This window comes from Peromyscus californicus, unplaced genomic scaffold (assembly GCF_007827085.1).
Source record: "Peromyscus californicus insignis strain IS unplaced genomic scaffold, ASM782708v3 Scaffold_4__1_contigs__length_199733344, whole genome shotgun sequence".
NCBI classification, from domain to species: Eukaryota; Metazoa; Chordata; class Mammalia; order Rodentia; family Cricetidae; genus Peromyscus; species Peromyscus californicus.
The window spans coordinates 24,875,707-25,001,907 of record NW_026294562.1 but is presented as its reverse complement, the minus strand read 5'-3'; the positions used below and the strand labels follow the sequence as shown (position 1 = coordinate 25,001,907).

Sequence of the window (126,201 nt, the reverse complement as noted above, 5' to 3'; positions counted from 1 at the left end):
AAAAAAGAAGGAAGAACAATACTTCATCAATTATCAGAAATGGATCCAGCTGAGATTGCAGTACCTTATAATAATGTTAAAATTATGCAATTATGGGTAATTAATGATGGATGGCAAAGAGACTATAGTAATTATTTAGGCAAAATCAATAATAAATACCCCAAAAGTAAAAGACCAGTTCATAAAAAAGAACTGAATGGATACTTCCCACCAGAGTGAAAAGAACACCTATTTCTTTTTTTTTTTTTTTTAAGATTTATTTATTTATTATGTATACAGTGTTCTGTTTGCATGTATCCCTGCAGGCCAGAAGAGGGAGCCAGATCTCATTACAGATGGTTGTGAGCCACCATGTGGTTGCTGGGAATTGAACTCAGGACCTCTGGAAGAACAGCCAGTGCTCCTAACCGCTGAGCCATCTCTCCAGCCCCCCAAGAACACCTATTTCTGGGGCTCCTACATTCTATACTGATGCAAATAAATTAGGAATGGCTGGTTGTAAAGCAGGAAACATAAGTAAAGTAATTTAAAGTCCATATGCTTCAGTTAAAAAAATCAGAGTTGTATGTCATTCTAATGGTTTTATTAGACTTTAATGAATTTCTTAATACAATTATTGATTCTCAATATGCAGAAGGGGTTGTATTACATATTAAAACTGCTGAACTTATTCCTGATAATTCAGATTAACTTTATTATTTATACAACTACAACAGGCAATACAAGATAGGAACTGCCTGGTTTATATTACCCATATTCAGTCTCATATTGGATTGCCTGAGCCATTAGCAAAAGGAAATGAAAAAATTGATCAACTATTATAGGAAACGTACTAGAAGCTTCAGAATTTCATAAAAATATGTTAATAGTAAAGGCTTGAAAAATATATTTTCCATAACCTGGCTACAAGCTGAAGGGATTATAAGAATTGTCTTAATTGTTCTTTGTATAATCAAATTCCTTTACCCGCAGGAAGTAATCCTAAGGGCACTCAAAGAAATGAAATTTAGCAAATGGATGTATCTCACTTAGCAGAATTTGGAAAATTAAAATATGTTCATCATACTATTGATTCATACTCTGGATTTCGATGGGCATCTGCCTTAAGTTTTGAAAAGGTTGATTCTGTAATTAAACATTTATTAGAGCCAATGGCTGTATTAGACATACTGATACAAATTAAAACTGATAATGCTCCTGCTTATGTTTCCAATAAAATAAAAGAATTTTTTAGATGTTGTAACATAAAACATATTACAGAAATACCATAGAATCCTACAGGACAAACAGTTGTTAAAAGATCTAATCACACTCTAAAAGAGATGCTTATAAAACAAAAGGGGGATATGAGGACTCCCAGAGATAGATTAGATAATGCTTTACTAATTTTAAATTTTTTAAATGCCAATGAAACAAGGACAACAGCTGTTGGAAGGCATTGGATCATAAGAAAATGCTAAATTGAGTCAGCCTGTGTACTAAAAGGATGCATTGACATCAATATGAAATATGGGGAAGGTGTTATGATGGTGCTGAGGTTATGCTTATGTTTCTACAGGAGATGGTAGTGTGAATTACTTCTTGGGACTCACTGTGTTCAATGACATAGCTCACTGGGGGTCAGACTCCAGATTGTCTGGGCCTACTTATTAACTTGTGGGATTTTCTACACTAGAATGAGGACACCCTAAGACTGCTGCTGGGGCTTGTGTGCTCAACTCTTTCCAACAAGATCAGTGCACTTTCTCATGACTGAAGGTTAACTTTGGCTGCTAACAGATAAAAATATCTGCTAACTTCTTGGTAGTAACTAAAAGGCATGGTTTTAAAAACCTTTAAAATTGGTGATTATTTTTGTATGTGTATGATATGTGCATGCCATGGTGCATGTGTGGACACATGGTGGAGTCAGTTCTCTTGTCTTCCACCTTTATGTGATTTCTGGTTACTTCACTCAGGTTGTCAAGTGCTTTTACCCATCTCACTGGCCCCAAGGACCTGCAAGTCACTAGTTCTAATGCAGATAGGTCATCTTAGAGTGTCTCTGTTGAGAGCATCAGTTGAAAGGGTTGGATGCAGTTCACCAGGAGAGTTCTGCCTTCTCAGGGGGACCTGGGTTTGATTCCCTGCAGAGTTTCTGGCTATTACTTTCTTATCACTTCCAGCCTGGGGGCCTGTGCAAACGAGGGGTCCTGAAGTCTAAACTTCATTAACATAGTGATAAACTCTACATCTGGTGGAAATAGATGCACTGTATAAGAAAGCACAATATTAATAGGTTCAATAAAAGTTGTGGATAGAAAGAAACAAACACATTTTGAAGCTGTGCTGTAGATCTGGCATTATACATACATACATCTTTCACCAAACTTTGCTGTCTCCCCCTCCAAAAGGGTACTCCTCACTGAGATGGGGACCTGTGTCAAGGGAGATTCAATAACTTGCCAACACTTGGTCAAAGGAGTTGTAATTTTAGCCAGGGGTGGGGCTGGTACACACTTGTAATTCTAATTCTTGGGAGGTTGAGGGAGTAGAATGAGGTGTTCAAAGTTACCCTCAGCTACATAGTGAGTTTGAGGCCAGCCTGAGCTACACGAGACCCTGTTATTTCAGGGTTTCTGAGTATGATGGGACCTTTTGTGTCTCAGCTGTAAATTTGACACAGGGTCCTAAGGTGCCATACACCCAACAGTCACTATACATAAGTTTTTCAAAGGCATGGAAGTAGGCTCACAGCCAGCCTGCTATCACTGGCCCAGAGCCCTGTCCCACCAGTTATCTATTTAGCTTGGTTATCTTATATTCACTAGTAGCCCTCTTTGTGGAGGCCCAAATTACTCAAGGTCAGAGAATCTGAGCTTGCTTTACCCAGCAGGGCTACATAATGGGATGATTTGGTCACAGGCGTGCTTGCCAGGTGTTTTGAAGGGTCTACACTTGGCTGTACCTTGTGCTTTGATCTTGATATGGGGAGGTCTTTTGCCTCACCCCTTGGCATTGTACAAAAAGCCCTTTGTAATAAACCTTGAGGTGACAGGGTATTGACCCAAGCCCTCCTGAAGCTATCTTGTGTCTCTGTTTTTTTTCTTTCTTTTTTATTTATTTGTTTGTTTATATTTTATGTGTACTGGTGTTTTGCCCACATGAAAGTTTGTGTGAGGATGCCAGCTCTTCTGGAACTGGAATTACAGACAGTTGTAAGATGCCATGTGGGTGCTGGGAATTGAACCCAGGTCCTCTGGAAGAGCAGTCAGTGTCTTAAACGGTGAGCCATCTCTCCAGCCGGTCTCTGTTTTTCTTATCGTCTCTTTCTATCTTTCTATCATTTCCTCATTCCTCTCTCCTCACCCCAAGAATCCTTTGACAGGTCGGAACTGGACTCTGACAGACTCGTACATATGGTGTCCAGATGAGGGACTTGGGTATGGAGGATAAAAGGGAAGGAACACCACAGTTTAAGTGGGCATGCTTGGAATTAATTAAGTGAGGTGGTGAAATTCTTTTCTTTGGGAGTAAAATTGTAAATATAGAACAGGGTAACAGTAGACTGCAGCAAGTATCTCTATCTATCTATGTATCTATTTATCTATGTATGTATGTGTGTGTGTATGTATGTATCTGTCTATCTGTCTTTCTGTCTATCTATCTATTTATCTATCTATCTATCTAAAGTTGTATATGAGTAAGTCATCAAAGTTTTGGTGAGGTCTGAGAAATATAGGCTTTAGGTATAGGGATATGGTGAAGACTTAGGCTTAGCAGAAAGTAATTTAGGATAGAATAGATTTTCCCGAGTGCCGGACCTGGGACACAGAACACAGCATCTGGCGACCAAGCAGCTACTGTAGACTTGGCAGTCTGACAGAAGCCCCCACCGCAAGAGGCTAACCTAGCATCTGCATCGCCGAGACCCACGGGGCATCATTGAGTGGCAGGCAGCAGATGCCTAGAAAGCCAGCACAAGTACCAGGCAGGGGTCTGCCAAGAAGAAGCCACCACGGTGAGGAGAGAGCCAGACTGACATGGCTTAGGCTACGTTCTGCAACCTTCACAAGCAGAGCGGAGAATAAAACAAAAAAAAAGAAAAGTTTCTCTTTTTCTTTTGTTTACCTTCTAGCTATGTGGGAGAGAGACAATAACCAAATAAATGAATACATTATCAAAAGAATAAAGCATGTGACAATGCCAGGCAGTGATGGCACACGCCTTTAATCCCAGCACTTCAGTAGGCAGAGGCAGATGGATCTCTGAGTTCGAGGCCAGCCTGGTATACCGAATGAGTTTCAGGATAAGCCAAAGTTACACAGAAAACCAAACAGGTGACAAGGGGAAACAGTAGGAGGCTAATTTAAAATGGAATGATTAGGAAAGACCTTTCTGAAAAGGAAAAATATGAGCAGAGCTCTGAATAGGGATATTTTAAAAAGTGAGTATCAGGCCCGGCAGTGGTGGTGCACGCCTTTAATCCCAGCACTCTGGAGGCAGAGGCAGGTGGATCTCTGTGAGTTCAAGGCCAGCCTGGTCTCCAGAGCAAGATTCAGGACAGGCACCAAAACTACGCAGAGAAACCCTGGGGATAGATGTAGCACAGTTGGCCAGTCCTAGTCTAACATGCCCTGGGTTTGACCCCTAGCACTGAATAATACTGAGTGTGGTGACACATGTCCTCAATCCTAGCACACGGCAGTAGAAGTCAGAGAATCCAGAAATTGAAGTCATCTTCAGCTAACTAGTTAGAGGCCATCCTGTGCAACATGAGACCTTGCCTAAGGACAAATAAACCAAACCAAAACCAGAACAGCCAATGATAACATCAATAATAACAAAACGGACAAAGAGATCTGTGGCAGACTGTTTCCTACGTTTCCCACAAACACCTACACACATGGCTCAGAAACAAAAGACAGTAATGCCCTGAAAGCGTTCTTTGCCCCAAATGGAAACAGTACATGTTCATTCTAAGTATCCTTTTGTATTTATGTAAATTGTCTACCATCTCAATTATTCTCAATTTTTTTTTTCAGTTTGTGCCAAAAGTCCTGACCATTAGTCCATTCAGAATAGAGTTCACCATGGACCTGAGCCATGAGTTCATGAATTGGTTAGACCAAAGAGGAAGGCAGGCAGGCTAGTAAACAAAGCAGACTAGCAGTAGGGATTGTATAGCATTTATCCCCTAGTTGGTAACCTTCAGAAGAAGAATGTCTTTAGAGTCTGGGAGATGTAGCTCAGGTGTAGCATACCCATGCAGTATGCTCAAGACCCTGGGTGTAATCTAGACCACTACCACCTAAAAAAGTTTTAATTAATCTAGTGTATATGTCGAGAGACAATATATTCACACCCACCCACACACACACACAAACACACAGGGCGGTGGGGAGGGGGAACTGGAGTTACAGTGGCACAGTGTTTCACGAGCATGTGAAAGACCTTGGCTCCAATCCCTATAAAAAAAACAAAACAAAACAAAGCAAAATCTCCCTAATTTTAAATATACTGATGTTCTGCTGATTAACTAAAGACAATGAACTGACTCCCACTCCCTTTTTAAGATAAGATCTTGCTAAGTAACCCAGACTTACCTAGGACTCACCATTGTGTGTTTCAAACTCATAATTCTCCTTTGGCTTCTGAGTGCTGAATTACAGGTCCTAGAACACCCAGTCAGAGTTAGTTTTAATGATTCAACCAATTTTTACTGACCAGAAGTGACTAGCACTGTAAAGTCACAAAGACCAGAGTGAAAGGGCTCTCTGCCTTCTAGGTTTTGCTGGAATGGAAAGGCATAATTCCCAAGAGAAAGAACACCCAGTGTCCTAGTATTTTTTGAGACAAGAGCTCATGAAGGCCAGACTGGCCTCAAACTCACTTCATAGCTGAGGATGAGCTTGAACTTCTGGCCCTCCTGCCTCCACCTCTGAGTGCTGGAATTCCATGTATATGTTGCCATACCTGGTTTATACAGTGCTGGAGATAGAACCCAGGGCTTCGTGCATGCAGGCAAGCACTCTACCAACTGAATTACATCCCCAGCCTGTACAGTCTTTTATATATACCATATGTATGCATATGTTTATATGCTATATATATATACACCTGTATGTGTGTGTACATATATATATATATATATATATATATATATATATATGCAGTAAAAGAGACAATTTCATCATAAAGCATTCTAGCCCTAACTTGCTAAGGTAGTTCCCTATGGCTATTAGAATAAATAACCATAAAATTGGTGGCTTAAAACAGCATAAATTTAGCCGGGCGGTGGTGGTTCATGCCTTTAATCCCAGCACTCGGGAGGCAGAGGCAGGCAGATCTCTGTGAGTTCAAGGCCAGCCCAGTCTACAAAGAGAGTTCCAGGAAAGGTGCAAAGCTACAGAGAAACCCTGTCTCGAAAAACCAAAACAAAAACAACAACAAAAAAAACCACAAAAAAACAACAAAAAAAGAGCATAAATTTATCCTTTCCTAGTCAGAAGTTCAAAATCAAGGTTTGGCAGTTGGGAAGAATCCATTCCTTGGTTCTGCCAGTCCCTGCTGGCCTATATGCTCGGCTCAAGCTGTTATCACTCCGGTACACACCTGTCTTCACATTGCCATCTCCTCTGTGTGTCTTTTCCTCTTCTGTCTCTTATAAGAACATTTGCCATTGGACTTAGAGTCTCCCTATTATTCCCAAAATCATGTTATCTCCTCTCCTTGCAAGCTAAGCATACCTACTAAGACATATTTTCAAATAATTTAACATTCATAGGCTTCTAGAATTTGAAATGTGACTACTATTTGTGTGTGTGGTATGCATGTTCACATATGTGACACGTATGTGCAGATGTACATGTGGAGGCCAGAAGTTAACCTTGGGTATCTTTGGTATAGGTACTCAGGATCCCACCCTCATCTTGCAGGGCAGAGGTTTTACCCAGAGCCATCTTCCCAACCTCTAGAATGTAATGTGTTTGTAGGCACCAACACCCAGTCTACTACAGCACATGACCAGTCTCTACTCGCACTGGGGCTAACTCCAGGTCTCATGGCCAGCTGATTAAAATTCTGTCAGTGCTCTTACAACATCCAAGTCCAGTTAGATGCCATTGTCTTCAGACTCTCCCTCGTTCTCATTCCTGGCTTAGCGCACTAGAGATAGTCTCTCTCTGATCTGAGCTGCTGGCGTCGTTAGCCACTCACTGAAGGTTCTTGTTTGAATCTTAACTTCCTTTGCTTGGAACAAGTATTGTGACTGATACCTGAAGTCACTATTGTATCACACCTGGCAATAAGCACAGTGCTTAGTAAAGACACAGCTGCTGGATGGGATCAAGCCTATTGATCCAATTCTATTTACAGGAAATCAAAGGGCAGTGGCAGGGGAGGGAGAGCACCATGTTAAATCACCATCTTTTTTTTTTTTTTTTTTTTTTTTTTTTTTTTGGTTTTTCGAGACAGGGTTTCTCTGTGTAGCTTTGCGCCTTTCCTGGTACTCGCTTTGGAGACCAGGCTGGCCTCGAACTCACAGAGATCCACCTGGCTCTGCCTCCCGAGTGCTGGGATTAAAGGCATGCGCCACCACCGCCCGGCTAAATCACCATCTTAATAATACAATTAGCAAATTTAGAATGTTTGATACACTCTGGGAAAAATTACCTAATCTTTAAATAATTAACTAATTTGTAGCACGAATCTTAAAAGGTCTTAATATAAACAAACCCAGAGCCAGATATTGGGGTGAATGCTGGAAGATCAGAGAAACAGAACAAGCCACAGCCACCTCACCTTGCCAGTTCCTCAGCTGATCCTGTTTCCTCAAACTGGAAGCCTCTGTGTTCTCATCCAAATGGATCTCAGCTGAACTGCTGATCAAAAGCCTAAAAGCTTAACCAGGCTCTAGTTCCTCGTTCTCATGCCTTATATACCTTTCTGTTTTCTGCCATCACTTCCTGGGATTAAAGGTGTGAGTCACCATGCCTGACTGTTTCCAGTGTGGCCTTGAACTCACAGAGATCCAGACGGATCTCTGCCTCTGGAATGCTAGGATTAAAGGCATGTGTGCCATCATTTTCTGGCCTCTATATCTAGTGGCTGTTCTGTTCTCTGACCCCAGATAAGTTTATTAGGGTGCACAATATTTTGGGGAACACAATATCACCACACTAATTAATCAATTTTTTGTCGAGACGGGGTCTAGGTAATCCTAGGCTGGCCTCAAAACAGTGATCTTAAGTGCTAAAATTACAGACATATGCTACCACGCTTGGCTGAGACCTGATTTCTTTGACAAATTACAATATGAAGAAGAGAGGAAGGAGGAGCCTGTGGGTTAACAAAGTCATGACCAATATTTTATAAACAATTATATGAAAATGTAGAAGACAAAAAGATCCATGCCAACATTTTTCGTTTTATTTTGTTTCTTTGGAGACAGGGTCTCCATGTGTAGCCCTGGCTGACCTAGAGCTTGCTACGTAGACCAGGCTGTCCTGGAATTCACAGAAATATGCTTGCCTTTGCCTCCCCCTTTTGGTGGGGGGGGAGAGGGGGGTTTCGAGACAGGGATTCTGTCTATAACTGCTCTGGCAGTCCTGGAACTCGCTCTGCAGACCAGGCTGGCCTCAAATTCACAGAGATCTGTCTGCCTCTGCCTTCTGAGTGCTGAGATTAAAGGTGTGCGCTACCACCATCTGGCTGCCTCGTTTTTTTAAGAAATGGGATTGCACTATGTTGTCTTCAATTTGTGATCCTTTTGCCTTAGCCTCTTGAGTGCTAGGATTATATCATGCATCCTCACCCCAAATATTTCTTTTTCCTATTTTGCTTTCTTGAGCTAGGGCCTCCTGTAGCCTAGGCTGGTTTTGAGTACACTGTGTAGATGAGAATGATGTGTCTAGCTTTCTAAGCCACTCTTCGTTTTATTTTTTGAGATGGGGTTTCTCTGTGTAACAGTTCTTAGCTGTCCTAGAACTCACTCTGTAGGCAAGACTGGCCTCGAACTCACTCACAGATATTGGTGAAATTATCAAGGCCACTCCACATAGTTAAAAGGGAGATTTATTTTGTGGGGTAACTTACAAGTGAAGGGATAGGTAACAGGGTCTGGGCAAGGTGTAGCACAGTCCGGCGGTGTTCGCTGGAGAACTCTACTCAGTCTACCTCCAGCATCCAGGGTCCAGGAACCAAGAGAGATGGCACATCTGGATCTCAGGTCTTCAGGGTCCTCTCTCTGCCCTGCCTTGTAGGCGTGACAGTTACCAAAGACTCAATGTGGATTGGAACTTCCAGATCAAAGCTGGAATGGCTACCCACTACACACAGAGATCTACCTGCTTCTGCCTCACGAATGCTGGGACTAAAGGTGTGCACCACCACCACCTGTCTCTAAACTACTCTTGAAGAAGAATCTGGGTTTTTCTTACATTTGATTTTGAGATTGCATTTTAATTAAATCTCCCCCTTTCCCTTCTTCCTTCAAAACCTTCCCATATTTCCCTCCCAACTCTCCTTCAAAACATGGCCTCCTTCTTCATCTATTGTTATTGCATACATATATGTATTTGAATATATATATTCCTAAATATAACCTATTGAGTCCATACAATGTTACTTGTGTACGTTTTCAGGGCTGACCATTTGGCATTGAACACTTAATTGGTATGCTCTTCCCTGGGGAGGACCACCTCTCCTGCTCCCAGCTTTATTCAGTGGTCTGTAGTTGTTTGAGTAGGGTTGAGACTTTGTGGGCTTTTCCCCATGCAGTTTTGGGCCGTCCTGTTGGTGAGACTTTACAAGTATAGCTTCTGATGTCACCAGCAGGTACAATCTCTCAGCAAAGTCCACGACCCTCTGGCTCTTACAATCTTTCCACCCCCTCTTCCACAGTGTTACCTGAGCCTTTGGTGCGGGAGTTGTATTGCAGATGTAGCCACTGGGACTGGGCTCTACAGCTCTGCATTTTGATTGGTTGTGTTTTTCTGTAATGATCTCTATCTGTTGCAAAAAGAAGTTTCCTTGATGAGGAGTGAGGACTATACTTATCAGGCTAGACACTGGAGGAGGACATGTAGAGTCTAGGTATAGAACTGGGTGGTGGAGGCTGCAGCTTCTAGGGTCTTGTTTGTGTGTTATTCTGGGTGGCCAGAAGATACTAAGAAGCCCAGGTTGACCTTGAACTCAAGGATTCTCCTGCCTCAGCTGTGGAAAATTCTTTTGTACACTGTGAAGATTTGTCGCTGTGATTGGTTTAATAAACAAGCTGACTGGCCAATAGCTGAACAGAATAAGCTTAGGTGGGAAAACCAAATTGAGAATGCTGGAAAAGAGAAGGGCAGAATCAGGAGTCACCAGCCAGATGCAGAGGGAGCAGGGGACAAACGCGCCATTCTAATAAACGTACTGCCACATGGCAGAGCATAAATAAGGAATATGGGTTAACTTAAAATGTAAGAGCTAGCTTGTAATAAGCCTGAGCTATTAGCTGATCATTTATAATTCATATAAGCCTCTGTGTGTTTATTTGGGAATAGGTGGTCCAGAGAAGAAACATCTATTTACACGCTTCAGCTTCCCAAGTGCTAGGATTACAGGTATGAGCCATTATAATGGCAAGATGTTTTGAAAAAGAAAATGAAGCATGTATACCAAGCATTACTAATGGCATTATTAAGTTATAGTGGTTAAGACAATATGATATGAGCTGTAGAGATGACTCAGCAGTTGAGAGCACTGGCTGCTCTTCCAGAGGTCCTGGGTTTGGTTCCCAGGAACCATATGGTGGCTCACAACCATCTGTGATGGGATCTGGTGTCCTCTTCTGGCCTGTGGGCAGGCATGTAGGCAGAACACTATATACATAATAAATGAATAGATCTTTAAAGGAAAAAAAAAGACAATATGATATTAGCATGAAAACAGACAAAAGGCCATGGAAAACTGTTGAGTAGACCCACTAAAACTGTGTTTTAATATAGCTATCCATATGCTAGTCCATAATTTCAATTTTTGCTATAAATAAGCCCCCAAAAAAATGAACAAATGTGCATGAAAATACATGTACTATAATGTTCATAACAGTAAAATTAGCTATAATCCCAAACTGGAAAGTTAAAATGCCCACTAGCAGTAAAATACACAAAAAGTAAACTCTATAATATGCATCGAATATTGCACAGTAACAAAATGAACAAACATGAATGGAAGAGGCATGAGGCTTGGCAGTTCAAGGCCATCCTTGGCTACATAGCAAGTTCTAGGCCAGCCTGAGCTACATGAGACCCTGTCTAAAAACAAACAGAAAGAATGGAGAGTAAAAATTAAACATATTCTTTTGCTGTGTAGGAAAGGAATAAATGGGGTCCTGGAGAGTTTGGGGGAGCTATTTTAGAAAAAGTGGTTGGGAGGGTCCCTATGAGGAAATGACATTAACATTGTCATGCCAATTTAAACACAGTTTGAGATCTGTTGAGGGAAAACACATGTGGGAAACACTGATAGAAAGTGTTTTGGTCAGGAGGAAGTCTGGTATGTTCTGGGCCTGACAGGAAGCCAGGAAACTGAACAGGCAACCTCTTCTTTCCTTTTCCCCATTAACTTTTGCTACTGAGACTGTGCTATTTGAAAATACAGAACAGTAATCAAAATCTGGATTTGGGAAACTAGATACTCTTATTTTTTTTTAAAGATTGATTTATTATGTATACAGTGTTCTGTCTGCATGTATGCCTGCAGGATAGAAGAGGGCAGCAGATCTCATTACAGATGGTTGTGAGCCACCATGCGGTTGCTGGGAATTGAACTCAGGACCTCTGGAAGAGCAGCCAGTGCTCTTAACCTCTGAGCCATCTCTCCAGCCTGATACTCTTATTTTTTTTAAGACAGGGCCTCATGTAGCTTTGAACTTTGAACTTACTATGTAGTCAAGGATAACTTGAACTTCTAATCATCCTGCTTCTACCTCCCCAGTGGGATTATGGTATATGCAATGAGAGCCTCAATGGTCTCTCTCTCTCTCTCTCTCTCTCTCTCTCTCTCTCTATATATATATATATATATATATATATATATATATATATATATATATATATATGTGTGTGTGTGTGTGTGTGTGTGTGTGTGTGTGTGTGTGTGTGTATACACACATATATATGTATATATGTATGTATGTATATATATACATATAAATTTATTAAGGAGTTCTTTGGGGAAAACAGACTCACTGATACAGGATAAGGTAAATCTAGTTGCAGAGTCCTTGGAAAGCTGGGGACCAGTCACATCTGCTTCATGCCACCAGATCTGGTCTTCACCACCCAAAAGATCATGAACCCCCTTTCTCCTCCCTTTCAAGCTGTCACACAGGCAGATAAGAAGCACCGCCTGTGGTATTGTATTCCCCCAAATATTGTGCATGCTTCTGCAACCGTCTCTATCAGGCCAGATAGCCCAAGGTCACGGGCAGAGCGAATTCCCACTACACTTCCTTTTTGTCTAAATAAGAAGGTTCTAAACCTAATACAAAACTATGTACAATAAGAATGATTATCAAGTATTGTCCAGGAGATAAAAAGGGTAATAACATAAACAAAAATGGAACTACAACCAACAAGAACAATATCAAGCAAGAAACACATACTAGATGTCCAGACCATGGGTAAATGGCAAAATACAGAGATTACTCCAATAGCTGTCCTATCCTGAAGAATCTAAATCTAGTACCTGATATGCTCTTAACTAAGATACCAGAGGATTGTAACTGTAACTATCTAGTCTTCAACCCCATCAAAGACCTGAAAAGGAAAATAATATTACCAAGGTCATAGGCAGAGTAAATTCTGACTACAGGTATACACCACCATGCCTGGTTTTGTGTGGTGCTGGGGTTTAAACCCAGGACTTTGCGTAAACTCGACCAACTGAGCTACATTCCTACCCTATATAAGCATTTTAAACTGTTATTTACAAGGTTATAAGCAGTTCATGAACTGTGCTTTACAAGTTTATGCATACTTGTATAAACTTTATACAATATACTACATCCATAGTTTACAGATTCATGCAGACATACTTACTGATGTTCTCTTCAGTATTCATACCCACAGACATAACAGAACCTAACATGATTCCATCAGTTAAAAATACATGCTTATATTCAAAAATGGCACCTCCAGTTGTTCACTGAAGAGTAGGATAGACTTTACTCAAAAGCCTTGAAAGATCATACAAATAGGGATGAGGCTTGGAGCAATTTTTAAGGTCTTAGAAGAATGCTTAAGTTATGTTAATCCAGGATGCAAAACTACTCAATTGTGAGCATACTGATTTTAAATATACATACAGACAACTTGAAAAAAAAAATAGATCAAGATATAATAGTGGTGCATGCTGGAAGTGGAAATCTAATACATAAGAGTTCCAGAAGCAAGAACAAAGCAAATGAGTAGAGTGTTTGATGAATTATTCAAACACATTTCTGAGAACTGAAGGAAATGAGTTGCCAGGCTGAAAGGATTCTCTGAATGCTTGGTCCAATGGATGAAAGTAGATTTGCATGTAAACCCAGTTGTAAAATCACTAAGCCACCAGAATGAAATGCTCAGCCCTGAATAGGCAAAATAACCCCAACATTGAATACCGATTTAAGGAAAATAGTAGCCATGAGCTGGTGGTACAAACCTTTAATCCCAGTACTCGGGAGGCAGAGGCAGGTGGATCTCTGAGTTCAAGGCCAGCCTGGTCTACAGAGTGAGTTCCAGGATAGCTAGTGCTACACAGAGAAATCTATGTCTCAAAAAAGAAAAAAACAAAACAATAACATAGTAATATTGAAAATGCTGGGCAGAGAGAGTAAAGGATGGTAAACTCAGGAACCAAATCCTCATATCTATAAGTCAACAAATAACATTTAAAACTGATGAAAGAAAATGTAACAGTGTGCATAAATTTCTTACAAAGCTGGGAATACATCAATATTAAATTTTCCCCCCAAAATAGATAACAATTGCTTCTGGGTGTTTGGAGACATTGAGGCAGGAAAAGCTGTTGTTATAAGCTTTTTAGACTATACAAGTTGTTCTTGACTTGTCCACATTTTACTCTAAAAAAAAACCCAAAAATCTTGGGCTTGGGAAATGGCTTACTGGGTAAAGTAATTTGTTGCTTTAGCATGAAGACCTGAGTTCAGAACACCAGCACCTACCACAAAGTGTGGTGTGGCACCCCTGGAACCTTAGCCCTGGGGGTACAGAAACTAGATACTGCCTTTAGTGCAGTGGCTAGTCAGTCTAGCTGAAATGGCATGTCAACGTTGAATAAGGAAGACTGCTGGGACAGGAGAGATGGCGCTTCCAGAGAGTCCGAGTCAACCTTCTGTAATGAGATCTGCCGCCCTCTTCTGGCACGCAGGCATATATGCAGGCAGAACACTATCAAATAAATAAATCTTTAAAAAAAACAAAGACGGCTGATAAGATAGACAAAATTTTATTCAACTGTAAAGAAAAATGAGATTATGAAACTGCAGAAAAATGGATGGATCTGGAAAGTATAACATTGGATGAAGTGACCCAAACTCAGAAACATAAAAATTGCATGTATGTCTCTCTCATATGTGAAATCGTAGCCTGTAGTATGTGTATGTATGTATGTATGTATGCATGCATGCATGCATGTATGTAAAACCTAAAAACACTAGAAAGGACACCATGAGAGGGTAAAAAGGCAATGAGGAAGAGGGGGAGGTGTTGTGGGATTTTGTTTGTTCGTTTGTTTCTCGAGACAGGGTTTCTCTGTGTAGCTTTGCGCCTTTCCTGGAACCCACTTTGTAGCCCAGGCTGGCCTCGAACTCACAGAGATCCTCCTGCCTCTGCCTCCCGAGTGCTGGGATTAAAGGCGTGTGCCACCACCGTCCGGCAGTTGTGGGATATTTTGATCGCACTCTGACACTCCAAGACTGTCAATAAAGTTTACAATGAATCAGAGGGCAGAGCTATCTACTAGCTGACCCAAATTAGCTATAGAGGTTTTGGAGGACCAAGGACATATAGAGAGACACAGGAATTAGTAGGGTGGGCCTTAGAAAGATTATTGGCCCTTTTGGATCAAGGAAGGAGAGAGATTGAGAGAAGAGGTCACTGGCTGCTTCTCTGCTGCTTCTCTGATCAATCGGGTTCTTGCCCCGATATCTGACTCCCGAATTTTATATTGATAAAGAATAGTTAGATAAACACTACATCTGGCATCCAACCTGTGGCATGAGATCACAAGGCGGCCACTCTCCACGGCTTTGTAGCCACCGGAGTTACCCCCACAGCTGGCTTTCCCTCCCTCAGTCCAGGCCCTCCGCTTGTATGAATCTAGGGTTTTCCTGTTGCAGTCTCTCTACAGCAGCCTCTGGTTGCTGCACTGGCACAGGCCCCAAATGCCACAGGCAGGGGCACCAAATGCCCCAAAGTTAGCCACCCACCACCGGCCAGCTCTGTCATTCAGGTGGCCCCATACCCTAACTTCCCACCATGCGGCTTCTTCTGCACATCCCGGTGTCTGCCTTTCAGGCAGCTTGCTCTCTGTCCTCTTAGGTTGTGGGCTTCCCCTGGACCCCCTCCTCCAGCCGCTGCCATGCCAGCCTGGCCACCTTGACATCCACTTGCACCTGCTCAGTCTGCTACTGCTACTGCTACTGCTACTGCCACTACCACATACCGTCATCCCCTGGTTACACGCTAGCAGCTGCAGGTGTCCTCATGGCAGCCTGCAGCAATCCCAGCACCCACCGTGCTAGCCTAGCTGCCTGGGCACCCCACCACCCCGACGCACAGCCAAGCACTGACGCTGTAGCTGGCTACCCCCTCACAGCTCCATCACTGCTGCTGTAGAAAAACTGAAAAGTCAGCCGGGCGGTGGTGGTGCAGGCCTGTAATCCCAGCACTCGGGAGGCAGAGGCAGGCGGATCTCTGTGAGTTCGAGGCCAGCCTGGGCTACAGAGTGAGTTCCAGGACAGGCTCCAAAGCTACACAGAGAAACCCTGTCTCGAAAAACCAGAAAACACACACACACAACAAAACTTTTGAAAAGTCAGCAGATTTGGTGAGACCCCTGGGGATTCTTAGTGGGGAAATTAGGTTTTACTTAAAAAAAAATAGTCTTTTCCACATTAAGAATGAGAAATAGTATTAAGATGCAGGGAGTTAGCACTTTGTATGTTTCCACAATGGATGGTTTGAAAATGGAAAAAAATAAATGAAGGGATAATAAACTTAGCTGGGATTACATAAGGTCGATTATAATCATTATCAGTTTGCTATTTTATGTTTTATCCTCAAAAAAGTGGTTTGAGATCAGTGGCAAATATGAAGAATTGATTGGTAAGATACAATCTTTAGAAAGACCTGCTGATGAAATTAGGAAAAATATTCAGACACAGACAGAAGAGTTTAGAGCAGAACCTACCTTACCATTGCATTACGAAACTGAAGAGGAGCAGCCCAAGGTTATTAGAAAAACAATCTTAGTTTATCCAGTTACCATTCAAGAACAACCACCAGATGATAGGTACCCCAAGCCTATGCAGAGGTTAACTGGGATCCTGTAGAAATGTTAGATTTGAAAAGATTTAAGGAAGCAGTCATTTCATATGGTATACATTCACCAAACCACAGGCTGTGATGTTACACTGGTAGTATGAATGTTCACTAGCTTTAAAATACTAAAAGTAATTTGAAATAGTGGGCAGACTTCTTTTTTAATTGAACCCAGGGCCTCATGCCCAGCAGGAAGCCATTGGTCAACCGAGCCATATCCACAGCCTTGTGCAGACTTTCAAGAGAGAAATGTTGATTAGTGTGAGAGCCAAAGTTACATTTTAAGTTTTAATTACTATGCCTAAGGGATCCATGAAACAAAAATGCCTCTGATCTGCAAGCCCCTTGCCCAAGGACAGATAGTTCCTGAAGTGGTGGAGGCTATTTTTTAAAATAATTTAGCTTTATTTTATGTGCATTGGTATGAATGTAACAGGTCCCCTGGACCTGGAGTTACAGTTGGGAACTGCCACGTGGGTGCTAGGAATTGAACCTGGGTCCTCTGGGAAGAACAACAATCAGTGCTCTTACCCACTGAGCCATCTCTCCAGCCCCAGAGGCTATTGTTTATGGGAGATAACAAGCCACATGTTTTCCTTTCCCCTAAACAAGCTTGTTCTACCCATATGCACCAGATGCACTTGATTACATGTGAGCAGGAGGTTCACAGGCTAGAGGTACTTCAGGATGTATTGCTTGCCCCTGATTGGACCTGATGGGAAATGCAATGAATTTTGGGTTTCTTTTCTTTCTTTCTCTTTTCTTTCGTTCTTTCTCTTTCTTTTTGTTGTTTTGTTTTGTTTTTTGTTTTTTGTAGACAGGGTTTCTCTGTGTAGTTTTGGTACTTGTCCTGGAACTCGGTCTGTAGACCAGGCTGGCCTTGAACTCACAGAGATCTTCCTGGCTCTGCCTCCCGAGTGCTGGGATTAAAGGTGTGCGCCACCACCTCCCAGCTTGGGTTTTCTTTCTTAAGCCCTTGCTATACTTGATTCTGGGCCATTTCCCAGGAACCTGGGTACAAATCTGGCCAGTATTTAATTAAAGCTTGCTTCAAATTTAGCTTTAAACTGTGGTAGTGATCTTACTCTCGATCGGTGGCATTAACAATTAGTAGCTTCCTTTGTTTGAGGTCTACAAGGGCAGTGTAAAATAGCATTCCAGAGACAGCCAACTGCTTAATACAGAAAATTCTTAAAATTATTCACAGGAGTCTGGCCATCTCCATTAGCGTTTATGTTGAGGTCCAGCCAATAATCCAACCTGTTTGCATTGTCTGGTCCACACTAAGCAGCAAATAAAGAGACTGTGAAAGTCAATACATATTCACTAAGGAAACAAAAAATTAGGTGGGGCAAACAGTAGTTAACAGTCTGGAATTTGAGGTCATAAATAACTCTCAACTGTCTCCTTGATGGCTAATAGCTGAATGGTCACAGATACTATACTCACTTGACCCATTGGTTAATTACATGAAACAATAGCTCCATTTCAGAGAGTTGTTCTGAATATTGATATGATACGCGCAAAGATAACTGGTAGCTATATTCATCGTTGGAGGCTCTTGGCGGGCATGGTGGTGCACACTTGGAGTCTCAGCCGAGTCGGGTGGGGTGAGGAACGGACATTGCTAGGGGTTTGAGGCTGGTTTGTCTCCATAGCAAGACCTGGTCTCAGAAAACACAGTAATTGAGACATTTGAATTTTTTGTACTTTTACTGACTTTCTGCTTGTTTTATAACAGGTTTCAAACTAGCAATTCTACTGCCTCCACCTCTAAGTGCTGGGATTATAGCTATGTGCCAATACACCCAGCCTTGAAAAATTCTTTGCCGTGCTGGGGATCAAAAGCAGGGTCTCATGCATACTAACCAAATGCTGTACTACTGAGTCCCCAGCCTGGATTTTAAACATTTTATTTTCTAGAACTCCTTGTAACAATCTAAAAGATTTCATGTAGATACTGTTTTGATATTTACAAAGAATAAATTTTTCTTTTCTTTTTCAAAAATTATTACTTTACACGTTATCTTAATCCTATAATTGTAACAGTGGAACAGAAGCCCTGAAAAAGTGAAAATTTCACACACATAAACACACACACACACAAAATCATGTTTAAGAGCTGGGAATGTTGCTTAGTGGTAGAGTACTTGCCTAGCATATACAAAGCCTTAGGTTCAATCCTCAGTGTCTCTTAAATGCTTTCCCAGGAGACGATGGTACAGGAACAGGCTGAAGTCCTGCTGTTCAGAGCTGTCTCCCCAGAAAAGGCATCATTTTACAGTTGTGACAACGTATGGTATGGCTCTACCTACAGAATCTGTTTCCTGGCTTTGCTTTCAAGGCAGAGAGGTGAGAACTTGTACTCTTCGAAGTTCTGGCTCAAACTGTAATAAACTCATTTCTTTGCACCAACTCGTTTTTCGAGTGTGTGTGTTTGTGTAAAACATCTAGCAAGAAACAGACCCGAGACTCAGTAACAATAATTTTTATTATCTCCATTTAACAAGGAAACCCAAATGGAGAGATGTTAAATATTTTCCTTAAGGCACCAAGGATATATTTACTTTGTGTAAATGTCTGTTCAAGATACTACAAAACTAGCTGGGGTACAGCTGGTAGAGTGTTGGTCTAGCTCAAGGAAGCCTGTTGTGGAACATTAATTTAAGATTGTTACATTCACTTATGGCTTATGCTCTGGAGTATTTGTTTAATGATGCAAAGACGTGTTACATTTGTTTGATTAAATAAAATTAACCTGGGGTCAGGAGGCTGAGTCAGCAACTAGCTGACAGGAAGTGGTAGAGAGGAACAATGTGTAGCTAGGGTTCTTAAGTAGGGGCTGAGCAGAAGGACGCCCTATTTTTTGGGAGACACGAGCTAGCAAAGGTTAGCTACTTGCTTTTCAGCCTCTCTGAGCAAGCAGAATTCCATCTCAACCTTTGAATCCTGAGTTCCATAGAGGGATAGAGATCGAGAAAAGTTCTCTTTATCGGCTGTGATAGAGTCAGTGCCTGAGGGAACAGAATTCCCGCCTGGCTAAGGCCAGTGTGGCCAAATCGCTACTGGTAGCTGCGGAGTTGTAACTGCCAATTAGGACAGCAGTTGCTTAAGGGGTAGCTACTGAAGCTCTTGGTTTGATCCCCAGTCCAGTAGAAATGGGCATGGTGGTAAATGCCTGTAATCCCAGCACTGGGGAGGTGGAGGCAGGATGATCAAAGTCATCCCTAGCTATACAGTGAGTTCGAGGCTATCTTGAGCTACATGAAACCCGGTCTCAAAAAATCCAAAACAGCTGGGTGGTGGTGGAACAGCACTCAGGAGGCAAGCAAATCACTGTGAGTGTGAGGCCAGCCTGGTCTACAAAGCGCGTTCTAGGACAGCCAAATATACACAGAGAGATCTTGTCTGGAAAGACCAAAACCAAAATGATGTGAAGAAGGTCCCAGATGAAATTTACATTCTATCCAGGTAGACAGAAAACATGACAACTTAATTATAAACTGTAGTGTTAAGAAGAAAATAGGAGGAGGTTCCTTTAAAGTGGATGGTCAGGAAAGTTTTTGTTTTGTTTTTTTCCTTTCAGGGTCTCTTGTAGCCTAGTCTGGCTTTAACTTGCTAGGTACCTAGGCTGACTCAAACCTTGAGACTGGGATTACGGGCTTGCCCTACTAACCTACCTAAAAGTCTTTTAATATCAGAAATTGGCATAAGTATGAAAGATGAGAATGAGTGAGATATCCAAAGAGTCAAGGGAAAAGAGTTCCACCCAGGCAGATGGTGAATGAGTACAACAGGAAATGGGTGCACAGTGTAAACACCACCTTAGAAACGCTGGAAGCATCGCTAGAAGTGAGAGAAACGCGCTGGGGTTGACTGTAGTAGCAAAACAAGATCACAAGGCCTTAAAAGGATGATAAGGAATTTTGTATTTAATTCCAATAACATTAAAATCATGGGCTGGAGAGATAGTTAAGGGCAGTTAGGAGCACTTCCTGCTTTTCCAGAGGACTTGAGTTCAGTTCCCAGCACCCACATCAGGTGGTTCACAAATGCCTTTAATTCCAGTTCCAGGGGATTCAAAGCCATATTCTGTCCTCCAAGGGGACCACCACACACTTGGAAGACACACACAAACACAAATACTTTTTTTTTTTTTTTGAGACCGGGTCTCTTTGTGTAGCTTTGGCTGTCCTGGAACTCCCTCTGTAGACCAGGCTGGCCTTGAACTCAGAGATCCACCTGCCTCTGCCTCCACCACCCGGCTCATAAATATAAATCTTAAGGCCCACCCCACCCCAAACAAACAAAACAGCCAAGAGGGATAGGTCACTCTTGTCATACTCATACCCAGGAGGCCGAGGCAGTAAAGTCACTGAGGATTCACACAGGGCTAGCCTTAGGTTCAGAATGGCATGTCTAAAAAACAAGATTAAAACTAAGTGACGGACATAACCTGATTGATTCAGAACCTCGTGTAACCCAGAGCAGCCTCAAACTAAATGTACGAGAACGACCTGATCCTTCTGTCTCTGCCCTCAACTGTCTGTAGTTTGCTTTGAAAAGGATACTTCCTGAGTGAACGCAGTTGCAAAGAAGAGAAAAAGAGAAGTAGGGACATTGAAGGAAGTCATTCAGGGAAGAGAATCAAAGCGCTGGAGGAGGGTGGTTGTTGAGGAGACAGCTTGCAACAGACTTGGAAGAGTCAAAGGTTCTGGTTAACAAGTGTCAAAGTGAGAAAAAATAGGGGGGAGGCAAGGGTATAAAGAGTTCCCGTACCTGGTGGTGGCACAGGCCTTGAATCCCAGCATTCAGGAGGCAGAGGCAGGTTGATCTCTGAGTTCGAGGCCAGCCTGGTTTACATAGTGAGTTCCAGGACAGCCAGGGCTACACAGAGAAACCCTGTCTCGAGGTGGGGAAAAGTTCTGGTATGTCCACTTTGTGGGACAGTTTGAGATGTCAGTGAGTCTCCGGAATACTGCAGTTTATCCGTAGACAGTTGACCATAAGTAACTGAGAGGACCGGGGATCTGGACTGTGGAAGCGGGTATTTGGAAGGTCCATGGGCACCTTCCTTTGCACCTGCCGAGCGACATGAGGCTAAACGGCATTTAATATCCCGAGAAACAGAAACGCAGCTCCGAGCACCCACTGCGGCGGGGGAGTCGTCCTAACCGAAACGCAGCTCGGGGCTGCACCCACCGCGGCGGGGGAACCGTTCTTACAGTTCCCCCGGCCGCCACCTACACCTTAATCCGCCCAGTCGTTCGTCACCTCTACGGAAAGCGAGAGGCCTCGGAGGGCGGGCAGGACCCGGCGAACACGGCGGCGTAGGCGTCCCAGGCGCCAGTAACCCACCAGCAGCGCGCTCCGCACGGCGTACGCAGGGCGACGACTCCCTCGCCCGCACCATTTTCTTTTCCCTTCGGCCACGCCCTAGCGCGGCCGCGGTGACGACACGGCGTCCCATGATGCCCTGCGCGCCACGCCGCGCTGCTATTGGCTCCGTAACTCGACTGCTTTTTCAAATTGAGGCGCCGAATCGTTTGCTGGTTCCTGGGCAGAGACCAGCTCGGGGGTTCTGTCTTTCTGGCTGTTGCGGGGCGGTGGCTACGACCAGAAGCTTGCGTGCACCGCGGAGTCGCTGAGCTGCGAGTCTCGGTCCTCCAGGCCGCGGCAGCACCGGACGAGAGGAAGCGGGCGCCCGGTCCCCCACAGCGTCGGAGTCACCGCCACGGCGGCAGGTTTTGGCACCACCGTCATGGCGTCCCAGCCGAGTTCTTCTTCGAAGAAGAAAGAGGAGAAGGGCAAGAACATCCAGGTGGTGGTGAGATGCAGGTAGGCAGAGGCTGGTACGAGCCCAGACGCGGAGGCTTCGCCCTTGGGCTCCCTCCTGCGCCGTTCGCGAGAGCGATTTTTTTGCATTTTCGGAAGGAATCGAAATTACCCGTCCGATAAAAATGGTACCGGGTTAAGCTCTAAATTAGGGTTTGTTTCTGAGGGGAAAGAATGTTCGTGTTGGTTAGAGTTAAGCTTCATTCACGAAGAATTGGATGGTTGCTCTTCACTGAAAAGTGCGTCCCCTTTTTAAAAACCCAGTATCGCCGAAAACTTAGGTGTCGTTGCCTATGCTACTCCATGAAGGGTGTCAGTTTGGGAATAAAGCTTCATATCTACTTTGCAGGTAGTTTGGCTCTTGCCTTGGGGTTATTTCCACTTCGGAAAGAGTAATCACTCGTTTTCTTTATTCTAGATGTAATAGCTTATTCACCTCTAATTAACCAAGTAGACATCACTGAAATTAAGCATTGAAATGCTTAATTATGAAGCTCTCAAACATTTAGGTACCTGTCTGTGGTGCAACATATTGCTCTTTTAAATTTTTTTTTTTTTTTTTTTTTTTTTTTAGTTTTTCGGGACAGGTTTTCTCTATGTAATAGCCCTGACTGTCCTGGAACTGGCCTAGAACTCACAGAGATCCACCTGCCTCTGCCTCCTGAGTGCCACCACCGCCCAGCCATTTTGGTGTTTTTTTTTTTTTTTTTTTTTTTTTTTTTTTTTTTGAGACAGTCTTACTATGTTGCCTAGACTGGCCTCAAACTCTGGCTGTCTACCTGTTTTACCTTTTGAGTCCTGGAGTTACAAGCAATTCAATCTTGAGCTGTCATACCTCGCTGGCCAAGTTTTTAAACTAGGTGTCAGAGAGGAAGTGTGGCAGTGACTTCCAGTCTAGCCAAAGTCACTTAACTGTTGCACTCTAGAGTTTTACTTTAGTTACTTAATTTGGGGATTTATTTTTAATCAACAGGAAAGCAAATGAATTTAGCCAAGCGGTGGTGGTTCCAGCCTTTAATCTCCGCACTCTGGAGGCAGAGGCAGGTAGCTCTCTGAGTTGGAGGACAGCCAGGGCTGCAAAGAGAAACCTGTCTCAATATATATATTGTTTATCTTTAATTATGTATATATGTGTGGGTATGTACATGCATATGCAAGTACCCATGGAGATCAGAAGAAAGCATCATCTCTAGGAGCTGGAGTTACAGGTGGTTGTGAGCCACCAGGTGTGGGGGCTAGAAATAGAACTCCAGTCCTGGAAGAGCAAGAAGTGCTCTTAACCTGAGCTATCTTGCTACCCAACAAATGCACTTTTTTTTTACAGTTATTTTGCTCTTGTTTATTATTATTATTATTGTCATCATCATTATTATTGTTGTTATTGTTATTATTGGACTATTACCTTTTCTGTGTGCTATTATTTCCTTTGTTACTTGCAAAATATTTGAGTTATAAAAAGTTATAAAGAAGACTAACGGTGTGGTGTGGTGGCACAGGCCTTTAATCCCAGCACTCGGGAGGCAGAGGCAGGTGGATCTCTGAGTTTGAGGCCAGCCTGGTCTACAGAGTGAGCTTCAGGATAGCCAGGGCTACATAGAGAAACCCTGTCTTGAACAACAAAAACAAACAAAAGACCACTGTAACAAACATGCTTTTATTTATCACTCAAATTAATAAATAAAATGTCTAATATGTCCTTATTGTCCTCCTACACGTCAAGCCTTGCCTTAAGAGATTTCTTTCACATTTTTTACCAGTGAAAAATATTTACGTTGTTTCTGTCATGTACAGTGATTTTGGCATAGGTTTTTCTTTTTCCTGTCTGGTTACCCTTTTCTCTATCAAGTAGTGTTTCTGGTGCAAATCTGCCATTAATTTTAATAAGCAACATATGAGGCTTTCTCAGGCTGTTGGGTGTTAAATCCAATTTGTCTTGTATCCACATTTGGTGACAGGGTCTCACTACATAGCTTTCTGGCTAGCCTCAAACTCAACTGGCTGTCCAGGCTGAGTTTGAACTCTGTGCAGTCCTCCTGCCTCAGCCTCCTGAGTTACTGTGTGAGCCACCTTGCCTGTCTTTGATGCTGTTGCCTATGTGTTTGGTGTCTTATCCCAGGAATCATTGCTAAAGCCACTGTTGTCAGGCTTTCTGTTCCTTGTTTCTCTAAGTTTCACAGTGTTGGGTCTTAGGTGCAAGTCTTCGGTCCACTTTGAGTTGATATTTTTGTATGTGGTGTTAGGTGAGCATTTGGCTTCATTATTTTGTGTATGGGTACCCAATTTCCCCAGCACCATTTGTTAAAAAGACTGTCCTTTTCCTACTAAATGGTTTTGGCACACTTGTCTAAAATCATCTGGCCTTATATGAGAGCATTCTGTATGTATCATTATGTATGTGGGCATTCTGTTCTACTGGTCAATGTCTGTCTGTCTGTCTATGTCCCTCCCATATAGTTTTGATTACTTAGAGCTTCAGAATGAATATGTTTTAAAATCAAGAAATGTGAGTCTTGCAGGTTTGTTGGGTTTTTGTTTTTAGTCTTTTGTTTTTGGTATCTTTGAAACAGGCTCATTAATTCTAGGTTACCCTCCAGCATGTTGCTCTTCCTGCCTTAGCTTCCCAAGTGTTGAGATTTGCTATAACAGGTTTTAGTAATGTTTTGTAATTTCCATTTTAAAAACCTTTTAACTACCTGACTAAATTAATTTATTCTTGATGTTATTCAAATTGAATTAATTTTGTGATTTTCTTTTAGACTGTTTACTGCTAGTATATATAAGTGCAATTGATTTACATGCTAATTTATGGATCTATACATTTAACTTAAGACCTCTAGACTTGACCCAGAAAATACGTTTTTACCATATTATCCTTCGTAACCTGCCCTGACTGTATCTTGATACTTTGTTGAGTTTATTATTAAAAACATTTTTAATACAAATACTTATTTTCATTATGTGAATTGTGTCTGTATGAATGTATACCATGTGTGTGCCTGCCCAGAAGCCACAAGAGGGCATTGGATTACTTGGAGCTGGAGTTACAGGCTGTTGTGAACCACTAGTCAAGGGTATTGGGAAGCGAACTCGGGTCCTTGTGCACATGTGCCACCACACAGACTTTAGTGGTCCAAGGACAACTCTCAGGAGTTGGTTCTAGCCTCTTACCCTTTGGGTCCCTGGACTTGAACTCAGATTGTCAGATTTGGTGGGAAGTGCCATTTCCCATAGACCTACCTCAGTGGCCCTCAATTTAAGATTTTTGTTTTAGTTTAAAATACAGAGTATAGGGTTTCATCACGGCGTCTTCATATACCTGATATGTGCTTTCCTTGTTAGTTTTCTTCCCCACTGCTCTCTCCTTTAACCCTCCCCATCTCTAGCCGATTCCCTTTCTTCCCCCAATTAGTCCCTGAGTTTAGTTACTAGTCTTGACTTGTATGTATGTGTAATTATTAAGGTTCTCTCCCAGCTACTTAAGAGGCCAAGGCAAGAGGATTGCCTAAGTCCAGGAGTTCAAGATCAACCTAGATGTTCTAGCAGCATGATTCTGTTTCTTAAAAAGAAAAAACGGGCTGGGGATGTAGCTCTCTGTGGGGAAGTATTTACCTAGCATGTGCAAGGCCTTGACCTTGGTCTCCAACACACACACACACACACACACACACACACACACACACACACACACGATAAATATACTTGAACATTCTTCATACTACCTGAGAACAGAGATACTAGTACTTCTTCCTCTCCAGTTTGGAAGTCTATTCTTTTTCTTGCCTAATTACTCATGTTAGAGTTCCAGTTGCTGTGCTGAACAGAAGCGGTGAGAATGGACATACTCTTTGGTTCTTCACTCTTATTCTTTCTCTTCTTTATAAAAAGATTTTTTTTAACTTGTGTGTGTGTGTGTGTGTGTGTGTGTGTGTGTGTGTGTGTGTGTGTGTCTGTCTGTCTGTCTGTCTGTCTGTCTGTATGAGTGAATGCCATGTGCCCTGTGGAGGCCAGAAGAGGGTGTTGGATCTCTTGGAGCTGGAGTCACAGGCAGTTGTGAGCCCTGACGGGGCTGGTGTAAGAATATGAGTCTTTTCTATAAAATACTATAAAACTTGTGTTTAGGACAAGGAATTCAAATCTTTTTCTCTCCCCCGTATATCCCTATAACCCCCAAAGCCTTTGTTTATTCAAAAGTCCCGCTACAATCTAGGATTAAAGTGGTTAGCCCCTTCCCCTTTCATTTCCTCTCAGCTGGTTTTTTGTTTGTTTTTCTAGACAGGGTTTTTCAAAGTAGCCCTTGCTGTCATGGAGTTCTTGCTTTGTAGACCAGGCTGGCCTCAAACTCACAGAGATCCGCCTGACTCTGCCTCCTGAGTGCTGGAACTAAAGGTTTGCACCACTGCCCAGCTAAGCTGATTCTTTTAAAAGTAGCCATTCTTGAAAGGCTGTGAGGTCAGGTCCCAGCCAATGGTAAAAAGACACAGTTTTAGAATAAAATCCAAGTGCACTTCCAGTCTCTTGTGGGTTCACTCTTACAAGTACAACGCAGCACATCCTCTTGATAGGAGTAAAGTTTTACCTTGTCCAGATTCTGGAGTGCTGATCTCTTTGTGACCCCAAACTTAATTTCTGATGCTAGGAGATAAACTCAGGTCCTCTGGAAGAGCAGCAAATGGCCTTAATCATCAACCCATCTTTTTAGTCCCCCACCCTCACCCTTGTTTTTTTGTTTTTTTTTGTTTGTTTGTTTTTCGAGACAGGGTTTCTCTGTGTAGCTTTGCGCCTTTTCCTGGAACTCGCTCTGGAGCCCAACCTGGCCTCGAACTCACAGAGATCCGCCTGGCTCTGCCTCCTGAGTGCTGGGATTAAAGGCGTGCGCCACCACCGCCCGGCAACATTTGGCTTTTATTAGAACTATTTTCCTTCTATTTTTTGCTCATTGAACATTTTTAATGTGAAGTGGTTTTAAATTTTGTCAAAATACTGTTTCTGCATCAGTTAACACGAAAGTTTGTTTGTTTGATTGTTATTGATTAGCTTTTGTAAGTCAAATCATCCTTGCATTGATCATGTGCATAATCCATGCTTCTAAATTCAGTTTGCTAGTATTTTGTTGACTTCTTTTTTTTTTAAAAGATTTATTTATTTATTATGTATACAATGTTCTGCCTGTATGTACATCTGCACGCCAGAAGAGGGCACCAGATCTCATTACAGATGGTTGTGAGCCACCATGTGGTTGCTGGGAATTGAACTCAGGACCTCTGGAAAAACAGCCAGTGCTCTTAACCTCTGGGCCATCTCTCCAGCCCCATTTTGTTGACTTCTTATCCCCAGGCAGTACACCAGAATCCACCATCCTGTGGTTTTGAATTCATTGGGAATAGTGATAATGATCTGTAGTTTTCTTGGGCCTTTGTGTAGTTTTGACATCAGGATGAACCTTCTTAAAAAGTCACACAAAGAAGGAAAGAGAAAGTAAGTATCATAATGAATGAGTTGGGAAGTACTCACCTCCTGTCTTAGTTAGGGTTTCTATTGCTGTGAAGAGACAACTTTTTTTTTTTTTTTTTTTTTTTGGTTTTTTGAGACAGGGTTTCTCTGTAGTTTTTGGTGCCTGTCCTGGATCTCACGCTGTAGACCAGGATGGCCTCGAACTCAGAGATCCGCCTGCCTCTGCCTCCTGAGTGCTGGGATTAAAGGTGTGTGCCACCACCGCCCGGCAAGACAACTCTCATAAAAGAGAACATTTCATTGGGGCTGGCTTACAGTTCAGAGGGTTAGTCCATTGTCATCATGGTGGGAAGCATGGTGGCATGCAGGCAGATAGGGTTTTGGAAAAATAGTTGAGAGTTCTACATCTGGATTGGCAAGCAGCAGGAAGAGAGTGTGACAGTGGGCCTGGGTTGAGCTTGAGCATTTGAAACCTCAAAGCCCACCCCCAGTGACACACTTCCTCCAACAAGGCCACACTTCCTATAGTGCCACTCCCTATGGGCCTGTAGGGGCCATTTTCATTCAAACCACCACACCTTCCTCACTTTTCTTCTCAAAGGGCATGAAAATTAATAATAGTTCTTGAAATATTTGGTAGAATTCACTTTGAAAACACCAGGTTCAGGGCTGAGTCTCTCCTCCCTTTTCCTCTCCCTTCATCCCTTCCTTCTGCCTGGGTAAACTATTAGAGAAAGTCAGGACTACACAGAACTTAAGAGTCGACACTAGGACTCCTGTTGTCATATAGGAACACCACACTGAGAGTCCCAGTTGCAGTTGGCACCCAACTCAGCCTGTGTCTTCTCTTGAGGGATTAGGGAGTTTGACTTCTCGTTTTTTTTTTGCAAACAGAACCACGGACTTTAGCTTCCAGTTTGTGCCTGGCTGCTTTTGGTGGGGGTCTCTCCCCTGCACTGGCTTAGGGTGGCTCATCTGCTAGTAGAGCGTCTGCAAGGAGTGCATGTGCACTTTCTGGAGTGATGCTCTCCAGGGGCGGTGCACAAGCCTTGACCTGGGCTGCTTCTCCTAGCCAGTTACTTCTGGAGTTTATAGCTCCTGGAACCTCTTGGCCCTGCTGATGCTTCTCAGAAGGTGGAGATGAGGAAGCAGGATGTTGTTAGGAGATGATACCCCCACTTCTCACCCCCACTCCCACTCCCACTCCCCACCTCTGATTAGGCCTTAAGTTTGAAGTTATTTCTTCAACTGAGTAACAATTGTTGGTGAGCAGTTGTTCATGTAACTACATTTGTTATTATTTTTGTAAAATCAATAGAACTGTCACTACTTTCACCTCTAGTAATTTAAGCTTCTTTCTTAGTACATCTGGCTAAGGCTTGTCAATTTATTGTCTTCATTGTTTTTCTCTAGTTTTCAATTTTACCTTTGCTCTTCTCTGTTATTTCCTGCCTTCTTCTGTCTTTGGATTAATTTGTTTAAATTGTAGTGTTAGGATGCTCATAAATCTTTCTTGGTTTTTAAGGTAAGGATTTGCACTGCTTACTATTGAGCACTGTCTTTGCTTTATGGGCTTTGTTTTTAGCAATTTTGCCCCCTCGCGTGTGTGCGTGTGCGTGTGCGTGTGCGTGTGCGTGTGCGTGTGCGTGTGTGTGTGTGTGTGTGTGTGTGTGTGTGTGTGTGTGTTTCTAAAGTTAGCATACAAAGTGGTTTCACTTGGGCAGTCTCATACATAGAGTGTCCTTATGCTTGGTCACCTCTCTCCCACCCCTCATCTCTCTTGACCCCTTTTTGCTGGTTCACCTTTTCTCTAAATGCCCCCTTCTGCTTTCAGGTCTCTTATAGTTCCCTTCCCTAACTCTCGTGTGCTCTGTTTTCATGTCCATTGATTTCCAACTATTTTCTGATTTTCCTTGTGCTTTCTTTGTTGATTCTTGATCATTTAAGCACGTTTTATTTACTTAGTTATGTGTGGTACTAGCAGATTGAATTTGAAACTACATTTTAAGAATGCATCTATTGTGCGTATCAGGGTCCTGTAGTTTCTGTTGTCTCCCTGGAAACTTCCCTATCAAAAACCTACATGTCTGACTTCTTCACAATTAAATTCTGCTTACATGTCACCTCATCAGATGCATTTCATGATCACCCCAAAATAGTACTCATCTATCTCCTTTTATCACTTCCTACACCCCCTTTGCTTAATTTTACTTACTATATGAGTACCTAATATATTTATTTGGTAATGTCTCTTCCAGTTATGTTAAAAGTTTTCAGTGGCCTCATTCTTAAGCATCTTCTCTTTCTGCCTTCACTTCCTGAGTGGGATCACGGTGTGCAGGACATGGCTGCTGTCTGTGGTGCTGGGGATCAAATCGAGGGCCCTGTGCATAGTGGGCTAGCAAGCATTCTTAGCAACTAGCTACATCCACAGCACCTTTTTAAAAAAGGTTTTTATTTTTAATTATGTGTATACGTATGTATATGTGTGTAGATATGTGCATGGAAATTCAGTGTCCCTGGAGTTTAGAAGAGGCTGCTGGATACCCTGGAGCTGAAACTTTAGGGGTTGCATGCAGTATGGGCTCTTAACTGCTGAGCTAGCTCACTAGCTCCCAATTTGTTTTCTGAATTTTGTTTTGTTCACTAGTTTATCCCTACTATCTATTGTATAATAAGTATATGATGAGTGTTTGTGTAATGACACGGGACTTAAAATTTTTTTAATTAATTTATTTATTTTTCTTTTATCAGCTTGATGCAGTATAAATTCTTATCCTAATAGTGAAATGTTTCATTGAGGCTTGCCCAGTAATTGAGTAAAACCAAAACTTATTATAAGCCACAGTCATCCTAGAGTGCCCTCTGCTACATAGCCTCCCTGGTTCTGTGGGTTGCAGTCTGATTGTTCGTTGCTTTATATCTAGAATCCTCTTATGAGTGAGTACATACCATGTTTGTCCTTCTGGGTTTGTGTTACCTCACTCAGGATGATATTTTCTAGTTCCATCCATTCACCTGCAAATTTCATGCTGTCATTGTTTTTCTCTGCTGAGTAGTACTCCATTGTGTACATGTACCACATTTTCTTAATCCATTCTTCAGTTGACGGGCATCTAGGTTGTTTCCAGGTTCTGGCTATTACAAATAGTGCTACTCTGAACATAGTTGAGCATGTATCTTTGTGGTATAATTGAGCATTCCTTGGGTATATGGCCAAGAGTGGTATGGCTGGGTCTTGAGGTAGATTGATTCCCAATTTTCTGAGAAACCGCCATACTGATTTCCACGGTGGTTGTACAAGTTTGCATTCCCACCAACAATGGAGTAGTGTTCCCTTTGCTCCACATCCTCTCCAACATTGACTGTCATTAGTGTTTTTGATCTTAGCCATTCTGACAGGTGTAAGGTGGTATCTCAGAGTCGTTTTGATTTGCATTTCTCTGATGATTAAGGATGTTGAGCAGTTCTTTAAATGTCTTTCAGCCATTTGTGATTCTTCTTTTGAGAATTCTCTGTTTAGCTCTTTAGCCCATTTTTTAATTGGATTGTTCAGTATTTTGATGTCTAGTTTCTTGAGTTCTTTATATACTTTTGAGATCAGTCCTCTGTCAGACACAGGACTTAAAAAAATTTTTAAAAAAATCTTTAGTATCCCTCCCTTATCATTTTGACTTGAAGTTTTATATATCTGTATTGAGGCCCCAAATTTGTTAGGATAATCAGCAGGACTCTTGCAATTTTTAGTTAGAAAAATCTGGGTAGGAAAATAGTTAGCTTGGAAGTGCTTTTTTCTGGTAGCACTGACAGTCTCTAAAGTACATCTTGAGAGTTTTATCATTCTATCTCCCTCCCCAACCCCCACAGCTGGCTTGTATCTTGCTATAGACAGGCTGGCCTGTAATTCATCGACTCTTCCTACCTCTGCCTCCTGAGTTCTGGGATTAATGGCATATGCCTCCATGCCTAGCATGAATTTTCATAATTTTTAGTAATGTGTGATCTGTATAAATTTCCTATTACTCTGTCCTGACAATTTGAATGACATTCTGTGGCTTAATTTCATGTTCATGCAAGAAAGTAACGTAGAGATGCTGGGAATAGTAGACTAATTGGAAAAACTTTAGTTACATGAAAGCAAATCCATTATACTTGATACTTTTAGCTTACTTCAATATACGTTGATTTTTAACTTAGTTTTTAGTGAACTCTTAATAATGTATATTCCTGTTGGTAATATGCGTTGTGTGGGCTTCAGTATAGTGGCAAAATGACAGCATTACTATTACCCAGGAGTTAAATTTCCCCAGATCATCACAAATTTGTTCTTCTGAGCATTCAATAATATGCTAGTGAATTAGGTATGGGAAAAGAAGTTGAGGTATGTATCGTAAATAAATAACAACTTGGTTGTCTAGCAATGAGGGGAAGAGATTTTCTGTTTAGATCTTTCTTTTTTTTGGTTTTTCGAGACAAAGAGTTTCTCTGTGTAGCTTTGCGCCTTTCCTGGAACTCACTTGGTAGCCCAGGCTGGCCTCGAACTCACAGAGATCCGCCTGGCTCTGCCTCCCAAGTGCTGGGATTAAAGGCGTGCGCCACCACCGCCCGGCTATTTAGATCTTTCTTACATAATGTGCATACTCAGTGGGATAAATAACTCAAGTTTCCTTTGGCTCAATTATGTATTAAGTATATAAATATGTTATGGATGCTACTCTGGACTGTGGTTTTTGACAGATTACATGGGGGATAAATTGATAGTGCTATAGCAAAACTGTTGACTTATAAAGGTTACAGTCCTCAGAAATAACATATATTGTTTTAATTTTCAGTTTACTTAGCTTTTTTCACCATTCCTCTTGGGATGAAATTTATTAAGTAATATAGCTTGACATAGTACCACACATAGTATTGGGTACTGGGGATATATAAACTAAACAAATATTCTAGTCTGAATTCTGTTAGACACTAACAGCTGATTATGAGAGATGATGTTTAAAAAGGAATGTGGTAGGAACATACAACAAATGGGACCTTCTTTATGGGGAGAAGAATACCATGACAAGGAACCCCTGGGTTTCATTTTGAGACAGGTACACTCCTAAGCTGAAGAAATAACCTTTTTCTTTCTTTTTTCTTTCTAAAAAACATTTATTCATGTATTTGTTTGTTTATTGGTTGGGGGCATGTGTAGAGGACAGAAGACAGCTTGTTGGGAGTCGGTTCCTTCCTTTCACCATGTGGGTTCTGGGGGTTGAGCTCAACTTTTCAGGCTTGGTGGCAAACACCTCTACCCACTGACCCATCTCACTCTCCCACCCTCCCCACCTGTAAAATTTATCTTTGTGTGTGCATGCATGTGCAGGCCTGGAGCTGACCTTGGATATCTTGCTAGCTGGCCTAGGATCTCATGGAACCCAGCGCTTACAATTCTGGGTGTTCTAGCTAGCCAGCTTGTCCCAGAGATCTCCTGTCTTTGCCTCCAAGTGCTGGGATTACAGATGGCTTGTACATACTTGGCCTTTTTTTTTTTTTTTTTTTTTGAGAAAGCAAAACTATTTCTATAGAAGTAGAGAGCAGGGCTGGAGAGATGGCTCAGAGTTTAAGAGCACTGGCTGCTCTTCCAAAGGTCCTGAGTTCAATTCCCAGCAACCACATGGTGGCTCACAACCCTCTGTAATAAGATCTGGTGCCCTCTTCTGGCCTGCAGGGATATGTGCAGACAGAACACTGTATACATAATAAATAAATAAATCTTAAAAAAAAAAAAAGAAGAAGTAGGGAGCAATTTGGATATCTCCGAGTGACAGATAACATTGGCATGGATGGAAGAGAAACAAAACAACCAGCCAAATAAACAATCAAAATAAGCTGGAGGCGAGTATCCCCATAAACTCGGAGAACAATACTGCAGAATAGTGGGAGAAAGAGGAACTGTTTACAAATATTTAGAAGAGATTAAGTTATCATTGTATCTTCTCAGACCTCTCATGCAGCTTGGCTTTTAAGTGAGTTTTGGGGACCCAAACTTCGCTCTTTACTCTTGGACTACAAGGACTTTACTCACTGAGCTCTCTGCAGCCCTTATGAAGTAGTGCTTTAGGCCTAGGCATTTCATTAGAATGGAGATCACTGATCTCTTCTGCTTGTAGCACTTCTGGGCTTGTTTCAGCGTTTGAAAAGTGAAGAAAGTGTTGCTGTTAACTTCCGGTTGAGAAACTAACACAGTTAGGTAGCATAATACTCTTGGAACAGTGGTGCAGGGCATTGGACTGATGGCCTCACATGTCCCGCGTAAACACTATGCTACTTAACTAAATCTGCAGTCTTTGTTTGTTTGTTTTGAGACCAGCACTTACTAAATTTCCAAAGTTGCCCTTAAATTCAATCTGTAGCTCAGGCAAGTCTTGAACTTGAGATTCTTTTGCCTCAGCTTCCTCAGTAGCTGGGATTCCCAGCCTTTGACAACCATTCTTGGGTTAATTTTGTATACTTTTTATTTTGTGCCAGATAGCCTCTGGAAGGCTTACAGTTTGCATACAAATTTGATATTCTTTCTATGACATCATAACCTAACAATCTCATTTTAAGAATATTGGAGATATGAGTTGGGTATAGTAGCACATGCTTTTAATCCCAGCATGCAGAGGCAGAGGCAGGAGGATCTTTGTGAGTTCCAGGACAGTCAGGGCTACAAAGAGCTCTATTCTGCCTCAAAATAAATAAATAAATAAATAAATAAATAAATAAATAAATAAATAAATCAATCAATGATGGAATTCTGAAAAAGATATTTTTACATCTTAAATTATGTTAGCCTCTGTTCTAGAAAACTGTTAGAATTGGAGCTGATGATGTAGCTCGTTTGGGAGAGTGCTTGCCTAACATGCACAAAGCCCTAGGTTTGATATCTTACCTCATAAACTCAGCATGGTGGCACACACTTACAATTGTAGAACTTTGTGGGTAAAGGCAGGAAGATTAGGAGTTCAAGGCCAGTCACTGCTACATAGTGAGTTTGAAGCCTGCCTGGGCTACATGAGACCTGCCTCAAAAAGAAAAAGAAGAGGGCGGAGGGAGAAAGAAGGAACTGCTAGAATTATAATGTTTTACCTATCTTTGAAAATGAATTTTATTTCTGGGGAACTGAGGCCTTTATGATTCTACTGTCTGCTTTATAGTGTCATTTTCTCTTTATTCCCTATGAACAACTTCATGTTACTCTTTCTTTCTCCCTCCCCTCCCCCCTTCCTCTCCCTTGCTCTTCCCTACCCCTCCATGCTTTTGATCTTTTGGTTTTTCAACATAAGGTTTCTCTGTGTAGCCTGGACTTGTCCTGGAACTTGCTTTGTAGACCAGGATGGCCTTGAACTCTGAGATCTGCCTCCCAAGTGCTGGGATTAAACGTGTGAGCCACCACTGTCCAGCTACACATATTTCCTTGATTAATGTAGTTAAGGAAAGTGTCGTTATTGAACTTGTTAACTAAAAGTTCCTAACTTCGTGTATTTCTCCTTACAGACCATTTAATTTGGCAGAACGGAAAGCTAGCGCCCACTCGGTAGTGGAATGTGATCATGTGCGGAAAGAAGTTAGCGTGCGAACTGCAGGGTTGACTGACAAGACCTCAAGGAAAACATACACTTTTGATATGGTACTTATTTTCTCCTGCCTTCTTCCATTAGTCACTAGTGTGAAGTAATCCCTGGAAAACGGTCCACTGTGAACTTTGTCTTCAAGTTTGCTGAGCGAGTTCTAGTGGGCAAAATGATTACCATGAGTGGTGTGTTTTCAGAGCTTCTCTCGTTTTTTTTAAATAGGTGTTTGGAGCATCCACGAAACAAATTGACGTCTACCGAAGTGTTGTTTGTCCAATTCTAGACGAAGTTATTATGGGCTATAACTGCACCATCTTTGCGTAAGCGAAACAACTAATTTTCAAGTTGATAAGAATGTTTAGATGTGTGTATTTGTTCTTAATTTAATGCTTTTTTGAAATTTTGACAGATATGGCCAGACTGGCACTGGAAAAACTTTTACAATGGAAGGTGAAAGGTCACCTAATGAAGTATATACCTGGGAGGAGGTATTTATTGTTTATAATATCCTTTTATCTTGAGTGTGACAAAAAATTGGCCAATTAAAACCTGGTTATGGATCTCTGTTGAGATGTAGAAGATCAGAGAATCAAGTCAAACCATAAACCTAAGTTATACTAAAGTACAATAAATAGTACTTTAGTAAAATTACTGATGTATCAGAAATATATGGTCTCAATAGGAGAGATGAGACCAACATATACAATACAGTGAAGTGATAAAAAGAGGGGGTCAGCTGGGCAGTGGTGGCGCACGCCTTTAATCCCAGCACTTGGGAGGCAGAGCCAGGTGGATCTCTGAGTTTGAGGCCAGCCTGGTTTACAGAGCGAGTTACAGGACAGGCACCATAACTACACAAACCCTGTCTCGAAAAAAAAAAAAAAAACAAAAAAAAAAAAACCAACAACAAAAGAGGGGGAGTCTATTTGCTGGGTGGTGGTGGTGCATGCCTTTGATCCCAGCACTCAGGAGGCAGAAGCAGGAGCATTTCTTGCATTCCAGCCTGGTCTACAGCATTCCAGGACAGCCAGAGCGGTTACACAGAGAAACCCTGTCTCAAAAAACAAAAAAGGTGGGGTGGGTGTCATAGTTAGACTCCAGAATAGCAGGAGCAGAATGTCGTCTCTCTCCCTACCGCTCTGTTTTATCTGTAGGGAAAGAGTTTAATGTTTCAAGACCCGTAGTGGGTACCTAAAATAGTAAATAGCTTTTTTCTTTTTCTTACCTATGTACCTATAATAGCATCTAATTCATAAATTTGGCATAATAAAATTTTATCAATAATAACTAACAATATAACATAAGAAATGTAACAATATTCTGTTATGTTATTCAAATATAGTTTCTGTCTCAAAATTTTATACTGTTCTTTGTCACTTAAATGGAGGACTTTACATTTTTCTCTTTCATATATCCAGATTTCTAGAATCACTGCTATTGTGCTTTAGGTGATAGTTCAAAATTATTATTATTTTTACTACTATTACTACCATTATTTTGACTTTTTTTTTTTTTTTTTTTTTGGTTTTTCGAGACAGGGTTTCTCTGTGTAGCTTTGCGCCTTTCCTGGAACTCACTTGGTAGTCCAGGCTGGCCTCGAACTCACAGAGATCCACCTGGCTCTGCCTCCCGAGTGCTGGGATTAAAGGCGTGAGCCACCACCGCCCGGCTATTTTGACTTTTTGAGCCAAGGTGTTATACTATTACCCAGGCTGGCTTGGAACTCACTATATATTGCCTTTGGACTTGTAATAGTTATTGTATCTCAGCCTCCATAGTGCTGGGATTATATGAAATCAGAGTTACTCAAATATTTAACACTGTCTATCGCATCAATGGATCTGATAACTATGGTGCTACTAACTGGCTATCAAGTAGGAAGCAGAGGCAGTGTAGACACATATAGTCAAGGGAGTGATCCGCGTCCCTGGTGCATTATTTCATCGTGCTGCTCAGTATTATGCCCAATTTTTAAATGGCATAGCTGTTTATTTCTGGATTTTCCATTTAATATTTTTAGATTGTGGTTGACTATAACTCAGACTGAAGTGACTTGGCTTCTCTGACATGACATTAGTTAGGTTTTAGTTTTTTACTTGCTTTGGCATAGTTATCCCTCAATATTAACAGAAAGGGGTTGATTCCAGTACATACATATATAAACACACCAAAGTCTGAGGATGCGTAAGTCTTCTTTTATCAGATGGTACAGTATTTGTAGATAGGTTAAATGTATCCTTTCAAACAGCTTAAATAATCTGTAAGTTACTTGTAATACTCAATATAATGCAAGTACTATGTAAATAATTGTTGCACTATGTTTTGGGGGGTGAGTGTTTTGAGACAGGTTCTTATGCAGCATAGGCTGAACTTAAAATCACTATATAATTGAGGCTGGCCTTGAACTGATCCTCTTCTTTCTGTATCCTAAGTGTTATAGTTACTGGCACGCACTACCACACTCAGTTTATACTGCACTTTTTTTAGGGAATAGTGACAAGGAAACTGTCTGTACTTGGTCAGTACAGATAAAATTTTCAAGTTTTTTTGGTGATTGGTAGAATGCAGAACAAATGGATAAGAAGGGTTAACTGGCTCATACTGAAATATACTGTAAGCCAGATGTGGTGGCTGGTGACTGGAATGCTAGTACTTGGGAGGCTGGGTTAGGAGAATTGCAGATTCAGGGCCCATCTAGGCTGTATAGTAAACCCTAAATAAACTAGAGTTGAGTATGACAGTGTGTATCCATAATTCCAAATACCCTGGAGACTGAGGCAGAGGGATCTCAAGTGTGGGGTCAACCTGGGCGGTTCAAGGGAGACTCCTGTCTCTAAAAAGAGAAACAGGGATGGGGTATAACTCAGTGGAAGATTACTTGCCTAGTATGTGTAAGGCCTTAGGGATCAATCTTCAGTGTTGCAAATGCAGTAATAAATTCTGAAGGAGGGCTTGGTCATGTTTTAACTGTAGTAAATGGCATTTTGAGTTTATTTTAATTCTTATTAATATAATTTCAGGATCCTTTGGCTGGTATAATTCCACGCACTCTTCATCAAATATTTGAGAAACTAACTGATAATGGCACCGAATTTTCAGTGAAAGTGTCTCTGTTGGAAATCTACAATGAAGAGCTTTTTGATCTTCTTAGTTCATCCACCGATGTCTCTGAGAGGCTGCAGATGTTTGATGATCCCCGGAACAAGGTAACTCAGTTTGAGAATAAAGTTTCTGAATTTTAATGTGTGAGTCTTTTAAAAGTCAGTGTACTTTTTCTTCATAAGGTAATAGATATTCTTTTGATATTTAATTAGAGAGGAGTGATAATCAAAGGTTTAGAGGAAATCACAGTACACAACAAAGATGAAGTGTACCAAATTCTGGAGAAGGGGGCAGCGAAGCGGACGACTGCAGCGACCCTGATGAACGCTTACTCTAGGTAAGGGAGCTGCTTCCTTTGCTCCGTCTCCCTTTGGGAGAGATCTGGAGGCATCAAGTCAGCACGAGGTAGGGACTGCGTCTCAGTGTAGATTTGGTGCTGTAAGGGGAGTTCTTGGTTCTTCTCATCAGGCTCATAAAAGGGCAGCAATATTGGAAGATTGTTGAAAGGAAAACAAAGATAAGTTAAATTGTTGCAGAAGTAGTAACAGTTCTTTTTCAGGTGAGTTCATGGTATGCTGGCTGTGGCGTGATGGTTCACATCTGTAATTCCAGCATTTGGGGGCTGGAGAGATGGCTCAGAGGTTAAGAGCACTGGCTGTTCTTCCAGAGGTCCTGAGTTCAATTCCCAGCAACCGCATGGTGGCTCACAACCATCCGTAATGAGATCTGGTGCCCTCTTCTGGCCTGCAAGCCTACATTGTAGGCAGAATACTGTATACATAATTCCAGCATTTGGGAGGCTGAGGACAGAGGCCCAGGAGCTGTAGTTCAGATGGGCACATAGGCCAGCTCAACTACATACTGAGACCTTGCTTCCAAACAAAAGAACGTTAAATCACAAACTATCTTATCTATAACCCTTCTGTTGATTCAAAAACCCGAACCAAAGATAGGTGTGGTGGCACACGCCTTCATCCCAGCACGTATACTGCAGAGGCAGGTGGAATTCCCGGCCATCCGAGGCTACATAGTGAGATGGTCTCAAAACCAACCAATCAACAAAACAAAACAAATAACTTAAATGAAACCATATCTGGTCTCAATGAAAGTAACTGGTTTAATGAAACTGTATCTTTAATCCCAGCACTCAGGAGGCAGAGCCAGGCGGATCTCTGTGAGTTCGAGGCCAGCCTGGGCTACAGAGTGAGTTCCAGGAAAGGCACAAAGCTACACAGAGAAACCCTGTCTCAAAAAAAAAAAAGTTAAATCAGTGGATAATAATGGGAAAACATAAGATAAAAAGAACTCAAATGTATAGTTTGTTTTTTCTTGCACCCTTCCCTCTTCTATAATTTAAATAACTTTTGCAAAATAAGAATTTTTAAAAGTACAAAGAAGAAAATTAAAAGTTAGTATATTCTCCATTGCTAATGACATTAATAAATGCAACCATGTTTTAGATGGGAGCCATCTGCTCTGAGACACACTCCTCATTTTCAGAGGTGCCTGAAAATTCTTTGTGTGTGTGTTGCTGGGAATGGAACCCAGGAACTGATGTGTACTAGATACAGGCTCTACAACTCCAGCCCTAAAAGTTCTAGGGTAGTTTTGATAGCTTCTTCTTAGGATCAGTATTGTAGGTTGAACTGTGACCCTAATTAGTCTTATCAAATAAAAACCCGGAGTCAGATATCAGGGTGAAAGCTGAAAGATCAGAGAAGTAGAGGAACCATCCACCAGAGAGTTCTTACCTCAAGGATATCTCAGACTGAATGGGGCCAAGCTCCTGTCACCCCCCCCACCCCCATATTACTATTTCCACTTCCCTGCTGCTGGGATTAAAGGCATGGAGCCTCCCAGGTGCTGGGATCAGAAGTGTGAGCCACCACTGCCTGGCACTGTTTCTCTTTTTTTTTTAGACTGGTTCAATCTTGTATAGCAGCCCAGGGTGACCTTAAACTCCTGATCTTCCTGCTTCCTCCACGTGCTGGGATTAATGGTGTGAGCCACCAGGCCTGGCCTCTACTGTTAACTGGTGGCTCTCTCTGTCCTCTGATCTCCAGGCCAGCTTTATTTGTCAGACACAAACAAAATATCATACAACAGTAGGTAGCGGGTAGAAATTTTGTCATCCCACGTTTTATTTTCTGACTGATGGTATCTTTGTCTTCCCTTGTGCATTTAGATCTTCCTTGCCTGTTTTCAGTATTTCGTAGGGAACAGATAATGTTTTACATTGTAATGAGTGGACAACCTGATCTTGTTTTCTAGCCGTTCCCATTCAGTTTTTTCTGTGACAATACATATGAAGGAAACTACAATTGATGGAGAAGAGCTTGTTAAAATTGGAAAATTGAATTTGGTAAGCATCCTGCCTGAATGCCACTGTGCTATTCTTGGTTACTTCTAGAGAAGCTTGGGATTTCACTTACATACAGTACGTTTATAGTTAACTTCATTCATTACTTTGGCGTAGAGGAAGAAATTTGTTGTTGAAAATTTATTTTGCTAGCCATTTAGTATATTACATATAATAAAAGATATAAAAGAATACAAATCTTTGAATCCAAATATAATAGATTGACATTTTCTGTTTAAAATTAAAGGTTGACCTTGCAGGAAGTGAAAATATTGGACGTTCTGGAGCTGTTGACAAGAGGGCCCGGGAAGCTGGAAATATCAACCAGTCCCTGTTGACTTTGGGAAGAGTTATTACTGCTCTTGTGGAAAGAACACCTCATATTCCTTATCGAGAATCTAAACTGACTAGAATCCTGCAAGATTCTCTTGGGGGGACGAACAAGAACGTCTATAATTGCAACTATTTCCCCTGCATCTCTCAATCTCGAGGTAAGCCCTTTGAGAAAAGCAGCAAATGTGGGGACTGTAAGTCTTTCCTAGCTGTCAGATTTCTAAGTTCATTTACTTGCTTCTTTCTATACTGTAATATATAAGAATCTGGACATTGTATATGAACATATCCTAGAGGATGCCACTATGATCAAAAGCCAGTTATGACTTCCAGAGTGGTTCCTTTTTTCCCCCTCTCTCTGTCTCTGTCTCTCTGTCTCTCTCTCTCTCTCTCTGTCTCTCTCTCTCTCTCTCTGCTAGTTTTCTTTGAGATAGGATTTTGCTGTGTCTTTCAGGCTGGCCAAGACTTGTGATCTCCCTGCCTCAGCTTCCAAAGTGCTGTGACGATAGGCATATGCTATTAAACTGGCTTTGTAATGTTTTAAAAAAAAATAAAAAGTTGTTTCTTGTTTCTGTTTTGGTTTTTCGAGACAGGGTTTCTCTGTGTAGTCCTGGCTGTCCTGGCACTTGCTCTGTAGACCAGGTTAGCCTCAAACTCAGAGATCGGCCTGCCTCTGCCTCCGAGTGCTGGGATTAAAGGCGTGGTGCCACCACCGCCCAGCTAAAATATTTTTTTGTAGACTGTTCTCTTCTGCCCCCCACTTCCCAGATAAGCACTCACAGGCTTAATATTACTTATAAATGCTTGCTGGTAGTTCAGGCTAAATACTAACTAGCTCTTACACTTGAACTAGCCCATAATTCTTACCTATGTTTAGCCACGTGGCTTGGTACCTTTTCTCAGCACATCTCATCTTGCTTCCTCTGTGTCTGGCTGGCAACTCCTGGTTCCGTCCTCCTTCCCGGCATTCTCAGTTTTGTTTTCTGGCCTAACTGCTGGCCCAGCTACCGGCCTGTCAGTTTTTTATTAACAATGAGCATAATCCACAGCATTTTTTATATTCATTTGTTTACTTATGTGTTGGGCATACAGATAGGAGTCAGAAAGGTTGTCAGTCCCCCACTTCTAACGTGGGCTCCAGAAATCAAGTTCAGGTCATTTGGCTTGGTGACAAGTACCTTTGCTCACTGAGTCATCTTGCAACCCTTCATACATTAAAAAAAAAAAAAAAAAGCTGTGGCTGGAAAAATGGCTTGATGGTTAAGAGCTCTGGCTGCTCTTTCTTCCAGGGGACCAGTTTTGGATTTCCAGCACCCACATGGTGACTCACAACTATCTGTAACTCCATTTGTAACTGATGCCCTCTTCTGGTTGCCTCAGGCACCAGCCCCACACAGAGTGCACAGTCATACATGCAGGCAAAACACACATACACATTAAAAAAAAAAGATTGCTGAAGGTCAGTAGTGATGGGTGGTGTGTATGGGTTCATTGAGAACTTAGACCCAGTCAAGTCTTTTTTGGGGTTCTGACTTCTTATACTTAGTATTACTATTTTCATTATGATATATTAGCATACTATGCTAAAATTGTGCTATACATCAACACTGTATTCTTTTTTATGGATGCATAATATTTAATTATATAAATATAGGTGTTGTGTGACACTGTTGCTGGGATCTCATGGACAAATGTCTACTCACCTCAGCTAGAATGCATGCCAGACCAAAGTAAACACATTACCAGAGCTCACCTTGGTGAACCGATGGGTTTTATTAGGGTTACTTATAGTAATATGAGTGAAAGATTACTTATAAAAGCAGAAATGACTCAAAGACAGCTGCATCCTTTCCCCTCCCCCAGGTACATTTTAAATAACAAAAGTATCTTATCTTCATCCTCATGCCTTCAGTAATTAACTTTTCCTTTCCATGATAGGAAACTCTGAGTACGTTGGAATATGCTCACAGAGCGAAGAACATAATGAATAAGCCTGAAGTCAATCAGAAACTAACTAAAAAAGCTCTTATTAAGGTAATTGTGAATTTGTGTGGAATGATGTAATTGTGTTTGGCATATCTGAAATACGGAATAGCAAGAGATCACTGTTTTTGCTTTTGTTTTTTTATTCCCGAGACAGGGTTTCTCTGTGTAGGCCTGGCTGTCCTGGAACTCGATCTGTAGACCAGACTGGCCTCGAATTCACAGCGACTGCCTGCCTCTCTCTCCCAAGTGCTGGGATTAAAGAAGGCATGTCCCACCTGACCTGGCTAAGGATAGCAACCGCTCAAAGTTAATCAAGATTTGTTAAATTACTTGTTGTAGACATTTGTTATTGAGTGAGGGTCTCACTGACTCACTGTCCAGGCTGGTTCTGGAGACCTGCTGCCACTAGGCTGCATCACCAGCCCCTGTGGTCGGCAGTTTATGTCATGACTTAAAATAAGTGCCTGCGCGTTACAGCGTTCTTCTAACAGCGATATGTGGGCATTCCAGCTTTATTGTTGTCCTCGTTGACACTCTTGACAGCATTCATGTCAACAAGTATGGATTTTGTTTGCATCTTTGCGGTGAAATTTACTCACTGACATTTACCTCTTGTCAGCACTTATTTCAACGATTTTAATACATTGATGTAGTTATCCAACATCTGTACAATTCACTTTTAGAAAAAAAATTAACATTGTGGTTTCCTTTTTTTGTAATCAAGTGACTACTGATATCCTTTCCCTTTGTCTGTCTGTCTGTCTCTTTGTTTTGTTCTTAAGCAGAATCCTAGTTTGTATTCTGGTATTTGTTTCCTGACCCTCCTGCTCAGCCTCTTTAGTGCTGGGATTGCAGGTATGAACCACCATGCCTGGCTTATCAGTACACTTTCTGTAGATAGTTTGCTCTTCGTACACATTTCCTAGGAGAATCATATACTACATGGCCTTTGCCTCTATCTTTTACTTGATTTTATTTATGCTGTTGTGGATATGTGCCAGTAGTTTATCCTTTATTTTGCTGAATAATATTTCAATATATGGATAATACTAAACTTCATTTAAACATCCACCAGCCAATAGGTTTTTTCCCAAAATGCTATAAAACACTTAATCTTCCTCTCTTCTTAGCTCTAATTCCTGTACTCACTACTCTGTTCTGTACAATTCTGTAGTTTCAGAAGTATTATTGAAGGGAATTGTCTATAGCACATAGACTTTTGGAGTTGTCTTTTTAAATTTTGTATTATTCTCTGGAGGTCTCACCCAAATTGTCAGGTATCTCAACAGGTCTTTGTAGTGATGAGTGTTTTATGGTGTCTGAACTATTTGTATAATTTGTGTGACCATCTTAAATGATTTATTGAATAACTTTAGTTTTTTTCTGTTTCAAATGAAACTGCTATTTATATTAATTCATAGGCATTTGTGTAAACATACATGTCTTATTTACTGTTCTGATTGCTGTGTGTGAGGAGACACCATGACCAAGGCAACCTATAAAATAAAGCATTTGGTTGGGGATTTGGTGGCGGTTTCAAAGGGTTGGGCTGTGGTCGTGGTGGTGGCGAGCATCGTTGGTAGGCAGGCATGGCACAGGAGTGGGACTGAGAGCGCACACCGGATCGGAAAGATGGAGGCGGCAGAGAGAGCAAGACTGAGCCTGGCACCCCACTGACATACTTCCTCCAACAAGGCCACAACTCCTACTCCTCCTTCCTGACAGTCCAGCTGGGAACCAAGGGTTCCAACGTGTGAGCCTGTGGGGGGCTATTGTCATCCGAACCACCACAGCACATTTTCATTGACAATTTTTACTTCTAACTATGAACTGTGTCTGTCCATGTGTGTGCCGTGGCGTACATGTGAAAGTCGGATGGCAGCTTTCAAAAGTCTCTTCCTTCTAACCCTAGCCTGACCCTGACCCTAACCCTAACCCTAACTGTGGGTTCCAGGGATCGAACTCAGGTTGTCAGGATTTTGTGGCCAATGCTTTTAGCAGTCGAGACACCTCTTCTGGAATTACACTTTCATTCCTTTGTGGTAATTGTCAGGGAGTGAATTTGCTGTGATATGTGGTAACTGTGTACTTCAGTTTTTAAGGAATGACTAAAGTACTTTCTTGTGGTGGGGTGGAGTTGAGTCTCACTCTGTAGCTCAGGCTGGCATGGAATCCTTCTGCCTCTGCTTCCTGAGTGCTGGACTTACAGGCATGCACCGTATGCCCAACTCTACTAAACTATTCTTTAGAGTGGCTATATAATCTTGCCTTCCCACTAGCAACCTAAGTGATGAGTTTCTCTACATCCTCAGCAGCATTTGGTGGGCGTTAGTTATATCACTTGGTTTTAACTTACATTTCCCTAATGACCAGTGATGTTGAACATCTTCTCTTGTGTTATATTACATTATATTCATATGTCCTTTTTGTTTGTTTGTTTGTTTTGCTTTTCAAGGCAGGGTGTCTCTGTGGAGCCCTGGCTGTCCTAGAACTCACTCTGTAGACCAGACTGGCCTCAAACTCAGAGATCTGCCTTCCTCTGCCTCCTGAGTGCTGGGTTAAAGGTGTGTGCCACCACCATCCAGCTCAGATGTACTTTTTGGTGATATGTTTGTTTATGGCTTTAGCACTATTTCCTAATGGGTTGGTTGTTCTCTTATTGGTGTTTTAGACTTTTGTTTTTTTAATGTATAGGGGTGTTTCCCCTGCGAGTGTGTTTACCTCATGTATGCAGCACCAGTGGAAGCAAGAAGAGCGTGTCAGCTCCCCTGGAGCTAGAGTTGTAGATGTCTGTGAGCCACTGTGTGTGTGTGTGTGTGTGTGTGTGTGTGTGTGTGTGTGTGTGTGTGTGTGTGTGTGTGTGTGCGTGTGCGCGTGCGCGCGCGCGTGCGCTGGGAATTGACTCCGGTCCTCTGGAGGAACAAGCAGTGCTCTTAACTGCTGAGCCATCTCTCCAGCCCTTCGAGTTCTTAATGTAATATATTTTGGTTACTTTGTTACATAGGAAGTTTTCTGGATTTGAGGTTTGCAAACATGTTTCCCTCCTTTGTTGTACGGCTCCTCATCTTTGGTGTTGTCTAGTATATCAAGTTTTCCAGATTGATGTGAGCCTACTTCTGGACTCTGTTCTATCCCATTTATGAATTCATGTCTTCCTCCACCAGTACTGCTGTTGTAGTTGTATAATGAGTCTCTGATTGTCCTGGGTTTTTATCATCTTGACACAAACTAGAGTCAGTTAGACAAAGGGAACCTCTATTCATAAAACGCCCCAACCAAACTGGAGGCAAACTTGTGGGGTATATTTTTAGTTAGTGATTGATGTAGGAGGGCCCAGCTCACTGTGGATCGTACTGCCTCTAGCCAGATGGTCCTTGAGTATATAAGACAGAGGGCCGAGCAAACCATGAGGAGGAGCAAAGCCAGTAAGTGGCATTCCTCCATAGCCTCTGCTTGAGTTCCTGCCTCCAGGTTCCTGCCCTGACTTCCCTCAGTGATGGAGTACAACCTGAGAGTTGTAAGCTTAAGTAAACCCCCCCCCCCAAGTTTCTTTTGGTAATGATATTTTATCAAAGCAGTAGAGATCAAAGGTAGATAAGATGTTTATAATGAACACATTTAAGGACTCATTAAGGCTATTGAAAGACTATTTCTAGACAAATTAGCATAGATTTAAAACTATAGTTATACCTGGGGCTAGGGGTGATCTCAGTATTTCAAAGGCCGAGACTGAAGATTGCCATAAGTTCAAGGTCAGCCTGGGTTTCGGAGTGAAATCCTTTTTTTTTTTTTAAAGTATGATTATAACTTTTTATGTTCGAAAAACATAAAGGGCTAACATGATGTATTTCCTGCACACTGAATGATAGAACGAAAACGACTAACTTGATACATTCTCTAACCTGCTTTTGTGTAGGAGTATACAGAAGAGATAGAGCGACTGAAGAGAGATCTTGCTGCAGCCCGTGAGAAAAATGGAGTGTACATCTCTGAAGAAAATTTTAGGTAAGCCTTTGGCTGTGGAGTTGGTATATATATATATTTTTAAGTTTACTTATTTTAAACATATGCACAGTTGCCTGCATGTATGTCTGTGTACCCAACTCAGGATGTGCTGTAGGGACCAGAAGAGGGCACCAGGTCTCCTGGAAATGGAATTATAAACAGCTATGAGCTGCCATGTGGTGCTGGGAACCGAACTCAGTTTCCCAGACAGCAGACAGAGCTCTTAACTGATGAGCCATCTCTCAGCCCCTTATTTTTGTTTTTGGAGATGGTTTCACTATATATATAGCCCAGGCTGGTCTGGAGCTCTCTGAATCCTGCTTCAGCCTCATACACAGTTACTGGAATTACAAAAGTGTGCTAATGTACCCATCTCTGAAAGCTATACTTTCAGATAACAGGTAGATTGGAGTAAAATTTACTTATACAGTGATAAGGAAATGGTGTCTACTGCCAATAAGTACTTCCTTTGGTTTGACGTTAAAAAGTAGTTACTGGGCCAGTGAGGTGGCAGTGTGTAAAGGTACCTGCTGCAGGGTCTGATGACTTCAGTTTGATGTCTGCAACCCACATGGTGGACGGAAAGAGCTGGCTTCCACACATTGACCTTTGACCTCCACATGTGTGCTGTGATATTGTGCACATGTGTGTGCATGCACACACAAATAAATAATTAAATAAATAATTTTTTTTTTTTTTTTTTGGTTTTTTGAGACAGGGTTTAAAGGCGTGCGCCACCACCGCCCGGCGTTGTTGTTTTTTTAAGTGGCATGCCCCAGGAGGCAGAGATGGAATTTGATGCTAGTCTGGGCCACATAGCAAGACTGGTCTCAAAAGTAAAGCTCTGATCCGTGAGATGGGTCATTGGGTAAAGGTGATTGCTACCAAGCCTGAGGACCTGAGTCCTCAAACCCATATGAGAGGAGGAGGGAACCAGTCCTCCAGAAGTTCCACCATCTCCCTCACCAAATAAATGTTTACACACACACACACACACACACACACACACGATGTTATGAAACACTTTTTAAAAAGTCTTTTAGCTTTTTATTTTGAAATAATTATTTGTTTATGTGAAAAGTTCTGAGAGTACAGAAAGCCACCTGCCTGATGATTATTTATCCAGGCAGGGTCTTGTGTAGTCTAGACTGGTCAAGCTCATTGTGTAGTCAAGGATGTCCTTTAACTTTTGATCCTCCTGCCTCCACCTCCAAAGTGCTGGGTACAGGCATGTGCCACCATGCTTAGTTTTATGTAGTCCTGGGGATCAAACCCAGGGCTTTGGACACAAACAGATCCTTCACCATTTGAGTCACATCCTCAGCCCTTTCATTATTGTTTAAGACACGGGTCTGCTCTGTGGTACTAGCTGGCCTTGAACTAGATCAGGCTGGCCTTGGATTTATAACAATCCTACTTCATCTTTCTGAGTACTAAAATTACAGGTGTGGGTCCTAACACCTGGCTCCCCATGTATTATTTACCCAGTTTCCACCAATATTCATTTATGTAACCGTGATTCAATAGTAAACATAGGAGATTGACACTGGTACCTTTTGTATGTATGGCTCTGTACCATTGTGACACATTTGTGTAACCATCACTGCAGTGAAGATACATAAACCTGTTTTTGCCTCTTCTTTAAGGTCACGTTCATCTTCTCTTTTCATTATGAGTCCTATCCTCTGACAGTTCTAGACTAGAGCTAAACCACCTACCTTGTCATTTCTGAAATTTCCTAACCCTCAGGAATCAGTGTAAACCCATTCAAGTGGGTCTGGAAGGCCTGTGAGTTTTGTGTTTAAAAGCTTACTTCAGCCAGGTATGGTGTTCCTTGCCTTTAATCCAAGCACACAGGAGGCAAAGACAGATCTCTGAGTTTGAAGCCAGCCTATCTTTAAGAAGAATTGTTCATCATACTTTATTTTTACCTTTTGTCTTGTTTTGGTTTTTCGAGACAGGGTTTCTCTGTGTAGCTTTTGGAGCCTGTCCTGGATCTCGATCTGTAGACCAGGATGGCCTTAAACTCAGAGATCCACCTGCCTCTGCCTCCCAAGTGCTGGGACCAAAGGCGGGCGCCACTGCTGCTCGGCTTGTTTTGTTTTTTTGAGACAGGGTTTCTGTGTAGCCCTGACAGTCCTGGAACTTGCTCTACAGACCAGGCTGGCCTTGAACTCAGAGATCCACCTGCTTCTGCCTCCAGAGTGCTGGGATTAAAGGCGTGTGCCACCACCACCTGGCTATTTTACCTTTTAGACTTTGATTTAATGTTAAGATATTTTGCTGAGTTTTATTTCTGTTGTACCAGTTTTAGCTTGTAAGAGCTCTACCACATCTTTCCTGACCTTTAGAGAATATGGTGTCCTATTGTGTAGGTTGATTGCACTCCTCAGAAAATTACTAGTATTATTAAAGTTTACTCTTCAGGATCTTTTCCTTTTTGGGGGGTGGTGGTGGTGTTTTGTCTTGTGTTTTCAAGACAGGGTTTCTCTGTGTAGCCCTAGCTGCCCTGGGACTCGCTCTGTCGACCAGGCTGGCTTTAAAGCGATCCTCTTGCCTCTGTCTCCTGAGTGCTGGAATTAAAGGCATAGGCTATCACCGCCGATATTTCAGGATCCTTTTTACTTTCTGTTACTTGTGTTTGTTTCCTTAACTGTCTAGTGACTTTTAGCTGGCATTAAAATATGGATTATTAGTTTTGTCAGGGGTGAGGTTTATAGTCCTGTACGTTGGCTGGAGTGTAATAAAGAGTGGTACCTGGAATTATGTCTGGGCTTCCTTCACAAGTTTTCCTTGGTTGAATTTTTTGTAGGGCAAAGCCCTTCAATCCTTCTGAGAATACTCACCCAGTTCTCTGGTTACTCTGGCCACTGTGAACAATTAGAATGGGTTCAAGTGCCGAGGAGCTCCCATTCACTGTGTGGATTTTCGTTCAAATGCCTGGCTCTTCATTGAGAGGCAAGCTGAAGTTCACACGCAGTGAGTGCAGACTCCTGGCTCTCAGGAAGGAGCTTCATTGCCCCCTAGAGGATACTCAGCAACATCCAGGCCTCTTGTTTTAATCAAAGACTTTATTGGCTGAGCTTTACACAACATTCTTTAACATTTAACTTGAGCAGATGGAAGGTGAGAAACAGTGTGTCATTCAGGTCTATGAAACGAAATAGGCCTGTGAAGATTTGAAATACAGATGAAAAGTAGCATGAAGCAGAACTTAAATGTTGAAGTTGCAACATGGCAGGTTTTTCTTAATGAAAATCTAGTTTGTAATAAAATGCCATTGAGAAATTTATCATGAGGAAAAAAAATATTCTTAAAACCTGACCTTTCTCAATGCATTTTGCTTTTTTAGTATTATTTTTGGTTAGTTCTATCATTCTACAAATAAAGATTTCTAAAACTTAAAAATCTTCCTGATATTCCATGTGGCTTGGGAGACACCCAGTTCCTGAGTGAGCCTAAAAGGTTCTGCTGGTGTCTGGGTCTGAGAACAAGACTGTCCCCCAGAGCCCAGGGCTGTGATTCAAGTGTTCTCTACACACAGCTCTCTGCTACTACAGTTCCTGAGCCCATTTGATAAGATGGCACGATATGGAAGTTCCCAGAGAAATCACTTTAAAATTTAGCCAGGACTTTCCAGCACTTGCAGTGTATTAGGATCTGAATTAAGCTCACTAGACTCTAGGCCAACTGGCTTTTCTTCTTGAGTTATAAATCAAATCACAGTCTAGGTATATTAAATGTTCTAAAAATCTCACCCATAACCTTTTGTTAATCCTGAGCATGGAGTACTGGGTAATCTCACCCACATAGAAAGTCTGAGCTCTTGAGCCAAGCACTCACTCATCCACTGTATTTCTTAAGATAAATTTTGTGGGTTGATTTCTTTTTCAGCATTTATTTTTCTTCCTGTGGTAAGTAATCAATATGGTGTTATCTTTCTGGTTTAAAAAATAAATTAGTATTGCCCCTGAAAAACTTCAGTTTTATTGTTATAACTATAACGCTGTCAAATACATTTTTAAAATGTAGTATTAACAGGTCCAAATGATTTTTCTCATGTTTTCTCCATTCATTAAAACAGAAACATTAGCCGGGCGGTGGTGGCTCACACCTTTAATGCCAGCACTCAGGAGGCAGAGGCAGGCAGATCTCTGTGAGTTCGAGTCCAGCCTGGGCTACAGAGTGAGTTCCAGGAAAGGCGCAAAGCTACACAGAGAAACCCTGTCTCTGAAAAACAAACAAACAAACAAAAAACAAAAACAGAAATATTAAAGGTTCTCATAGTACGTATTTAACAAAGATTACAAATATTCAAGAACTCATTTTCCATGCACCAAAAGTTTAGGCTGTTTTCATGGATCTGGTTCTGTCACTTGTTCCCCACGGCCAAGTCCAACCTGATAGCTCTGATGATTTCCTACACTTAGAAGTAGAGGCTTCTAGCCAGGCAGTGGTGGCACACACCTTCAATCCCAGTACTTGGGAGGCAGAGGCAGGCAGATCTCTGATTTTGAGGCCAGCCTGGCCTACAGAACTGGATCCAGGACAGCCAGGGCTACACATAGAAACCCTATCTCAAAAAACAAAACAACAAACAAACAAAAAGACCAACCAAGTAGGGACTTCTTTTGGTGGAAAGAGGTCCAGATGAGCACTGACGCTGTCACCTTTTCTGGACAGCACTGCTCAGTGAGGGGAGAGGCAGTAATAAAAGTCTGTCCAGCTCAGTAGAATTAAGACCTAGCTCTTGAGAGTATACATTTTCATCTCAGTATCAACACTAGCTTACCCACTTGGAGTAAAAATATGAAGATATGAAGATAAGAATGTAGTTATAAAAATGCATAAAATGTTCTATGCTAGTAGCAAATAAATACATCTTAATATGTTCTAACAAGCAAACACATTTAAGGTAATATACTCCTGTTTTTATTTTAAGAAAAAATCCATTACTTTGCTTCTGGAATAGGGTGGGGCACTTATCCATCCTTTCAGCAGGATATCAGGTCATCTTCCTGTTGTTTCTACTGACACCCTGAAGGAGACATTGTGATTGTTGTTTCATAGCAGCGCCGTTTAAACACACCTGTGCTCAGATCTGAACTGTTAACATATACATTGGAGAAAGCACAAAGGCTAAGTATGCAAAACAGATCTACATTTCTGCACCATGCCAGATCTCATCCAGGCCTTTTGATGGTCTCATTGGTGTGGGTGGAGAATACTGCGGTCTTCTAGTAGATAGGAATCAGTGGTGTTAACTGACTATCCTGAAATGTGCATGGTAGCCCACAACAAAGAACTATCTTGCACAAAGCACCTGTACTGCTGAAGCTGAGAAATCCTGCCCTAGTGAATCTCATACTAGTATATTAGTGGTGTTTACAGTATACCTAGTGTTAGTATAACTGTGTGCGGCATCCCCTGTAGATACTGAGGATTGATATTGTTCTGTATACATACTTTGATTTGGTCTCTAGGTGGCTTTCGTCATTTATCTCGCTCATTTCTTGTGATGTTTCATGTCTTCAAGTCTTAAACACTTACAGCCTGGGGAGGCATCTTTATATTACATATCACTGATCCACTGATTGTAGCCACTTACATACTCCCCATCCCCACTTTTTGTTACCTTCCCCATTGTCAGGTTTTTTTCTTTTTTAAATTGTTTTGTTTTCGAGACAGGGTTTCTCTTTATAACCCTGGCTATCTTGGAACTCTCTGTAGACCAGGCCGGCCTCAGATCTGCCTGCCTCTGCCTCCTGAGTGCTGGGATTAAAGGCGTGTGCCACCACCGCCTGGCCTCTCCATCAGTTTTCTATCTTCTCAACATAGTTTTCATTTTAGATGTATTTTGTAGTGCTAGGTACCAAATCCAGAGTCTCTTGTGCTTGCCAACAAGCACCCTGTTACTGAGTTAACCCCCAACTCCTTTGCATCTCAATTGCATTTGCGTACACATGCCTTTCCTTTGTAGATAAAGGTTCTCAGTTTCAGGGTAGAGGTCAAATGAGAAATGTTCCATTTATAAAAAGCAGTGAGGGACTGGAGGGATGGTTTAATTGTTGAGAGCCCTGGATCTTCCAGAGGATCCAGGTTTAATTTTCATCATTGACATGGTGGCTTACAACCGACTGTAATTCCAGTTGCAGGAGGATCTGATGCCCTCTTCTAGTCGCCATGGGCACCAGGCATGTAAGTAGTACACAGACATACATGCAGACAAAAACACTCATCCATAAACTAAAAATAAGTAAATCTTCAAAAAAAAAAGGATGCATTTGTTGCATTTTGCATTTAGTGTTTATCACCACTTAAGTAACACATGAGGGTAAGAAGTGTGGAGATGAATTTATGTAGCTGCTATAATTTTGTTATAATATGTTGTATTTTGTTATACAATTAGATTAAAATTTTGTAGGATTTAGAATAAAACATTAACTGCTAAATGTCTATTACACCCTGTTTTAGAGCCATGAATGGAAAATTAACTGTTCAGGAGGAACAAATTGTTGAGTTGGCTGGAAAAATCGATGTTCTTGAGGAGGATCTCAGTAAGGTAGGCATTCTGGATGATGTGCAAGGTCACTTGAAAAGGAAATGCTGAAAAAAATTTAGAATGTGTAGGGACATTTTTTTCTCTTTTGAAAGAATTTTTTTCTTTTTGATTCTTAAGCTGAAGTTGTATTATATTTTTACCTTTGTTAGTAATGAAAAAGCTCCTATTTTGACACTTTATTAATACAACTTTAGAAGAAATCAGACATTTGCTTAATGACTAGGTTATGTTTTTGAGAAATGTATTTTAAATGATTTCATTGTTGTATAAACACTACAGAGTATACTTGTACAAACCTCCAAAGCCTACTACAGGCCTAGGATTTATGGTATACAAGTCTCTTGTAGGTCTAGGCTAGACTCAAACACATGCCTTTAATTACTTAGAAGGCAGAGGCAGGTGGATCTCTGAGTTAGAGGCCAGCCTAGTCCGTGTAGTGAGTTTCAGGCTATCCAGGGCTGCATGAAAAGACTCTTCTACAAAAGAGCAGCAAAACTGTGCTGTAGCCAAGGATGACATTGAACTTCTGATTCTCCTATCTCTACCTTGGATTATAGCAGTGCATCACCAGGCCTTGTTTTTTGCAGAGCTGGGGATGGAACCTGGGGCTTCGTTTATGCTAGGTAAACGTTACACCAGTTGAGCTTTCTCCCCCGCTCCTTTTCAAGTTAGGGATTTCAGAAATTGGGAGACATTGGACAGTTAGAAAAGCAACTGGTCGCTTTCTGCGCCACCCTCATGTTGCACCTTTATTAACGGCAATCCACTGAAGTCCTGGAGGGAACCTGGAGAATCAACACTACTATGTTAGACCTGTTAAGTTTTGAATGAGCTTTCTAGGAAGAAAGATACTTCTTCCTTCAGCTTCCCAACATGGCGGCGGTATGCTTACCGCCAGCTCTGGGAGCCATCGTGGGTCTATGCTTTTATCCAAGCAGCATGTAGCCCAGAAACCTCTTTTTTTTTTTTTTTTTGTACTAGCAAAGGCTAAATCCACCACATAGCTTAATGTGCCACTTGCAGAGACCTCATTCCCGCCATATGGTGGCAGGTCGAGCACGCACACTAGGAACCCGCCATAGTAGCTCAAACCGCAGGCTGCCGCTAGCTTAAAAGAGACAACTAGGAGCTGTTTTTAGCTCCGTTTTAGAATCTTTTTTCTCAGGTTTTAGGTGGAAACTCTTGCCACCACGTTGGGCGCCATTTGTTGCTAGAGTTTTCCTGACTGCCCACAGTCAGGACAAATCTCTGACACCCGCCAGTCCCACAGCCATTCAGACCCGACCAAGTAAACACAGAGACTTATATTGCTTACAAACTGTATGACCATGGCAGGCTTCTTGCTAACTGTTCTTACAGCTTAAATTAATCCATTTCTATTAATCTATACCTTGCCACGTGGCTTGTGGCTTACCGGTACTTTACATCTTCCTTGTCCTCATGGCGGCTGGCAGTGTCTCTCTGACTCAGCCTTCCACTTCCCAGCTCTATTCTCCTCCTTGTCCCGCCTATACTTCCTGCCTGGCCATGGACCAATCAGTGATTTATTTACTGACCAATCAGCAACACATTTGACATACAGACCATCCCACAGCACAGATACTACCATTAAAGTGTTCTAATCAGTCTGGCACACTATTACGATTTTTTATATTTGAATAATTTGTTTTGTTTTCCCAATATTATTAACTAGCCAACTGTTTCACCAACCACCAGCATTTTTCTGCTTCTTAAAGAATTGTTGAATGTATTATGTGTAGGTTACAGAGTTATTTGTGGAGAGTAAAAATGAACTTGACCAGTGTAAATCTCACCTGCAAACTAAGACACAGGAACTTGAAACCACTCAGAAACATTTGCAAGAAACAAAATTACAGCTTGTTAAAGAGGAATATGTCTCTTCAGCCTTGGAAAAAACTGAGGAAAAGCTTCATGCTACCGCCAGCAAGGTTTGTCCTTTGTATTGAAAACATTGAAGGGTAGGTAGAAGTATCCTTGTTTGCTTAACTTTGATTATGAGATTTTAATTTATTCATTCCAAATGTTATTTGTGTTCATTTATGAAACAGTATTTCACTATTTGACCTATGTTTCTTTTTTAAACTGGAATGAAAGTATTAGGTATACTTTTGAGGAGACAATAAAGCAAAGGGAAAAACATTTGTGCCAAACATAATTACTGGAATAAATTTGCCAGGTCAGTTTTCTGTGCAGGATGGCTGGCTGGGAGAGAGAGCAGGGTTGGTGGGGACTAACCCTAACTCGAGCACCTGGATCATTAGAGTGTCTTGTTCTCACCTAGGAAAGAGCTTTATGGAACACAAGCACTTTGAGTAGACTGTTTTTATGTTATCTTTTTTGTTTTGTTTGTTTTTTAAACATACAGTTGCTTCACACGGTTAAAGAAACCACCAGGGATGTATCTGGTCTCCATTCTAAACTGGACCGTAAAAGAGCAATTGATAAACACAATGCTGAAGCTCAAGATAGTTTTGGCAAAAACCTCAACAGTCTGTTTAATGATATGGAAGAATTAATTAAGGATGGCAGCGCAAAACAAAAGGCCATGCTAGAAGTTCATAAGACACTGTTTGGTAAGTTCAAGCATTTCTGTGGGTGTGTCCTGTGGATGTGTGTGTATATGAATATAGAAACCAAAGGACAACCTTGAATGTTATTCCTTAGGGACCATTCACTTTTTAAAAGAGTTATTGTTGTTGTTTCTTTTTACTCTTTTGGGGGGCCTGCCACCCAGCTCCCACATATGGAGGCTTTTTTCTTTTCTTTTTTTTTTTGGTTTTTCGAGACAGGGTTTCTCTGTGTAGTTTTGGTGCCTGTCCTGGATCTCACTCTGTAGACCAGGCTGGCCTCGAACTCACAGAGATCTCCTGGTTCTGCTTCCTGAGTGCTGGGATTAAAGGTATGCACCACCACCGCCCGGCTTGGAGGCTTATTCTTTATTATAAATGCTCGGCCTTAGCTTGGCTTGTTGTTAGCCAGCTTTTCTTAACTTTAAATTATCCCTTCTACGTTTTGCCTCTGGGCTTTTTCCTGTTCTTACTTCTGTAATCTTACTTTCACTCTTAATCCGTGGCTGGCTGTGTAGCTGGGTGGCTGGCCCCTTCTCTAGCTACTCCTTTTTCTTTTTCCAGATTTCTCCTGTATATTCTTTCTGCCTCCCAGCCCCACCTATCCTTTCTCCTGCCTTGCTAGTGGCCATTCAGTTCTTTATTAGACCACCAAGTGTTTAGACAGGCAAAGTAACACAGCTTCACAGATGGTTAAACAAATGCAACATAAACAGAAGTAACACACCTTAAAATAGTATTCTACAACAAGTTATTTTATTTTTAATTACATGTATGTCTCTGTGTGTGAGGCTAGAGGGGTGGATTCCCTCCATTGGAATAAAAGCTCCTGATATAGGTGTTGGGAGTCAAACTCCACCTCTGGCAGAGCAGTGTATGCTCCTAGCTGTTGGGCCATGTCTCCAGCCAGCCACCTTCTTTCTTTGAGACAAAATCTTTCGTTGGCCAAGTGGACGAGGCTGGCTGGCTGGCTCAGTTGAACCCCAGGCTAGCTCACTCACTCACTCACTTTCACACTCTCTTCTCTCTCTTTCTACCTTTCACTCCTCCCCCTCCCACTTCTTCCCCTCCCTCCTCTCCTCAATATCTCCCTCCCCTTCCTGCCTTCCCTCACCAGTAGACCAGCTGGTTTCTAACTAATAATCCTTCTGTCTCTGCTTCGTAAGCACTAAGATTACAGAAAGAGTATCACTAAACTCAGCTTTTCTGGTCTTTTTTGTTTGTTTCTGAGGCAGGGTCACAGGTATCCTAGGCTGGTCTTAGTGTATACCAGAGGACGATTTTGAACATGTAATTCTCCTGTCTCCCACTTGAGTACTGGGATGACAGGCCTGTGCTATCACACCAGGTTCTATGCAATGGCAGAGATGGAACCCAGGACTTTGTGCATATTAAGCAAGTACTCTGGCAACTGAGCTAAATCCCCAGCCCATTCTCAGTCTTTCTTTATATATTTCGTGTGTTAATTTCATAATTTTCTTTTTTTCTGGTTTTTCGAGACAGGGTTTCTCTGTGTAGCTTTGCACCTCTCCTGGAACTCACTTGGTAGCCCAGGCTGGCCTCGAACTCACAGAGATCCGCCTGGCTCTGCCTCCCGAGTGCTGGGATTAAAGGCGTGCGCCACCACCGCCCGGCTAATTTCATAATTTTCATTTTTTTTGTGTGTGTGTCTGTCTATCTTGAGACAGGGTCTGACTAATTTGAACAAGTTGAACTTAAAACTCATTTTATAGCACATGCTAGCTTTGAATTTGTGATCCTCCTGCCTCAGCTTGAGTGCTGGGGTTACAAGTATGAGCCAACACATCTCAAAGTAAACAATTGAATACTATTTTAAACAAACAAACAACTCAGGTGACTGTGTTACCTGTCCCATTGAACATGTTAGCTGTTGAGACAAGAGGTTAATGTTTTTGTTTCTTTACAACAAATGTTAGAGGCTTGTCATTGATTTTAGACTGTTTTCTATAAAATAAGTTAAAAATTTATCAAATTAGTATGTTATCATTAGAAATAAAATTTGTCTTTATCACTGAACTTGACTCATTTCTTTGAGGTATTACTATTTAATTTCTTGGGTCTCTTCCTAAAAATGTTCTTATTTTAAAAATTTTGTACATTGTGGCTGGGGAGAGTAGTTTAATTCCCAGCACCCACATGACAGTTCACAACAATCTGATACTCTCTGCTTGCATCTTTGAGTGCACAGACATAAATACAAAATAAAAAAATAATTTAAAAAATTTGGTAATTTCGTGTGTGTGTGTGTGTGTGTGTGTGTGTGTGTGTGTGTGTGTGTGTGTGTGTGTGAATGCGTTTTTGCCATAACATGCACTTGGAGGTCAGAGGGCGATTCCCTCTCTCCCCTCCCATGTAGATCCCAGGGATTGAACTCTGGTCCCTAGGCTTGGTGGCGGGTAGCTTGGTGGCAAGTGTTTACCTAGTCCCCTTCCTAGATATTTCCTTTGAATAAATTATCTTGCAACTTTTTTTTCTTGTGGGAAGGTGTATTGTAAAGATTTGCTGTCTTGTCAGAACATGTATGTATGTTTTGTGTTTTACGCTTTCTTTTGAGATAGTCTCATTTAACCCAGTTTAACTTCTAGCTTACCATGTAGCTGAGGGTCACCTTGAACTATGTAGCTGAACCTGATCCTTCTGTCTCTACCTCTAAAGTACTGGGAATATAAGTGAGTTTCACCATAATGTGTAGTTTTCTCTTTTTTATAAATTCCTGTTTTTTATAAAACTATTTGCCAGGCGGTGGTGGTGCACGCCTTTAATCCCAGCACTCGGGAGGCAGAGGCAGGAGGATCTCTGTGAATTCGAGGCCCACCTGGGCTACCAAGTGAGTTCCAGGAAAGGCACAAAGCTACACAGAGAAACCCTGTCACAAAAAAACAAAAACAAACAAACAAAAAAACCCCAACCTGTCTATTTTAGATACTAATTTTAGAATATTGTAACCCCACCCCACCCCATTTAATTTTTTTGTTTCTCTGTGTAGCCCTGGCTGTCCTGGATCTCGCTCTGTAGACCAGGCTGGCCTCGAACTCACAGAGATCCTCCTGCCCCTGCTCCCGAGTGCTGGGATCAAAGGCGTGCGCCACCACCGCCCGGCTGCATATTCTAATTCTTAAATCTGCTGATTTGTGCCTTCAGTCCTAGCACTTGGGAAGCTAAAGTATGATTGACTGGAATTAAGATCATCTCAAACTTCGAGGCCAGCCTAGTCTACAGAGCGAGTTCCGGGACAGGCTCCAAAGCTACACAGAAAAACCCTGTCTCACAAAACAAGCAAACAAACAAAAAGAATCATCTCAACGAAAAAATATTCTAATTTTAAAAATTATACTAAGGTGTACTTGAGTATGATATGCTTTCAATATGCCAGGGCTTATAGAATATTCATATCTAAATCTTTTCTCTTTTTTTTTTTTTTTTCCCGAGACAGGGTTTCTCTGTGTAGCTTTGCGCCTTTCCTGGAACTCACTTGGTAGCCCAGGCTGGCCTCGAACTCACAGAGATCCGCCTGGCTCTGCCTCCCAAGTTAAATCTTTTCTTATTATGTAGTAAGACAATTCTTTAGTTATTGGAAATTCCATAATAAAGATTGATTTTTGACTTACTGAAAGTAGTCTTAACTGCATTTAAATATATTTATGCCGAAGTTCACATCTCTCTCTCTCTTTTTGTAGGTAATCTCATGTCTTCTAGTGTCTCTGCATTAGACACCATTACCACGACAGCACTTGGATCTCTCTTGTCTATTCCACAAAATGTGTCGGCTCGTGTCTCCCAGATCTCTGATGTGATGTTGGAGGAGCAGTCGTTGGCAGCACAGAGCAAAACTCTGCTGCAAGGCTTGACTGTTAGTACATCTCTTCATGATTTCCAAGGGTGACTGGTGCAAGGCTTGACTGTTAGTTCATCTCTTCATGATTTCCAAGGGTGACTGGTGCAAGGCTTGACTGTTAGTTCATCTCTTCATGATTTCCAAGGGTGACTGGCTGTCCGCATCAACTCTCTCAGATTAAGCTTAGCCAGACACGGTTGCTTTTGTTTTCCCCTCACAGAAAGACTGGTTTCCAAGAGGCTAGGACTAAACTTTGAAGTGTTTTCACTCATTTGGTGTAGTTGAGAAGAGGAATAACTAAGCTATTGTCTTTTACGTGTTTGTAATTTTAGCATTTGAAAGATGGAGGCAGAAGGATCAGTAGTTCAGAGCCATCCTCGGTTTTTAGTGAGTTCGAAGGTACTCGAGACCCTGCAGAAACAAGAGAGTAGCAGTTATTAATAAGTCCTCGAGACCCTGCAGAAACAAGAGAGTAGCAGTTATTAAGAAGTCCTCGAGACCCTGCAGAAACAAGAGAGTAGCAGTTATTAAGAAGTCCTCGAGACCCTGCATAAACAAGAGAATAGCAGTTACTAAGAAGTCCTCGAGACCCTGCATAAACAAGAGAGTAAGAGTTACTTAGAAGTCCTCGAGACCCTGCAGAAACAAGAGAGTAGCAGTTACTAATAAGCCTTCTAGTCACAAAGAGCGGCTCAGGTGGATTCAGGAGACCTGCGATGTCTTTTTTGGTCTAGAAACTGGTAAATCACCCTTTTCACCAGAGCTAGAGTCAGGTTAACCCAACAGGAGATAGCAGGTAGCTGGTTTCTTATTTAGTACAAATGACCAAATATAGTAGCCCATTTTCTTTTTATTTTATTAACATGGATTTGTGGGCTTGATTGAGGGTGCATGCTACAATGTGTGTGAGCTCAAGGGACCACATTTCAGAGTCCATCCACCGTAGGTTCTGGGGATCAAACAGGTGATCAGGCTTACACAGTAAGTGCTTTACCCTTTGAGCCATATTGCTGGTTCATGGGTAGCTAATTTTAAAACTTAAATAGTATGTGGTGGTAATAGCAGTATGAGATAAAATGTAATAGTAATTCAGGAAAAACCCGTAGAATCTAGGAACATATAATAATAATTCTTTGCATTAGATCTATGTGACTAAGCCCCACTAGACCTTACTCTAAAAGCTTTTCTCTGTAGTTCTATAGTTACTCTTTCTGACAGGCATGATAGCACATAACAGTAATTCCAGCACTTGGGAGGTTAAGGCAGGAGGATCATGAATTTGAGGCCAGTGTAGACTGTATAGATATTGCCAGCCCAGTCTGAATTACGAGATCCTGTCTTAACCATAAACAAAGTCACCCATAGCAGGGCGAGGTAGCACACGCCTGTAATCCCAGCACTCAGGAGGCAGAGGCAGGCAGATTGCTGAGTTTGAGGCCAGCCTGGTCTACACAGACAGTTCCACAACAGCCAAGGCTACAACAGTGGAAACCCTGGCTTTAAAAAAAAAAAAATCAGTTCAATCCAATTATTTCTAATTTATGTTTGTTCTAAAATGTGTGTGTGTGCCATGGCTTGTGTGTGGAGTTTAGAGGGCAGTTTATGAGAGTGAATTCCAGGGGATCTTTCGTCAGGCTTGGTAGCAGACAATTCTGACTGTGACATCTTACCAGCCCCAATTTATCTTTAGTCTGTAATTGTATTGTTTATCTAAGAAGTGCTTGGTCAGCTGGGTAATGGTGGTGCCGCCTCTGATCCCAGCACTCGAGAGGCAGAGGCATGTGCATCTCTGTGAGTTTGAGGGTAGCCTTGTCTACAGAGTGAGTTCCAGGACAGCTACCAAAGCTATTACACAGAGAAACCCTGTCTTTAAAAACAAAAACAAACAAAAAAGAAGTGCTTGGTCATTACTTCCTTTGTATAGAATCTGTGCTTCTTTTTGATATTATTAATCTTTAAGAATTCTTATTTTATTTTTGTTTGTCTGAGTACTTTGCCTGCATACCATGCCCCCAGAGGCTAGAAGGCAGTATCAGATCCCCTAGTGGAGTTGCAGATGGTTGTGAGTTGCCATCTGAGTGCTGGGAATCAAACTTGGGCCCCTGGAAGAGCAGCAGCTACGTGTCCTTAACCACTGAGCCTTCTCTGCAGCCCCAACAGTATTCCTCTCACAGCTTCTAAATAAATACTACAAATATCTCCATTCTTTTTGTTTGTTTGTTTGTTTTTCAAGACAGGGTTTCTCTGTGTAGACCAGGCTTGTCCTAGAACTCACAGAAATCCACCTGCCTCTGCCTCTGCCTCCCGAGTGCTGGGATTAAAGGCGTGTGCCACCACTGTCCAAATACTACAAATATTAACTGACCCTTTGCTAGATTCAGTGCTTATGTGACAGATTTCTTCAGTCATCTAAATTTGACAACGTTATAAAACATTGTTATCAATAACTTCAGGAATTGATTCATTTATTTGTTGGTCTATATTTATTGGTATCTTTATACATAGTAAGTGGAAAACACTGAAGTCAGGTGTGGCAGCGCACACCTTTAATCTCAGCACTCGGGAGGCAGAGCCATTGGATCTCTGTGTTCCAGGTCAGCCAGGACTACAGAGTGAGGCTTCTCAAACAAATGGGGAGGAGGAAAAACTCAGTCAAAGGGAGAGGCAACTGAATTTGTTGATGGTAGTATGCTTTCCAAACCCATTTAGCTTTCTTTTTTTTTTTTGCTGCTTTACTCATTTCTCTCTTCTTTGTTTCCCCCCTTTCCTTTACTTTCCCTCTTGTGTGTGTATGTGTGTATGTGTGTGTGTACATGTATGCACAGGTAGATAAGGAGTCCAGAAAACAACCTTAGGGACCTCTCTTAAGGTGCCTTTTTTTTTTTTTTAAGCTGAGGATCAAACCCAAGTGCTCTACCACTGAGCTAAATCCCCAACCCAAGGTGCTATTTTTTTTCAAGATTTGATTTTATCGTACGTATGGTGTGTATGTTGCCATGATGTGCTTTGTGGAGTCTGTCCTCTTCCCTCAACCTTTACACAGTTTTTGGGGATGGGATTTGATGTCAGGCTGGAAGTGAGCCCTTTCACCTGCTTAGCCCCAGGGATCTACCAGTCTCTGCTCTCCCGTGCTACACTCAGCTTGTTTTTTGTTTGTTTGTGGGGTGTTTTGTTTGTTTTTTTGTTTGTTTGTTTTGGGGGGGGTTTCGAGACAGGGTTTCTCTGTGTAGCGTTGCGCCTTTCCTGGATCTCGCTCTGTAGACCAGGTGGGCCTCGAACTCACAGAGATCCGCCTGCCTCTGCCTCCCGAGTGCTGGGATTAAAGGTGTGCACCAGTTTGTTTTGGTAATGTGGATTCTGGGGGTTAAACTCAGGTACTGATGTTTACACCACAAGCACTTCACTGCAGCTCTGCTAACTTATTTCTTCTTAGAGTTTGTGTTTATTCATTGCCCTTTCCCTAGTGAAAGGGTCTTTCATGTTTTCAGTTTCACGTTTCTCTACAAGAACACGCAAGTTCTGATACAATAGTTTCTAAGTCATAGGATCTTCACAGTTAAATATTTCTAGCCTAAAATTTGCTCTCCTCCCTGCCCCACAAATGTTTTGAGGCAGGGTCGTACTTTGTATCTCAGGTTGACCTAGAACTCACTCTTTAGTCCAGGCTGCTTTAGGTCTCATATTAATCATCCTGCTTTTGCCTCTTGAGTGTCAGGGTTTCAGGCATGAGCTACAGTTACAGTGCCTTGCTCCAAAGCCTGCTTTTTTTGGTTGATTTGTTTATATGGGGGTGGGAGGGTATATGCAAGTGAGTGCGGGTACCTGTGGAGTCCAGAAGAGGGCGTTGGATCCCCTGGAGCCATAGTTAACAGACAGTTGTGAGCCACCTAAAGTGGGTGCTGGTCCTATGCAAAAGCACACATTCCAAACCACTGAGCCATCTTTCCCCCAAGGGGCTGACTTTCTGGCTCTTAATGACTTCTTGGCTTAGCTTTTTTGATCAATAACCTAAAGCTGTTTACAATTCATTATGTTAAAATGTATTTATAGATTTTGTTGTTTTCCTATGCTGGGGATCAAACTGGAGTGCTGGAATCTTAACATTTGACTGTCATTTTTCTCCTCTTCTGAACTCTCCATTAGACTGTTAAAAATTGACTATAAAAGGCAGGCATCGTGGTACATACCTGTGATCCTGATAGTGTGGAGACAGGAGGAACAGGAATTCAAGCGCATCCTTGGCTACACAGTGAGTTTGAGGTTAGCCTGTGTTACAAGAGACCCAACAAACACAAAAGAGCAAATTAACCCAGCATTTACTATGTACTTAGTGATCATTGCTTTAATTAGTGGAGCAAGACTAAAAGATTTAGGCAGAATATAAATTCTGGATATGCAGTTATGTCTCTTTAGGTTATAAAGAATGTCAATTAAGAATTTTGAATGTCGGTGTTTGGTGATAAGTATCTGAGATACATCAGCCAAGTTAATGGAAATGAAAACGTTCTTAAAGATGTGTTTGTTTTAAAACCCAGAATGAACTTGCTACCAACCTTCTCGCTTCCCTGAAGACCATCTTAGCCCCTGGTGTGGTTTCCATTTTGAACATCAATAGGCAACTGCAGCATATTTTCAGGACTTCATTGACAATGGCTGAAAAGGTACAGATGTTATCTCTCCCTCGTCCCCCTCCCCTGCCCCCCAGACAGAGTTTCTCTGTGTAGCTTTGGTGGCTGTCCTGGATCTCACTCTGTAGACCAGGCTGGCCTCAGACTCTGGAGTACTGGGATTAAAGACGTGCGCCACTACTGCCCGGCAGATGTTATCTTCTTAATACCTCAAATTTGATAGGTTGCTTAAAAAAGAAATTAATATTTTTTTCTTCAAAGATAGAAGATCAAAAAAGAGAATTAGACGGTTTTCTCAGTGTATTGTGCAACAATCTACGTGAACTCCAAGAAAACACAGTTTCTTCCGTGGCTGAATCGCAGAAGCTTTGTGCAAACCTTAATGAAGACCTGAAGTCAATAAAGGAAACCCACTCACAGGTATCTCTTAATTGACATTTTTAGTGGCTTAATGGACTTAATAATCTATATCACCTGGTTTGAAGACTATGGAAACCTGAGGTCACCACAGCTACTGTTGTTTCTGATGGTGATTTGTGTAAAATAATTGAGAATACTTCTTTAGATCATTAATATTGGAGAATTTGTTTCATCTGGAACTCTGTGCTGAACAACATCCTGACAAACAAAGTGGTTGTTTCCCCAGGAAGATGAAGGGCTAGAAAACACGTCTGTGGAGGAAGGTTGCTGTAGCATTTTAAGTGAAAAAATTGCAAGACTCTTCTTTCTAGGGTGGCATGGATAGTTGCTATCTTTGATAAGCTGAGTCCTGTCTTCTCTCACTGCTGTATCACTGGGCATGTTCCACCACACCAAGCTCCAGCATGTCGTTCTTATGGCCTGAGTGGTAATGAATAATAACGACACTTGGGTACGTGAGACTGTTGCAGCAAGATCACACTTGTTGGTTGTTCCAGCTTAGTGAGACCCTTTCTCCAAATAACAAAGAAAAAAATGTTAATTCTTTACTCTGTTTTTAAAAGTCCTAAAATGTTCCGTTTCAGGGCTTTCCTCTATATTTGAAAGGTGAAATTAAAAATGTTTTATCAAAGCCGGGCGGTGGTGGCGCACGCCTTTAATCCCAGCACTCGGGAGGCAGAGGCCGGCGGATCTCTGTGAGTTCGAGGCCAGCCTGGGCTACCAAGTGAGTCCCAGGAAAGGCGCAAAGCTACACAGAGAAACCCTGTCTCGAAAAACCAAAAAAAAAAAAAAAAAATGTTTTATCAAGAATTTATATAGTTCACCAGGTGGTGGTGGAGCATGCCTTTAATCCTAGCACCCGAGAGGCAGAGGCAGGAGTATCTTTGAGCTTGAGGCCAGCCTGGTCTATAGAGTGAGCTCCAGGACAGCCAGGGCTACAAGAGAAACCTTGTCTCAGAAAAACAACAACAAAATGAATTTATATAGTTCAGCTGAGTGTGGTGTTATGCACATGTAATCCCAGCACTCAGTGGCTGAGGCAGGATGATCAAGCAAGCTGGAGGCCAACCTGAGTTATATTATGAGACACTATCTCAAACAAGTTCTATATCCTCACCTGTGTGATCATGTTATCACTCATATTGAGAAAATAAACATTTAAGTATCACCATTTCACATCTTTCCCTTCCTCAATCTTTCATACAGGAACTTTTACAGTTAATCAATAGTTGGACAGAGAGATTCTGTGCTTTGGAGGAAAAGTGCGAAACCATCCAGAGACCGCTGAACAGTATTCAAGAAAATACAGAGCAGTAAGATATTTTTAACTTCTTCTGAAATTTCTGTAAGTCTGGAATGATTTTCAAAAGGAAGAAAAACTTCAAATAGTACCAACAGTTCTGGTTTGCTTACAAGTGAATGTGTGACTTGTTGACATCTTATCTGTGTGTATGTCTATATAAGTGTATTCCTTCCTCCCACCCTCCCGTTCTTGAGACAGAACCTCACTGTAGCTCAGGACTGCTTTGACTGCAGAGCAATTCTGCCTCAGCTTCCCAAGTGCTGAAATCCCAGGCTCAAGGCTTTTCATGGCTTTCTTTCCCAGACATTTTTTCTTTCATTTTTCTTTATTAAGAAAATTTCTACTTACTCCACATACTATCCACAGATCCCCCCTCTTCCCTCCTCCCACCCCCAGCCCTTTTTCCCAAGCCACCCTGCATCCCCACATCCCCCAAATTGAGGTCTCCCCTGGAGAGTCAGCAGAGCCCAGCACACTGAGCCTAGGCAGGTCCAAGCCCCTTTCCACTGCACCAAGGCTGTGCAAGGTGTCACACCACAGGCATCGGGTTCCAGAAGCCTGCCCATAGACCAGGGACAGATCCTGATCCCCCTGCCTGGGTGCTCCCCAAACAGTTCGAGCCAAACAACTGTCTTCCATATCCAGAGGGCCTAGTCCAGTCCCATGGGGGCTCCACAGCCACCAGTCCACAGTTCATGGGCTTCCACTAGTGTGGCCGGTCATCTCTGCACGTCCTCCCATCATGATCTCTACGTCCCTTGCCTGCAGTACCTGGCCGTGGATCTCTGTATCTGCCTCCATCAATCACTGCACAAAGGCTCTGTGATGACAGCTAGGTTATTTGCTAGGCTGGTGACTAGAGTAGACCAGTCCAGGTACCCTCTTTCCCAGACATTTTTATGATGACTCCTATAAGTGTTTGCCATATGATGCTAAGGCAGGGCTCTTGCTGTTGGCCTGCTGATTGCCTTGCTCATCCTCTTGTGAGTGATGATTGATTTCAGATACCCGGGGGCTTGTTTTGATGTTTGTTTTTTTGTTTTGAGAGTCTTACTCTGTAGCTCACATTGCTCTGGACCGAGATTTGTAGTCCAGGCTGGCCTTGATCTTACAGTTATTCTGTTTTTTTTTTGGTTTTTTTTTTTCCTATAGGAAGTCTACAGATATAATCAGCAAAACCACAGTTCACAGTAAAAAACTTCTTGCTGATTCTGATGGATTATTAGAAGAACTCAGACACTTTAGCCAAGAAGGTGCACAGTTGGTGGAAGAGTCTGTAAAGCACTGTGATTCACTCAACAGCAACCTAGAAACTGTATCTCAGGAGACCACACAAAGGTGTGAAGCTTTGAACACAAGCACAGTTCATTTTTCTGAACAGTGGGCATCATGCTTAAGCAAGAGGAAGGAGGAACTTCAGAACTTAATGGAGGTAATGTGATGTGTCTGTACCTGGAACTAACTTGGAGAGAATAGCTATAATCAGAAATGAAAATATTCTTGACTTAGAATTTATTTTAAAACATTATATGAGCTGGACATAGTGGTACACACCTTTAATCTCAGCATTGGGAGGCAGATATTTGAGTTCAAGGTCAGCCTGCTCTACATAAGGAGTTCCAGGACATCCAGGGATACATAGTGAGACTCTCATAAAAACAACCAAAACTCCCAAAACATTAAATAATTTTTTTTAAGATATAATGAATGACTTTTTGGGGGGAGGGGAAGCTTCAAGACAGGGTTTTACTGTGTAGTCCTTGCTGTCCTGGCACTCACCATGTAGACCAGGCTGGCTTCAAACTCCCAGAGATCCACCTGCCTCTGCCTCCTGAGTGCTGAGATTAAAAGCGTGTGCCGCCGCCGCCGCCGCCGCCACCGCCACCCGCCACCGCCACCCCGCCACCGCCACCGCCACCGCCACCACCACCACCACCCAGCATGACTTAAGCCTTTAAGTATAGTACTTGCTATGCATATCTATGACCTTGTTTTATGTTTTAGCATAGATAGGTCTTTTAAGTCTCAAGCTAATTTACTATTTGTTCTGTATTCTTTATTTTTTGATGGGTCAGTTTGTTTAGGAATGGGTAGCTGCCTCTTACCTTTAAAAGTTTTATTTTGCCAGGTGCAATCTTTTGCCAGGTAGATCTCTGTGACAGGTCTGCCTGGTCTACAAATCGAGTTCCAGGATAGCTGGGGCTGTTACACAGAGAAATCCTGTCTCGGGGAAAAAAATTTAAACAAAAGTTGTGTTTTATTTGATGTGTGTGTGTGTGTGTGCGCGTGCGCACGCAGGCATGAGAAAACACCTTTGGAGGACAAAAGAAAGCATCTGACCCCCTGGAGTTGGAGTCACGGGCAGTGAGCTGCCTGACCCAGGTGCTGGAACCCTAAGGTGTCCTGAGGATAGGCACCAAGTGCTCTTAACTGCTAAGCCATCTCTCTACCCCTTAAAATGATTACTATTGTGTTTGTGTTTATGATGTGTAGTGTGGGCATACATGCCATGGCACAGATGTGGAGATTGGAGACACAACTCCTTCCACTTTTACAAAGGTTTCTGAAATCAAATTGAGGCTGCATAGAAACTGGACATGGTGGGACGCACCTGTGATACCATCACTTGGGAGCCAGAGGCCAGGGGGATTCTGAATTTGATTGAGATCAGTCTGTACCACATAGTCTTAAGACTCTGTCTCAAAAAGAATACAAACAAAAGAAAACCTGGTGTAGAGATGGGTGAACAAATCTAGGGAAAGACCTAGTTTCACCCTGCCCCCATCTCCCACCCCAGCCCCTTCCCTCTCTTTCCCTCTTCTCCCCTCCTCTCCTGGCTTTGAACTTATTATTTAGCCCAGGATGACTTCAAAGTCATCCCTCTGCCTCCTCCTCTCTGTGCCATGATTAAAGGTGTGTATCACCTTGCCCAGCTTAAAACCTAATTTCTTTAAAATTGAATGTTTTTCAAGTTAAAAAAATCAAAGAATAAATTACAGAGCAAAAACAGACCTAGGACTTAGACAGCCTTCACAGTCTACTTTTCTTAAGTCAGGCCTGCCTTCCATCTGTGTATTGGAGCAATGTTAAGAATGGGTAGCAGGGGAGATGGCCTAGCAGGTCAGAGTGCCTCAGGCCCCAGCGCCCACGTTGGCAGTGAATACAGGCTAATTGCCCTGTCCTCTCTCCTTTTTTATGTGTTTTTGAAACTTGTGTTATGAAACAATTCAAGGTAATAAAAAATGATCCAAGGACTAAAGCGCTTCGAACTTTAGTAATGAAAGCTTGTTTGTATCCTTTACAGTTTGTAAATGGATGTTGTGAGTCTTCGAGTTCAGAGATGAGTGAGAAACTCAGTGGACACACAGCTGCCATCGAGGGCCAGCACAGCTCCTTCGTCCTGCAGATAACTTCCGATGATGAGAAATTAAAAGCAGAAAGTCTGGAGCTTCATGAGACTATAAAAACTGGTTTGACAAAGCTAAATTGCTTTCTGCACCAGGATCTGAAACTAGATATCCCAACAGGTAGTTTATTTTTACTTTTTAAGATTTATTTTACTTATGTGGGGCAGGGGTGGCTGGATATGCACTTGAGTACAATGCCCCTGGAGGCTGGGTGAAGGGATCGGATCCCTCTGGAGCTGGAATTAGGGGTGGGTATGAGCTACCCAGTGTGGTGCTGAGAATTGATTCTGGTCCTCTGGAAGAGTAATGCATGCTCTTAATCACTGAGCTACCTCTCTTTTATCCCCAGTGGGTATTTTAAAACCAACAGAATTGTTAAGAGTTTTTGAAATTGAATTCAGCTGTATGCAGTGTTAGACACTCCAGTTTGCCCACTGCCCCCTTATGCTGTCATTAATTGGCATCATTTAGAAATCACCATTTTTACGGCTAGGTGGTGGTGGTGGCACATACTTTTAATTCCAACACTTGGTAGTACTGTGGAGCTCTAGGTTCGGGACCAGCCTGGACTACATAGTGAGTTGCAAGACAGCCAGAGCTATACAGAGAAACCCTGTTTCAAAAAAAACAACCCCCAACTCCCGCAAAAAAAAAAAAAAAAAAAAAAAAAAATCACCATTTTTAGAGATCAGAAATGGCAAAGATTGGTAAACTACCATGATTAGTAAGCTGATTGACATAGATTAATAGTTGATTCTTCATTGTATTGTAAAGCCATTGAATTGTATACTTTTTTGAATGACTTTTGTGGCATATAAATTACATCTCAAAGCTTCTTTTGAAGAAGTAATTAGAAAGAGTTTGTACTAAAGAATATTGGTTTATTTAGTTTCTTCAACCTTTCAGATTTATTGTTAACTGTGGATGAAAATGGAATGCTAAGTGAAAAGGCACCTCTCTTATAAAGAAATGTAACTGCCTTAAGAGCCAGGCACTACACCAAATTATAAAGAAATGGTTACTCCTTTCGAAGTATTTACCTTGGTAAAACTTTTAATTCCAATAATGCCACCATTTCTCAGAATACCCACAAATTCATTTCTAAGCCTAATACATTTTTTGTACATTCTTAGAAATGGAAACTTCACATTTTTGGAGGTAAGATGACTTTTTCAAATTGTCAGATCTATTAAAGATCCATTACAGGGCTGAAAAGAAGGCTCAGCATTTAAGAGCACTGCTCTTCCAGAGGACCCGAGTTCAATTCCCAGCAACCATCTATAATAGATCTGATGCCCTCTTCTGGCACACAGGTTTACATGCAGAATACTCATACATAAAATATAAATAAATAAAATTAAGAGAGAAAGAGAAAAAAAGAGATGGCTTTGAATGAAACCCTAGAAGTAGGAAAAAGCCAATCTTATTTTTTTAAAAAATTACTATGTGAAAAAAAATATTACTAGCTTCAACCAGTTTGTGCCTGGCAAGTAAAAAAGATGTATGGAAATCACTTTTGTTTGTGGAAGACAACTCACTTGAACGTATACATTTTAACATAATTTAAAAAATTATATTTCATACTTAATTTTCCCTGCTTTTCTAATGTCTGTTATAAAGGTATGACACCAGAGAGGAAAAATTACTTATATCCATCAGCACTGGTGAGAACCGAACCCCGGGAACAGCTCCTTGAGCAGCTGCAAAGGAAACAGCCCAACCGATTAATGATGCCGAACTGCTCAGAAAATGACAAAGAGGCCAGTCAGGTAAAATTTAAAACATCATTTAGAACTTTCCCATAAACTCTTATTTTTGCACGTGTGGGTGCACATGTGTGCATAGGGGTGTGCACACAGCATGTGTGCATCTGTATGGAGGCGGGAGGTTGACTTTGGGTGCCTTCCTTAGTTGCTCTCCACTCAATATACTGAGGTAGGATCTCTCACTTGAACCCAGAGCTACTAGTTGTTACCAGTTCTCCTGAGCGCTGGGATTACAGGCCGGCTGCCACACCCACAAGACATTAGGTGGGGGCTGGGGATCCAGAATCTGACCCTTACATTTCAACAGCAACTGCCTCACCCTCTGAGTCATCACCCCAGCCCCTGTGAACTCTGATGTGGTTGATCTCATGGAATGACTCTTACTTTTCACTCTATGCTGTTTCCTATGAGAATTGCTGGCTTTTAAGCCTTTCTTTTAATCTTACTAATTTTGTCTTTTAGCTGTGATTGCATACCACACACTGTTGTAAGTTCTTTACGTGTATGCTAACTCAGCCCTCTCAGTAGCCCTGTTAGATGGGCACCACTGTAGTACATCTTAGGAATGAACCGACAGAATCTTATGTCTCAGGTTACAGAGATGACGCTGCAGTGAGAAGCAAGGCAGTCAACCTACAGTCTGTGCTCTGTAGTCAATAGCAAGTATAGGAAAGTTAAGGAAGCAGAGAATAAGTACAAGCCAATGCATTATATTTTGTAGATTCTCTACTAATTATTAAAGTTTAAACTTTCATATAATGCATATGAAATCATTCAAAGAAGAAAACTGGCTTTATGATTTTTTTTTTGTTTTTTTTTGTTTTTTGAGACAGGGTTTCTCTGTAGTCATGTCTGTCCTGGGACTCACTCTGTAGACCAGGCTGGCCTTGAACTTGGAGAATCAACTGCCTCTGCCTCCCAAGTGCTAGGATTAAAGGTGTGCACCACCACCGCCTGGCTTTTATGATCTCACACACACACACACACACACACACACACACACACACACACACACACACACGCCCCCCAGCTGTCCTGTCCTGGAGCTTGTAGACCAGGCTGCTTCAAACTTGCAGCAATTCTCCTGTCTCCACCTCCTGAGTGCTGGGGTTGTAAAGCATGTCCCAACCATGTCCAGCTCTGTGTGACGATCCAGCACCATGGACTTACCTACTCAACCAGCTTCTTATTTTAGGACATGGATGAAGAGAAGGAGGTTCTGGAACAATGTACTAAAGAACTTTTAAGTCAGGAGACATTGGTACACACCGGTGTGGATTGCTCTTCAAGTGGCGGTGTTCCCTTTTTCCAGGTACTTGATGTATTTCACTCACCCGCCTTCCTCGCCTGCTGTCAACCTCACAGTTTTACTATTTAGTATAAAGGGGTCATGACTAACCTAGCCAGGCATGATGATATACACCCTAAGTCCCCACACTTGTGAGGCTAAGGAGGAGCTAGCCTAGGCTAACAAAGCAAGACCCGTCTTTAAAACAAAACATAAAGCAGTAACAAAAAACAGTATTTGTGTAGAACAACAGCATTCAGTCGTCCCTTTCAAATGGCTTGTTAATCTTTATTTAAACTGTTTACAGTTTAAATAGTCTGATACTGATGAAGGAATCTTCTATGGACTACATAAAGGTAACATTTGACCTCATCGATAACTTTAGCAAATAATCTTCAGCTATTATTTTTGTCTCATTTCTGCATCTTACTGTAGGGGCAGTTATTTCTCTTACTTGTACCTTTACCCAGTTGGTCCTGGTATCCATCTCTGCCCATCACACTTGGAAGGTTAAAGGACTTGAAAGTTCGGGCCTATAAATTGTGCTAATGATTTAATCCTGCCCACAGGAGGCTTTTCTCTTGTTAATTATTCCCCAGTGTCGCAAGTTCTCTGCCTCCCTGAGGCTGGACAGTTAAACCCTGTGGCAGATCTTATGCCCACCACCTTATTTGCTTTTGAAACAGTCTCTCACTCTGTAGAACAGGCTAGCCTAGAATGTAGCAATCCTCTGCCATAGTCTTCCACATGCCGAGGTTACAGGTCTGTGGCATCATGGCCTTCTAACACAGTTAGGAACAAGCCATTCAGAACTACCTGGTGCAGGTGAGGTGTTACATGCCTTTGATCCTAGCACTTGGGAAGCAGTTACATCTCTAGAGTCTAAAACTTTATAAAAAGTTGGTTTGTGATTTGTCTCAGCATTTACAATTGAGTATGCAGTATTTTAAATTTCCTCCTGAAGCAGGGAGCTTCCAGAGGTATAGAGTCCCTAAATGCATAATGTGGAACACATTTTTCTTTTTCTTTTTGAGACAGGGTTTCTCTGTGTAGCCCTGGCTGTCCTGGAACTCTCTGTAGATCAGACTGGCCTCGAACTCAAGAGATCCGCCTGCCTCTGCCTCCCAAGTGCTGGGATTTAAAGGCATGTGCCACCATCACTATCCAGCATGAAACACATTTTCAGTAGAAGATAAATGGAAGAATGGAAGTGTTCCATAGTTGCCCATGTCAGCTTTTCTGCTTAGAGTAGAATGGTCTTTTCTTTTCTTTTTTGTTTTTTTGTTTTGTTTTGTTTTTTTAGTTTGGTTTGGTTTGGTTTTTCGAGACAGGGTTTCTCCATGTAGTTTTGGTGCCTGTCCTGGAACTTACTCTGTAGACCAGGCTGGCCTCAAACTCACAGAGATCGGCCTGGCTCCGCCTTTGGAGTGCTAGGATTAAAGGCGTGCGCCACCACCACCTGGAGAATGGTCTTTTCTTCATGGTGACAATTTTCCTCTCTCTAAGCAGCACCGTTGACATTTTAAACTGGGTAATTCTCTGTTATGACCAGCTGTCCTGCAGCCTACAGTTTGAACACTTTCATCCATGGCATCCTTACCAGAGCTAGACACTCTCACTGTCTCTGTACTATTTAAAATGTCTCAGGACATTGGCGTATGTCCACTAGGGGGCAGAGTCACTTGCTGTTGAGAACCACTGTCTTAAAGGAAATTTATAATTATGTTTTAGAAATAATGCCAAAAAGAAGTATTCCTTGCCAGTGGTGGTAGCACATGCCTTTATCCCAGCACTGGCTAGGCAGAGGCCAGCCTGGTCTACAGAGTGAGTTTTAGGACAGCCAGGGCTACACACAGAGAAACCCTGTCTCAGAAAAACAAAGAAAGAAATTCATTCTACCTCCATTCCTGCTAAAATAAAGGAGGCTATACTTGATTTTTTAAGTGGCTCAAATTTGGGCTGAACCTTTGTCCTTTGCGGTTCCCTAACTGGAAGTGTTGCCTGGAATGCAGAGAACTGTGAGATCGAATGCTACAGTGTCTAGCGAACCTACACCGTTGTGACTCGCTTTTCCTCTTAAACCCACAGCGTCAAAAGCCCCATGGAAAGGACAAAGAAAACAGAGGCGTTAACCCAGCCGAGAAGTCTAAAGTGGAAGAGACCTCAGAGTACACTGTCACGAAAAGCAGATTGCCACTTCGAGCCTCAATAAATCTCTAGTTAATCTGAGGTTAAGGCCATCTTTTTTAAAAAATAAAACCTGAAACTCCACAATTTGAACTTGTGTACAGATTACAATGGGATAGACTATGTCTAGACATCATAGTAAATGTAGTTGGATTGAAAATCCTTTTGTATCGTCCTTATAGTTCAAGTGTGTTGTAGGTTGGGTTTCATTTGGAATTTGTATTGAGTATGTGTGTAGCTTATTATATAAAGTAGCTCTTCTGTAACGAGATTTTTCTTGTATATTATTAAATACCAAATATATGGAAATCGTTTTTTCCAGGCTTGGACTTAAATAAGTGAATGCTGTCTCCCGTCCTGTCTTACTAGGCCTGAGTTCTGTGTGTGTTTTCTTGCCTCTAACCTGCCTTTTCCTTTTGTCTTCTCAGCTCACCTCTCCCTTTTCCTGTCTCTGAACCATTTGTAGACCTACTGAAAGGTTTCCTTATGACGAGACACCTAGGGCGTTACCTAGAAATCTTATGTCTCAGTGATTACCTCTCTATCATTACCAATAATAAACCTGACCCTGGAAGTACTCTTCCTTCCTTCAGGACTTTTCATTTGTTCCTCCTTCGATATGTAAGCATCTCCTTCCTTCACGGGGTCTGACAAACACTGGCTTCCACAGTTCCCCAGCGGCCTCCGAGAGTGTCGGTTGCTGTTAGAGGAAACCCGTCGAGAGCTGATTCATCCTTTGAGGCCCCACTCTAAGGCTTATGTCTCTTAGAAATGACAAGACGTTTTTTAGACTACCAATTATGACGACAAGTTCTATTTTGTTTATCTTTTAAAACTTCATTCTTTGTATATAATAAAATGTGTACATACATTCACTCTGTTGAAATCTTAACCCTTGCCCTTTTGATCTGACAACTCTATTTCTGGAAGTTGAGCTACTTCAGGATGAAGAACCAGAGCATCTACCTAGACGGAATGTATGCAGAAAGTAAATGTGGTCACATCAAGTTCAGTGTGTAAAGTGATGTAACTTTTTATATTTGGGGGACAGTCTCACTTTGCAGCTCGGGCTAGCTTTGGACTCACTGTGCAGCCCAAGCTATCCTAGAACTCAGGACAATCCTATATCCTTCCGAGGGCTGGGTTACAGGCATGTATCACTGTGCCTGGCTTGAGAGATTTGACTTTGTAACTAAGAACTAAACAAAATTAATAGGAAATTAGAAAATACGCTACTTCAAGATTAAATTTCCTTGTGCCATCTCTCCAACCCATTGTAGAGATAGAAATGTTATTTTAATAAAAATAATGGATAAATTTCTCTGCAAACAAATGTCAACCTAATCTGTGGACATTATCTAATATGCTCTTTGGTAAATCTATAATTGGTAAATTTGGATTTTTAAAAATATTAAATTTTTTTCATTTTTTTGTGTATGGATGTTCTGCCTGTCTGTATGTCTGTGCACCTCTTTCATGTTTCGTTTGCTTGGAGGCCAAAGAGGCCATGAGATCCCCTGGAATTGGAGTCACAAGTGTGGGCGGTCACCAGGTGGGCAGCCAGAGCTCTTAACCTCTGAGCCATCTCTCCAGCCCTGAAATTTGTTTCCGTTACTTGCTTGCCCATAATTACTTATTTGTCAATGATATTTATAGAGGTAAGCAAGCAGCATTAAAACTTAAACAAGGCCGGGCGGTGGTGGCGCACGCCTTTAATCCCAGCACTCGGGAGGCAGAGCCAGGCGGATCTCTGTGAGTTCGAGGCCAGCCTGGACTACCAAGTGAGTTCCAGGAAAGGCGCAAAGCTACACAGAGAAACCCTGTCTCGAAAAACCAAAAAAAAAAAAAAAAAAAAAAAAAACTTAAACAAGCTTCTACATAGGTACCATCAAGGAAGAAAGCGGTCTTCCATTGTACTCCAAGGACAGACATCTTCTGTATGTGATTGACAGGAAAAAGACCCACCTACACAACCTGAAGTACAGCTTACGTCATTGTTCCTTAGTCATTATGAAGTTCTCTGGGCATGGTAGTACAACTACTTTAACTGCCCAACAAGCACATAAATATCAAAATTAATACCCAGAGCCACAAATTAGCTCTACAAATCTTCATGTGTAGTGCCAGGCACTCAAATAACCAAGAGTGATATCAGCAAAAATAGGAAGAGTTGCATGGCATTGTGGCAAGGGTTCATAATTCTGGAACCCAGGAGGCTGAGGCAGAAGAATCATATCGTCAAAGTTAGCTGGGTTACATAGTAAAACCCTGTCAAAACCAAGCAAACGAGAATGCCTTAGTAGATAACTTCAAGGACTCTGAAAAGTCAAGCGTGAGGTTTAGCACTTTGTCCAAACTCTGGAAACAGTCAAAGGTGTCCAGCCACCGATCATGTGCTGAGTCAGAGGAGAGGGCAAACCCTAGCAGTAAGGTACTTGGCTTTTCCCCTTCCATCTGGAAGACTGAAGAGGCTACAGCAGTTGTGGAGTTGCGGCCGAAGTTGCTAGGAAGATGACTCCTCCGGTAAAGTGGCTGCTGTACAGGCATGAGGATTTGCGTTGGCATTTCTAGCACCCACCCCAAAGCCAAGCAGGGCCTAGCCACAGGCAGAGCAGCCCCGGAGCTGGGTAAAGTGGGGGCAGATGGAGACAGGTGGGTCCCTGGAACTCACTAGCCTAGCCAGTGGATGAAGTCCAGGTACATATGCCCACAGCACACACACACAAGAAGATGGGGTCCCGGTGGTTTCTAGTTCCTTAGGAGTGGAGAGGCTTCATTCTCCAAACCTGCCTGGGACAACCTGAGGGACAGACAAGACGTTTGTTTCATTAACTCACAAATGGAAAGTGGGGAACAGTTCTCACACAGGACAGTGCAGATGAACCTGTCACCACCTGGGGCAAACAGCTACAGTGTAGATAAAGACATAGCCTGAGGGGAAGCAGTGGAGAGGGTTTGACCAGGAGTTTACTGTGGACTGATCTGCAGGCTCCATGCAAGGAGGGAGTGACAGCAACAGTAGATTTGTTTTTGTTTTTGTTTTTCGAGACAGGGTTTCTCTGTGTAGCTTTGCGCCTTTCCTGGAACTCACTTTAGAGACCAGGCTGGCCTCGAACTCACAGAGATCCGCCTGGCTCTGCCTCCCGAGTGCTGGGATTAAAGGCGTGCGCCACCACCGCCACCGGGCTTAGCAACAGTAGATTTTAAGTGGCCCGGTGAAGCATTGAAAGTGTAACCCAACACAGCTAGTCTGCCAAGAAGGCTTCTTGACTTTATTCTTTAGGTGTCAGGTCTTCAAGGAAACTTCGTTTTCATTAAAGCTTTATTTTTCTTTTATGTGTATGTGTGTGGGCATGTGCATATACACGCAGGTGCTCTTGGAGGTCAGAAGAGGGCGTTAGATCCCCTGGAACTGGAGTTATAGGTGGATGTGAGCTGCCCAACGTGGGTACTGGGACCTGAGCCCAGGCCCCCATGTAAGCAGCAAGTGCTCTTAACAGCTAAACCAGCTCTCCAGCCCCTTCAAGGAAACTTCTGTTGCCAGTTTAGAAAAGTCACTAAAGTCCCTACAGCCATAGCAAGCCACATAAAGCCTGAGTGGAGAATCTGGTTAGTACATTATGATATATTGAGACCATCCAGCTTAAACTCCCCCCAAACAAAACAAAACAAACAAACAAACAACAGCCTGACACCTGGGAAGAAATAAGCGGCACCCATTCACGGAGAAGTACAAACTGAGGAAGCACACGCTGGACTTACATTCTTTTCTCTCTCTCTCTCTCTCCCCTCCTCGTTTTTTGAAACAGGATTTCTCTAGGCAGCCTTGGCTGTCCTTGAACTTGCTTTGTAGACCAGGCTGGCCTCGAACTCACAGAGATCCACCTACCTCTGCTTCTTGAGTGCTGGGATTAAAGGTGTATGCCACCACTGCCCAGCTGTTTTCAAATTTTTAAAAAACAGTATATATTAACGTTTTGGGTTTGTGTATACATTGTATAATGTTTAAGCCAGGCTAGGCATACCTATCTCCAGGCATACAGTGTAATAATTTTTTTCCCATTTCGTTTTATGAGAAAAAATTCCCCTAAGATTCTTCCTCTGAATTTATTGTGTGTGGTGTGGTGTGGTGTGGTGTGTGTGTGTGTGTGTGTGTGTGTGTGTGTGTGTGTGTGTGTGTGTGTGTGTAGGGGGTGCAAGTGCCACAGTGTGCACATGGAGGTCAGGGGACACTGTGTATTGGTTCCCTCCTTCCAGCTTCATGTGGGTTCCCAGAAGTCCTCAGGATAGCACTGGTGGGTGGCACGTGCCTTTACCCACCAAACTGTCTCGCTGCTCCCTGCCCTCCGTTTAAAGAGACAGTCTCAGGTATCCCAGGCTGGCTTTGAACTGGCCATGTAGCCAAAGATGAGCTTCAATGTCTTGTCATCTGCCTCCACTTCCCAACTACCAGGATTACAGGCGGGTGTCACCACGTGTGTCTCACAGTGCATTAATGTAATATTGGTATAGTAATCCTCTTCTTGAATATCCAAAACTCAGGGCAGCCTGGAGTTTAGTACTAGAAAAATTATTAAAATCAACTCTCAGGTATTCTCAGAGAGCCAAAGTAATACAGGGAACTATCCACAAGTTGAGAATATAAATAAGAAAATATGAAAAGAAGCCATAAAAGTAGTCAAAAACATCACTCAGGGTTCCAGGGGTCGATGTGAACAAGGAGTGGAATATTGAGTTCAGACTGTGTTCCAGGTTATCCAATGAGAGATCTGTGGTGCATCATCAAGCACAGACATTTGCAAAACTAGCTCCAGGAGAGCCGAGAGAGAGAGAGAGGGTGGGGGGTGCAGAAGGGACCGTTGAAGCAATAATGCTCAAAACCATCTCAAACTTGCTAGAACTTTTGAATCTATACAACCAAGAAGTTTATTGAACTCCAAACATAAACACGGAAGAAATTCAGACCAACATACAATATAATGAAACTGTCCAGAGCTGAAGACAGAAGCTTCTTGCAAGTTCATTGACAGAGAAAAGCTGCTGGTGTCTGCATGCCGATTTTGAATGTATACTATATATGAGACTACCATAAAGCAGAACAGAGCTGTCTGTAATAGGAGCAAGATTTTGTAGGCTACTGCTATTACATTGGTATTAATCTAGGAGAACATGTGTTTTTAACTGCTGGGCCATGTGTGTGTGTGTGTGTGTGTGCGCAGAGGTCAGAGGACAACTTGCATGAGTTGTCCCCTTTCCCTCTACCATGAGGTTTCTAGTAATTTAACCAATATCATTTACCATAAGCCATCTTGTTGGCCACACCCCCCTTTTTTTTTTTTTCTTTTTCTAATGGTACCACCTTCCAAATGCCTTCACTTCTTTGAATTTTCCATTGATTGTATCTTCTGGTTCCTTGCTAGTCCAAAGTCTTTCCCAAAGTGCCTTCCAGGTACATTTCTCAGTGAAAAGATCCAAGAAGGTAAGTATTCAGTTTGATATGATATCCTGTTAGGTCTAGCCTAACCTTATTTGGAATGTTTTGCTTGGAAGGGAATTTAAAAGCTGCTCCTAATGCCTTGGCTTGGCAAACCGGCTAAGAGGCCAACGGTTGTTTGAGATGGTCTTGTGTAGCCCAGGATGGCTTCCATGTAGCCAAGGATTACCTTGAACTTTTAACTCTCTTCCTTGGCCTCTCGAGTGCTGCGATTACAGCAAGTGCTACAATGCTTGGTTTATTTGGGGATTGAATCAGGGTGTCATACATGCTAGGCAAGCACTCTGCCAACTGAACTACACCCCCAGCCTCTGAGGCAAGAGTTTTTGTTCAGCTGGTGCATCAGTAGTGGACCACATCTGGGACACTCTCCCCTTAATTCCTCATTGAATTACAGACAAGGTGACTGGATAAATCAGAATTAAAACAGTTAAAAAAAAAAAAAAGCTACTTTAATTTAAAAAAAATTTTTTTTTTCAGAGCTGAGGCCCAAACCCAGGGCCTTACTCTACCACTGAGCTAAATCCCCAACCTCTTAAAAAATTTTATGTGTGTTTTGCCTGCATGTATATGTGTGAACCATGTATGTATAGTGTTCTGAGAAGCTAGAAGACATTATTGGGTTCCCTGGAACTGATGTTACAGGTGTTTGTGAGCTGACATGTGGGTGCTGGGAATCAAACCCGGGTCTTCTGCAAGAGTAGCCAGTGTTCCTAACCACTGAGCCATCACTCCAGTCCCCTTGAGCTTTCTTTTTAAGAGCCACTTCAATTTTTTTAAAAATCAACATTAGTACTATATGAGCTGATAAGTATAACAGCCTTTTCCTGAATTTTCTATAAAGACAAATAATGAGGCTATCTCATACATAGTCTTTGCACAAAAAATACAAACTTAAAAAAACCCAGTGGGGGCTGGACAGATGGCTCAGCGGTTAAGAACACTGGCTGTTCTTCCAGAGGTCCTGAGTTCAATCCCCAGCAACCACATGGTGGCTCACAACCACCTGTAATGAGATCTGGTGCCCTCTTCTGGCCATGCAGACAAAGCACTGTACACATAATAAATAAATAAATTAAATAAATAAATAAATAAATAAACAAACTCAGTGATAGAGGTCTTGGATTTGGTTCTCAGCTCCAATTTATAGATATAGGAGATAGGGCTCAGCAGTTAAGAGCACTGGCTGCTCTCCAGAGGTTCCAGGTTTGACTCCCAGCATCCACATGGTAGCTAACACCCACCTATAAATCCAGTTCCAGGGAATATGACTCCTCTACAGGTAATGTACACATATGGTACATAGACATACATGCCTGCAAAACACCTATTCATGTAAAATAAAAATAAATAAATCTTAAAATACATATTAGATAATATATTGGGCAATGTGGTGCAAGACTTTAATCACAGCACTTGGGGGGCAGAGACAGATGGATCTCTGTGAGTTTGAAGCCAGGTCAGCCAGGGCTACATAGTGAGATTCTGTTTCAAAAAGGGGGTGGGGGGGGGAGGGGTGCTGGAGAGATGGCTCAGTGGTTAAGAACACTTGTTGCTTGCTGTCTTTCTGTATGCTGTTGCTGTGATTGGTTAATAAAGAAGCTGCTCTGAGCTGGGTGGTGGTGGTGCACACCTTTAATCCCAGCACTCAGGAGGCAGAGGCAGGAGGATCTTTGTGAGTTCGAGGCCAGCCTGGTCTACAGAGCGAGATCCAGGAAAGGCACAAAGCTACACAGAGAAACCCTGTCTCAAAAAAAACCAAAAAAAAAAAAAAAAAAAAAAAAAAAAAAAAAAAAAAAAAGAAGAAGCTGCTCTGGCCTATGGTGAGTCAGGTTAAAGCCAGGCAGGAAACCCAGGAGAGACAGAAAGAGGAAAGGAGAGGCGGAGGAGGAGATGCCAGCCTGCCGCCCAAGGAGCAACATGCCAGCAGACCAGTAACGCCATGGCCACATGGCAATACGTAAATGAATAGAAATGGGTTAATTTAAGATGAAAGAGCTAGTTAGCAAGAATGCTTAGCCATAGGCCATACAGTTTGCAATTAATATTAAGCCTCTGAGTGATTATTTTATAAGCAGCTGAAGGATTGTGAATGAGAGAGAATTGTCCCAACCACAGGCTGGCAGGACACAGGAAATCTTACAGCTACAGTTGTTCTTGCAGAGGACCTGGGTTCAGTTCCCAGAACCCACGTGGTAGCTCAGAACTGTGTGTAACTCCAGTTCCAGAGGGTCCGATGCCTCTTCTGGCCCCGAAGCCTTGGAGAGCCTGGGGATAACTACTCCATTACAGCTGTGGTTGTCATTAGCAGTGGCTGATGCTGTATAATCTTCATGAGAACTGCTATTTATTGACTGCTTACCATATGCCAGAAAATGTACATGTAACAATGTATTTAACTTTCACAACAACATCATATCATGAAAACGACATCGTTCTAATCCCATTGCTACATTTAAGGAAACAGGAGCCTAAGCATGCTAAGAACTAATCAGAGCCGGGGGTGTCACTCAGTGGTAGAGTGTAGGAATGTGGGAGATGTTATCACAAAACAAACAACATCAAAACTCACAATTAGGGCCAGCAAGATGAGCAGTGAGTTAAGGCACTTTGCTTAAAAAGCCCGATGACCTTAGTTGGATCCCCAACCCACTAAAGGCTCAAAAATATCTATTAGTCCCCTACTGTATGCAGACTGTTTAGGAACTGGATTCAAAATTCAGAAAGTAGAAAACGGGAGCTTCATAAAGCCACTTTTTTATTGTCTCATGTGTCCGCACCATTGTCCAGTTTTCATCTTCTACAACATTTCAAGTTTCTTGTGAGACCTACAATTTCAGCTAGGAATTTCCCTTTTAGGTCCAACCTGAGTGTGAGTAACGTTTTCCCACCTCTCCTAATAATCCCATAATCTGTTAATAAGCCAGTTTAAAATAATTTCATATTTCAAGTTTATTTCCCAGCTGGGAGAAACGTGGCCTCCAACAGTCAGACATTACTTGACTGACCCAGTGGGTGGGCAGTGGGTGAGCAGTGGGCGTGTGGGCAGTGGGCGAGCAGGGGGCGGGCAGGGGGCGAGCAGTGGGCGGGCAGGGGGTGAGCAGTGGTCAGGCAGGGGGCGGGCAGTGGGCGGGCAGGGGGTGAGCAGTGGTCGGGCAGGGGCGAGCAATGGGCGAGCAGTGGGTGAGCAGTGGTCGGGCAGAGGGCGGGCAGGGGTCGGGCAGTGGGCGGGCAGGGGTCGGGCAGTGGGCGGGCAGGGGTCGGGCAGAGGGCGGGCAGGGGTCGGGCAGTGGGCGAGCAGGGGGCGGGCAGTGGGTGAGCTCACTGCAGCTGCACCCGGAAGCTCTGGCTTTCAGATGGCCACCCCAGCTCTCCCAGATCCCCATCCTTCAGAACCTCACAGCTTTTCTTCCACCTCCTCGAATTGATCTCTCTCTCTCTCTCTCTCTCTCTCTCTTTCTCTCTCTCTCTCTCTCTCTCTCTCTCTCTCACACACACACACACACACACACGCACAAACATACACACATGCACAAACATACACCCACATCTGTGTCTCTCTCACACACAACATACACATACACACATCGGTCTCTGTCTCTCTCACACACACACACCAGCAACCCTAAGAGACACAGTCCTATGACTTCCTTACGGTCTGGCCTCTCGACGTTGGTTGACTTTTTCTTTTCTCAGAACAGAATCCTTGGAGTCAAGGATGGGGGAATTCAGTCCCTATAGTCTCTCAAATAAAGTTGTGAAATCTTAAAAATCAAGACCAGGATCTAGACTGTTTTGTTCCCTTCAGACACTTCGGTCTTTGGCAATGAGGTCCATCTTTCTCTGATAAAAAAGAAAAAGGAAAAGAAAACGAAGAGACCATGGATCCAGTGGGGCAGGTTGGTGTGCTGAGTAGAAGAGAACATGATTCAGACGGCAAGGGTCCTGGCTCATCATTTCGGCTCCCTTCTCCAGTGCTGTTGCCTAGGTGTCTGGCTGTACACCCTCAGACTCAGATTATCTGTTAAGATATCACTTCTGATGTTGTAACACTTGCTGAAACACCAGGTTACACACACAAGACTTCCAGATGACATCATTTCCTCATTACAGGAACTACAAATGTGAGAACCTACCTTAGTGAAATAATTTACGTATTACACAGTTCACACCCTTACTTCCCCCCCCCCTTGGGCTGGGAAGACGGCTCAGTGGTTAAAGCGCTTGTGGAGCAAGCATGTGAATTCAGATTCACAGAGCCTGCATAGACGCTGGGTGGGCATGACAGCCTACTTGTAATTCCAGTAGAGACAAGGGATCCTCATAGCAAGTTGACTAGCAAGACTAGCCATCTTGGTGAGATCTGGGTTTGATTGAGAGACCCTGTATACACATATACATATACATATATATATATATATATATATATACATACATACATACATACACACACATACGTACATATTTTTGGTTTTTCAGAGACAGGCTTTCTCTGTGTAGCTTTAGCTGTCCTGGAACTCCCTCTGTAGACCAGGCTGGCCCGGAACTCAGAGATCCACCTGCCTCTGCCTCCTTAGTTTAATCTCCTGGGATTAAGGTCATGTACTACCACGCCTGGCTAAATAATATTATATTGTACAGATATACCACATTTTTACTTATCCCCTTGATGGACATTTGGATTGTTCTCTGTGGCTATTGCATTTCCATTGTTTGGCTATTATGAATAATTCTGCGGTGAACATTGTGAACAAGCTTTTCTGTTAACACACACTATCGTTTCTGGAGTCTAAATCTCGAGGAACTGCAGCAGCCCACTGGAACCAGCGTTCTCCTGGTATTACGGTAATGGTAACTGTATTTAGCCACCCCGAGAAGAATGAGAGTGCTTTTCCATTTCATTTTACGTGGCTGCCACCCAAGTATGAGGATTCCAAACACTACGTCCCCACCAACACTTTTGTTTTTAAAATCTTCTCATAGCTATCCTGTGCAAAGTGGTGTCTCATCGTGGTTTTGATTTGCATTTCCCTGGTGATTAATGATGTTGAACATCTCTTCACTGCTTACTGGCTACCTGTATCTAGTTTTTCTGGGGAACTGCAACTTCAGATCTTGTACCCATTTGAAAAACTTGGTGCTCTGATTATTCAGTTCGTCACTTTTTAAACTGTACAAATAAATACCATAAATTATATAGTCCAGGTGCAGTAAAATTCACCCATGGCAGAGTGTTGTAAAATGCATGTGGTAGTTTAGAAAGTGTGGAACGGGAACGGGGGTGAAGATGCCACAGTGATGTCGCCTCTATTATTTCAGTGCCTTGATACCATTCATGATATGGACTATGTATTTTTATTTGATATATTAGTTAAAATAAAACTCTTAGCTTTTGTCATATGTTAAATAAGATAAAATAATTTGATATATGGTTTAATAAACTACTCATCCCAACAACTGACCATAACTTTCAGTGCAAATGCAGACAGAACCAAGTCGTGACAGCAAAAATCCACGGATTCGTTCAAGCACAGCTAATTTGAAATTTTAACTCTACACATACTTATTGAAAGCAAGTTGCAGAAGTTTACCTAGGCTCTCCTTTGACAAATGAGAGGCCAGAACTACTTTTTCCTTCTGCAAAGTTTGTTCTCTTGCACAGTAACAATGACCAAAATAAACGGCACCAAATTTTTGGCGAGTCTTGTTTAATTCGGCATATAATTAAAATCTCATGTAGCCTTATTGGTTTTAGTATCCAGCAGAGAGAAAATATTGAAACTCCAAGAGATTTTGAATTAAATAGCTACAGCAGTTTTGTTTTATTAGTTCTGACTGTGTGAAAAAAAAAATCATAAGGACAACTTTGGAAAAATTGAGTTCTTTTAGAGCCCCCAATGACTTTTAAAACAATAAAACAAACTATAAACCCTACACAAGTGATATTAAAATTATGTAGTTCAAGAAATGTGACATTCACAAATGTGGTTGTAATTTTTTTTAACTACAGCAAAGTGGACATGGATCTATTGGGTTTTGAAAAGGCAGTGTTATATAGTTTAGCAGAATTAAGGGCTTCAATTTGCTGGTGAGGATTATGTAGCTGGGTTGGAATGTCAGAAGCAATGCCTCTGAGGTCTCCACCCACTTTCCAGGTCTGTGGCTGCGGCAGAGAAAGGACGGATGCGCCTTTAACTGGCAACTCCTTAGCAACCTGCACTAGCAGTTACTCCCCGCATCTTAATACTTACTTTCGGAAGGTTTACAGATTTTGATCTTTCTGCCTGGCGGCTGCATCACTAAGCTAGTACCGTAAACGCATATATTCCTGATGAGGCAAATGAACAAAATGTTGGGGAAATATTTCACGAGGAAGACTAATTCCCTGCTAGTTCACTGAGGCCCCACTTTTTGGGGTATTCTTTTTGAAGACACATTTGAACTTCAAATAATACTGGTCCTTACTTGGTCCCCAGAGTCTGTGCCATTCTGGGATCTAAAACACAGTGACTTCTCTATCAGGCCAGGGGAGGAGAATGGTAGGTGGTGGAGTCAGTCACCTGTGGAGTCACCTGAGGAGACAAAGATTCTGTAAGGACCCTCCCCCAAATGTTTCCAGAGACAAGACACTAGTGAAATTTTATATGGGCCTAATGAATAACTACAAACCAAACCAAACCTAACAAACAAACAAGAAACTTTAAAAGTGAGCGGTACCAGGTGTGATGGCTCCGGCCTGTAATCCTAATTATCTGAGACACTGAGGCAGGAGACTCTCAAGTTCACATTTCATCCTGGACAACTCAGGAAGACCCTGCCTCAGAATAAAAGAGGGGAGGCTGGGATTGTGGCTCGGTTGATAGAGTTTTTTCCTAATGTGCATGAAGCCCTGGGTTTGGTTCTTAGTGCTGCATAAACTGGGAGTAGCACTTGCCTGTAACCATGGCACACTGGGAAGTGTAGGCAGACCGGATGGAAGTTCAAGATCATCCTTGGCTACATATCAAGTTGGAGGCCAGCCTGGGCTACATGAGAGCCTGCTTGGATTTATGAGCACCATGTGCATGCACGTGCCCTCAGAGGCCAGAAGAGAGAATGTGGGGTCAAACCTGGGTCCTCTGCAAGTAATGCTTAACTACTAAGCCATTTCCCTAGTCACTAGGCACGTGTGTGGGTGCTTAAGTGCCACAGCCAATGCATGTGCGGTCAGAGAGACACCTTGTCGGTCAGTCCTCTCTCTTCACAATGTCCCAGCGATCAAACTTGGTCATCAGGCTTGGAGGCAAGTGTCTTTACTCACTGAAATATCTCTATGACACAGTGCTTAAGTTTTTTAATATACAAAACTATACTTATTCTTTTCTAGTTTTTATACTGAAAACTTTCAAAGCTACAGTGAAGTTAAAACTATATAGCACAACAAAATCCTGAGTTTCATCACCTAAACTCACCAATTAGTATTTTTTTAATATTTGGTTTATCTTCTTCCTTATGTATACATATATATTTATAGTTGCGTACATATGTGTAAGTATAATATGTATAATGAACTACTTGAAGGTTGCAGATATCATGACCCTCATCCTTCCTTAAATACTGCAGTCTGCATCTCTTAGTAGTGGGTTTTCCAATATTTAACTCACAAGACCAAAATCACACCTAACACAGTACCAGCAAAATACTGACATCTATGTACAATTCATTTTTATTTCTTTTACCCCAAGTCCAAAGAATTTGGTTAATTCTGTAAGACCTTTTCAGAATCCTCATCCTCAATATTTCCCTCAAGAGTTGTGTGTCTAATGAGTCTTTCTTGAATGAATGGTTTCATTTCCTGAATCAATAAAATTCTCTACATGAAAAGCTATCTCACTATTATAGTGTATGATGTGTGTTGTGAACACTCACACCATGGTGCTCCATTGGAGGTCTCTCTTTCCACCTCTCTCTCTTTTAATGTGGGGTCTGGAGCTTGAGGTCAGAACCTCAGGTTTGGAGCACAGGGAGGCAATCTCATATAGGCTGAGCCATCTCACCAGCCTCAGATGTTTTATATTTGTCCTGGCATTCCTCCAATTTTCCCATCCACCTTTATTTCATTTGAATTCAATGGACTTAGACATTGTCATACTTTAGTACCTACTTTCTAAACTTCATTATTGTTGTGTAAAACGTATCACGGCAAGCATATGGAGGGCAGAGGACAGCTGTGGGATTAGTACTTCCTTCCACTGTGGGTTCTGTGGATCAAAACTCAGGTTGCCAGATTAGCACCCTGACGATGTAGTTTTGAAGCTTAAATCACCCCCAAGCTGCCCAACGGAAGCTACTTCAAGCAGTCTGTTGTCCTCCCACGGTGTCTTGCACAAGATGTCTTTGAGATCACCAGAAGTGTCACATGGTTCAGTTCTCCAGGTATTCACAAGTGTCCCTCTCTTCCTGGGTAGTCAGCGTTAGCCCTGCTGCTATCCTATCGCTCTCGTAACAGAGTGAACACACGGAGATGTATTCTTACTAGCTCCCAGGGTTTTAACCCAAATAACAGCACTTTACACTCACTGGTTTGTCTGCCATTATTCTGAAAGGTGTCGGTGACTCCATTCCCAAGCAGTTAGGAAGCTTAATGACAAGACCCAAATGTTTCAGAAGAGAAAAGCCCACGGCAATAAACTGACCGAGGCTGCATTAGGTAACCCACTCACGTGCTGTTCTAACTTGGACTCACTCACACCCTGGGCTTGTTGACACCTACTTATCTTTCAAACATCGTTTCCTTTGGGAAGCCTTTCCTTTCCCTTTCTGAAAGTAACTCTCTCCTTTTCCCCAAAATAGGGGCTGTCCCTAAGGTGTCGCACCATTATGCACGCTTTCTCCCTAGTATATATGTTACTGGGTTCAATTTGTTTCCTGCTCCCATGAGGACAGAGTAGTTGCTCAAGAAAAATGTGTGAAGTGAAAACTCGAACCCAGGTCCTCCAGCTACCCAGTTTTTTCGTTTGCCCGATCAGTCCTCTAGCAGCTGAAGATGGAATTCCAAAGCATAAAATTTAAAGTCTCAATAGGATAAAAGCCAGGGAGTTTTTCTATCAGTAGAAAACCTTAGCAGAAGCCGCCCAACTCAAGGTGTGGTCACGTCAATCAAGAAAATGCCCCTTTGCCCCAGAGGCGAGTGAAGCTGCACAGGGCCGAGGCCACACTGAGCAGCGCGCTACGACTTTCAATAGAAAACACGTGTGAAACCTCGGAGCCCGGCTGCGCACAGCTGTGTCCTTCAGGGCCCCCGAGACAGAGATCCAGGAGTAGCAGCCCCCCTCCCGACCCCCATAGGATCGAAGACCACTGCATAGCCTCTGCCGGGCGTCGTACGATCCAGGTCATGCCTTGATTCCCGTCTGGAGCAGATTCTGCCAACATCGAGGGAGGTGGCCGAGTTCGTGGGTTCCCAGATAGACAGTCTGGAGCACCTGCAGTCTTGCTGTAAGTACCCGTCTGGGACGTCAGCCAAAGGCTAGCGTCTTCTCCTTAGAGCTCTGGGCTGCAGAGAGGGCCCCCTCGCAGTAGGCAGTGCCACGGTTACCCCAAGGAGCGCAGCCTCCCGGGAGATTGCTCCAGCGCCGGGAGGTGCCTTCCTGCCGGCGACCTCCTGGCCCGCAGAGTCCCATCGCTCCTCCAGGGGCCAGATGCTGCCTGAGTTTCGGCAGTGGCGCCTTCCCGATGGGATCCGCGTTCCTGGCACATGCCTTGTGCTCACTTCTTCGACGGTCGCAGTCGCATTCTGGTGCCTGGAGCGCCGGGCGGCGGCGGGACACCCGGGAGCAGGGTCCCTGGAGCTCAGCAGCCCGAGCGTCTCGGGGGCGGGAGCTGGGCCGGCGGGGGCGGGTCGGGGCAGGGGCGGAGGCGAGTCCGGGGCCCGCGCCATTGGCCGCAGGGCCTGGCGGCAGGAAGGGACCCGAGCGCGGCCCCACCCCGAGGCTGCCGGAGCCTATCGCCGGGAGCGCAGAGCGCAAATAAATGTAGCGCGGTGGCGCGGGCGGGCAGCTCTCACCGAGGGGCTGCGGCACAGCCATGCAGTTCCCGCACCCGGGGCCCGCGGCTGCGCCCGCCGTGGGAGTGCCGCTGTACGCGCCCACGCCGCTGCTGCAGCCCGCTCACCCGACGCCCTTCTACATCGATGACATCCTGGGTCGCGGGCCGGCCGCGCCCACGCCCACCCCCACGCTGCCATCCCCCAACTCCTCCTTCACCAGCCTCGTGTCCTCCTACCGGACCCCGGTGTACGAGCCCACGCCGGTCCACCCCGCCTTCTCGCACCACCCCGCCGCCGCGCTGGCCGCCGCCTACGGCACCGGTGGCTTCGGAGGCTCTCTGTACTCCTTCCCGCGGACGGTGAACGACTACACGCACGCCCTGCTCCGCCACGACCCCCTGGGTAAGGCGGCCGGGGTCTGCGGGGGGCCGAGCGCGGGCGTCCGCGAGGAAGGCGCCCCCGGCGGGTGGCAGCGCGCGGGAGGTGGCGGGGGCGGACGGGAGACGCAGGAGAAAGTTGCGGCGACAGCTCTGAGCCAGCGACTCGCGGGTGCGCGCGGGAACAGGAGGCGCAGGCCCCCCCCCCCCCCCGCCCCGGCGGCGCGCTGCCGGACGGAGCTGGGACGCTCGGCGGCGACTCTGATTGCTTTCCCTTGCACCTTGCAGACATCGGGGCGAGCGTAGTCGGGAGAGGCCTGGGACGCCCGGGGTAGTAGTGGAGGAGGGCAGTCCTGGCCACGCGTGTCGCCTCGGGTGGGGCTCCCTTAGCGAGCGACACCGGGCAGAGGACGTCGGGGCGTCCCGAGCCTGGCCCCTGCAGCGGCAGGGATAGCTGCCCGGCCGGGCGGTTCCTGGGCTGGGCTTGGTTCAACAAGCTTGTGCAGTGAAGGAGCCTGACCCTTTCCGTTCATACAGGAAATCTTGAGTTCTCGATAGGAGTAAATCTGGTTTCTGAAGCTGTTAAGTGTTTTCCTGGCTGCATGAAGCAGACCCTTCCCCCGGAGTAGTGCACGCTGCTGATTATTTTATCGACATCCTCAATACAGACAAATTCAGGAAACACTCGACGTCTGATAGCCAGGATCCGTTTTTCTGATATTGTTCATTTCCTCTGTGTGGGATGTGACTTTATGGCAGCTAAAATAACCAGTTGCTTCCTCTCTGCCTTCCCCCCCACCCCCCTTTGGAGGCTGTTTTGCACTAGTCTGAAGCCTGACGCAAGCAAAATCTCGAAAAAACAATGCCAGCTTTCAAAATGTTGAGGTATAGGCCTGAAGACAGAGGGACGGACATACGGACGCACCGCCACCACTTTAGAGTAGGAAGGGGCAGACCCCGAACAGTTAGGAAGGGCGATGGAGACACACTGACTGTATGGGATTTTCGGGGCTGGTCCGCACAGTGTTCCTAACAAATAAATAAGCAACGGTGACAGGGTTCCGGGCCTGAATCTCTCATCGCCTGCGCGGTCTGAAACCCCAGAGTGAATAAGGAAGGGCTCCCCAGAGTTTAAAGTCAACACTTTGGCAGTTTCACTGGGGACCTTGGCGACAATTAACATTTTAATGAATTAGCATTTTAATGTCAGCATTATTACGACGAAGCCTCCAGCGCTCTCCTCTTGTCACCGCTACCGGGATTTGGGGTGTGGGTATTATGCTTTTGTACTTAAAAGGTTATCATATTTGTATTTTTAAATTTCAGCCTGTAGGGTGAGTGACCGGCCCCTACTCTGTCCCCCTGTGGGGCAGGAATGGTCCTGGGGCTAACGTTTTCACAGAGCTCGCCATGGTTTCCTTGGGTTTCTGCTGGGCCTGAGCAGAAGGAAGCAAAGGTTTTTTTTTTTTTTTTTTTTTTTGAGACAGACCAACAGGAAACACATTGACGGAAATGTTGCCATAGACCACGGGGTGGCTTTAGCTGGCCGCCCCCGCAGGCCGAGTGTGAAATCAGAGGAGGCCGAGGTGTGCTCCAGCCACGATTGGAGGCCCCACTCGAGGCCTAATACGAGCGCCCTGCGAGCGCTTCTGTGCAACCAGGCCTTGGCAAGTGTAACAACCCCGCTTCTCCCCTCAATGCGCACACTGGAGCCTTTGCAGAAAGTTGGGTACACACAAGAGCCGGTGGGTTAAAGAAGATCGCGTTGTTTTTTAAGCCCGGCAGGGGTTCGTTCGGGGTTGAGAAGATTTGTTTGCATTTAGCCACACGTGTGACGGTCGGGTCGTGCGGCGGCTTGAGTGTCCAGAGGTGGTCTGTGTGCTAAAACATTTTAGCGGACTTTGTGGGCATTGGGAGGGACTGTTGAATCCATCCATGTACCGGAGAATGTACGCGATGGGAACATGTTTGCTCTTTGGCCTCCCCCGTTGTGTTACCTGGGACCCGGTAGGTCTGGGCACTGCCCAGAGGGCTCTAGGACCGTGGTTACCCGCCGTTCTTCTGGCCCACAGGCAAGCCCTTGCTCTGGAGTCCCTTCCTGCAACGGCCGCTGCACAAAAGGAAAGGTGGCCAAGTGAGGTTCTCCAACGACCAGACCATCGAACTGGAGAAGAAGTTCGAGACTCAGAAATACCTCTCCCCACCTGAGAGGAAGCGTCTGGCTAAGATGTTGCAGCTGAGTGAGAGACAGGTCAGCTCACTGGGTCCCGCCACTCCAGCAGGTTTCTAGGGCTGAAGAAACCACTGCGCGCCCTGGGCATGTTCCGTCCCGACCCAGCTGCAGGGCCGGTCCTCCTCATAGCCCCAGTCCCTTCACCCCTCCTCCTCAGGTCCCTCGGGATTTGGGACTTTCTGTAAACTTGTTTCCTTTTCTGTAGGTCAAAACCTGGTTTCAGAATCGACGAGCTAAATGGAGACGACTGAAGCAGGTATTGACGTGGCTCTGTTTCTATGGGAATAAATGTTTGTATCATGTTATCTAAATGCGGAGACCTGTTATGGGTTGTATGCGAAAGTCATTTGAAGAGACTGTTTAACCTCTTCACCTTGATTAAAAAGGCAAATAGTCCTGCTGAACTTCAGGATGAGTTGCTCAGGTGGCACTAATGTTAAAAGCACCTAATGCAGTTCCTATATCAATTATGCTAGGCTTTCACACACTGGCCGGTAAACCGCCCGGCTAATTGTTTTATAAACCCCATATGTTGTTTATCTCATTAACGCAGGAAAGATAAAGTAATTGACAGTAAATGACTTAAGCAGTTATCTTCGGGAGAAAATTGTTTCTTTTATTTACACAGCCATAATAAAACCAGGCAGGATCGAGGGTAAACATAAAGACACAAACACCTTTAAGTCTTATTTGCACTTTTTTGAAAAGGAAGAATTAAATATCAAAGAGTTTAAAAATTATTATCCATCTTTTGCCAGCTCTTAAAGTGAATATAGAACACATAAAGAAATCACCACGCCTAGTTAAACTTCCTAAGAAATCTTTCGATTACCCTTGTTAAGAAATGTGATAAAGTAAAAAGTGAAGGCTAACTCATCCTCCAAAGTAGCCCTGCGGACTGAGAGCTGAAGATTTGTTTTTGAAGTCCCGGGATGTTTCCAGTTATCAGACAACTGCTGAATGACTCATCTGTCAGTGCTTTAAATAACCGAGAGGGTAGCTTGAAACAAAAGTTTGCTAAGTGGGAAAATTTAATGTAGATTTTAAATGGTATCGACCATACTTTATATTAAAAAAAAAAAAGATGCTATCCCAAAGAACATTTTGAAACAACAAGAAACTTTCTGTAGTTTTCTTATTCATAAGTGTTTGAGGATTCCCTCTCATCCCAACCTTGTATACCTTTTGCCAACTTGGTCACTGGAGAATTACAGTGTTTCTATATAATGTTTATATCCATATTAGACACCCACAGGCTTAAACACGAACTGTCTGGACTTGGTTTTTATTCAAAGGCTTGGCGCTAGTTTCCTAAGAACTTTTAAAATAGTACTTTCTATGAAATATGGAATTTTTCCCCAGAAAAATTTGCCCAGATTTTAAGCAAATTGCAGTCTCTTCATCAGTAATTACTTGGTTCTGTGGTTTTCCTTTGCCATGATTTAGTAACTTGGTACATAGTTATATGTGTATGTGTTCGTAAAATGGAAAAGGATTTTCACAGCTTCTTAATTTAGTATGTTTCTTATTTTCTTTTCTTGGGCGGGGGGAGGGGGTTTGGTATAACAAACCAGCCATTAACATTTCTTCTTTTAAAATGCTACTGAAGCCGGGCGGTGGTGGCGCACGCCTTTAATCCCAGCACTCGGGAGGCAGAGCCAGGCGGATCTTTGTGAGTTCGAGGCCAGCCTGGTCTCCAAAGCGAGTTCCAGGAAAGGCTCCAAAGCTACACAGAGAAACCCTGTCTCGAAAAACCAAAATAAATAAATAAATAAATAAATAAAATGCTACTGAAAACTCTGGGGTAATATTTAAAGAACGAGGACTGTGCAGTCTGGACTGAACTGAGTTTTGTTTTGTTTTCTTTCTCCTTAACTAAAAATCTTGAGGTCGTAGGTCTGTGTCATGTATAATATCTCTCTGATGTGATTTTTTTTCCCCCTCTTCTTTCAAATTGGGGAAAAGAATCACACGGGTGTCGCCTTAGGAGAGAGATTTTAGATGAAAGCAGTTGATAAACTACTTTGTGAAACCGTTTTGATTTTTATGGCTTTGAGCTCACTGCCTACATTTTCATTCTCTTCATCCAGGAGAACCCTCAAAGCAATAAAAAGGACGAGGTGGACAATTTGGACACTTCCTGTGACCGGAGCCAAGACTCACCCAGTGAACAGAGTAAAGGTGCCTCTTTGGATAGTTCTCAGTGTTCCCCTTCTCCAGCCTCTCGGGAAGACCCTGACTCCGAGATCTCAGAGGATTCTGACCAGGAAGTGGACATCGAGGGTGACAAAAGCTATTTTAATGCCGGATGATGGCCACCGGCGGAGATGCATTCAGAGACCGGACTTTCGAATAGTGTTTTGCTACAGACAGACTGGAAAACTCTATGGGAGAGAAAAAGAATATCATTCTTCTAGTGTCCTGAAAATATTTGGTGTCCTAGCTAATTAACAAACATGAATTGAAGCCTTAATTTTGACCGAACAGATGGTATTTATACCAGTTTTAAGTTGTTTTGATAGTGACTAAATGTATCCCCATTTTTAAAAAAGTGAATTATTTCTATTTATGAGAAGTAATTTGAATTTTTGTTTAAAGCTTAAATTATAACTTTAAAGGTTTTAATAGGCTGTTCTTGAAGGACTTATACTAAATCTGTGGCTGTACCCTCAACTTCAGAGGGGCACTTAGAAAGGGGGGGCCCACATTTGTGGCTCCTTGGAGCAGTTTAAAAGGGCACACTGACTCTTACATGACATCTTCCATTGCTGCCTTAACTCCAAAGCCATTCCAGAGCGCCTGGCTCCAGGCATGTCTTCTTAGAAGCAAGATAGTTGATAAGATTCTCAAAATCTTGTTTTGCTCCGTCAGTGCCTCTGTTAAGGTATGGCACAGTCCCTAGAGGCAGGGAGACTGATTCATTTGTGACTGAAGGTAATCCCATGTGAACTAGAAATAACAGGACAATTAAATGTAAGTAGATTGTAGATAGTGTGTTTTATAGAAACAATGTCTATAACATGTATATAGAATTATTCTCTGTAAAAACCCTGCCAAAATGATGTTTGATTTTTTTTTTAATTTTTATTCAATGAGTTAACTTGCATGACCCTGTTGGAGTTCTTTCTTTGGTTAAAAAAAATCTAAACACACCACTTGAATCACATTGGGGGGTGTGTGTGTGTGTGTGTGTGTGTGTGTGTGTGTGTGTGTGTGTGAGAGAGAGAGAGAGAGAGAGAGTGTGAGCACGCGGGAGCGCGCGCAGGGGTAGGGGGTTGTGGCCCCATGGGCAGTGGGGTGCCCATCTCCTGGAGTTAGCTGGGACAGGTATGTGTGTTGAGGACTGAGCAGGGCAAGTTGTGGTTGCCACTGAGCACCATCGATTGGTGTGTGCAGCCACCGTCCTTGACCAGCAAGAGTCAACAGTGCGTCATCCTCACCCCGCCCCCCCTCATCCCCCCTCACCCTCACTCTCACCCCCCCACCCCCACCCCCCACCCCCGCGGGGGCCCAGCTGCACTCTGTGCAGTGCGGCCCAAGGCAGGCTTTGGAGGAGCAGAAGATTTAGGAGGTCCGGGAATGTTAAAGCCAGAGACCTAGGGAGAATTTGAGAGCCACTGGCTGGGATGCTGGCAGGTGTGAGAGAGACCAGTGGGACCGGCACCTGCACGCAGGTTTCCCTTTGGTAACTCCTGCCAGTGTTGGGTTGGGGGCAGCAAGCAGAAGCAGGAAGCGTCAGGAGTGTCAGGAATCTGACGGCTTAGAAAAGGGGGTCCAGGATGGGTAATCGTGGGAAGAGGGAGGAAGAGTGCCCAACAGGTGGATGTGGCCCTGGGTATTAACCTGCATCCAGCCACCTGTCTGGCATCGGCCAGCTCTGACAGCCCTCCCACAGAGACCTGTTGAGGAGAGGCCCAGAAATTTCTTTTAGCCTTGGCCTCCTTAGAGTCTTAGTTGTATAGTAAAGAGCCTATGACGGAATCGGTCCAAGGGACATCCAGGAGAAGACAGGTCCTCACACCCCGCCTCCTTAGAATCCAAGAAGGTCATGGAACTGCAGATGAATTAGGTTTCCAGAAAATACTGAGCACTGCTCCTTAGGTAGAGGGAGGGCAAGGGGAGGTCTGGAAGTTTGAAAGTCTACGTTGGAATTTTAGTTCTTGGACTCAGAACTCTGAGAGTGACCCAACTGAGCTACATGACTCCGTCCAGGTGCCCCAGTCCCAATCAGCTGCAGACTCCAAGCTCCAGACCTGCCTAACAGGTTACATCGAAGTTCAAAGGTCACAAGTCAGTCTGGTCTGAAAGTGGGACTGTCTGAATCCAAGTTCTGGAGAATGAGACACTTGTATGGAATTAAAATGATGCTGAAATCTCGGTGTTCCATTCCTGGCGATAACCTCTGGGTAGTGTTTACTCTCCGGAGGAACTGTATCATGAGTACTGGGCAGAGGGACAGAGGCTTCTCTATTGATTGACACTAGAAAAAAGCTAAGGGGTGAAATCTTGTTCTAAAGTGGACGATTCGCTGAAAGCATGCTGTTTTCCAATTGGAAGCTAGCCCAGGTTCCCTTCAAGTTGCTCATGTTCCGACTGTAAACATGTCCTTAAGCATTAAGAGTGTTGGTTGAAGGAGGTACAGCATTCCCAGGACACGGTTAGCATTAACTTTTTATAAAGTGCTCTGTTACAAGCTGCCAGTGGATATTTACAAATTCTTCCCACAATCTAGACATTTTTCATTTGTTTACCCTTTGGCTATTCCATGTTGAAGCGGCATGTATGACCTTTATGGCACAGCTCCTGTCTTGTTTTTTAACTCTTTTTATCAGGAGATTCAACTTGAAAAACGGTTATCATTTAGCAGAAAGACAAACAGAAACGCACATTTTTGTAAGCAAAACGTTAATGATTGGAAGAATTGTCCTAATTTCACCGTGACAGTGTGTGATTAATCCCCTGGGTCGTGTACTTATACTTTCAGTTATTCAGTTCATTGCTCTTTGATATCCGGAATCCTACCTAACTTAATAGGGTATTGATTCTGCTGGATGATGTACTTTGACTCTTTACACAACATCACTTTTAAGGATGACTAGCCTGTTGCGTACTATTTAGAGAACTATTGCGTAAGCTTTCTTTTTTCTTTTTATGGTTTTTCTCAGGGTGAAAGCTGATAAGACATCTTGTGGGAAAAGAGGAAACCATCGCTGATAGTGAAAGTACCTATTCTCTTTCAACATTTCTGACAAGCTCTCTCGTTTGTGGTTTTACCACGGTGAATATTCAGCTTGGTTAAGATGTGGACAGGACAAGGATTCAAGAAAACAGGTTTGGGGGAAGTGCCGTGAACTAGGGATGGAAGACACCAGAATTTCCATGCTAGCCACACTGCCTTGTGGAAATGATTTCTCTTTAAAATCCAGTAATTCGTGATCCAGCGAATCTGTGACTGGAGGTTTTATACACACAAGTGCGCGCACGCGCGCGCACACACACACACACACACACACACACACACACACACACACACACACTAGAACACCAGTCACCCTGGATGCCATCATATGGATAGGAGCTTGTTATCTTGTGGTCAAAATAATCACACACTGTATTAACATTCACTTTTCATCCATTGGGTTTTTTTGAAACCCCAGGTGGACTCTGTAAGTGCCCAGTATACATACATTTGTTTCTTTTTTTTCTTTTTCTTTCTTTCTTTTTTTTTTTTTGGTATTGTTAATCTAAACACAAAGCACTTGGCAGATTCCTTATCACAACTTCAAGGTCTCCTACAGAGCAGCAGCATCAGAGATGGCTGTAGAAACCCGCATGGAGGCAGGCTGGCAGGAGTGTCCTCCCTTGTTGCCTGGGGACCTGTGTTCTAGCCTCCAGCCCTTTGAATGCCACACTTGGGAGGAGGCATGGGTTCCTGGAGCCCAGTGACCGCCATGGCCGGCAAGCCCAGGAGTCCAGGCTGCAGTCCGAGTCTTCAGAAGTTGGCCACACACAAATCTGTTCAGACTGAGCCCTTGGAGGAAGGAGAACTTGGAGCTGGCGTTTCCTGTCTGCGGAGGATCATGACTTTGGAGCATCTGGCGGCCACCGCGGGCTTTTCGAGGCTGCTGACAGTTTTCCTGCACAGCTCTTATCTTTTTTTTTTTTTTTTTTCTTTTCTAGGAGGAGGAGGAGGAGGAGGAGGAGGAGGAGGAGGAGGAGGAGGAGGAGGAGGAGGAGGAGGAGGAGGTCATTGTTAATTTAGGGTGATTTTCCAGATGAAAACCAGCGAGGCTTGCTTTCTAGAGAGTTTAGTCAATGTGGTTTTTCTAATCCTTCTTTCGGACTCCTTTTAATTTGAAAGAGGAGATTGCCATTACAAAAACGGAACAATGAAAAAAAGAACAAACCCTTAAGATATGCAGATGAACAAGCACAGAAGAGCTCACAGTAAAGGGTCCCCTCCCGGTATTCACAAATACTTGTAGGGAGAGAGGCCTGTTGGGCCTGTCTCAGCCTTTATATTTTTATATATTTTATAGCTTCATCGTGTCCTTCCATCTTTCCTCACACTTTCTTTTCTGTCCTTATTCATTCTCCCACACCCAGGATGCTCTGTACCTATTTAGTTGATTTTTCCCATTAAGAGCAGAAAATGAGTAATCTCAACTGTTTGGAGGTCAGTGTAAGGGACAATGTTTTCTTGAAATTCGTAGGAGTGTTCCGCTTTCAGATGAGGTGAGAATCCAGCTCCCAGCCCTGTGGCTGCAGGACTTTAGCTGTGAGGAATCAAGGTAAGCAGCATCAGGACCTCACCGGAAGATCAAGAGCAGAACTGAGAGAGTCTAGGCACTTGGCACCCCTGGGGCACATAGATGGATGCTTTGGAGAGGATCGAGGCAGAGTCAACCTGGGCTTCTAATTTGAAGAAAGGAAATGGGATGCTGGACCCTAAAGAGGCTTGACCAAGGATTCAGGTCTGGAGGTGAAAGAGGGCAGGGAAGCCACATGCCTTTTATCATCAAAGGTTTTTGGATTTCAGGTCTTTGGATAAGGGATTGTGTCCGCGTTCTCCTCTGCTGTTTGCTTGTGCATCCGCAGTTCCTCTACCTGGGGCTCCCTTCTGCTGGGTGACCTCATGGCTCTCTCCTTACATGCACCCCTAACCCAGCCATCCGCTGTACAGCCACAAAATCCTCTTCCTTATCCCTTCCCGAAATTCCCTTTTCTCTATTTCACTTATTACCATAGGACACATTTTCAGGAGATTGAGGGAGGGAGGTTGCAAGTTTATGGCCTTTCTGGCCTACAGAATGAGTCTCAGGCCATCCTGGGTGGCTTAGTGAGACCTTGCCTCAAAAATAAAAAGTAGAAGCCGAGCGGTGGTGCATGCCTTTAATCCCAGCTCTTGGGAGGCAAAGGCAGGCAGATCTCAGTGAGTTCAAGGCCAGCCTTGAACTACAAAGTGAGTTCCAGGACAGCCAGGACTATTACACAGAGAAACCCTGTCTCGAAAAACCAATAAATAAATAAATAAACAAACAAGCAAATAAATAAATAGTAAGAAAGAGGGCTAGAGGTGTACCCCAGCGGCACACTGAAGCCCTAGATCCATTCCTTAGCACCACTGAAGCCCTTGATCCATTCCTTAGCACCAGCAAATAAGTAGTGTGTGTATGTGTGTGTGTGTGTGTGTGTGTGTGTGTGTGTGTGTGTGTGAGAGAGAGAGAGAGAGAGAGAGAGAGAGAGAGAGAGAGAGAGAGAGAGAAACTTTGGAAGGCCATATAGATGAGGCAGGAGTCGCCAGGTCTGGCTCAGGATATATTTTACACGGAGTCATTGCTTCTATTTCTCTTCACTGATATTAACCGAGAGTCAGAATTTTTATCTGTTGTGTTCGGCGCTGTACTTTTCTACCCCGAAACATAACTGCAGGTTCAACAAATAGATGAACGTACATTAGGTATGCTTTAGGGATGAGTAGTAGTAGTAGTATTGTTATTGTTACTATTATTGACAGAGTCTCACTCTGTCCTGGAACTCACTCTGTAGACCAGGCTGGCTCAAACTCACAGAGAGCCACCTGCCCCTGCCTCCCAAGGGCTGGGATGAAAGGTGTGCGCCACCAAAAGCTGGCCTAACTGTCATGGGCCGTCTTGAAGTGTTTCTATCCTCACTCCTCCTATAGCTTCATTGTTCTCCAGGTAGAGAAACTGTCACAGAGAAGTGAAGCTACAGGTCCTATGTCCTCAGTCCCTGCTGCCGTGGAAACCTCACAACCTGCTGAGCTTCCTTTGCTCGAGTCTTTCTCTCTTCCTTTTTTTGCGACATGATTACATGTAACTCAGGATGACCTTGAACTGCTGGTCTTCCTGCCTTCACCTGCCACGTGCTGGGATTACAGGTATGAGCCACCACACCTGCCTCTATTTATCAAGACTACTGTAGTGGAGTGGGGTTTTTTGTTTGTTTTTTTTTTTTGAGACAGGATTTCTCTGTGTAGCTTTGGAGCCTGTCCTGGAACTCGCTCTGTGGATGAGGTTGGCCTTGAACTCACAGAGATCCACCCGCCTCTGCCTCCCAAGTGCTGGGATTAAAGATGTGCGCCACCACCCGCCCGGCCACTGCTTTAAACTTTTTAGAAGGAATGTTTTAAGTTAGTATACGATGTAACGTGTTTATCGTGGGAGCCTCACTATGTGTGTCGTGGTTTACTCTCAACCATTCCCCTTTGCACTCTGCTTCCCCGTGTCCCCTCCTGGACAGCAGCGTTCTTCCTTCCCCGAGTTAGTCTCCCCCCACCCTTACTTTTTTAAATCACATTACACCCTTTCTCTATTCCCTACCCCTTTAAGATCCCTTCCTCTCTTTGTACTACCCACCATCTAGTTTCTCTCTCTCTCTCTCTCTCTCTCTCTCTCTCTCTCTCTCTCTCTCTCTCCACACACACACACACACACACACACACACACACACACACACACACACACTTTCACACTTTTCCCCCTCTCTAAAACAGGATCTCTTTATTACATAGCCTGGCTGTTCTGGAACTCTATGTAGACCAGGCTGTCCTTGAACTCACAGAGATCAGTCTGCCTCTGCTTCCCGAGTGCTACACACACTTAGTTCTAGATTCTCTGTATACGAAAACAAGCAAACAAATAAAAAAAATGGTATTTTTCTGAAGCCGACTCGTTTTGCTTAGCATAACAATGTCCAGTTGTATCCATCTTCTTGCAAATTAATGATGTTTATCTTCCTTTACAGCTGTGTGAAATTCCACTGATACATGATATGTCTTTCACAGCATTCAAGACTTGTCTGCCTCTAGTCCATGTTCTTTCGTGTCCCAAACTGGTTAGTATATTTCTTTTGTGTCGTCCATCGATGCATGTTTTGTAGAGAACTCTACACATTACAGTACAGTGGCTTCCTTCTATGTCACCAACATCTAACACTGTACTTGGCATGTAGTAGGCTTTTAATAAATACGGCAGAATGAAAGTGAAAGCTATGTGTCTTTCCCAAAAGAGAGGCATTTTCTCCCTTCCCAAGGCCTGCATCATCATTCCATTTCCCATTCTTGGGCCACAGGAAACACACTTCAAGACGGCTCCAGGAACACAGCAGTTACTCATGGGTCCTGATGCTGGAGAGAGTCCCAGGCTTTTGAATGGGTGAGGGGAGGACACAGAAGTCTGTAGAAGCCTAAATAAGCATCCAGAGAGCCTTCCCCATTTTTACAGCATACATTTTAAGAGGAAGTGCTTCTGTGGTTTTTATTGGCTGTCTTTCCTTTCCAACGTGGCCATTCCATTCAAGGCCCGATTCACACTTCTCAATTTCAACCAAGAGTTTGAAAATATATCAGTTTGGAAAAAAAAAAAAAAAAAAAAGACGCCCTTTGGGGCAGCCTGTTACTACAGTTTACCAGCATCACCATTTAGTAAGTGGAAGCAGGAAACCCAAATGTTTTTCAACAATTTCCAAAAGTATTTCACAAACTGCAGGGAAGAGAAGAGTGTGTTTGTGTAAAGTTTCCGTTTTCCTTAGCTTCAAGTGGAAATCCACATTATGACACACTTTCCATTAATTGTAAATTAGACCAGGCTAATTTAATTAATGTTTAAAAAATGTCCCTTGAGTATAGGTTCAGCTGTCCAGAGGAAGTGGTTTCTTAGACACCCGCCTCCCATAATGACTTGATGTTACGTAGGTGGAGGGAAAGAGGCAGCATGATGCTGTCTGGTGGTGTTTAGCTAAAGGAAGGTAAATTTATTAGCTTCACCAAGCAATTACTTGATCTCATTAAGGTCTTTAAAGTCACTGGAACACCATTTCGCCAGAAGCAGCTGCCTGTTCTTTAGATGTTATTTCAAGCATTAAGAAATACACAGTGACTGGGTGGTGGTGGCGCACGTCTTTAATCCCAGCACTTGGGAGGCAGAGGCAGGCGATTTCTGTGAGTTTGAGGCCAACCTGGTCCACAGAGCAAGTTTCAGGACACGCTCCAAAGCTATACAGATAAACTCTGTCTTGAAAAAAAAAAGAAAAAAGAAAGAAAGAAAGAAATACACAGTGCTAACGGTGACCAGGGAATTTAAGCCTACAATTCTTGGTATGTATTATTTATTATTAACCATTCTGTCTGAACATGAGGTACTAAAATACATTTTTATCTGCATAGTGTTTTATTTTTCAAGGAAAATTTTATTTGAAGTACACATCTACAAGTTACATATTTTCTAATAATAAGTAAATTTTTAGTTAGATGTTTTTACCTGATTTTGGTCAAGGTCACTAGCCTAGGCTGCTCACTAACTTCTTACGTAGCTCAGGATGGTTTTCTTTCCTCTACCTCCCCAGTGCTTGGGCCTACACTGGGTTTATGTGGTATTGGGGACTGAACCCAGAGCGTCATGCATGCTGGCAAGATGTTTACCACCAAACTACAGCCCATCCCTCACAATACTTGAAATAGTTTATTTAAGCATAAAAACTGTGCCACAAAAATCATAAATAACACTTTTCACATTTTCCAACAAGACTAATATTTTAATGGTTTTATTAGCATGTATTAATTATACATAGTAATTGTTTCATGTTGACATATATGTACACAGCGTCTTGGATCATATTGAACCCCCATTACCCTCTCTTGATCCCTCCTCACTCCTGCTGATCCCCTTCCTTTGCCTAGCTAGCCTCTTCTACCTTCAAGGCTTTTCCCCCATGACCAGTGAGTTTCATTTGGGTTACTCACAGAAGCATGGGTGAGGGGTTATTTATAAAAGAATGGGTACCTTGCTAGTGGCTACACCAGTAAGAAACAGAGTCTCTCCCTTTCCCATTAATAACTGGTAATAGCCTCAGAAGAGGGTGCAGCTCCCTCAAACCCTACCCTTCCGTGACAGGATGTTGATGGATTCCACTTGTAGAGACCTTGTGCATGTAATCACAGCGGCAAAATAAGCGCACCAAGCGGTCACTTCCCATCCTGTGTTCTTTTCAGCCCCCAGTAAATGCCCCCACTCCTACTTGCTCTGGCCTTGAACTTTCAAGGTTCATCACATTGTAGCATGTAAGTTGATGGTAAGTGCTTCATTGATGAACCTTTTTAGTTGTTTCTTGCTGTTAGCCATTATGAAGAGTGACGATATGAACAAGCATTTATTTTGTTTTTTCGGGACAGGGTTTCTTTGTGTAGCCTTGCCTGTCCTGGAACTAGTTCTGTAGACCACGTTGGCCTCGAACTCACAGAGACCCATCTGCTTCTGGCCCGAGTGCTGGGATTAAAGGCATGCGCCACCACCTGGCCCAATTAATCTGCTTTTATTTCATTGCTTGTGCTTCTCATTTTACATCTAATGATCTGTTGTCAAAACTCTGTCTACAACAAAGACACAGATATTTTCTCTTGAAGTGATTTTGAAACAATAAAGATAGAGTCGTGTCAAATAACAAGTTGGTTTGGAAGAAAAATCTTATGTGCATTCACTGTTGTAAAGAAATGTGTTGAGTTAAATTATTTGGTGGTCTAGGTATTAACCAGTGCTCCTGGGAATTCATCATCACCACCCAGTTCCTCCTTCTTCCAAAGAGAGGGTGTCTCCCTTTATGGTTGTCACTTGTGTGCTTAGAGACGTCAGGAAAGAGAAGTTTCTCCAAAGACGTTTGGACCACCTCGATGAATGTGCGCATTCATCCCTGGCTCATCAGTAGCTCAGACATGAACTATGATGGCTGTCAAGGTGTTGGTCACATTCCCAGTCCCAATGGAAGGCATGAGTGAAGGTCACCCCCCACGAAGAGTCCTGTGAATTGACAGTAAACACTCAGCTCCCTAGAAGAAAATTAGGGAGGTTTCAACAGAAAATGAAAAAGTAAATGTTCATTAGGTGTCCTAGTTAGGGTCACTACTGCTGTGATGAAACACCATGACCAAAAGCAACTTGGGGAGGAGAGGGTTTATTCGGCTTATGCGTCTGCATCCATAGTCCATCATTGGAGGAAGTCAGGACAGGAACTCAAGCAGGGCAGGAACCTGAAGGCAGGAACTGATGCAGAGGCCATGGAGGGGTGCTGCTTACTGCCTTGCTGCCCCTGGCTAGCTCAGCCTGCTTTCTTGTAGAACCCAGGACCGACAGCCCAGGGATGGAACCACCCACATTCACATTTTTTTTCATCTGGGGTTCCTTTCTCTCAGATGACTTTAACCTGTGTCAAGATGACATAAAAGGAGCCAGCTGACTAGTAAAAATGACTACTTTTTAACCTCAGATGGGAAAGTGCTTTTTGCACAGCTGCTGAGTTTCCATTAACCACTGGAGTCACAGTGGCAGCTGCCTTTGATGGACAGCTTTCCATGAGAACTAGGCCAAGCGTTTCTGGTGGCAGGTCTCTGGAAAAGATGTTCCCCTTTCATCCTTCATGTGGGGAACTAAAGCTTGGACCCTGGAGCCAGGTCTTCGGACTTCAGCGCCCACCCTGCCACCACTCTGCTGCTCTGCTATTTCCCTCTTCTTCCTAGCAGCCAGTCTCGTCCACTGGACTTGACCCTTTCGTTGAGATGCAAAGTTTCTGTCCAGGGAGGATGGTACAGTATTTTAACCCTCCCCGACACTCGGCGGCAGATAACGTCTATCTTCTGTAAAATTCTGGGTCCAGAGGTCCGGCCCCTTTTCCCACTTCAGCTGAACAATCTTTTGATTGGTGGGGGACCTTCAGCCCCTCACTCAGCAGCAGATGATCAAAGTCCGTCCCTGGGCCCAGCCTCCCACCTCTCTGTCAAGCCAGATGAGCACTATCTTGTCTTCATACCTGAGGATGAATCAGATATGTCTTCTCCATTTTTCACACCTTGGCAGATGCTGCACAGCTGTTCTACCTTGGGGAGGAATGTCTCAGGTGTACCATCCACTTTCAGCCCTTTCATGGTTACCAAGTAGAGCCTATGGAGCTTTGAACAAGATGTCCCCCATAAGTCTCTGGCATTTAAATACCCGGTCTCCTGTTGGCAGCTATTTGGAAAGAATTAGGTTTGCCCTTGTTCGAGGAGGGATGGGCTTTGAGGTTTCAAAAGCCCCAGCCAGCCCCAGCGTGCTCTGTCTGCCTCCCGCTTGTAGAGCAAGAGTTGAGCTCTCCGCTGTTCCTTCTGTCAGGGCTTTGCTCCTTCATTTTGGAAGCTAATCTTGTGAAAGTCTTTTGTTTTGTTTTGAGATAGGGTCCCACTAGGTAGCTCTGGCTATCCTGGAACTAAGTAGACCAAGCTGGCCTGGAACTCATCACAGAGATCCACCAAGTCTGCCTCTGGCACTAAAGGCATGCGCCACCACACCCGGCTACATTCTGAAGTCGTAAACTCAATTAAATGCTTTCTTTACAAGTTGCCAGTGGCCAGGGTGTTTTATCACAGGAATAGAGAAGTAACTAAGAAGTAGGGTGTGGGCACACGCCTTTAATCCCAGCACTTAGGAGGCAGAGGCAGGCGGATCTCTGAGTTTGAGGTCAGCCTGGTCTACAAAGTGAGTTCCAGGACAGCCAGAGCTACCAAAAGACAAAAAATAAAACAAAGCAACATCTCCACCCCCAAAGAAAAGCAGCGAAGACAGAGGCCGACAGAAAGGCATGGCAAACAGATGGGATTTCCTCTTCAATCTGGATGCCTGGAAATCTGTGTATTTCTAACCTAGTTTTAATTTATTGATTATTTACTTATGTGTGGTATATGCATGTATACATTTTCACATGTGTGTAAGTGTGTGTGTGTGTGTGTGTGTGTGTGTGTGTGTGTGTGTGTGTGTGTAGGCTGAGGCCCAGGTCAGATATCTCCCCCTATGACTTTTGTTTGTTCGTTTGTTTTTCAAAACAGGGTTTCTCTCTGTAACAGCCCTGGCCGGACTCGAACTCAGAGATCCAAGTGCATCTGCCTTTCGAGTGCTGTGATTTAAGGTGTGTGTCACCACCACCTGGCCTACATTATTACTTTTAGGGACAGGGTTTCCTACTGAACTTGGGGCTCACTAACTAGGCAAGTCTAGCTGCTCAGCAAGCTCCTGGGACCCTCTTATCTCTGCCACCCCAGTGCCAGGATCACAGGAGTGTGCCACTGTGCCTGACTTTTCACGTGGGTGCTGGGGATTCAAACTCAGGTCCTCAAGCTGGCAGAGCAAGCACTTTACAGACTGTGCAGATCTCCTCAGCCCCTTTACCCAGGTGTATGGTGATTATCTGTTCTCATTCTCTGCCCAAAGACAGTTGATGTGACTGTGTATCCTCAGAAGGGCTTGCCATGGTGTGGAATTCGGTTCCTTCGGTTCCTTCGCAGTTCAACTCCAATAGGCACACAAAACATGGCTTTGGAAGCTATCCACCTTTTCCTAGCTGTTAATGTGGAAGTTACCTCCTTGTATGGCTTTCAAAAGTCTGAATGGAAGATGAGCCCCAAGTCTCAAGCTTAGAAAAGTTTCCACAGAAACTGTGAAAAATACACTACCCTAAGCCAAGTGCAGTAGTACACGCCTACAGTCTTAGATTCTAAGGCTGAGGCAGGGGGTTGTTTGAACCTACGAGTTGGAAGCTAGTTCAGGCAATGAAGTATGTAATCTCTTTCTCTCTCTGTATGTGTCTTCTTTAGAAAATCTCTGTGTGTGTGTGTGTGTGTGTGTGTGTGTGTGTGCGCGCGTGCGCGTGCATGAGTGCGTGCAGGTTAGTGGAGGACTTGTAGGAGTTCGGTTCTCACCTTTTACCACGTGGGTTCCAGCAATCAGGTGACTTAACCCCATCAACAAAACAGATCAGGTTAAGGCAGAGGAGGCTGGCTGGTTGGGAGACTGGGGGAAAACAGCCCAGCTGGTCAGGCTTCCCAGTCTGCGTCATTTCACTGGTCCCAAGACTCTGTCGCTTAAAAGAATAAAGAAAGACAAGATTCAAAGAGTGTGGGATGGTGGCACAAAGCTACACAGAGAAACCCTGTCTCGAAAAACCAAAAAAAAAAAAAAACAAAAAACAAAAAACCAAAGAGTGTGGGATGGGAAAGAAAGGATTTGGGGGTGAAATAATCACGAGAAATTTGGCATATTTTCTCTTTTGGCTAGCTATACAGTATATTACCACCTTAAAGGCTTTGAAAGCTCCATTAGAATAGAGAAATACATTTAATTTCATCTAATGCAGTGTTTCTAAAAATTTGCTTATGTAGGGCCCTTTATTTCTTTTAGAATTAATCTTCTGTGAAAATGGTTTTGGAAATAGAGGTCTAGAACCATGGTATTTTGTTTGCCCTGAGACTCTCCCAAGTCTTTGGGGCCATAAGGCATTGCTCTAGAAAAACGTATTTCTTTGGGATAATACCAGAACCCCTGGGAATATTCCTAGAACCCAAGGCCACGCTGAGGTCTGGCTGCTGGGTGGCACTTCGGAATGGCCTTAGTCAGTAGTCAGTGACTCATCTTACTGCTGTGACTGCAAGCCCGGCCTGGAAGTGTGAGCCTAACATGCCAAATGCTTGGAGGGTAGAGACAAGAGGACAGAAAGCTGGAGGCCTGTCTAGACTGCAGGATGAGTTCAAGGTCACCACGAGTAACTTGGTAAAAGTCTTTCTCTCAGAACTTAAAAGTGCAGATGGTGTCTTTGGCTGTCCCTCAGTGGCCCTGCAAATGTGGAGCTGTGGGTAACTTCGAACAGTTGGTGACAGTCTGGCCCTCGTGACCTCAACATCCTTGGTCCCCAGGAAAGACACCGGAGCCTGTGTGCAGCTGCTGAGGACTTAGGGCTGGCCCAGGGAGGAGTGGTAAACACTTAGTGTCCTTTTACTTCTTCCTGGGCATAAGCATAGGACATTGCCTCTGAAGAAGTAAGATTGCTTTGTGACAGAAAAAAATGGCTGGGGCTTAGGCAGGGTGGGGAGAGGGGAGAGGATGCTTAGATGAGTAGGATGCAAATTAGAAACCGTATGTCAAAATAAAATGTCTGTTAGTCTCTAGAATACCCCACGGCTCTCCATTCCGACATGCCTCTCCTAACCTGTCTAAAAATTGGTACTAAATCTCTTCTTGGTCTCTGTAGTTACAAATGACTTTGATGCTGTGGGTGGGGCCAGCCCTATAGGTGATACTGTATCACACAGTGGGGCTGGATGGGAACTTTTTTTTTAATAGCCCCCCTTGTGGTTGGAAAATATTCCTATGCCTCTTATTAAAAGCTCAGACCCCGGTCTGTCCTATAGGTTTTAAGAGTGGACTTTGGATGCCGGCCCTCCAGGCCCCAGAGGCATCGTCAGCTCTTCAAACAGCGTTTACATCTGTTGTTCCTGTTAGTTGTCCATAACAATGACCAGAACAGCTCCCTGGGACTTGCATGCAGCTCTTTGGTACCCGTTGACTGAGCCCGTTTGGGAAACACGTCACTGTTCCATTTTTTTTTTTTTTTGGGGGCTTTTGAAAAGTCATTTTCAGAAAGCGGGATTCATGGGCGAGGCTGTAGCTCGGCTGGTGGAGTGTTGGCCTCGCACCATTGGAAGCCGAGTTCAGTCCCCAGCCATGTATAACCAGACCCGTAATTCTAGCACTTAGAAAGGAGAGCAAGGGGTAAGAAGAAAAATCGAGATTTGTATTACCTAATAGTCCCACAAAATTGTCCCGTTAAGTACACAGGACCAGGACTGAGGACTATGGACTCCAGCCATGTGGTAAGTCCAGAGCTTGCCAATAGCTGGTCCTGGATTGTCTTAAGTCATTTCTCTTCCAGTGATCTTATGTAACAGGTCATCAGGAAATGGTCCTTGAACTTTGTCAACTCGGCTGTTACTCAGTTGAACTAAATGCCCCACTTTTTCTTTTTAACTTTGAAAAAAATCTGATTTTATTTTCTTAATCAAAAAGAAGTATATTTGTGTTAAATTTGGAATATTTAGCTTCCCATTGGTCTCTTAAACCACTTTTCTTTTTCAATTTTTAGAACATCGACAATCAGCCAGGGATGCTAGCACATGCTTGTCCATGGAAGGTGGAGGCAGGAGGATCAGGAATTGGAGGCATTCTTGGCTATATAAGTGAGTTTAAGGCCAGCCTGGTCTGTAGGAGACTCTATCTCAAAAACAAACAAGCAAGCAAATAAACCAAAAAAAAAAAAAAAAAAAGTGTCAGCCATCGGTGTGACAGTATCTGCCTCTGCTGTGATATCACAAACTTTTCGGGAGAGTGACCGATCGCCAATGTTCCTCAGGCATCGTTTGCGCACTAGGCACTGGCCCTAACCTCTGTGCACCTCTGCTATTGGACTTTTAAAATATTCCATTTTATTCTATTTGTGTGAGTGTTTTGTCTGTATGTGTTATCTGTGTACCGCCTGAGTGCAGTGTCAGTGGAGGCCAGAACGGATCACCTGGAACCCGAGTTACAGATGGTTGTGAGCTGACGTATGGGTGCTGGGAATGGAACTCAGGTCCTCTGGAAGAGCAGCCACTGCTCTTAACGCACGTCTCCAGCCCCTCTGCTACTGGACTTCGCAACAATCTTTTAAAGTAGTTTCCTTTGCGCTTCATAGAGTAAGAAATCGGAATCCCAGAGTAGCTTCACTGCTCTCCTGAGGTCATGCACGGACGCCTCAACCCAGGCAGGCTCACGGCAAGACTTGCTGCCTTGACTGTTGTACGCATGACCCTTTTGTCAGCAGGTTGGAGATACTGAAAATCATCTGCTTTAAAAAGATACCAACACATACTTCTTGAATGCGTCCGTCAGACAGGAGAATCCTGCTGTGTATTAAGGATGTGTAAGGGGCAGCTCTTCCTCTTGAAGACTTAGATATTAACCAATGAGTACATTAAAGATATCCCGAGGCATACACATTGGAGGCATACACTGCCACACAAACACAGGCAGGAAGCAGTGACTTCCTGGAAGAGGTGGCATTTATAATCAATCCCCTTAAATGACAAATGATGTGCATCTGGAGAGAAGAGAAGGTCAGTTCCCAGATGCCAATGAGGACAGGAGTGTGGTCTACAGCCCTACCATCCTGAACTCACCTGATCTCGGAACCTAATGAGATCTATCCCCTACAGGCTGTAAAGCTTCATCTGTGGGCCTCAGTTCCCAAATTGTTGTTATTTTTTTTTTAATTTTTTTTTTGGAGACAATGTTCTGTTACGTAGCTGACCCAGACCTCTTCATGTAGTCCAGGCTGGCCTCCAGCTCCCAGTGGCTAATGCATCTGAAGAGCATACAGGAGGGGCTGGCTGGGACACCCTCACTCTTGGGCTTCCTGAGGCGTTTCTGGGGCCGCCATCCAGCACTTGTCTGGCCAGGGCTGCACTTCAGTCAAATGATTAAAACGGGTTGAACCACTTCAGCTCCCACGACAGTTTGTAAAGGAAATGAGCTCTGAGGATGAACTTCAGTGGCGTGGCGAGGGGCTACTGTAATTGAACAAATGGGTTGTTTATCAGCTTTCTATCTGCCCCTAACAAAACCATGTGAAATGAGGCATTAAACCCCCGGTGTTTTAAAAAAGACGACAAACACTAGCTAATTTACTGGAGTAGAACATATTGAGCCAAATGTTTAGTTTTGCATTAAATCTATATCTGGCATTTTCATTAAAAGGGCCAAAATGTAGACTTTATTGATGTTTCAGTGCCCATTTCCAGATTAATGCTTAACGTTGAGAACTGGGCATGAAATCACAAATGTATCTGCAAACACATCCAAAGGGGCAGCTAAGTGCTGTGTGCGCACTCCCAGCCAGCCTTGCTGAGGCTGTGGTGGAGTGTTATTGCAGGGCTTATTTGGCCGCCCTTGCATCAGCTGGGCTAGGTAATATCCCTGATTGCTTAGTTAAATATCCTTCCAGAGAGAGGGAAAGCGTGCAGCAGATGAGGGGGCCGTATCATTTTTGTGTAACGAACAATTAAGTCATAATATAATTCTTGATTCATAATTGATACTCCCAGGACAGTTAGGTCAGTATCCTCTCGAAAAATGGAACTAAAACTAAAATGAGGCTCATCCCATTATAAGGTAAGAGCTTTTATTTTTCATAACCTTGAATCTTAACTAACACCCACGTTCTTTATGTTTGTACATTCAAACAGCCGAGGAGCCCTACTGTGTATCTCCCTGTTTAGAACAATAAACCTGAAATGGTGTGCAAACAGAAAACGCTGCATCTGGGCATCAGGATGCAGGCTAGGGCCATTTCTACGGAGATGAGTCCTGGAGTCAGAGTCCTTGGGTTCAAATCCCAGCTCTGGTGCTGACTGGCAATTTCTGATCAGCAGATCTACATGAAATGGGAGCAAAAGAGGGCCAGCTCCTCAAACGAAGGGGGATGGGTCGCAAGAGAAAAAAAACTAATACAATTGTAAGTCAACTCTGTTTGACTCAGGCTAAGAACCCTCAAACCTAAATCTTCTGTGGATAAATACAGGTCAAACTATAGATACTGGTACCTCTTCTCCAAAATGTCAGCATTAATCCTGCATGTGGCCCTCAGTTCTCTACTGATCAGGTGAGCAAATTGCCCCTCGGTGCCTTCTTTGGCCGGTCTGCGTGCTTCGCCTTTCCTGGGATGCAGTGACATCTGCTCAGGAATACTGTTCAAGCTGTTACTGACTTCCTGACACAGGTCCCACTCGATACCAGTGACTGAGGAGACTTGACGGGCACGCAGAGAACTGTCTGTCCTCGGGGTTAAGGGGAAAGTGAGCTGGCTGGCAGTGGCTGTTTCCCCAGGCTGCTGGCCACCTGGCTTCTGCTTGTGTCCATCTCTCCCTCTGAACAAGAAGGCAAGCAGGTACCAAAGCCTGGGTGTTCTTCTTCTCTCCCCCTCCCCCTTCCTTCCTTCCTTCTGTCCCTCCCTACACTAGGGACCAAACTCAAGGCCCTTTGCATGCTAGCCAAGCCAAGCGCTCTAGCACTGAGCTCTATCACCAGCTCCTCAAAGCCTGGCTTTCCTTAAACAGTCTGGCATTTTGTTGTTGTTGTTGTTGTTGTTAGTTTTGAGCCATGTAGCAGAAGCTGGCTTTGAACGTTCTACACAGCCCAGGATGACCTTGAAGTCTGGCCCTCTTGCCTCTGTCTCCCAAGTGCTGGGATTAAAGGTGTGCAACATTGCCTTTGGTACCAACAATCAGGAGCGTTCACATTACCTCATTTTCATCGAAAGATGTGACCACGTAGGTATAAGAGAAGCTAGCTGAGCTACCCTCTGTGGAGGGAAGAGAGCGGCATGAGACCTGGACACTTGCTGCAGCCATCTGGGGAAGTCAGCAGTTTCCAGTGAAGGTCCCCAGGAAGCACATTTTTGTGGGGCGTGGCTTGGGACACACAGATTCAGTTAAGTGTGTGTGGGGGGGAGGGTATATGTAGCTGTCTATTTTGTGCCAATTACTCAGAAACTGGGGAAATAAGCACTGATTGTTTACAGCACATTTGGAAATTGAGAAGCGTCTTTCATTTTCATCTCGTCAATATTTTGACTGGGCACGTTCACTGTCTTTTCACATAAGAACAGGTGGTCAGCTGGGGTCCAGGGTATAAGTCTGAGGGGCCACCTCTGGTGAAGACTTTCTTGATGGTGACATAGTCACATGGCAAGAGACAGGGGCCATATATATTAACAACAGTTTTTGTTTTGGTTTGGTTTTTGCTTTGTTGTTGTTGTTGTTCTGACAGAGGCTCTTGTAGTCCAGGCTGACTTGAAGTCACTATGTAGCCGAGGCTAACTCTGACTCCTCTGCCTCCACTCCCTGAGTGCTAGGGTTTAGGAGTATGCCACCATGCCCAGTTTATGCAGTACTGGGATAAAACTCTATGTCCCCAGCTCAGCCTCTTACTATTTTTATTCCTTAAGAATGTTATTTATGCCGGGTGGTGGGGGTGATGGCGCACGCCTTTAATCCCAGCACTCGGGAGGCAGAGCCAGGCGGATCTCTGTGAGTTCGAGGCCAGCCTGGGCTACCAAGTGAGTTCCAGGAAAGACATAAAACTACACAGAGAAACCCTGTCTCGAAAAACCAAAAAAAAAAAAAAAAGATTATTTATTTATTTATTTATGGGGTGGGGGGCGGGGTGGGGGTGGGAGTGGGGGGCGGGGTCAGAGAACAACTTGCAGGAGTCAGATCTCGTCTGCAAGCCTGCTGATCTAGCTCAAGTTTTCAGGGTTTACCTGTTGAGTCATATTTTTACCTACCTCTCACGAAGCTCTTAAGGCCTGGGGATCCCCTTGGGTGATGGGGAGACAGAAGAGAGACAAGGAGACTAGCTTGTGAGATCATCTCCATGCATGATCCAGGGGGTCAGATTGTTCTAGCATTGTCCAACCTCGCTAGCACGATCAACTCTTCACATTTCGTTGCCTCCGTCATCTCATCTCTAAAATGGTTCTTGTTTTAGGGTATCTATTGCTGAAGAGACATCATGACCACGTCAACTCTTATAAAGGAAAACATTTAATTGGGGTGGCTTACTGTTCAGAGGTTTAGAGTTTAGCATGGTGGCATGTAGACAGACATGGTGCTGGAGAGGTAGCTGAGAATTCTACATCTGGATTGGCAGGCAACAGGAAGAGAGAGAGCGAGAGCCACTGGTCCTGGCTTGAGCATTTGAAACCTCAAAGCCCACCTCCAGTGACACACTTCCTCCAACAAGGCCACACCTACTCCAACAAGGCCACACCTCCTAATAGTGCTACTCCCTATGGGCCTATGGGGGCCATTTTCATTCAAACTACCACTGTACTCAGAGCAATAGCCCTGCAGTATTGCTGTGGGTGCTAAAGGGACCAGTACCTATGAAGCCTTTAATAGAGGGCCTCACATAAAATAAGCACTGAGCAAATGTGAGCTATTGCCATCACTGTTACAAGTAACATTATGATGACTTCTAAAGGATCTATGAAGGCCCTTTGGTTAATGGGTTGGAAACAGCCCTCTTTCAAAGAGTCTTTAAAAAAATTTATTTTAAAATTTTATTTGTGTGTGTGTGTGTGTGTGTGTGTGTGTGTGTGTGTGTGTGCCTGTGCACATGCGCGCACGCGCATTTGCCTGTGGAGGCAGGAAGAGGGTGTCAGATCCTCTGGAGCTGGAGTGACAGGTGGTTGTGAGCCACCGGATGTGGGTGCTGGGAACCAAATTCAGGTCCTTTGGAAGGGCAGGAAGTGCTGCTGACCCTGGAGCCATTTATCTGGCCCTCAAAGAGTCTTCATGTGAGGAGGCCTGTAGGTAGAGTTTTCCTGCCTGGCCCACAGTCAGGGCAAATCTCTCTCACCTGCCAGTCCCACAGCCGTCAGACCCGACCAAGTAAACACAGAGACTTGTATTGGTTTCAAACTGTATGGCCATGGCAGGCTTCTTGCTAACTGTTCTTTCAGCTTAAATTAATCCATTTTTATAAATCTATACCTTGCCACATGGCTCGTGGCTTACCGGCATCTTCACATGCTGTTTCTCATCGTGGCGGCTGGCAGTGTCTCTCTGACTCAGCCTTCCACTTTCCAGCTTTATTCTCCTCCTTGTCCCGCCTACACTTCCTGCCTAGCCAATGGCCAATCAGTGTTTTAATTATTGACTAATCAGCAACATATTTAACATACAGAACATCACACAGCAGAGGCCAGTCAGTCCTACTCTGGCTTTAGAAAAGAAAATCAGAAATCAAAGAGAAAAGGAAGAGAGACAACCTTTGGGAGGGGCCTGAGGCTTCTGCAAGGCAGAGTGTGGTTCAGGCCAGCAGCGGGCAGGGGAGGGGGTAGCTGCCACTGAGCAGAACCCCAAGTGGCAATCAGCAGAGCTGGTGTAGGCATGGCTCTGTGTGGATGCCACATTTTCGATTTGTTTTAATAGGCTTGATCTGGTCTAATATGTGTAGACTGAGTATGTTGCTCTCCATTCTGAAAGTGGAAACTCCAAGGACAAGGAGCTAATGTATCCAGTACTGAGTGAGGTCCCCTCTCTGATACATATACACGACTATTTTTATATTACGCTCTCAAGTGCAGAGAACAGAGAGAGGGAAAGAAAGGTCCATATATATATATACATATATATATATATGTATATATATATATGGACAGAAGCATTACTTCCACCTCTCGAATGCCACCTTCACACCTTCAAGACCTGGTCACCTTCAACACATCCAATAACACATTACAGTCAAGATCTCAGCATGTAAATAACGTTCAGCGGGGCAGTCCTGAGCAATATCTAAGATCTTGCTCACTCCATGCCCACAGCCTCCCAAGGGCCACACTGTTTTCAAAGATGACTTGTGGTTGGGGTAAGGTGCCTGCTATATAGGCATATATATACACCTAGGTTCAATCCTCAACACCATGTCTGTGGTTTGAGTGAGAATGTCCCCACAATCTTGGGTATTTGAAAACTTGCTCTCTAGTTGGTGGTGCTGATTGGGAGATTCAGGAGGTGTGATTTTTGTTGGAGGAATTGTGTAACTGAGGGTGGGCTTTGAGAGCTCAAAAGCCTTGTGCCATTTCCTGTGTGCTCTCTGCTTTCCTGCTTATGGTTTAAAATATGTGCTCTCATCTTGTTGTTCCAGCCATCATGTCTGCCTGCATGCTTCCCTGCTGTGGTGGGGATGGACTCTCATCCTTCTGGGACTGTAAGCTCAAATAAACCTTTCTGTTTTGCCTTGGGCATGGTGTCTTATGATCACAATGGAAAAGTAACTAATAGACCATGTAAAAAACTGGCCACGTTGGTGCACATCTGGGAGGAGAAGACAGGAGGATCCTGGGGTTTCCTGGGCAGCCAGTCTAGTCAATTAGTGAACTTTCATTAATGAAGGGCCTGTCTGTGCTAGATAGATAGCTTTAGGTCAACTTGACACAAGCTAGAGTCATCAGAAAGGAGGGAATCTCAATTGAGAAAATGCCTCTATAAGATCGGGCTGTAGGCTGGGCGGTGGTGGTGCACGCCTTAATCCCAGCACTTGGGAGGCAAAGGCAGGCGGATCTCTGTGAGTTCGAGGCCAGCCTGGTCTCCAAAGCAAGTTCCAGGAAAGGTACAAAGCTACACAGAGAAACCCTGTCTCGAAAAACCAAAACAAACAAACAAACAAACAAAAAAAGATCGGGCTGTAGGCAAGCCTGTAGAGCACTTTCCTTATTAGTGATTGATGGGGGCAGGCCCCGCCCATTGTGGGTGGTGCCACACCTGGCTGATGGTTGGTCCTGGGTTCTATAAGAAAGCAGGCTGAGAAAGCCATGGGAGCAAGCCAGTAAGCAGCACCCCTCCATGACCTCTGCGTCAGCTCCTGCCTCCAGGTTCCTTCCCTGCATGAGTTCCTGTCCTGACTTCCTCCAGTGATGAACATTGATGTGGAAGTGTAAGCCCAATAAACCCTTTCCTCCCCAAGTTGCATTTGGTCGTGGTGTTTCATTGAAGCAGTAGTAACCCTGATAAGGACTATCTTTAGAAAAGCCAAGGTAGAAAGTACCAGAGGGAGACACCTGACATTCACTTCCATGGGTAGACATGCCTGCATGTACACAGGCTAATGCCACACACACACACACACACACACACACACACACACACACACACACACACACACACACTCACCCCAAAACAAAACAAACAGAATCTCAGTCCCCACCCTCCCCCTCAAACAAGAGTTGGATCATGAAATTAAGTTCAAAAATGTTGATAGTAGTCAGTCTGGACTGAAGAGACGGCTCAGTTAATAAAGTGTTTGCTTTACCATTCAGGTTTTTGAATTTGATCCCCAACATTCACATAAAAGAGTGAGTGTGGAGGCCAGCATCTGTAGTTCCACTGCTGGGAGGTGGAGACAACAGGTCTCTGGGGTCTCTGGCCAGCCAGCCTAGCCTAACTGGTGAGCTCCAGGTTAATGAGAGCCTTTGTCTCAAAGGAGGTAAATGGTGTTTCTGAAGAGGATGCTCAAAGCTGTTCTCGGGTCTCCACGCATGTGCATATGCAGCCATTTACACACATGAACATGACACACGTAAGAAAATAGTCTGGGTGATGAGCATATCACTTGCAGTTAGAAAATCCTTTGACGCCCGTGTGTTTGAAACAAACTTGACAGCAAAACTAGATGTTATTATTTACAAATGCCAGTTGACGGCTTTGTGCTAATCCCACCAGGCACGATCTGGATCAAAATGGGAAAGTGACAGGTGCCCTTTCAGGGCCCTCGTCTCGTCCCTTTGAGATCCATTCTGAGTTCTTCAGCCCTCTAGGACCTCCCTTCCTCAAGGGCCCAATTTTCCAACGCTCCCAAATTCTTGTATAGCCAGGTTGACCTGTGATATTAACAGCTCATGGTAGCTTAATTTGAATTCTTAGTTCTAAGCACAGACTCAGTGGCACACATCTCAGACCCATGACTGTGAGTGAGGAGGCTGTTGGAAGACAAAGGTCATATACCACCTTTCAAACTACCCCGGCATCTTAGGGTTTTATTGCTGTGATGAGACATCATGGCTATGGCAATCCTTAATGAAGGAAAACATTTTAACTGGGGCTGGCGTACAGCTCAGAGGTTTAGTCCATTATTGTCACGGTGGGAAGCATAGTGGCATGCAGACAGACGTAGTGCTGGAGAGGTAGCTGAGAGTTCTACAGCTGGATCTGAGGGCACCAGGAAGAGACAGTGAGCCACCAGGCCTGGCTTGAGCTTCAGAAACCTCAAAGCCCTTCTCCCCTGAGGCCCAGTGACACACTTCCTCCAACACCACCACACATACTCCAATGAGGCCACCCCTCCAATAATGCCACTCCCTATGAGTCTATGGGGGCCATTTTCATGCAAAACACCACATCATATAATGGTTAGTTTTCATTGTCAACTTCAGACAACCTAGAATCACCAGGGAAGGAAGTCTCAATGGGGGATTGTCTACATTGTGTTGGCCTGTGGGCATGTCTGTGGGAGGTTATCTTAGTTAATTGATGTGGGAACACCAAGCCCAGTGTGGGTGGTACCACTCACTAGGCAGGGGGTTCCCAAGCCATGCGCATGCAGAGTGATCAAGCTGAGAACAAGCAGGCAAAGTGCATTTCTTTCTCTCCCTTTGTTCTTGACTGTGGATGGGGTGTGGCCAGCTGTTTGAAGTTCCTGCCTTGACTTCCTCCCAATGATGGACTATAACCTGGAATTGTAAGGTGAAATAAACCCCTTTCTCCCTGAGATGGCTTTTTATCTCCCCAACTCCAGGATTCTTTACATCATATAACTTACAAAATATGTTCATCGTCAGAGAGAACTTGACATGATTACTGTAAGTGAGAAACCAGTATGACTCATCATAAACAGAAAGTAATCATAAAAATTGAAAATGAAACAACGTTCCTACTCTCTAGCCGATTCCCTGTGAAGAATCGGGGTAGGCTGGGAGCAATGGGTCTGCCTGGGGTCCTGGCTGCTAGGGAGGCTGAGGTGGGAGAATCACTTTGTTTCTAGGAGTTTGAGATCAACTCATGGGTGGGTTTCAAGGGGTGAACCATTGAGATAGAGAAATACTTCCTCTTTGTTGTAAAATAATGGGGTGCTGGATTCAGCAGCACATATACAAAAATTAGAAGATGACCACGGCCCCCGTGCAAGACGACTTGAAAATTTATGAAGTGTTCTCTCTTTCTGGTTTTGATACAGGGTCTGGCCTTGAACTCCATATGTAGCTAGAGAGGACCTTGAATTCCTGACCCTTGTGTTTCTAACATGTTGGATGATGGGTGTGAGCCACCACAACATCAACACTTAAATGGACTTAAATACTAATAAGCACCAAACTCGGGCATTTCTCCATTGACTTAATACAAAGGGACCAGAGCCCCAAGAGGTAGTGATCCTTTGATTTGCCGTTAGTAAATGCTCACAGAGATCCATTATTCCACAAGTAGCTGCATTTCACATGTACAAGTGCTAGACCCCTGAGCATGGTCCTTCAGTCAGGACTGCTCAAATCTCTCCTGCCTTACTCCAGAGTCCAAGCCACTCCCTCCCTTACTGATTTTGGTTTCTTAGATTCTCTCCTGGAGCTTTTCTTCTAGTCTCACAGGCCTGTGGAGCCCACCTTGCTACATAGAGGCAAATTTTGATGGCATTCTCCCTAATTCCTGTCTCCAAAGACTCCCCTCATCTTCTCTTCAGGGATGGATAAGCGAACTGGCCTCACAGGCTGCTGCAAGGATTAAATGATCCGAAGAGAGATAGCGTCTTGCATGATGGGAGAAAGTGCTCCGTAAGAAGTGTGGGGAACCATTGAGACACTACGTCTGACCTCAGTGCCAACTCCTTTCAAAGGCTCAGTTCCTTTAACACGTTTTTTTTTTTTTAATTACATTAGTTATTTGCGTGTGTGTGAACACGCGTGCAAATGTGTGAGCATGTGCGTGCCACAGTACAGTGTGGAGGTCAGAGGATAATCTTGGCGAGTGGGTTTTCCCGCTTCCACCATCCCGTGGGGTCCCAGGATTGAACTCAGTGGTTAGGTTTGGTGTCAGTTGCTTTTTAACCAGCCGAACCATCTCACTGGCCTAAAATTCCCATCAACTATGTAGCTTTGGCTGGTCTGAACTCACTATGTAGACCAGGCTGTCCTCAGACACACAGAGGTCTGCTTGCCTCCGCCTTACAGAGCCCTGGGTTCACAGGTGTGGGCCCCCCACCCCAGCTTAGGTTCTGTTATTCAACCACCCACCCCTTTCACCCCAGCTACATCTCCAACGGTTCTTACAAATGCTGCCAAGCTCTGGCTTTTCTGAAACTCCTGGCTAGTGATAGCTGATTTTCTGGACCGCCATTTGTGTTTGCACAGGCCATCTCAGCCCTGCATTAGCTACCAAAGTCAAGTGGTTCTGAGAGGAAGTGTATTTGGAGAACACATCCTCCTGCCTCCCCGCCCCCACCCCAAGCTCTTGGCCTCATGGAAAGACCTTTCGATTTCCTCTCCTATCTGACGTGGGTAGGGAGGCACCTTCTGAAAAGGGACATGGTCTTACGTCCTCAAGGGGCCTGAGTCTGGGGCTATACACACACACACACACACACACACACACACACACACACACACACACACACACACACGGGAGATTCAGTTCCTCCATGCCAGCCTCTCTTGCCTTGCACCCGAGATTCTTGGAAGCCAGCCTCCTCCTCCTCTTAGAAAAAGACACCCAAAAGAGTCATACAGTAAACGGAGGCAAACATTCTTTTAAAGAAATTTATCAATTTAACGCAGCAGAGTGGTGTCGAGTTTCCAGGGTCAACAGGCAGCAGCCACATTCCCCTGGTGTTTAATTAGTGAGCCGCGTTAAGAGCCAAGGAAACCCTTTCTGATTAATATCTCGATAAACTTTTTGTTGTTGTTTTGGTGGGGTTTTTTTTTGGGGGGGGTGGGGGGCACTGCTGAAGATCTTTTCCTTGAATCTTCTCGGATGACTGCCCATTTGAGTGGAAAGTGAAAATAATAAATAATAACACATAAATAAATAATAAAAAAATAATAAATAATAACGGCGGCTTCTGGGCCTGGAATTTTATTGTGCCCTATAGTCTTCAGCTTATGTGGCCACTGCTGTCCTGCATTGCGCCTCCTTTCCTTACCGAAAGACGTGAGGCGGTTAGGTGAGTGAGCAGGAGTCCTGGACGCAACGGCAGCAAGAGGAGAGGCCATTATGAGTTGAGCCTGAGAGCATTGCTTATTGTCAGGAACCAAAGTGTCCAAAAACACCCAACAGCACTTCAGTGGACCGTCATCACTTCCCACACCAGTGGCATTTGGGGCTGGACAACTCTATTGTAGGTAGGATGTTGATTCTCTGCCTAGTGATGCCAGGAGCATCTCCGTCTCCCAGTGTGATAAAGAGACAAGCTTTAGATGTTGTTACATGTACCTGGGGAACAAAACCACCTCTGGTTGAGAACCATATTCTAGATGTACAATTATGAATCCCAAATAACCACGCACGGCTTTTCTTCCCAGCTTTGTTTATGACATCATTGAAAAGAACTGAACGTCGACCTCCTCTAGGGGCCCTTCCTCTTGGATGGCTCGGTCACCTGCCCTCTGCAATAAGATTTTTTGTCTGCATGGTCCCTTTCCTCAGTTTCCCTTTCTCTCCCTTCTCCTCTTCCTTATTCTACACACAGAACACTGTTCTGAGCCACCATCCAAGGACAGGCTTAACAATTAACCAGGGAATTCTTTTTTCCTGATGTCTGTGACACTTTGGACAATATCCAAACAAAACTCTCTTAGTCACCCCCAAATAAAATGAATGCTTTGTTTGTTATCTAGGGTCTTACTGTAATGCCTAGGCTGGCCTTGAACTCCTGGGTTCAAGTCATCCTCTTGACTCAAACTTCTGAGTATGGGAACTAAAATTGTGTGCCACTACACCCACAGATGTAGGTACTTTTAGTTGAAACAGAAATTTAAGTGTGAGAAACATATGTGAGTGTTGAGAACCCTCATGAAGGAAAGGCAGTCACTGATGTGAAAGATGGCCCAGGGGCATGGTACACTCGATCAGTGCCACGGGTACAATCTCATTCCATTCACATTGTCACTGCTTTGTAGATGAGGGCACAGAGATTTAGTGAAGTGGTTTATTCAAGTCTCCAGAGCTGAAGAGGCTGCGTGAAGATTTGAACCAAGGCAGCATGACTCTTGGGTATACTTAGTCCCGGTTCATTTAGCAACAGTCCTTAAGGGGTGGAGGAGGGTCACGGAATGAGACCTGAGACCAAGGGGAGGGGTGGCTTTTCAGGAGTTGTAAGAATGCATTGGCTGAGTTCTGATGCTCTGGCTTTCAGTGTCTGACCCTATGCAAATCACCAAGTGAATGTGGTCCCATTTCTGTTTCCATCTGTCTTAGCGAAACTGCCTTTGCTTAGCGGTGTGGAGTATTGCTTTCCCAGTTTAGAAAGTTAATTTACTGAGGGCAGCTGAAGTGAAGAATATGGTTCAAGAGGGTGACCCTGCTAGCAGGTGTTGGGGACAGAAGGTAGGGGTAGGGAATGGAGGGCGACAGAATTGAGAACAAGTTGAGTCTTTGAGTCTTTAGGAACATGGTGGGGGCGGGGCGTGGGATCCAAAGCCTTGATAGTACCTACTTCTTAACCTTTCTAAATTCTGTTTGAGGTTCATTTTGTATTTTCAATATAAAACCAGAAAATCATAGTTTCTAGTTTTTTGGTGGCATAAAAAAAAAAAAAAAACAAGCCAATCCAAACCAAACAAAAAAAACCCACACGAACTTGAAAAGGACCACCATGTCCTCCACCACTGAGACAGTAAGTGTGTGTCAGAAAAAGAGAGAAATGAGGAAGGACCAAAATATAACCCACAGTCCCGCCACCAGCAAATCGGTGAGGTTATTGTTAGCCTTATTCTTGCAGGCCACAAAGACAATCTTCACTAAGTTGCCATCAGATAATTGTGTTGAACAAGATGAGAAAGAGGAAGGAGAAAAGCCCTAGAACAAGTCACAAAGAACAGATGAACCTCGAGGCCAGCTGCTGTCTAGGGTGTTCACGAAGCAAATGTTACTTCTTAAAGATGGGGCTCCCATAAGTTCCCTTCTTCACCACTGACCAGAGGCTGTACCTACCTCCAAGCCTGGAGCAACTCCTCTGTCAGCCCTTGGAAAGCCCTACATCCATCCACCTTAGAGCTCCCTCCAGGAAGCAGTCACCCGTGCAGGCCTGAACACATTCCTGGACATTTGGTCATGGGCAGAGCCTCAAGAGTTGTGGTCTTTATACAGACTTTCAAAACTCCAGCATTGCCTGGAATCCATCCTTCTTAGACCTCCTGGAAGGTCGTGCTTCTAAAGGCAGAAGAGGGGATGAAGTCCAGCAATCACCAGAGAACACTGGTTTAGGATGAAATATGTCATGTGTCCATTTGACCGCCGTATAACTAACTCAATGGTGAGTGTGTGTGTGTGTGCATGTGCGCACATGCGTGCACACATACACATGAGCATATACTTTTGACATGTGGTTTAAATATTTTTGGCTTTGAGAGAGAAAATTTTTTCTCATATGATATAAAAATTTTGATTTCAATAGAAAAATCCATCAACAGAACACCCAAAATGCCTAAGGAAAAGAAGGCCATGGGGAAGGGAGGTGGCCCTGGCTCCTCCATGGTGAAGAGCAAGTGGCCAGAGGAGGTAGATTCCCCGACTGAGAAAAAAGCCTAAGAATTTGGCCTTGAACAAGACATTAGTCCCCAAAGGACCTTACCTGCTGTGTCAAATGGTTCGCTACCTCTGGCTCTCCTCCTGGCTGGCTGAGTCTCCTTGAGATTCAGCAGTTATACCTGGCCTGGAGCCTCCCAGGCCTAATACAAGAGACTGTTGAGTCCATTAACAAGTCCTCACGCTGCCACCAGGGTGTAGTACCTAGCTTGGAAAATCCGAGGCTGGCACCTGCATGAAGTGTGCATTCCATCTGGCTGGTGGGGGCGGTCTTCCTGCCTCCTGAGTCTGAAGCTGGGTTCCCTGCTGCATCCTTAACGGAAGGCGAAGACGGAGGGGACTACGTGGTTCACTGGAAGCCAAGTACCACTGCTGCCTTCCCATGAGTTAACTCTGAGGATGAAGGCACTCTAGTTGAGCTGGTGGAAGTGCTCTGAACCAATACAGTAAGTGTGGTGTGGTGGCTCATGCCTGTAACCCCAGCATTTGAGAAGCTGAGTCAGGAGAACTGTCATGAGTCCAAGGCCAGCTTCATGATAGAGTGAGACCCTGTGAAACTAACCAACAGACACCAAAGAACAAATATAATGACAGATACAATAAAATCAGCTGCCCCTAGGGAGGTAGAAGCATGTCAAAAGCTAGGCCTTGCACTGTCAGAGGGGACAGGGGGAAGAGTAAGCCACTGGCTTGGGTCAAGTGTAGATGGCCGAATTATGTGTGCACAAAAATAATCAAAACTACCCTTTACGACAAAGCTCATACCATGAAAATTCAGCCTCTCTCCAGCCTTACCTGGTTTTCCAGTTCCCACACCCAGAGGCAGCTACTACATTGATTTCTTGTGTATCTTTGTAAAGAAATCCATTCATATACAAACATGCGGCCTTCAGTCTGTTCTCTGGGATCAAAGAGAACTCTCTGATAGACACCTGGGCCTGCCGTTCCCCTTCGAGGCTTCTCAGCAGACTGAGAACAAATGGGGTCCCCAAAGTGCTCCCCTCCTCTCTTTTTGGGGAAGGGTTGTGCTGGGGAGCAGGTCTCATGTAGCTGAGGTCTCAGGTCACTGAGGATAACCTTGAACTTCTGATCCTCTTGTTGGCATTTCCCCAAATGTTTGGGA

The 126,201-nt window shown here is 43.6% G+C and overlaps 2 protein-coding genes across 2 annotated transcripts; both read left to right on the top strand.

Annotated features, from left to right (window-relative positions):
* Positions 1–22,064: 22,064 nt before the first annotated feature.
* Kif11 (kinesin family member 11) lies at positions 22,065–76,685 on the top strand. Its single transcript, XM_052712980.1, is given in 23 exon segments — positions 22,065–22,412; positions 35,382–35,514; positions 35,681–35,778; positions 35,868–35,946; positions 38,479–38,664; positions 38,773–38,897; positions 40,832–40,922; positions 41,167–41,346; positions 41,348–41,410; positions 43,191–43,286; positions 47,155–47,243; positions 53,718–53,805; positions 55,566–55,754; positions 56,192–56,399; positions 60,092–60,264; positions 64,785–64,910; positions 65,139–65,297; positions 66,504–66,610; positions 67,753–68,032; positions 69,905–70,127; positions 71,628–71,776; positions 72,969–73,085; positions 75,150–76,685. Coding segments are annotated over 23 exon segments (3,168 nt in total). The 5' UTR covers positions 22,065–22,335; the 3' UTR covers positions 75,282–76,685.
* Positions 76,686–90,739: 14,054 nt separating this feature from the next.
* Positions 90,740–96,488, top strand: Hhex (hematopoietically expressed homeobox). The gene is made up of 4 exons (XM_052762318.1): positions 90,740–91,171; positions 93,219–93,397; positions 93,585–93,635; positions 95,470–96,488. The coding sequence occupies exons 1-4, from the start codon at positions 90,808–90,810 to the stop codon at positions 95,689–95,691; spliced, it is 816 nt and encodes a 271-aa protein (XP_052618278.1). The 5' UTR covers positions 90,740–90,807; the 3' UTR covers positions 95,692–96,488.
* Positions 96,489–126,201: the final 29,713 nt, after the last annotated feature.

Excerpts from the sequence above, each read along its gene's own strand:
- Hhex (XM_052762318.1), top strand. The coding sequence starts at position 90,808 with ATGCAGTTCCCGCACCCGGGGCCCGCGGCTGCGCCCGCCGTGGGAGTG. Across the intron at positions 93,398-93,584 it reads TGCAGCTGAGTGAGAGACAG|GTCAAAACCTGGTTTCAGAA; the intron begins GTCAGCTCACTG and ends CCTTTTCTGTAG. Across the intron at positions 93,636-95,469 it reads AATGGAGACGACTGAAGCAG|GAGAACCCTCAAAGCAATAA; the intron begins GTATTGACGTGG and ends CTCTTCATCCAG.